At 41.4% G+C, this 144,179-nt stretch overlaps 1 protein-coding gene across 3 annotated transcripts; it reads left to right on the top strand.

Annotated features, from left to right (window-relative positions):
• The first annotated feature begins 33,599 nt into the window (after nt 1-33,599).
• CAB39 (calcium binding protein 39) lies at nt 33,600-125,649 on the top strand. Of its 3 annotated transcripts, none has more exons than XM_004482485.4 (9): nt 33,600-33,974; nt 75,909-76,066; nt 97,687-97,851; nt 99,772-99,890; nt 105,701-105,869; nt 113,655-113,714; nt 117,256-117,321; nt 122,335-122,478; nt 123,066-125,649. In XM_004482485.4, the coding sequence occupies exons 2-9, from the start codon at nt 75,953-75,955 to the stop codon at nt 123,252-123,254; spliced, it is 1,026 nt and encodes a 341-aa protein (XP_004482542.1). In that variant the 5' UTR covers nt 33,600-33,974; nt 75,909-75,952; the 3' UTR covers nt 123,255-125,649. The 3 variants fall into 3 exon arrangements, with proteins under 3 accessions (XP_004482542.1, XP_012376645.1, XP_023441538.1); XM_012521191.4 differs by having other exon boundaries at nt 33,620-34,005; XM_023585770.3 differs by having other exon boundaries at nt 33,881-34,823.
• The last annotated feature ends 18,530 nt before the right edge of the window (nt 125,650-144,179 follow it).

The raw sequence follows: 144,179 nt of genomic DNA, 5'->3' as shown, positions 1-144,179 counted from the left end.
GTGGACAGTGTCACAATTTAGCTCTTAACTTGTCCTCTCGCCCCCTCCTGCTCTGCCCTGGGTTAGTCTTATTTCCCATCCAGGGCCCAAGACCCTCCTCTGCCTTCCACTGCAGCACTGAGCCTGCAGCTGGAGTCTGTTGATTGACTCCAGGCTGGTAAAGATCAGAATCATCACAGAATCCCTAACTCTGGGCATGCCAACCCTGGAATTAATGCCTTCCTGACACATCTCATTTAATTTTACCATTGGCGTGTGTACAAGTAGAATCCTTGAGGCTCAGAGAGAATAACCAAGGCCACGCAGCAAATAAGTAGCAGGGGCAGGATCTGAACTGATAGCTCAGAGTGTGGTAGAGATAGGGGGCGCAAAGGGGGACTGTGTGGCCCTTGGGTTCCCATGCAGATTGGGGTGGGTGGGGGTCAAGGAGAAGATACTTTAGGAGGCTTTGGACAGGCTCACAGTTGAGTCAGCGTTGCCGTGGTCAGTTCCCGGTGCGTGCTTTATGCCCCTATGCCGACGATCCCAGCACCCGGGGGGGCTCTGTCTTCTCCTCTAGCCTGCCCCTTGGGTGGCCCACGACAGGTGCTCCATAGATGCTTGGTGAATACAGGCAGGTAGGAAGAAATGTGACTTATCTCCCCTCCCCCTTCCCCCCCCCCCCCCCCCCCCCCCGGCAAATGTCCTGATCACAGTGTTCAAGGGCAAGTGGCACCCTGACATTTCCATGCTGCCCTCGAGCAACTGCGCAGGGTGTGCTCCAGGCGGCTCAGCCCGGCCCCGAGCTCCTGGCATCGTCCCCCTGCCGCAACGGTTTTTCCACAGCAGGTGACCAGAGGTGACGCCCCACATTCTTCCGTAATATGTAGGACAGCTGTGAGCATTACAGGGGAGGCCAGAAACGGGGCAGAGATGGTGGAACCTGAGATGGGAGAAGGGATAAGGGCAGCCTTGAACAGATCCGTTCACTCCTTGTTTTAATCCTTCACTGTCCAGAAAAATGAAGCAGAAGACAAAAAAGAGGAATGAGTTATTTTCCTCAGACAGCCAAACAAAGCTTTTTTCCCCCTTTTTTCGGTGCAAATTCTTTGTACTTACACCTGGAGAAGGGAGGAGGACAAAAGTGTGTGAGGAAGGGATGTAGCTCGGTGGTTGAGCGCCTTCTTCCCATGTATAAGGTCCTGGGTTTAATTCCCCGTTACCTCCTAAAAAAAAGAAGGTGTGTAATGAGCTTGAACAATACTAATGAGACCCTGAACTTCCACCCTAGCCTGTCTCTGCTCCATCTGCCTGGGGAAATTTTAAGGTTTATTGCAAAAATCTGGGTGTATTCAGCTTCTAAATAAGCCGCAGAAACACCTTGCAAGCCAGGCTATTGCCTTGGAAAAGATAGTCTAAATTTTTTTTTCCCTCCTTCTTCCCCCAAATCCGCTTTTAACGAAATGTGCTCTCCCCATTCTATGGGGAAACGAGAAGAGTGGGGCCCCATCCAGTCCCAAGAAACAGTGAGCAGTGGAAGAGAAAGAGAGGGTAGGGGGAAGCAAAGCGTTTCCGGTGAGTGGACGGCAGTCTGGGATAGAAGCTGGAGCGATGGGGAGGATGGAGCAGAGCCGAGCTCTTTCCCCAGACCCCACACCATCCCCAAAGGGCCTCCGAGATGCAGCCACGTGGCACCAACTGGAGGCTGCATTTTGATGCGGCAGTGGCCTGCCCCCTGGGTGAGGGCTGAGCCACCCTTAGGACCTGGACGTAGAGGCCGGACTCTGCCGGGGCTGGGAGTGCAGAGGGGGAGCTCCCTGGAGGGGGCCGTCCCAGCCGGGGAGTCAGGCTGTTCAGGTTGGAACCAAATGCAAGCTCCAGCCAGAAGTCTGCAGCCCAGCGGGAGCTGGGGTGGGGTGGGTCAGGGGTGGACTCTGCTGGGAGCAGCGCCAGGGCCACAGAGCACACCGTGATGGTGCAGCAGCCCCAGTCTGCAGCATGCCTCCTGGACCTGCGCTCTGCAGCGCTGGCCCTGGGGAAGAGGCAGGCACATCTGCAGGGGTCAAGGAGCCTTCTAGAACAAAAGCACCCCAGACCCCGGTCCCAGGGGCTCTTGACCTCCCACACGGAAAGAACAGTCTCCACCAAATGAAGACTGGTGCCAGCAGTGACCAGGGAAACTCGGGAGGCAGGTGGTGACAGGCCCCAGGGCCCAGGTCCCACCCTGGGGTTTAGCATGTGGGGCTCTTTCTGTGGACTGAGCCAGGCTCCCTGGAGCGGCTCGGAGAGCATGGCTGCCCCGAGAATGTAAACCCAGCATTCCAAGCTTGGGGAGCCGAGGGGGGGCTCCCCGCAGCCTGTGCTAAAAGCGAATCGGCGAGGGCATCGGCCCAGCAGAGAACAAGGAAGCCTTCTACGCAGGAGCCTTTCCAGCAGCAGCTCCACGGGGCTGGGCCAGCGGCGAGGGCAGCCAGGCCAGCGGTCACGGGGGGGTCTCCGCCCATCCGCTGGGCCCCGCCGTTTGGAATCCTGTTCCAGCTGGGGTGTGTGTCCCCAAGCCCTGGCCCCTTCGGTCCCTTCTGTCTCTCTGCTGACCAAGGCCCAACCCGCATTACAGACTGAGTCCCAGAATGACCCTGGCTCTGTGGGCCACACGACTGACCTGCAGAGGGCCTTAGCCATCCAGTTACGTGGCTCCCTCCTGGCCCAATAGCCTTACCTACCCAGAAGAGGGGACACCTTAGCAGCAGCTCTCCTTTGCCCGATCAGTGCCTGCCTGAGCCCCTACCCCGGGCTGGGGGCAGCTGCACCCACATCCGGAAGCCTTTCTGCGCTGGGGGCAGCCAGGCAGGTCCAAGCGCACAGTAGGCTGTTTCTTCAGCCTGAGCCTTTGCTCTCTTGTGCTGCCCTCTTTCCTCTTCCCACCTGGACCCACCAGTGGGGCCTAAATGTCCCTCCTGGTATGTCTCCTGCATCCTGCACAGATCTGGTTCCTAGTATTTCATTCATTCATCCATTCATTCATTCATTGATTCATTCAACAGATACTTATTAAGTACCTATCGGGTACTTAATAAGCAATGAACAAAAGAGGGGAAAAAATTCCTTCCCTCATGGAATTTACACTCTAGAGTAGGAGGAAGACAGACAAGCAAAACAAATAAGTAAACTACCCGGCATGTCAGATTCAAACTTTTGTGAAGATAAGCAGTGAAGGGGATAGGGAGCTTGGGAAGGTGGGGAGATCATTTACACGTGTCTCTTGCACAGGTCTATAAGCTCCTGGAGGGCAGGCATTAGGTTGCTTCTCTTCGGGCCCCAGGCCTAGACAGGCACCTAGTGAGCAGTGCCCTCCAGCAGTGCTGCCACGTGCATGGCCACTTGCCCTTTTAGAGCCCAGAGATGCCTTGGGGGTCTGAACCCAACCCTCCCCAGATCACCCACAAAGTCCCCAAGCAGTGCAGGTCCCTGAAAGTCAGGGTAGGGATTCGATGGCCTCTGCAGATGGCCAGCAAGATCCACCTGCCAGCTTAGTCCTTCTTGAAACCAGTTCTGGAAGTCAAGCCAATATAGTTTCTGGAGCCATGAGCCCTTAAGGAAGAAGACTTAGGGCAAAGAATCAACGGACTCAAAATTCTGATCTTCAACAAAATGTGTGGGTCATGATGCAGCATTAACAAACAGATGCACAGACCAACAACCCTTCCCAGATAGTGTCAGAGAGTTCTTAAGCCTATGGAACTTTACATTCAATTATTTTGGCGTGTCCCTAGATGTTTCCCTGTAATTACAGAAGTAAAATTCCCCAGCCAGCCTGGGGTGAGAGAAATATGTACCAAGGGAAGTAGGTAGACAGGGAAGCAGACTCAGCCCAATGGATAGGGCGTCCGTCTACTGCATGGGAGGTCCGCGGTTCAAACCCCGGACCTCCTTGACGCACGTGGAGCTGGCCCATGCGCAGTGCTGATGTGCGCAAGGAGTGCCGTGCCAAGCAGGGGTGTCCCCCATGTAGGGGAGCCCCACGCACAAGGAGTGCGCCCCATAAGGAGAGCCGCCCAGTGCGAAAGAAAGTGCAGCCTGCCCAGGAATGGTGCCACACACACGGAGAGCTGACACAACAAGATGACGCAACAAAAAGAAACACAGATTCCCGTGCCGCTGACAACAACAGAAGTGGACAAAGAAGAACAAAAGAATAAAAAAGAAGTAGGTAGACAGTGAGACAAATGGTCCTTATGCAAAAAGAAGGAACAGAGAAAGGAGGGAAGATGGGAAAGAGGGAGGCATGCCTGCCATGTGCCTGATGTTGTCCCAAGTGCTGGGAATATAGCAGAGAAGAATTCATTCATTCGGCAAATATTTATTGAGCATCTATTTATGTATAGACTGTTCTGGGCTCTTAGAGTATATCAGGGGAAAAAAAAGAAAGAAAAAAAATACATATAACACCTTGTCCTCATGAGCTGACATTACAGCAATAACAATTGATGGCATGCAAAGATTATTTTGTACTTGGTAAAGCATCATCATGTTATCCCACTGGAACTCAAAAGGCAGGAGGTTCCTGGGAATTTACACCCAGAAAACAGGAAATCTGTCTTCAACTAGCTTGAGATTATGCGGAGCTCCGTTTGGGTCACACACGTTTATTACATGCATCAGTTAGGGTGCGTCTGGCGGAAGACCCTACTTAGTTAATTTTTTTAGGAGGTAACAGGAATTGAACCTGGGACCTCATACCTGGGAAGCAGGCGCCCAACCACTGAGCTGCACCTGCTCCCTGTTTTTTGCTCTTTTTTATACTTTTTTAACCCTACATTAACTGGCTAAACAATAAGGAAACATGTCAGGTCACCATAGCATCTCTGCCGCTCCAGGTCCCACGCTAGGGGGTTGAGGTATCTGGGTGCACAGCACAGGGTCCGGATCCTCAAGGACAGTCTCGGTGCCTTTGAGATACCAGGTATAGGCCGAGACAGAGGGGTGCCCAGAAGACGGGCACGTGGCTCTGCGTGAGCAGACCAGGCAGGTGAAGCTTCCTGGCAGGGGTGATGTTCAAGGTGCGCCCCAGAGGATGAGTAAGCATGAGACCGAGGGAAAAGGAACGAAAGGGAGTTTCTAGCAGCAGCGTCAAAGCACAGAGGTACGAGGCACCGTGACGTGCATTGGGAAGTTCCGCAAATCCAGGATGCATAGACTGGGAATGCGGCTGAGGAAAAGGCAGGAGCCTGGGCCTGAGGTCACACAGGTCATCCCGCGCCACGGGAACCCGGGGGTCACCCGTGCGGTGATGCTCATCGGGCAGGTAGAGACCCAACCCAAAGGCTATGGAATCGTTTCGTTCAACCTGGAAGCAGTGTCAAGGCTGAAGAGAGGTCCGAGAGCATTCGTGGCAGAGTCGGCAGGGACGGAAAAGTGCAGGGAGAGCTGACAGGCCGTGGAGGAGCGCCGAGATGCGCTCAGAGCCCGAGGGGCCAGAACCAGGCCTGGAGACCCCGAACCCCCACCCAGGAGACTCAGAAGAATTGGGTGCCAAGTAGGAGGAGAGCCTGGCAAGAGGCTGTCTTGGAAGCTAAGGGAGTGGGACATTTCAAAATGAGAGCGTGGCTACCGGGTCAAATGTGACAATGAGGTCAAACAGATGAGGACGGATGTGTTTTAAGTGGGTTCGGTCATCTGGAAGGCACTGGAGACTTTTATGAATAGTTTCGGTGGAAGGGAAGGGATGGAACCATATGGCCGTAGAGCAGGGCGCTAGTGAGTGGTGAGGGGTAGGATTTCTAAATGAAGATGGCTCTTTTAATAAGCTGAGTGCAAAAGGCAAGGAAAGGGAGTGGCGAGGGGAGTACAGGGTCAAAGGAAGGCGTGGCTGAGGTGGGGAGAGCTTGAGTGTGTTTATAGGTAGAGGGTAAGGTGGGAAAGGTTGAACACATCAGAGGGGAGTGGGAGTAGATGGAGGGACTAGAGGGACAGAATCAGGTGCAGTGTGGAGGGGCTGCACGTGCCCAAGAACGGGGCCAACTCGTCCTCAGATCCAAGGAAGGATAACACATCTGTATCACAGGAAACGTAGTGGATGGGGTGCTGTACCAGTGCTCGCTCAAGGACAAACGTTGGAAGGAAGTATTGGGAAGTGCTTAGCTGCAGATCCCGAACCTTTCCATAAGGAGTCCAGACTAATTTTCCCAATTCCAAACAAATATCACCATTTTACAGTCACCCCAGGGTTGAGGAATTGTCACAGTTTGGGTCAGAAAATGAGCTGTTTGTATCAGACATTTCAGGTCGGGAATAGTGCTGAGTGATAAACAAGGTCCAGGATTTGGACAAGGTGTGGTGCTAAAATGGAGAAGAGGTGCAGATCACCAGAATTAAGGAGATCAAAGAAATGTGAGGCCAGGCTTTTGGACAGGTGTGCCAGCTAGGAATGCGTTCAGCTGCAAGCAACAAAACCACACTACCGTGGTTTAAATGAGTTAAGGATTATTTTTCTCATGTAATAAGAAATCTAGAAGTAGACACATGTTACTTGTAGTTCAGTAGCCCTTTGATAACAGGGTGGCCTCTCTCATCCATTGCCTTGTGGTTAAAAAATGGCAACCCCTGCTCCAGCCATCACAACTGCAGTCAAGGAAGAAAGAAAGAGGACAGGTGGCACCAGCTGCATATGTCCCCTTTCATCGGGAAAACAAATGCTTTTCCAGAAAACACTCCCTACTCCCAGCACATTCCCACTTGTCTCCTTGAGAGAACTGAGTCACATGACCTTCCTAGCTGCAAGAGATCTGAGAGAGCTGGGAATAGGAAAGCCAGGATGGAGTTCAGCCCCACCCTACGGCTGGGCCCATTGCTGCATGAAACTAGATCAGGGTTCTAGTATCAAGGAAGAGGTAGGGACTGGATATTGATTCAGCAAGGAGTGATTAAGGATAATTAATCACATGGCCCCAGCCTAAACAGTAGGGAGGTGGGTGATGTAAGGGGAGTAACAGGATATTTGGGAAACGCTACCTGTCTCTGCCGCAGGGTTTCCTGAGAACATCTTATCACAGTTAGCATCTTACTTTTCTTTACCCACAAGCTTCTTTGATGATATCTGCCTCTCACTGGACTGTGAGCTCTACGAGGGCCAGAACTGCGGGTGAGTGGCTGCATCACCTCCCATCAGGGCCTAGGCGAGGACCTTGTATTTTGTAGGTATTCAGCAAACAGTGATTAAACCTATGAATGAGTAGAATGAACAAATGAGCAGTGAACCAAGCGATCAGGAGTCCAGGGTTCCCAGAGCACGACTTCAGAGGGGAGTGAAAATCCAAAGCCTGGGGGGTGAAGGTGAAGCAGGCATCAGAGGAACAGCTGAATGTGCCAGGATGAAGAGAGGTTTGGGTGGATGTTTCCCAGCAGCTTTTAGCTCCCTAAATCAGCTTTTATTAAATTACTTGCAAGGGCTGTCTCCCTCTTTGGGCGGCCTGACGGGGCAAGAAGTGGAGGAGCAAGTAGCTAGGGGAAGAGAGGAAGGCTTGGCAGCCAGCCCCAACACCCACGCCTTCCCCTCGACCCTCCCACCGCCCAAAATACTGTAGCCAGAGCAGAATGGACACTCTCTATAATTAGGTCCTCTCAAGGGCAGCCATTTCGAAAGCTTGCTGTTTGAGCTCCGTTAGCAGTCGGGGTGACTGAAAGGGAATAACCTGTTTTCCAGGATGGAGGACTTAAAAACTGGCTCCTGAGAACAGGTGGGCAAGGAAGGAAAAAGGCTTCAAGCCTCTGGGAGAGTCCGTGGACTCTAGAACCATCTAAACTTGGCTCTGTCCCTTATTAGCCCTGTGGGTCTGGCCACATCACCAACCTTCTCTGAACTGCAGCTTTCTCGCCTGTTGAAGGAGGCAATACTACTCATATTTCAACAATTATAAGATGCACTTCGTTCACACTTCAACCTCTCTGAAATTAGGATGCACTTTGCTCTCTAAGGCAGGTTACAATGCAGTGAGTAAGATGGTGTCTCAGAGCTGATGAAATTTGCCACTTTTGTTTCAGGATCAGCAATAATGTAGACGAAGCACCTAGCACAGGATCTGTGCATAGGAGATTCTAAAAAAAAAATCACAGATTTTAACCTAGCACTTCCAGCTATAAAAGAATGTCTGGAAAGTCTTTGTGAATTATTTGGTGTCAGCCCTCAGACTCTGTGCAACCTTCAGACTGTAACAACAGTCATTGAGGGACTAAAAGGTGCTGCTGCAAAGTGGAGGTGTGCTTGCAAGGTTTTGGGGGGATTGTGCAGGTGGGACTAGAATAAAAGACTAGAAGAAGGTGCCAAAAGAAAGACAGGGAAAGAGAAAGATCAGCAGAAAGAAAACTTAAAGTTGCAATATGAATCTACCAACTCGCTGGAACTCTACAACTGCAATTGAAATGTAAGAGATGCTGGTTCCCAATTCCTGAATGAGGCCATCAGGCCTCATGGATGACTCAGCAAGGAGCGAAAAAAGAGCATCCAGGAGAACAAATTTCCCTTCCCCTCGGAGAACAGGGCATTATTCGGACCCGAAAGATTTGAAAATCCATGAATTTCGATTATTGTAAAGTTGGAAGTTATAAATATAAAACGCTTTAATTTTTTATTGGAAAGCCAGAGAGTGTTGTTTGGTGCAGATCTTCCTATTGATTTTTTTCTTTTTAAGATTTATTTTATTTCTTTCCCCTTCCCCCGCTCCCGCTGTCTGCTCTCTGTGCCCATTCCCTGTGTGTTACCCTGAGTCTGCTTGCATTGTCAGGCAGCACTGGGAATCTGTGTCTTTTTGTTGTGTCATCTTGCTGTGTCAACTCTCCATGTGTGCAGCATCACTCCTGGGAGGGCTGCGCATTTTTCACGCGGAATGGCTCTCCTTGTGGGGCGCACTCCTTGCATGTGGGGCAGCCCTGCATGGCACAGCACTCCTTGTGTGCAGCAGCACTGTGCATGGGCCAGCTCACCACACAGGTCAGGAGGCCCTGGGGATCAAACCCTGGACCCTCCATATGGTAGGCAGATGTGCTATCAGTTGAGCCACATCCACTTCCCCCTATTGATTTCTGAAGAAACAAAGAAATGCTGCTAGGTGCATGGAAGTAGATATAGAAGGGATGCCCCAACGAGCCATCACACCTGCAGTCAAGGAAGGAAGAAAGAGGACAGGTGGTACCAACTCTGTATGTCTCCTTTCATCAAGAAAGCAAATACCCAGCCCCTTGCCCTCCCCCCCACCTCCACAAGTAATTTATTCAAGCTGAATTGTATCCATTTTGATCCTGTGTGAAGATTTGGGTACTTATATTTGTTTCATATTTGACTGTTTAGCATGGGTTTTGAAATGTCTTTCATAAAAGGAATTCCTTGCTTAATGGAGTTGCATAATTTTCAGAGTAAAATCAAGGCTTGATCTATATTGATCTGGAGAAGTTCTGTGGATGGCAAATGTATATGATTTTGTAGGACCCACATTTAAAAATTGGGAAGAGCATTGAAAACATCAAGAAATATAAACTCACAAAGATATATGTCTAAGGAGTGGCCAGGATATTCACTACTTTACAGGAAAGGAGTTATCAATGAATTGCTTTAGAATTGCCAGTTGTTATGTTACCTTTGTGACAGAACAGAACAAATATGAAAATATTCCATTTTGCATGTAATTCAGCATAAGATTGAATAAGTTGTGGCCAATTCTGCTAAATAAAGCTATAAAGCGTATAACAGATTTATATTCAGAAAATACAAAACTGGGGAGTGGATGTGGCTCAAGTGGTTGAGTGCCCAAAACATCCTAGGTTCAATGCCCAGTACCTTCTGAAAAACAATTACAAAGCTAAGTTTTTTATCAGAAGAAAGCTTGGCAAATAGCAACATGTTTATAAATATTACCTATGGCGTGACTGATCCTTTATCTTCATTGTTGAATTTTCCTTAGAGATCATTCCTACCATCAGACCCCTCCCCATGGCTCCCATGTTTGTTTGCTTGTTTTTGCTCATTTTTGCCCAATATCTGCTCATTATCTGCTCATTGTTTGTTTGTCTTCTTTAGAAGGCACTGGGAGCTGAACCTAGGATTCACCTTGTGGAAGGTGGGTGCTCTCAACTCCTTGAGTCACATATGCTCCCCCCTTTGAGATCATTCCTGCTAAAGAAGTCAGTGATGGAACTTACATTTGAAATACTTGAAATACTGAGCTATAGATTGGCCTCTTTATTTATTTGTTTGTTTATTTTTTAGGAGGTACCGGGCATTGAATCCAGGGCCTCATACATGGGAAGCAGTTGTTCAACCACTGAGCTACATCTGCTCCAGACTGACCTCTTCTAATAGTTTTGATTAGAAACCTCCCATGGCCTTAGGGTTGATTTGCTTGGTATTTTCAACCTGGGGCATACAATGATTATTGGTGAATTGGATGGGATTTTATGTTTTTAGAGATCTCTCATTTGCACATAATCTCCCCCTTGTGCTCTGAGATGGTTTGTGGTGTAATCTCCATAATGTTCGGTGTGGGCTGCTGAACACCTGTAATCAATGCAGAGCCACAGACACATTTAATGAAAAAGGTTACATCGCTGGTACTTTACAGTAATTTTTCTCTCTTTTAATTCGAAACTTATTTATTGTACAGTCAGCCTCTGTCCCTGGGTTCCATAATTGGGTGGGAATTGATTTTAATGATCCTGGGAGTGGTAGTGGAATGGGAGGTGAATGCAGAATAGTATGGATGGATGCACTGGGGTTGTGACTGTACCCATGGATCATCAGCCTGGAAGAAATCCAGTTGCAGTTCGATGGATTTGATCTGTGCTATTCCCAGCACACTTCAGTGTACCTTCGTAAAATGTTTCTCAGACACTGTAGCAAGACAAATAATATCTTCAGCATCCGTCTTAAAATAGCTGGGGATATTGCAGCTCCTTCTTGGGGACCCTGCTGGAAACAAAGGCCATTTGCCAAGTCCATCAGCTGTGTCCCTGCTGCACCACCATTGGGATATATGTGCCCCGCCTGGCCTGCTGGCTCCCAGACCTCACCTGGACTGGGAAGAGCTGATCCTCTGCAACCATCCCGGAAGGGCCTGAAAAAATCTTTCTGGAAGCAGTGGGACTAAACCACAGGGGCTGGTGGCTTCCCCAGACTTTCTTCCTCTGTAGCAGAATGTGGAGAAGGCTGGACTCCATCCACAGCTGCTGCTAGAGTGGGCCCCGTGCCTCCATCCCATTCCTGCGTGGCCCTGAGCCCTGCATCCTTCTTCCAGAAGGTGAGCCTGGGTTCAGCTCATGCTCAAGGTCAAATGGCTGCCCTTCAGTGGGAGGGCAGGCGTGCCCATACCAGGGCTCATCCCACCCAGCAGACTGAACCCACTTTTTGGTAGGGAATGACATGGGTATAAGACACCCGGTTACCAGAGTTCTGTATCTTCTTGCCTTTTCACCAGCACAGCATGCCCTGCCTGAGGCGGGTCCGTGGGCTTCCTCTACAACGCCCGTGGTTCTGGCCCCTCTGTGCCTCCCTCACATTTACACACACCCGTTTCCTCTCCCACACAGGCACTCACCTCCTACACACACCCCCATACTCTCTCACCAGCCGGATGGGCAAACCACCCAATGAGACCAGGGCACAGTCCTCTGTTTAACTGATGCTCCCTGCCAGCTGTACCCACCCAACCCCCCAGAAATGACGTCATTCACCAGGATTGAAGACCCAACCCTCTGCCCTAAGTTACAGATAACTATGATCTTTGTCACAACAGGGTGTCAGGAAGCCTTCTGAACTCTGGCCCATGCCAGTATGGGCAGGCGGCAGAGCTGAGTCCCTGCTGCTGGGATGCCATCACTACCAAGATTACAGCTCTTGATTGCCATTTGTAATGCCCCATTGCTCCTGGCCTCACCTAGCTAAAAGCCCTCGGCCCTCACTTGGATACCTGCCCTGGGAGCTTCAACTAGCTTCTTGCAACCAGCACTCTCCTAGGTAGCAATGAACTCATCTACCTCCCTGGGAAAACAAGAGCTCGAGAGAGATACCCTTCATTCAGATGATGGCAGAATCCTAGCTAGTTAAGTATAGTCATTTCTTGAAGCTCTTCCCTCCAGGATTTTCTAGAAGAAACTCACTGGGGAGTCAGCAGGTCCTGACTATACTCACCAGCAACTGATGTCTTTGTCAAAGGGAAAACTGGAAAGTCTAGCTAAAGCAGGACTCCCCAGAATCAGGACCAGGGCCCCCAAGATGGAAGCAGCCAGGCTGGAAGGGAACCTAGGACATGACTATCTGGTATGTTCATACACATCCCATGCAAATATTTGTGGCTATCAAATTCCCAACCTGTTTTTTTTTTTGTTTTTTTTTTTAACCAGCTCCCAGATCCCTGATGGCTATAATCAGAACCATCACAATATGAAACCCTCACCCACTTCTGCTCATTTTCAGCCCATGGAGCCAACTCAGAGAAGGCAGAGTATCCATAAAGCTGTAGCTCCTGAGGGTGGCCAGTTCCTGTGTGGACTAGCAGCTCAAGGAAGAAGGCCTCTGGGCCTGCTTAGACCAGTCCCAGTATTTGGTGAGACTCTGAGGCCGGAGCCCACGTGTTTATGGAAGACTCACAGGGTTTTGGAAGACTCCAAGGCCTCCTGGGCCAGGGTGAAACCATGCTTGACAGGTGTCCTGAATCCACAGTTATTCCCTGGATACTGCCTTTACCACATATGTGGACTAGGACCCCTGCCCCCAAATATAGACTCAAAAAACTTGAGATTGACCTCATTGCAGTCAAGTGGCATATCTCTATTAGGAGCAATCAAAATTTCCTGGTTACCATAGGTATTCAAAAACTTACTTTTCCATCATCTCCTCATCAATAGACCTCCTCCAAAGAAAAGAATGCTGTTTGGAACCCAAAGTGGGCAACAACTCTCCAGGTAACCAAGGACCTTCTCTCCTGTGCCCTCATCCAAGCCTACCGAAACTCAGCCCATCCATTTCTGGCTGGCGTAGAGGCCTCCCAACCTCATGGGTTGAGACCATGTTATTAGAGGACTTTTTGCTCTCGTGCCTAATTTTCAAAGCATCTAGTTCTGTTCAGTCAACCCCCCAGCACAAGAAGGCTTGGAGACATGAACATGATTTACTCATGAATTGCAGCGAGAAATGACTCTAGACGACAGAAAAACAGCCCTGGCCCCGTAAAGTAGTCACTTGACTTTCAACGATTGGCGTTTTTGAACAACTCGATTCTAATAATTGGCTAAAATCTTGTCAGACAAACCCAAATAGCAGAAGTCAGTCAAGGCCACTTTGGAAGAGCCCCCATCCTGAACAACTTGTGGCTAAACCCTGTTAGAACCAACCAGCATAACGGGATACCAGCCACAGGCCAGTGCCTACGTTCGGCAGACCCTGGACAGGTCTGTCCCACTCTGTAGTGATGCCCACAGTGCAGAGGAGGGGACACTTGTTCTGCCAGTACCACCCCTGTGGCATGTTCCTTGGGGGGAAGCCAGCGTACAGCTGTGTATTGCTACCATGATGCCAAGCCAGAAGGGCCCAGATGTCAGGTCTTCTCCAGGACATGCTCAGGTCAACGTGAAGCTCCTTTACCCATTTCTGATGCCAGAGGCCCCTGTACAGCTGGACCCTGTCATGGTCTTGGGCCCTTGAATGCTGGTGTTATGGATGACGCCACTGAGACAATGTCATCTCCTTCACCAGAGCCCCACTGCCAGCCAGGATAGGCCTGGTCCTCAAAGTTGATTTCCAACTGAACCCTAATTCTGGAGGCTGAGCTCAAAGCCTAGCATCTGCAAATTCATCTCTCTACCCTATATTTTTTGTTAAAAGAATAAGTCAGCCAGACCCCAAAGAAGTACGACCATTGCTGTCCCCAGGGCTGGTTTCCAGCCAGAATCCATTCTGTTGAGTCAGTGTCTATGTAGTTGGTGATTAAATATGTGTCATAGCACCTCTGGCTACACACCCTACAGTCAGGATGACTCCTTACCTGATCCCTGATGAGCTTTCTGGTTATGACCCAGAAAACACTTTCCAGATTCTCAAGCACCATGAAATTCCTCCTGAGTACCAGGCACTATGCTAGGCCAAGGGACAAAACAGAAAATATCCAAGGGCCCTGGGAATTCTCAGGGACGCCCTGGTGATTACTGGCCCCCAGGACCTCGCTCCATCCCTGCTTGTTTCTCCAAGAGGAATCACATGCCTGACACATCAGAGAAAAGCTTGCCATGGGTGCCAAGAACACTCAGGCAACAAGAGAGGCAATTCTGGAAAAGAGACATCATAGGAGTCTCCTAATCCTTCTTGTAATATGACCCTGCTGAAATTGTAAGGCCACTGTCTGACCTCTTAACGTTGCGGAGATGGTAAGTCCCAAGGCAAGCTGCCTCCAAATACCCTGAGTGTGCACATCCTATCCAGTGGCGCCCTCCCCACCCACCCCAACTCCCTTACCCAAAGGAGGAAAGAGATGGAGCTCAGGATGGGTTAAAGGCTGGCATGCCTTTTTATGTGGGGGCCAGTCTCATTCCTTGGATTCTCCTTCTTTGGATCCTCCCTTCCCCCAAAATTTAGAGGGTCCCCCTGGCATTTCTGATTTCCAAGCTCCCCCTTGGCCCTCATACCAGTCCCTGTGCCACCTCCCCAGGGCTGAGCTGCACCTGCTTTGGTCCAGCCCAGCCTCTGCCGAGTGCCTGTCCAGGCTGAGACCTCAGCTGCCTTGATATTTTCCCCTCTTTCCTTGAAAGCCATAACCCAGTGTGCTTTAGCAGCATCTCAGCTCAGAAGCTTCTTCCACTGACTTCTTACGGCAGCACTGGATAGGATACTTCCAAACTCTACCTCCACCTGAGGCACCTAGGACCACACCTTCCTTCTCAGAGGTTAGTCACATCCTGAGTTGTAGAAAGGGTGGTTGTCCTCAGGCTTAGGTCACTGGAGAACTAAAACATGCCTCAAGGCACACATAGTTGTCATTGTAGTAGGAAAGCCACAGATCCTCCCTAGGTGCTGTGAAAGACAGAAATCACAGGATAATTAAGGAGAAGGTTTTCTTTTTCAAGATTTATTTCTTTCTCCCCCCTCCCTCCATTGTCTGCTCTCTGTGTGCATTCACTGTGTGTTCTTCTGTGTCTGCTTATATTCTCAGTAGGTGACTCCAGGAACCGATCCTGGGAATTTCCAGAGTGGGAGAGAAGAGATCATTGTCTTGTGCCGCCTCAGCTCCCTGATATGCTAAGTCTCTTATTGCCCTTCCTCTGTGTCTCTTTTTGTTGCATCATCTTGCTGCATCAGCTCTCTGCATTGGCTGGCACTCCTGCACAGGCGGCACTCTGCATGGGGCAGCACTCCTGCGTGGGGTGGCACTCCTCTGCAGACCGGCACCCCTGCACAGGCTGGCACTCCTGCATGGGCTGGCACTCCACATGGGCCCGCTTGCCTTCACCAGGAGGCCCTGGGTACCAAGCCCTGGACTTCCTATATGGTAGATAGGAGCCCAATTGCTTAAGCCACGTCCATTTCCCAGGAGATGGCTTTATTTGGGCTATTGCTATAAGGAGAACATTTATGGGGAACATCTCAAAGAAAAGGAGCGGGGCCTGGAGTTTTACAGAGGCAGGTAAACAAGGAGTCATCCTTCACGTGTATGGGGGAGAGGATGGAGATGGATTTTATCTCAAAATATGTGAGGACAGGGTAGTCCGTTGTTAGTCACAAAATAGTGGGGACTCTTTTTTTTTTTTAAGATTTATTTTTTTATTTCTCCTCACCCCCTCGTTGTTTGTACTTGCTGTGCCTGTTCATCTTCCTTGTTTTTTGAGGAGGCTCTGGGAACCCAACCTCTGATGTGAGAGGGAGGTGCCTAATTGCTTGAGTCACCTCTGCTTCCTGCTTTGTTGTGTCTTTCATTGTGTTTTTCTTCTTGTGTCTCTTGCTGCATCATCTTGTTGTATCAGCTCGCTGTCTTGCTCATCCTCTTTAGGCGTGGCACTGGGAACCTCCACTCCCTGCTTTGTTGTGTCTCTCATTATGTTTTCTTTTTTCCTTCTTGCGTCTCTTGTTGTGTCAGCTTGCTGTGCCTGCTCATCACGCCAGCCCACTGTCTTCTTTAGGAGGCACCAGGAACCAAACCAGGGTCCTCCTATGTGGTAGGCAGGAGCTCAACCACTTGAGCCACATCTGCTTTCTGTGGGGGCACTTCTTAACCTTCACTGCTGTCTGGAAGCACAGCATTCAGATCAAGCTCAACATGGTCCCATTTTGTTCAAGACAAGTATCGTTCACCACTGAACAGCTCAGAGGTCAGCCTAAGCCACTCGAGTAGGGCAAGGCAGAGTCTAAGAAAGCTTCTCTCAGGAATTCTCGTTGGCATTGTTCCCATAAAATCAGCTGAACCATCTGGTCGGAGGTGGTGGCAAGGTCAGTTGTTTTATGGGTTTGGAGACTGGGCATCTTAAAAGAGGGCTGTTTAAAGTGAAAAAAGAGAAATAATAATATAAAATGCTGTGTTAAAGTAAAGATACAGGAGTTGAACCCTAAGGGTAACCAGGACAGTGTTTTCCAAGAGGTCAGTGGAGGAAAATCTTTCAGTGTTGCAGCTAAGATGGAAGCGCTCTTGGGATGCGGTCCGCCATCTTGGTTGCCTCTCCTATAAGGACATGCATAGTGTGAGTATTTTGCTGGGCATCCTTAGTGGTCTAGCTGGCGGCTTATCCATGGAGAATTCTGGTCAGTGCATGGGCTGCTGCAGTGGTGAGTCCTTTGACGTTTGTATCAGTCAGTTTCAGTTCTCCAGGCTTCTTCCAAACCCAGAGAAAAGGCCAGCGGCAAGGCAAGAGCCCTGATAGCGATCTGTGCAGCCATGTTTTTGTTCTTGCTGGTGCCTTTTCAGGCAGGAGGGAGAAAATTTTGAAAAAGTTAGTTTGGAGGATTATAATCAGATCGTGAAGAAAACCAGAAGAATTGCCAATTTGGTAAGGATTGACAATTCGGGCAAGGGAACAGGAACCAATTTAAAGGTAGGTGTCAGAACTGGTTTTCCATCTCTATTAGACAAGACAGAGTTTGTACATTCACCAGTTATCTGCAATTTTACAAAGAGGTGCAGATAGCTCAGGGACAATAAACAGGGCTGGAGTCTGGGAACCTAGAAAAGTGTGCTACACTTTGCCACCGAAACACAGTTTCTCTCTATATCACCTTTCTTTTGATCAAAGATAACCTCAAAGAAAGATTATTCTTGATCACAAAATAAGGCCGGTCTCACTAGATTTGACCTGATTATTCACGTAGGTGTAGCAAGAATGGTTTTTTAAGGCTGGAAGTTTTCCTAAAGAATCTCGGATTGGACCTTGAAAAGTCTCTTGAGGTTAGGAATTCAAGCCAAGGACTCACCATCAAAATCACCAGCACTCCTAGAAACTTAAGCTAATTCCTCTCTTTTTGAGGTCCCCAAAATATCGTAAGGTTCATGGGCCTACCAGCCTTACTCATCATAAGCTGGGAATCCTGTGAGCTGGATATAAGGCTGGTTTTCCCAGGATGACTTTGTAAGCATTGGCTCCATACAGGCAACCTTAGTTCCTTGAAAGCGTCTGGTCATATCTGATTTAACAAGCATCATTCTCAAGCATGACATTCCAGGGAAAGCTTTGGTTGCACATCCAACATTTGCAATTATGGCCTATTAACAGATTTTTGTTGAACTTTTGCATGTGGCTCAAGTGATTAGGCTCTCGTCTACCATATGGGAGGTCCAGGGTTTGATTCCTGGGGCCTCCTGGTGAAGGCAAGCTGGCCTATATGGCAAGCTGGCTTGGGCAGAGAGCTGGCCCACACAGAGTGCTGGCCTGCATGGTGAGCTGGGCAGAGTAGAGTGCTGGCCAATGCTGGAGTGCTGGCCTATGCAGGAATGCTCACCCACATGGAGAACTGGTGCAGCAAGATAATGTAACAAAAAGAGGCACAGAGGAGAGACAAAAAGAGACACAGCAGACCAGGGAGCTGAGGTGGCGCAAGTATTTGAACACCTCTCTCCTGCTCTGGAAGGTCCCAGGATTGGTTCCTGGTGCCACCTAAAGAGAAGACAAACAGACACAGAAGAATACAGAGAGCAGATAATGGGGGGAAGGGGGAAAATAACAAATAAATCTTTTAAAAAATTATATTGCCATGAAATAAAGAATATACAGTAAGAGTTTTTGCATTTGGGAGGAGACATGCAGGGAGAAGATATTTACAAATGGTTCATTTCCAGTTGCCAAAGGCTAGTCTGCTGAATTGTTATGGGTTATAGATAGCTTAGGATAAAAGAGAAAGGGGTTCCTTATATATCCAGAAATAGAACATTCAAACAGCATCAACAATATTTCAAACCAAGCCCACAATCATCCCATATCAGTTCCCTCGGTTCTATGTAATTTATTCTTGTCCCACAGGATCTTGGGTTGACAGTCTCATGAACTCATCTGTGTCTTAACTAGGGTTCTAGAAAGCACAACTCAGTCCACTGGTATGGTCTCAGAGTTGTTTAAACAAAGCCATCAAAAGCCTGTACCCAAGAATCTCCTAGCATAGTCCTTTTCTGTGAGTCTCTGAGACAGTCCTTCTTTGTTGAAGACAAGCACTCTGAACTATAGCTGAATATAAGTGCTTTCAGGGAAGAACGGGAGCACAACACAAAATATCTGTAGATGACCAAAGACTTGAAATGGCTGTGGTTAAGTTGTAACTGACAATTTTCAAAAGGGAAAGAGCTTTTTGTTTGTTTGTTTGTTTTTATTTCTTTTTGTTTAGTTCCTTTTTTTTCCCTTTCTTTTTCTTTTATTTTGGGAAAGAGCTTTTGAAAAGGTGGTGTATTATTCAGCCAAAGGGGTGCTGATGCAAAGTACAGGTAATCTGTTGACTTTTATAAAACATATTTATTTGGGGTAAAAGCTTACAGCTACAAGGCCCTAAAGAGTCCAACTCAAGGTTACTTTCTTACCAAACTATGTTGCCACATGTAGAAGCAAGATGACAGGTGACGTCTGCTAGGGTTCAGCCTTCCTCTTCTTCCTTAAGGCTCCATGGATCCAGCTTCTTCTGATCTCAGCTGTAGGCTGACATAGGGCTCATCATTCTTCCCAGGGCTCATTTCTTTCTGGGCTCAGCTGCTCTGTTCTCTTTACAAGGTCAGCTGCAGACTATCAGGTGTATGGTTCGTCTCTCCTCCTGGGACCTCTGTTGTTTCTATGGAGCTCTCTCTCTTCCTCTGTGTATCTTCTCTGTATATCTACTTCTATGTGACTGTCCATTTATACAGCCCACCAAGCGGACAGGACCTCAACCCTGAGTCACCCCTATGATGTGGCCAAATCAAAGCCCTAATCTGAATTTCATCAAGTAAACATAAAACCTTGGAATTTAATACAACAAAGGGTATCACACCCAGAGGAATAGACCAGTTTATAAGGATAATCATTGTCCCTTTTTGGAATTCATAAATAATATCAAACTGTCACAGGTGGAATTCAGAACAAGAATAGTACAACTAACAAGGAAATTTAGTTGTTTCTGTGGCATGCAAAATAAAATAATAAAGCTATTCTCCTAAACAATGTTTTAGACAAAGTATCTATAAACATAATGAGTGATCCAATTTTCAAAGAAGAATTGATAGTACATGTAATTTATAAAAATGGATAAATAGAAACAACCAGCATGATGGAGGCAGAGTAAGGAGTTCCTAGAGTCAGCTCGTGCCATAGGGCAGTTAGGAATCACCCAGTGCTATCTAAAGCACCTGTTTGGGGGCTCCAGGAGACCAGAAGAGCATCCTGCAACATCCTTGAAAGAATGGAAGGAGGAGACTGCCCATCTGCAGAGAAGATTCATGAGTAGAGCACTCCCCGCCATGGAGGCCAGTGCCCATTCTCCACTGGTGGCATAAGCTGCCTCGGGAGCTGTTCTATAGCTGGAATTGGAAGCTCCACTTTCCAAAAATGGGAGAGAAAGAGACAGCTGGGTACCAACTTCAGTTACTGATTAGTAAATTCAGCGGGCTAAAGTATAATCCTAAGAACAGCTAAAGTTTGAAACTGTCCAAGTCAGAAAGAGGCTGGTAGACACCATTTTAATTCTGCCCCTGGCACGAGGGGAAATGGAGGGACTGAAAATCACAGTGCTGGTAGGGACCGGCTTCTTTCCATCCAGGTCAGGTTGCAGCTCTAGCCTAGGCCCCAGTGCCACCTCCGGCAGGGAGGAAGCTGGGGGGACCTGCGCCAGCCTCTCTGGGAAAATACAGGCCACACCACAGAGGCTGGTATCATCCTACTCTAGTGACGCAAGCTGCCTCAGGAACTATTCCGTGGCCGGAATTGGAAGCTCCATTTCCCAAAAACAGGAGAGGGAGAGATGGTTGGCTACCAACTTCAGCTACTGATTAGTAAATTCGGCTGGCTAAAGTATAACCCTAAGAACAACTAAAGTTTGGACCTGTCCAAATAGGATAGAGGACGGTAGCTGCCATTTTGACTCTGTCCCCAGCGTGAGAGGAAGCTGGGCTGACTGAAAATCACAGTGATGGCAGGTACTGACTTCTTTCACCCAGATTGGACTGCAGCCCTAAGCTAGGCTTCAGCTCCACCTTAGCAGGGAGGATGCTGGCAGGGCCTGCACCAGCCTCTCCAGGTAACTGCAGGTACATTCGGCTAAATAGTCAAAAGTCTACCAGGGCGATTATGGTCATTTTGGACCCACATGGCATAGATTGGTACCCATACTTTAGCTCCATCCCTGCCCCAGGCAGGGGAGAAAATGGTGTGAAGCTTCATCAGTCTCTCTGGGCAACTAGAGTCTCAGTCTGCCCAACTTGGATTATTACACATGGCTGTGGCTCTGTCCCTACCCCTGGCAAAGGAGAAAGTTGGGAGAAGTTTCATAGGTCCCTTGGGTAATGCAGGGAGCTTGAGCCTCCATAGTTTACAGCACCAACTTCACCCTTGGCTCCTTCTACACAACCAGCAAGGGAGAAAAGACAAGAAAGTCCTAAACTAAAGAGAGAAACTGCACCCAGAATGAATACATCTAGTAAGCCAGATGCCAATACACCAACAAAGAATTACAATCCACACCAAGAAACAGGAAGATGTGGCCCAATTAAAGGAAAAAGACAACCCTCCAGATGACATAAAGGAGTTGAGACAACTAATCACAGATGTTCAAACAAATCTCTTTAACAAATTCAATGAGAGGGCTAAAGAGATTAAGGATATTAAGAAGACACTGGGGGAAGCGGACTTGGCCCAATGGATAGGGCGTGCACCTACCACATGGGAGGTCCACGGTTCAAACCCCAAGCCTCCTTGACCTGTGTGGAGCTGGCCCATGCGCAGTGCTGATGCGCTCAGGGAGTGCCGTGCCATGCAGAGGTGTCCCCTGTGTAGGGGAGCCCCACACGCAAGGAATGTACCCCATAAAGAGAGCCACCCAGCACGAAAGAAAGTGCAGCCTGCCCAGGAATGATGCCACACACTCGGAGAGCTGACACAGCAAGATGACACAACCAAAAGAAACACAGCTTCCCGGTCCCACTGATAAGGATAGAAGTGGTCACAGAAGAACACACAGCGAATGGACATGGAGAGCAGACAAGTGGGGGACAGGGGAAGGGAAGAGAAATAAATCTTTGAAAAAAAAAGAAGACATTGGATTAGCACAAAGAAGAATTTGAAAGCATTCATAGAAAAATAGCAGACCTTATGGGAATGAAAGGCATAATAAATGAAATTAAAAACACACTGGAATCATATAATAGCAGATTTGAGGAGGCAGAAGAAAGGATTGGTGAGCTTGAAGAAATGGCCTCTGAAAGTGAACATACAAAAGAACAGATGAAGAAAAGAATGGAAAAAATTGAACAAGATCTCAGGGAACTAAATGACAGCAAGAGATGTGCAAATATATATGTCATGGGTGTCCCAGAAGGAAAAGAGAAGGGAAAAGGGGCAGAAGGAATATTTGAAGAAATAATGGTAGAAAATTTCCCAACCCTATTGAAGGACACAGATATCCATGTCCAAGAAGCACATCCCATCCAAATAAATCCAAGTAGACCAACTCTGAGACACACGGTAAACAGAATGTCAAATGCCAAAGAAAAAGAGAATTCTGAGAGCAGCAAGAGAAAAGCAATGCATAACATATAAGGGATACCCAACAAGATTAAGTGCCAATTTCTCATCAGAAACCATGGGGACAAGAAGACAGTGGAATGATCTATTTAAGACACTGCAAGAGAAAAACCTCCAGCTAAGAATCTTATATCTGGCAAAACTGTCATTCAAAAATGAGGGTGAGTTTAGAATATTCACAGATAAACAGAAACTGAGAGCGTTTGTAACCAAGAGACCAGCCTTGCAGGAAATACTAAATGGTGTCCTATCTTCTGAAAAGAAAAGACAGAAGAGAGAGGCTTGGAAGAGAGTCTAGAAATGAAAATTATATCAGTAAAAGTAACTAAAAGTCTCAAAAGAGTGGTGAAAATAAAATAGGACAGATAAAACCCAAAGGTCAAAATGGGTGAAATAACTACCTTTACAGTAATAACATTGAATGTTAATGGATTAAACTCCCCAGTCAAAAGACATGACTGGCAGAACGGGTAAGAAAATATGAGTCACCTATATGCCGTCTGCAAAAGATTCACCTTAGACCCAAGGATACCAATAGATTGAAAGTGAAAGGCTGAAAAAAGATATTCCCTGCATGCAATAACCAAAAATAAAAATAAAAAAGGCAGAGTAGCTAGACTTACAGTAGATGAAATAGACTTTAAAAGACACTAGTGGGAAGCAGATGTGGCTCCAGTGATTGGGCTCCCATCTACCGTATGGGAGGTCCAGGTTCGATTCCCAGAGCCTCCTGGTGAAGGAAAGCTGGCCCAAATGGAGAGCTGGCCCACGTGGAGAGCTGGCCCATGTACGAGTGTTGGCCCATGCAGTGTATTGGCCCAGGCAGAGTGCTGATCTGCACAGGAGGGCTGGCCTGCACGGAGAACTGGTGTAGCAAGATGATGCAACAAAAAGAAACACAAAAGAGAGACAATAAAAGATGTAGCAGACCAGGACATTGAGGTGGCACAAGAGATTGAGCACCTCTCTCCCACTCTGGAAGTTCCCAGGATTGGTTCCTGGTGCTGCCTAAAGAGAAGACAAGCAGATTCAGAAGAAGAATGCACAGGAAATGAACATAGAATGCAGACAGCAAGCACAAAAAACAAGGTGGCGGGGGAGGGGGGGAATAAATAAATAAAATCTTAAAAAAAAAGACACCAGTAATGTGCAGTCTGAGGAGGAAGCCAGGAAAAAATTCCATTTACAAGAGTGACTAAAAGAATCAAATATTTAAGAATAAACTTAACCAACAAAGTAAAGCACTTATATTCAGAAAACTACAATCATTGTTAAAAGAAATTTAAAAAGACCTAAATAATTGGAAGAATATTCCATGCTCACAGATTAGAAGACTTAATGTCATTAGATGTCAGTTCTACACAAATTGATATACAGATTCGATGGAATCCCAATAAAAGTTCCACCAGCACTTTTTTATCCCTTTTTTTATCCCCCTCCCCTCCACAGCTTTTTGCTTGCTGTCTGCTTTCTGTGTCCATTCGCTGTGAGTTCTTCTGTGTCTGTGTTTTTTTTATTTTTATTTATTCCCCCTACTTGCGGCTTGCTTGCTATCTGCTCTCTCTGTCCATTTGCTGCGTGTTCTTCTGCATTTTCTTTTTGTTTGTCTCCCTTTTTGTTGCATCAACTTACTGCGTCAGCTCTCTGTGACGCTTGCGGGCTGGGGGGCACTCTGCGGTGCTTGCGGACCAGGTGGCTCTCCTTGGTGCGTGCGTGCGGGCCAGCCTGCCTTCACAAGGAGGCCCCAGGACGCAAACCCAGGGCCCTCCCCTGTGGTAGCCAGAAGCCCAACTGACTGAGCCACAGCCGCTTCCCCTCCACCAGCATTTTTTAAATAAATGGTAAACATGATTACTAAATTTATTTGGAAGGGCAAGGGGTCCCAAATAGCCAGAAACATCTTAAAAAGGAAAAGTGAAGTTGGAGGACTCTCACTTCTGGACTTTAAATCATATTACCTAGCCACAGTGGTAACACAGCATGGCACTAGCATAAAGACACACATAGACCAATGGAACCAAATTGATGGTTCAGAAAGAAACCCTCACATCTATGGATAAATGATTTTTGACAAGCCTGTCAAACCTACCCAGCTCAGGCAGAACAGTCCATTCAACTAATGGTGCTGAGAGAACTGGATATCCATAGCTAAAAGAAAGAAAGAGGACTCCCTATTTCACATCTTATACAAAAATCAACTCAAAATGTATCAAAGACCTAAATATAAAAGCAAGAACCATAATGCTTCTAGAAGAAAATGTAGAACGATATCTCCAAGACCTGGTGGTAAGTGGTGGATTCTTAAAGGAGATAAGAAGAGGACTGAGATGGACTACTGATGTTTAATGTATGTAGAAGTTTTAATTAACTTTATTGTAAAAGTGTAGAAATGTAGAGAGTTGATGGTAACACATTATAATGAGTAACAGCAGGTTTACGAATTGGAATGTGGCTGAAAAGGGTAGTCTAGGGATGTGAGTGCCAATTGAGAGAAAGCTAGAGAATAATCTAGGGATTGAATAGCACAGTAAACCCAGAGGTGGATGAGAATTGTGGTTGATAGTAAAGATGCAAAAGTGTCCCTTGTGAGCTAGAGCAGATGTACATCACTATTGCAGGGTGGTGGGAATGTGGAAGAACATGGGAAAAATACAACTGGAGTGACCCATGGACTGTGGTTAACAGTAATATTCTAATATTCATGGGTCTATGCCAAAGATGTACTGTGTGGATAATGGGGGAGTATGGAAAAACTGTGCCAAATGTACATTATGGAACTGGTAACAGTCTGAGGATATTATCTCATAATCTGTAACAAATGTTCCACAACAGTGTGGTGTGTTGGTAGAGGGGTGTTGTTTGGGAATTCTGCACATGTATATGATTGTTTTGGAAGTTCACAACTTCTGTCATAAAAAAAATATATTTAAAAAATAATAATAGGGTGGGTTGTGGGAAAAATACACCAAATGTAAGATAAGAACTATAGTTAGTAGTAAGATTTTGATGATATTCTTTCATCATTTGTAACAAATGTCTTACAACAATGCAAGGTGTTGGTGATGCCTTGATGTATGGGAGCCTTGTATGATGTTATGAACGTTTGCTTTTTAAGTTCACAACTTTCACTATACACTAGTGTGTATGAATGTTCATATATAAATGATATAAAAAATAATAATAGGGTGGGTTGGGGGAAAATACAGCAAATGTAAAATATTTGGTTGGTAGTAATACTTTGAGGATGCTCTAATCATTAGTTAAAAATGTTTCACAACAACGTAAGGTATTGGTGGTAAGGTGAGGTATGAGAGCTCTGCATGATGTCATGTATGTTTGTTTTGTAAGTTCACAACTATTACTATACACTTATTGTTTATGAATGTTTATGTATGAATGATAAGCTTCAATAAGTTTTTTAAAATTTCAAAAAAACAGATAAAAAATCTTTGCTGAGAAAAAATCTTCGCTGAGAAAAAATCTTCAGACATACAATAATTCTGACATAAGTTACCATGAATATACTCAGTGTATAGTTAGAAAGTACTAAGCATAATTCAAGAATATCAGGTAAAGAGATTCTGAAAGTCTGGAATAGGTCCTAAACATCTGCATATTAATAAACCTCCATAGGGAGGTAAGGTGAGTCCTCAATTGAAAACGTTAGTAGGTGCTAAATTCACAATAGAAGTTTTGACCAAGTTAACATTCTTAGAGTAACTGAAAGTGTTTGTGACTGATAACACTATATTGTGATTGCTTGATGTCAAGAAAAGCAGTGTGAAGAAGCAAACCATGGCCAGCAAAGGCATTGAAATATCTCTAGGAATTTCCCATACAGCATAGAATTTCTGAAATATTTGTATTTAATAATATTTATTTATACAAATGCAACCTGGAGAAGGTTAAGCATCTCTTCTGTTTAGTCAACTTTTCCTACACAGATCATCAATAGTAACATCAAATAAATCTTAATTATTTCTAGCACCTCTCTTTTACAAGGTAAAAGGACAAATCCTCTGTGGTTTGTCCAGAACTCTCGGAGAAACCTCAAAGACAATCTTAGGCCTAAAAGTTATCATTTGGGATTTAATTGGGAGAAGGCAAACTATCAAAAGTTCTCAGGAGATTTGAATAATTGGTTAAGGTAGGACCATGAGTTACTGAGAAATAATACTTGGCTACCCATTTAATCAAAGCGACGATAAAATATTTGAAATATAAACATAGGTTATAAAGAACCATAGTGCTTTCCCAAGTGACAGACCTTGTTCTCTTAAATAATCAAGGTCATAATGTCCACATAAAATATAGAGGTTATTGTGGTAAAACACAGACTATCTGGCAAACTACATGGAAGGTAAAAAAATTTTAAAAGAAATTTCCTATTGCCACTTCCACAAATTACTGCCAACTTAATGGCTTAAAATGACACATATTTTTTTATTTATTTTTAAAAGATTTATTTTTATTTATTTCTCCCCCTCCCTCCCCAGTTGTCTACTCTCTGTGTCCATTCGCTGTGTGTTCTTCTGTGTCCACTTGCATTCTCGTCAGGCAGCATGGGAATCTGTGCCTCTTTTTTGTTGTGTCATCTTGCTGTGTCAGCTCTCCGTGTATGCGGCGCCACTCCTGGGCAGGCTGCGCTTTTCACGGGGGGCAGCTTTCGTTGAGGGGTGCACTCCTTGCGTTTGGGGCTCCCCTACATGGGGAACACCCCTGCACGGCAGGGCACTCCTTGCACACAGCAGCACTGCGTGTGGGCCAGCTCCCCACACCGGGCAGGAGGCCCTGGGTTCGAAACTTGGACCTCCTATATGGTAGGCAGACACCCTGTCAGTTGAGCCACATCTGCTTCCCAACACATATTTATTATCTTTACAGTTCTGGAGATCAGAATTCCAAAATCAGTCTTATGGGATTAAAGTTAAAGTATCAGCAAGGCTGCTTCCTCCTGGAGGCTTTAGGAGAGGACCCATTCCCTTTCCTTTTTGAGCTTCTAGAGGCCACCTATATTCCTTGGCTCCAGGACCCATTCTCCATCTTCAACGTTAGCAGCATATTGTCTTCCAATCTAGCTTTCTCTGTTTCTGTTGCCACATCCCCTTCTCCTCACTCTGACCCTCTTGATCACATCAGGTCTTACCTGGACAATCCAACCATGTCTCCCCACAGCAAAATCCTTAACTGAATCACATCCACAAAGGTCCTTTTGCCATGGAAGGTAACATATTCACAGGTTCTGGGATTTAGGATGTGAACATTTTGGGGGAGGTCATTATTTAGCCCACCACAAACCTCCTATTAAGAACAGACCAATAATTTTCTCATTTTGACTGAAAAAATAAAATAAATGCTAGTTCTTCATGAGTGATTTTGATACTAAAGCTCTTTTTGTAAATCTTATAAATAAATCCTTCAAACCTTAGCCAGTTTGAAAACATCAAATAAAATTCCTTTCCAAGAGCCTTCTACAACTCTCTTTATCTGTTCAGGTTTTGTCCAAAACTGTCCTCTTTCCCATTCTGGAACAATTAGTCATTTTACTTTAGGATAAAACTACTCTCTTTTTTCCCTTAACAAAGCACATCCTGCATACCTCAACTCCTAGGAACTTCCCCTCTATTTCACTCGGCTATCCTTTCCCTGGACTTCTGTTGTCTTTTTTTCTCTGCTATTACAAGAAAGAGGGTTCCTAACTCCCTGTGCTTGCATGGCATCTCCTCCCTCTTCAGGGACCTCTAGACATCTGTGAGCCCTTCAATTTCCTGTACATGCAACTTCTTCCCATCAGCTTTTAAACATGCTCAAGTTGCTCCTAACTTCCAAATCTTCTCTTGGCCAGACTGTCCTCTCTAGCTATCGCCCCTCCTCAATTTCCTGTCTTGTGGTGTTGCCCCATAATTTCCACTTCCATATCTCCCATCCATACCTTAAACCCACTGCTATCTAGCTGCTACTTCACCTCTGAGGTCACCAAGGTCACTTCTCTTGCCACATCCTTCTGAGGTGGCTTCACTGCTGCATTTGACTGTTGATTGTTTTTTCTCTTGAAGTGTGCCTGTGAGACATACACTTTCCTGGTTTTCCTCCCATCTTCTTCTGATTGCTCCTAGATGGTATTTAGGCAGTGCCCATATTAGTAAATAACCCTACTGTCTTCCCAGTTGTTCATGTCAAAAGCCTGGCTTTCATCCCCTACTCATCAATCTGTTATCTATATCGAGCAAATCTCCAAATACAACTTTCTAAATGTTTTTTTTTCCCCTACCTGATTCACTTTTTTTTTCATGCCCTACCTCAGGCCCCCAATATCCCATTGCCAAGATGAGGACAGCCTCCTAACTGGTCTCACTGCCTTGGATCTGGCCTTGCTCCCATCCATAGCGCACACCAGGCTCAGAGGGGTAGCTCTAAATCTAATGTACACATCCGAGCACGCCACTCGATGCCTTAGAGGTGCCAATGTCCACTGCACCCAACCCATACCCACTAACTTCCTTAAGAGGGGCTGACAAGGCTCTTCATGATTGGACCTTTGCTTAGCTCTCCAGTCTTACCTGATGCCAGTCCCCTAGCTCAAACTCCAAGTTCTATCTACTCAACTACTTGTATGCAGCTCCCCAGATTCACCAGGTTTTCCTGCTTTGGGTGCTATACACATGCCTTTCCTTGAACATTTACTGTGAATGACCCACACCTCCTTTTCCATCTTCCCCTGCTGAATCCCATCCAACCTTCATGTCTCACTCTTCTCTAACTGCCTATTGACTTGCATGTCTGCCAGACTACAAGCTCCCTGAGGGCAGGGATCACCTTCAATGTCTCCTTCCCACTGTTTGTGCTCAGTAATTATTTGTGCTCAATTAGCGTTTGTTATGTAAAACAAACAAAGTTTCAGTGGGATTTAGAGCAGGTTTGGTGGGTAAGTGGGTATAGAAAGGATGGGTAGATGAGAGAGGTAGTTAAACAGGGAAGCTAGAATTCAGGCTTCATAGGTCCAGTAGTTCTGGTGATTACAGTGAGTGGCTAAAGTGGTGGTTGAAGTGGAGGGGAAGCGAAGGTCACTGGGGCAGAGAGAATAAGGAAATGATGAGCTAATGTATTGGATGAGTGACACTTAACCTTGTCCAGGACAAGTCAGGTGCAGGGTGGGGTGAAGAGCGAAGCTGTGAGTCAGGTTCCAAAGTTCTTCACAGATAGTCTGATTAAGGTAGGGAGGAGCTGCCATCCTATCGCCCAGCTCCAGAGCAGGACAGTGAGGGAAAAAGTGAGGAACCCTTGCACAGTCCAACTCCAGGAGAATGATGACCCTGTCTCATGACCCTGAGCTCTGTGGGCACAGGGAGAACCAAGGGCCTCCAGTTCGAGATGAAGAGATGGAGGAATATCTCAGAGAGCTGTGCCCACAAAGAAATATGTTGTTAATAGAAAAAGCTTTCCAGAAGCCCTGCAGAAGTGTTAGGAAGGTATAAGTCCAAGTGGTCAAATGATGTGGTTCCTTCCAGTTTGGTTTCAGCATTTGTTACGAACCCCTGCTCCAGAAATTTCTACTGTCTTGCTGCTACAATTCTCAGCTGTAGTGGGCTTATCACCTTTAAGAGATTAATCTGGAATCCTACTCTGATCCATTGAGCCAAGGAATCAAGGCCCTGCATACGGGGTTTATCCAGCCCCACGCATTCTTTTATTCTATGGGAAACTGGGTCATGACTTGTTTTTGTGCCATACAAGTACAATAAATGCCTCTTCAGGACTGTAGTTTAAAGGACTCTCCTCTTTTCAAAGAAAAGCTGTAAGGTAAAGTCTTTATTGAATAAAGTTTCAAAATTAGATATCTCTTGTGGTACATCCACTTGAGGGGGCTGGGTATCTTTTTCACCTTCAGTAGAAAGAAGCAGAGAGACAGCTGCCGTAACCAGCAGCCCCCCAAGTCACACGATTTCTTTTGACCCTTGACAGCCCAGCCCGCCAAACCTCCCACCCCACCCCACCCTTCTTCAGGGAGACTTTCTGGTCTTTCTAATAGTTGTCTAATATCCTTGAGACACATTGTGCTTAGTTGCGGTGGACTTTTTTTAGTATGCTGATATCTTACTTATATTTCCTAATTTTTCTTTATTTAGGCATATTTGTGATCAAGATTATTCTAGTTTTTCTTTTCTGTGCTGCCTTTACTGAATGTATGGGATCCTGGCAAGAATAAGAATAATTAGCATCACCTGAGACCTTGTTAGAAATGCCCAATCCCAGGTCCCCAGAATCAACATCTGCATTTCAATAAGATCCTCTGGTGACCCGCACACACATTACAGTTGGAGAAGCTGCCTAGGTAGTCACTACAGAAAACTGTTCCTTCCACAGTCTCTGCTTCAGGGGGTGACCTGCGCTCCAACAGGCACTTCCTCTTTTCCACCTCATTCCCCCTACTGCCCTGATTCCAATAAGCCTTTTGACTTCCCAAGTACCTGCTTTCCATCGATCCCACCACATTTACAGGGTCTCTCCTCTAGCACTGCCCACTTCACCAGGCTTGGGTCCAACAATCCACCCTCCCTCCACGGAACTGTCTAGCAAAAATAACCCTGGTTGGAATCCAACTCTCAACCTTCCCAGCAAAGTGTGGCTGGTAAAAAACCATATAACAACCCTATGACTGGCCCTTCTTTACACCTTCTCCTCTCTCCTCAGATTTCCAACACCTCCTCCCCCTCCACACTCTGAGCTGATGACCTTGCTTCCTGTTTCAAGAAGAAAATAGGTGCCCTCAGAAGGGAATTTCCCCCTGCCCCTGTGCCCACGCTCTACCTGCCCGCCTTGTACCACTTGCGTCCAAGGCCAGTCCCGCCATGTGGGTGCTATGCCAGCTCTTCTTATACCCTCAAGGACAGCTCTCCAGAAAGTGCCTCTCCCCTCATTCCCTGCACCTGAATCATCAGATTTTCTCTCCCCACTGATTCATTCTCATCAGCATTTAAGTGTGCTATAATCTCTCCCATCCTAAAAATAAAACAACAACAAAAAAATCTGCTTTGATCCCTTCTTCCCCTTCAGCTACCACCCCATTTCTCTACTCCCTTCTAGAGCAAAGCTTCAACACTCATGGTCTCTCAAGAGAGATTCATGCTTTCTAGAGAGTTTTCTAGGTCACATTCTTTCTAGAGTCATTCCAATTAAGCTTTCCCAGCCACCTCTCCACTGAAATAGCTCTCACCAAGGTCACTAGTTGCCTCAATAGTGCTGAAACCAATGACCAATTACCAACACCCGGGCAAATGATGTTACCTGTTGGGCAGGATGAAGTCATCCATTTTCCTTGAAAGGGACCCCTAGTGTTCCAGCACACAATGCTCTCCATTCCCACACTGGGTCCTTCTCAGAATCCTCTGCTGGTTCCCTGTCATCAAGCTGACCTCTCAATATTGGGGGCCTCAGGCTCAATCCTTGCCCTTGTTCCTTATTAACACACACTCTAAATGATCTCATTAACTCCTGAGATTTTACGTACTCTGAGTTCAACCCAAATTACATCTCCAGCCCGGACCTCACCCCAGACTTCCATATCCAGTCTCCTCCTTGCCTGTGTTGGAAGCAGTGTAAACTTAATATGGCCCCAAATGACTTCCTGAGTTCCTCCCTTCACACCTCTTCCTGCTTAAGTCTTCCCCGTTTCACCAACTTGTCCAGTTGCTGGAGAAAGAAACCTTAAAATTCAGCAAGATTCCATCATCTCTACCTTCTAAACGAATCTAGAACTCAACCACTTCTCTACACCTTTGTTGCTATCATCTGGCACCAACCCCATCATTTCTTGACTGGATTATTTCAGCAAATTGGTCTCCTGCTTAATTAAACCTTTGGTCCCTTCTGCCTAGTCTTCACACCACAGCCAAGGTGATGCTTTTAAAATGTCAGACCACATCCCTTCTTCGCTCAAACTTCTCCAGATAACTTTCCATTTCATTCAGAGTAAAATACTACTTCTGGGGAAGTGGATTTGGCCCAACGGATAGGGCATCCGCCTACCACATGGGAGGTCCAAGGTTCAAACCCAGGGCCTCCTGACCTGTGTGGTGAAGCTGGCTCATGTGCAGTGCTGATGTGCACAAGGAGTGCCCTGCCACGCAGAGGTGTCTCCTGAGTAGGGGAGCGCCACGCGCAAGGAGTGTGCCCAGTAAGGAGAGCCGCCCAGCGCGAAAGAAAGTGCAGCCTGCCCAAGAGTGGCGCCACACACACAGAGAGCTGACACAGCGAGATGATGCAACAAAAAGAGACAGATTCCAGGGATGCTGGCAAGTATGGAAGCCAACAGTGAATGGACAGAGAGAGCAGACAACTGGGGGGGGGGGGGGCACGGGGGAGCAGGGAAGGGGAGAGAAAGAAATTTTTAAAATATCTGAAAAAAAAAAAACGACTTCTAATAAAATCCTGCTTTGGTCTCTACAACCTCGACTCTCTCATCTCCCTTCTCCCCTCACTCAGGGCACTTGCCCTGCTGGCCTTCAAGCTGCCCTTAAACTCACCAACCACACTCCCACCTCAGAGCCTCAGTCCTTGCTGTTCCCTCTGCCTTTCCATACACTTTTTTCCCAGCGGATGCTCCCTGCAGAAGCACAATCAATAAAACAATACTGTGCACCCTCTCTCCTCCTTAGACTGTGTTGGTTTTCTCAATAGCACTTAACACCTTCCAATAATACACATGCGTTGGCTTTTTGTTTGCTGTTTGTCTCAGATACTGTTTTATTCGCTGCCCCACCACTCAGTACAACAGTTCCTGGCCCAGAAATATTTTGTTCACTTATACATTAAAAACCACCACAACAAAACCAAAAACCAAATATATATATATATATATATATATATATATATATATATGTTTGGCATTTTTATGGCAGACCTTTGCCATGCATTATCTCATTCATTGACAACCAAGGCACTGAAACAGGAAACAGCCCACCAAGGCTAAATAGTGGAGCTGGGGTCTAAACCCAGGCCGGTGAATCCTGATAATTGGGAATAGTTCATCACTTTCAAGTCTCTCTTACGGAGGATACTAAGAAGAGAATTATCTGTGCCTGGGTATGGAGTATGAAAGAGTAAGTCTGCACAAAGACGGGCTCCTGGCCATCAGCTGGAACAAAGCTTTGTTAAGAATTGAGGAAGTGGTGGTTGGAAGTGGGGGTGAGATTCCTCCAGGAAGAATGCTTAGACAGCAACAGGGGGCTGAGCAGGGGGGAACGCCCGCATTTTGGCGGCAGATGAAAGGAAGAGGAACCGGCTGTCTGCTTCTGCTTTTCTCAGCGCCGGCTCCCGCCTGGACCTCGTCGCGCAAGTCTTCCGACGCCATGAGTCCGCCCCGCCGCCCGGGGGCGCCCGGGATCGAAGGGGACGTTGCGGCGCCGCCCGACGTCGCGCCCTCGGCGGCTGCGCAGTGCGCACGTCAAAGCCGGGCTCGGGCCGGAACGGGGAGCGGCGCGGCCTGGAGAGACCGACCCCTGAGGAGCCGACGCAGAGGCGAAGGAGGCGTCGGGCCCCGCAGCTGCAACCCGAGCGAACGCAGAAGCGCGGCGGAGGCCGCGGGAGTCCCTGGGCCGCCGTCCGTCCGCGCAGCCGTCGCTGTCTCTGGGAGCAGGAGTAGGCGGAAGACAACGGAGGGGCCGAGCGCCCGAGCCGCGCCTCGGGGACCGAGCGAGCAGCCCAAGGCGGCGGCGGCCGAGGACGGGGACGGCGACGACGCGGAGGCGAAGAGGGAGCCGCCCGGCTCGGCGCAGCCCAGCCCCGTGAGTGAAGCCCGGCCCGGCCCTGCCCGCGGCACGGACGCCCCTTCTTCCGCCTGCCCTGCCGGGCCGGCCCCGACCCCGACCCCGGGGCTGCCTCCATTTTCTCGGGTCGCGGCGGCCTTGGAGTCGGCGGGAGCGGCTGGGCCCGGCTTGCCTCTCCACCCCGGGCCCTTATGGAGCCTTCCCCTGTTGCCTTCGCCGGCGCGGGGTGCCAGGGGCCTGCGGGCCGGCGCCCTGGGAGCCCCCGCGCTCTCCTGCCACCCCTCTCCGCGGCTCTCTAGCTACACTGAGAAGGTAGAGCCCCGAGTCGGGAGAGCAGGGAAGTGCGGGCCGGGCCAACTGTCACTCCCACTGCGCGCGGGGCTCCGGGCTCCTCGCTCCCTTCCAGTCCGCAGCCTGGCCCCAGGGAAACTTCCTGCTTTCGGGAGGCAGATACGGCCTTTGTAATTAGCGTTTCAGGAAAATGCCTCGCTGGTTTCTGGTTAGGAATGGTGCGGTCGGAGCGTCCCGAGTTCGGTTGAACTAGCCCGACTGCCGACTGTGTGCGGGCGCCGTAATCGGTCCGCGCTGGAGGGATTCAAAGGTGAACCGGCTTCGCAGTCTCTTCCCCCGAAGAGCTTACGCTGTGGTGTGGGTGATAAGAGGAGTACACAAATAACCCTGATACGAGGAAGGAGGTGATAAGTCCCGCGAAGGAACTACGAAGTGCTGGAAATTCACCCAGGGGAGACCAAACCGATCCATCACTTCCGCCTGGCAGAAATCTGAAAGGCTTCCTGGGTGAGGCGGTGCCGAGCAGGGTTTTGAAGGCCCGATGGGATTTAGGAGTGGATGGGTGCTGAAGAGACGGTATGTGAAGGGTGGCCAAGCTAGAGGACAAAATAAAAAGACGTGCTCTAGACAAAGAGCATTGTTCAGTTTATTGCATAGAGCCGTGGAGAGGTAGGGGGGCAAGAGAGGTATTTTTGGGCCCGATCCTTGAATACTGTAGAGGAGCTTTGTGAGTGGCATTGTAAGGAAAACATAGAGCTCGTTTCTCTGTGACTCATGAGCCCGGAAGTGTAGACCAGGGATGTTAAAGGCTCTCCTGTGCTACGAGAGGAGGCCCATTCAGTAGTCGACATTCTATGCCTTGAATGTAATGCAATTTAAGACCGATTTTGACGGTTTCCCAGATATTTAACAACATTCCCAGGCTAAGGAAACCTTAGACGTCATACTTTTAAAAAGTAATGGAAAAGATGTGTGTAAAATAAGCTCATCCACACATAGAGCATTTCTGTTGGTGCCTTCACTACAATGCATCAAAACGTCTTGCACTTTATATTAAGTATCTACACTTTGGAATTAGTGCGCTGAACCTATATTGCTTCTTTGAGATGACAGTTGTATAAAATAATCTAAAATATTCTCGGATGGAAATTTGGACATAAAATTTTTCTGTAAGGAGGCACAATTTTTTATTAGGTTTTAGTTATTAAAATCTAATAATAGAGGAAGAAGTGAAAGTTTTTGGCTTTATTTTATGCAGCTTTTTTTCAGATTACTTAGCAAATTTAGCATCTCTCTTTGAAGTTTAGATTATGTGATTTATGGAAATATCTTAAAACCTGTGTTAGTTTTGTAAGTACACTTTTATATGGCAAGTGACTTGGCTTTTCAGTTTAAGAAAAAACTTTCTGATTGTTGAAGTAGTATATGATCTTTGTAAAAAGGGTGCATATGTAAGTACTGGAAAATGAAACAATTATCTTTTGTAATCTTACCACCTAGATTGGGCTACTGTTAACATTTTTGCATATTTCCTTTCCAGTCTTTTCCTGCGTATTTTTCCTTTACGTAAGGAAATATACTGCATATATATATAAATCTTTTTTTTTTTTTTGGTCATTAAATACCTTTACACAAGGTAGTTTACTCAAGGGAAGTCTTAAGTGTTTTGTTTTCACTGACAAAGTAGCATTGTTTACCTTACATAAAATGCGATAGTCATGCTTAATAATTGCTACTGTGGACACAACTTTTTCTAAAGGCTTCTTTGAAGTATATCTCTTAATTCGTCTCTAGGAGTTGGATCCTATTGGTTGTCAAAGTTTTCATTTCTTGATAGGATGTGTGCTTTCAGGTATGGAACAGCACAAGCACACAGATCTCAATTGAGGGGAAGGATGGGAAAAAAGGGCACTATTAAAGTATTGCTTTCATGGCTGATACAATATCTCCTATACACTGCAGTTCCCTTTCCCACCCTTTCCTCCTCTCGCCCCATGAAAAATACTCTTTATTCTATAGCCATCCATATAAGTTAGCTACTCTTTGATCATGATGTCACAAAAATCCAGACTAGATGTATTTAGCTTTTTCATCGGTAAAGTATCAATGTTTACCATATTTTTAGTATAATATAGAATTTGTGATGAAATGATTTGCTTTTCTAACAAAAGAGGGTTGTTTCTTGATTTCAAGGCACATCACTTTAGGCCAGCATTTCAGACTGCAGATTCTTGTATTAAGTCATTTTCCTTGTACTTTATGTCTTAAAGTATATTATTAAGGTCTCTTTCTAAAGACATATATAATGAAGTGCTGGGCTAGACTCAATTTTCATAAAGTTAAAGAATTGCTAAGAATAAGAAAGTCTAATTTAAATATGGGTTTGGTTTTAGAATTTGGTTTGGTTTTATTTGAATCTTTCTCTTTTTTGTATGTTACAGATGTCTATAGTCATTATTGAACGTGACTGAGTGCCTTTTTCCAGGAGATTGATCACTGAACATTTCCATTTTCACCACCTGGTATTAAAATACACAGACATAAATCTGTGTTTTCCCTGTCAGTCCTCCCCACCCCCCAAATAAAATCCAGTAGTGGAGCAGAATTTCATTTCATTTCTGATTACCTCTCTCGTGATTTTTCTGCTTAAGTTCTATTTGAAAGATCAATTATTTTTCTTTTCCAGAGGTCCTTTTAATTAGGAATTTGATTTTATGGATATCTAGAGTGTTACAGAAATAGGAATGTGATAGATGGATTAGTGCAGCTACTGGCCAAAGGTTGGTAAAACTTTGTTGTATGATAAAATTGTGGGAAAGAAAATCAAATCTGTGTTACCTTCTGGGTTAGACTGCCTGTGACTTGTTTTATTATTTAATTGTTGAGGTGTAAAGATTATGTACTTGTGTGAATGCAGTTCAGACCAAGGAGCCTAAAAATTGCCTAACAATGTAGTTGTCAGTCTGTTGTTTTTGTTTTTGAAGTACCAGGGCTAGGGATTGAACCCTGGACCTTGTATACAGGCAAACTGGTGGGCTCCACCAGCTCTCCTGAGTTGTATTTTTCATTTATATGCTTGTTTGTTTGTTTGTTTTTGCTTCTAGGAGGTACTGGGGGGTCAAACTCCTGGACTTCGAACATAGGAAGCAGATGCTCAACCACTTGAGCTATATTGGCTCCCTCTGATGTTTATTGGAGGAGGGAAGATTGGTAATTAAAGAGGGATTTCACCTGTATGAGAGTTCTTACTTGCGAGTCTCACCACTCTTAATGACCATCCACCCGGACTCTTCATCACTATCTTTATCAGGCCAGAGCATGGGGCAGAGCAGAGGAAGACAAATATTTCTACAACCAACATTGCTAGACTAGACCAGGATGGGAAAAAACTCTATGATTGTTCTGCTCCTGTTTCTTAGACCCTCCAGAGATTATGAGAAGAGTTAATCTGGAACTGAGTGGCAGGTGATAGGCCAATGGTAATGAAATAAACAGCTTGTTGCCATCAGCACTGTGTTTTGGGGATGTGTATGTGTATATGGTGTGTGTGTAGTCCTCTGAGTGCCGTTTCTCTCTCCTTGATCTTCGTCGTCCCAGTATGCTTTAACTTTTCCCTTGAGATGGAAGGGGTGTGTGAATGGCAGAATTGTGATTTATGGCGGCTGTAATGGTAAGCAATGGTAGTTGGGCAGAGAGTGGGAGAATGGCATGCAGAGAATTGCAAGAGGCCAGCCAGGTGTGAAGTGGCTCCAAATGAGGGAGGTAAAGCCTGTCCTGGCCATTTGTGTTGGTAGAGTGGAGTACATAACCTATTTGCATAATCCTTAATAAATTGTGTTAACTTTAGATCTTGGTAAGTACACTCAGAATTTGGTGTTTTAAATTGTAGTTTTGTGTTTGCTTGTATATCCGTGTCTGCGTTTCATGTGCATAGTTACAGACTGAGGAAATCCAGTTAATTATTTAACCAGTAAATGATATTTATTCCTTGGATATTTATCCAACAGATAAATTATTGAGGACCACGAAAGTATGATAATGTGAAGACAGGACAATACTTACATTATTTCAATAAAATATTTGTCTGAGAAACAAAATATACATTTTGTAGCTTGGTCTTAATTAAATTGCTATTTTATCACCTTGTCTAATGGACCATAGCTTGCCCTTTTGCAGGGTGGTGTTAACATTAAACATGTTACTCACTGTATTCTCCCTCCACTGTAAATTATACATCAGCGGCATTTCTGCACCAGGAAAAAAAGCATTTAACAGTTTTTTTTGTTTTTTTTTTTACATGTCTATAGTTAAGACCCACTCTTGGATTTGAACTGTCACTTAACTCCTCCATTTATGGGTTCTATGACCTTGGGCAAGTTCCTTAGCTTTTTTTACTTTAGATTCCTCATGTGAGAGAGAGAATAATAATAGACTCTACCTTAGAGGTTGCTGGAAGAGTAAATGAGTTACTATGTATCAAGTGCTTGAAAGTGTCCTCAGACATAAGTTTTGTGGTAGTGCTGATGCTGGTGATAAACTCTTCCAGGTAGAAGAAACTTTAGAAACAGTTTAATCAGAATGGCTCTTTCTGCAGATGGGAATGCTAAGGCCCACTCTTAACTAGAACCCTTTGTTTAATAAACTAAACAGACAGTGTTTGGTTAACTTTGAGTTATGGCAGCTGGAACTTCCGGAAAAGTGAAGTCACTTGCCTAAGGTTTCATAGCTTATTAGTGGCAGAACTGGATTTAGAACTTGATTCTCTTCATTTTTATCTAGTTTGCATGGAAAAAAAAATTAACTTTTTTACTTTATGCAGCAGTGTCTTAGTTTGCCAGGCTGGTATGACAAAATAACCACATAATGGGTTGACTTAAAGAACAAAAATGTATTTATTATTTCACAGTTTTGGTGGTCAGAAGTTCAAAATAATGGCATCAGCCAGGCCATATTTTCTCCCTAAAGTCTGTAGCATTCTGGGTCTGGCTTTCCACAATCCTTGGGTTGCATCTTTTGCCTGTCATCCATCACATGGTGATATCCTTGACTTCCTGTTGTGTTTCTCTGAGTTCTGGCTTTATGTAAGGCCTCCAGTAATATGGAACAGTTTGGCCATATCTAAAGAGGACCTTACAGATGAGTCTACTCACAGATGAGTACACCTTCACCAATTACATGTCTTCAAGAGGTCCTATTTACAAATGGGTTTACACCCACAGGAATGTGGATTAAGATTAAGACCATGTCTTTTAAGGGTACGTAGTTCAGTCTACTACATGCAGTAATGCCTACTTGAATCTTTTCACTGGCATTTACAGTAATTGTATTTACAATATAAAGTGCTCTTTGGCACATGATCTGTGTTTTTTGGGGGGACGTCTGATACACTACTGATCATAATATTCTTGGCATAGCTGGCAAATTTGGGAGGGTTCTGTGAAGTTAAAAGTTGAAATAGAGAAAAATTGAGGGACACGGACAAAAATTACCAGACGGGAAGAGAAAGAAAATGACCATTTGAGTATCATGATATGTTGGGCAAATCTCTGAGGAAGGTAATATTATCCCTAATATCATTACAGGTGGGAAACCAAATCTGAGGGGCTGGCCCAAGGTCAAGCAGACATGCGGTTGAGCTGTGATTTGAATCCAGGTCTACCTTATTTCAAAATGTGTACTTACTGAATGGGATATGGCATCCTCATATGAAATGGTTTTATTTTCCTCCATAAGATCTAGGTTTCTTACTGACCACTTTTGATTTAGGATTTTAGAATGAAGGTTTATAAATATAGCCTAATGAACATTTTATTAGTTTCCCAAGAAATGGTAACCACATGTTATACAAAATAAGGTTTATTTTAAATACTTTAGTTGTTTAGAGGTATAATTTGATGAATGGATCTGTAATCTTGGTTTAGTCCTGTAAAAGGTAGATAATATTTATTTTTTCATTTTAGTCCTGTGTATAGATGGTAGGAGGCCTTGTGTTAGAGTAGAAGAGGCAGAAACCTTGGAATCAGGAGATCTGGGTAGAGCCTGATTCAATGACTAACCATGTTGTCACTCTGGGCAAGTCACTCCACCTCTGCACTGTAGGCCACCCTCATTATTACACCAGGGAGGGACCAGATGGAGCATTCCAAGTTTCTTTTGCTCTTCTTTTTTCAGTGACCCTGTATGTAGGCTTTTGATTTGTGTTTTTCTTCTGTGCTAGGTACCTCTCCTGTTTTGTTTTGCCCGTGATTTTGAAATCATTTTCTTCATGAGACCTTATGGCATGTGACCATGCTTTAACATTCTTTTCTCCTGCATGGTCAGGTGCCTGGTGTTATTTCACAGTATTCTACTTGCCTAAGGTAATGTGAATAACATCAAAATGTGTATTTTCAAATTTTCTACTTTTGTACTTATAAATAAACTAAACATTATGATTATAAAATATAAGCTTAGTAAGTCAAGTTAATAATTAACAAATCCTTGAGCCTCACATCCATTTCATTGTCAAGTTTTAAGTACTATGTGTTGTAAAGTTCTATGAGCTGTTTGTTTTAGGAAAAAGAGAAACATTAACCAGAGGAAAACAGGATAGAAAAGAACGGATCAGAAATGTAGAATCAAATTTGAGGATGTGAAGAACATGCTTAAGAAACCAACGTTCTTTTATTCTTTGCCTTATTGTTGGTATTAATCCTCTTCCTACATGGAATGGACTTGCTCGCTGAGATCATAGGACCGTTTCCAGCCCAGGGTTCTTTCAATGATGAGAATGGTGTTCACCACCCAAGAGCATTCCTAACTCCTCAAACATCTATTATTAAGTAATTTCTTCCATGAGCAATTTTCATTAGTGTTTATGTTGTAGAGACAGGCCTCAAGGAATTCTCAGTCTGGGTAAACGACTCTTCTCCCCTTTGATGGCATATTTCCAGCCAGTTTCTTTACTTCTGGATCAGGTCACTAACGTGATCCCACATCCACCTTTTGACTCCCATCTCTCTTTAGAAGATGAGTTGTAGGTTTTTCCTATGTTTGTAAGTTTTGCCCCACTTAAATTTTTTTTATTGTCTTAGTATGTATACAACATAAACTTTCCCATTTTAACTACTTTCTAGTATACAATTCAGGGGTATTAATGTCTTCTTTCCCTCTCTTCTCCTTACCTCATTCTTTCAGAACATAATACAGCTTTTCTCTAACTATTAAATAATACAATTGTATTCTGATAAATTTCCTCAGCAGAGATGAAATGCATAACCCAAGTACAGTTTTTCCATTTGTTTTATTCATCTCTGCTATATTTGTGCTTATTTGAAAAAGAATTAAATACTGCTATAGCTGAAACTAACTAGGGTTTCTCCCCTTTATATGTATAAGACCCACATAAAGCAGTTTTTCACAAATTGTTATTTGTGGAACACTGATCTTATGAGAGAAAAGTGATTATTGGTTATTTCCATAGTCAAATAAGTTTGGGAAACATTGGGTTAAATACAGTTTATCAAATTTTTATTTTTGACTGTGGTTTTACTGTTTTCTGCCGTTTCTCAGAATTTTTAGTAATATGCATTGTGATTGTCCAGGAAGGAAATACAATGTGCAGGATTTCCCGATTTGCCAAGTTTGTTTGGTCACGAGAATCCTTACCTCCATCCTAAGAAATACTGACAAAGTATAGAAGGACGAGTCTGCCTGAACACAGTTTGGGAAATCTTCTTATTTACGTACATATTAGTACAGAATTCAAAGCATTTAGTCTCTGGGATAACTTTTCTTAGATTTGAAATCCAACTAAAGTTGGAACAATTTATTTTCAGTTATGTTAAGGAAAAGAATGAACACTTTAGACCAGTGACTTTTCAAGCCTTTTTTTTCCTTTTTAACTTCAACTTCCAGTGAGAAATTAAATTTATGATCAGTAACCCAGCACATACAGACATACTCTCAATACTGAAAAAGAAGTTTCATGAAACAAAAAAGTAGGCCTTATGATATGATACATTCTAATACTTTATATTCTGTTCTGGTTTTTTTAATGCTTGTTATGAACTGCAATAATTCCTTATGCAATTTGAGAAACACTGTAAGAGCATGAATTTATAAACAAGATGTTAGAATGAGAAGATACTATATACTGTTTTGTAAGTGAGAAGACTAAGCTCAGCCTGGAGAAAGAGGAGGGACTCTGACCTCAGAAGTCCAGAATTCAGATCCCATTTGTGTGTCCTTGGACAAGAATTGAATGCCCATTCTGCTTCAGCTTTCCCATCTGTAAAATATCAGTAGTAGAATTTATGGTTAAGGCGATGTATTAGTCAGGGTTCTCTAGGGAAAAAGAATCAACAAGGGATATCTGTCCATAGTAAGAGATCAGAGTCTCTCACACAGCTGTGGGGATGCACAGGTCCAGGTTCTGCAGGCAGGCTGTAACCAGGAGCTCCGATGAAAGTCCGGTGAAGATTCTTAACGAGTTCTGGGAGATGTTGGCTGTCCAACAACGAGCTGGGAGATTCTTTTTTAATGCTGGAATCACTTCCTCTTTTAAGGGATTCAACTGATTGGGTTAAGTGTCACTCACTGCTGATGGCAAGCCTCCCTGATTGATGTAATTATAACCAGCTATCTATGATTTACCACTGCAGGAAAGTCAATGGTGACTAAAGTCCATAAATGCCCTTGTATTACAGTTAGCCCAGTGCTTGTTTGACCAAACAGCTGGACACAATTACCTGGCCAAGTTGGCACAATAGCCTAGCCATCACAGGTGGTTTTGAGGATTCCTTAAGAAATGTTTTTATACAGTGTGTCTGTGATGTGCTAATGCCCGATTCACTTTAGCTTTTTGTTTTCTTTTAATTACCTCAGGGAACACTGTGTTCTACATTCCATAGATTTTGTAAATTTTTATTCTGGTAACATATACAACCTAAAATTTCCCCCTTTAACCATATTCAAATGTATAACCCAGTGCTCTTAATTGTATTCAAAATGGTGTGCTGCCATCACCACCATTCAATACCAAAACTTTTCCATCATGCCAAATAGAAACTCTGTACAATTTAAACATTATTAGCTCCCCATTCCTTATCCCCACCCAAACTCTCTGATGCATCATACACACTTTGAAAAATATTTTAAGACTCTTAAGGTAATGAAGTACCCTACAAATTAACTTGGGTGCCTTTTTTTTTTTTAAGATTTATTTTTATTTATTTCTCTCCACCCCTCCCCCCGTTGTCTGCTCTTTGTCCATTCACTGTGTGTTCTTCTGTGTCCGCTTGCACCCTTGGTGGCACCGGGAAACTTCGTCTCTTTTTTTGTTGTCTCATCTTGTTGTGTCACCTCTCCATGTGTGCGGCACCACTCCTGGGCAAGCTGCACTTTTTTCGTACGGGATGGCTCTCCTTGTAGGGCACGCTTCTTGCGCTTGGAGTACCCCCTCGAGGGGGGCACCCCTGCGTGGCACAGCACTCCTCACACATGGCAGCTCTGTGCATGGGCCAGCTCACTACACAGGTCAGGAGGCCCTGGGACTTGAACCCTGGACCCTCCCATATGGTAGGTGGATGTTCTACCAGTTGAGCTACGTCCACTTCCCTAACCTGGATGCTTTTGATCTGTAGCTGGATATATCATTTGTTGTGGTATTAGCCCTCAGAAATATTAAGCTTTAAAATAGCTAAAGGGCTTGTTTAAAAGTTGTTTTGCTTCATAGTTGCAATTGTACTCATAGTTGCTGAGTTTTATGCTATACTGCTATATATTTTTTAAACTCTTAAAAATATGTTAAATTCAGGGTGATCTTTATAGTATATAATTAAATACAAATATGTACATATCTATGTCAGTGATTAATTTAGAATTCTAATAGTTCTAATTCAATAATAGAACAAGTTAAAAGTTAGTGTTTCCTGTTTTATCCCCATTTCTGCAGTTTTTTGTTGTTTAATTTCCCCATCCTCAATATTTTATGCTGCTATTAGGGGTTTAATTTTGTGTCTTGATCTAAGAAAGGGGGCAGATAGAGGAAATTAACAGTGGTGGGCCCCAAATCCAGTGTGTAGGCTATTCCCTGTTGCTGGCTAATTTGTACATTTATGTTATCCTCTGAAGCATATAAATCTTCTAGCCCTGGGTTAAATGTTTCTCTGTTTGTTTCTTTTATTGCCCTCTTTTCTTCACTGTGGCTGGAAGTTGCTGAAATGAGAGGTCCCATCAGCATCATAGACGCATTTCAGAATGAAAGAATAAAAATTCTCTATTTCTGTAAGCAGAAGTATTGCAGTAAAAATGAATACATCACTGCAAACATAGCACATACATGTTAGCTGTTACTATATTTTTCTAAGGCCTCTACATATTTAATCCTATAATAGCTCTATTTTTTTAAAAAGATTTATTTCTTTCTCTCCCCTCCATGCCCCGCCCTCCATTGTCTGCTCTCTCTGTCCATTCGCTATGTGTTCTTCTGTGTCCACTTGCATTCTTGTCAGGCGGCACTGGGAATCTGTGTCTCTTTGTTGCGTCATCTTGCTGCATCAGCTCCCCATGTGTGCAGTGCCACTCCTGGACAGGCTATGCTTTTTTCGTGCGGGGTGCACTCCTTGCGCATGGGGCACCCCTATGTGGGGGACGCCACTGTGTGGCATAGCACTCCTTGCACGCGGCAGCACTGCTCATGGGCCAGCTTACCACATGGGCCACGAGGCCCTGGGTATTGAACCCTGGATCTTCTGTATGGTAGGCGGTAATCTTATCAGTTGAACCACATCTGCTTCCTAATAGCCCTATTTTCATCAGATGGGTAAACAGCAAAATGGCTTGTCAAGAGTCATACACACACACACACACAAAAGAGTTATACACCTAGAAGGGGACCCTGGATTTGAAAGTCTTGTCTCAGAGCTTGAGTTTGTATACTGTTGTACTCTGCTGCTTCCTCCACATGATACCAAGATGCAGCATCCTGGAACATAGGAACTTTCTGTTACAGAAGCAGATAAGGTCAAGTCACGATGTGTGATAGCCCTGGGAATGAGAGGACTTTCATGTTACTGAGTTGCTGTCAGTGATCTTAGAGGAGCTGTGAAGAAAGAGAGCAGCACAGGAAGGTTAGAGAAGGGAAAGTATTATTTTCCCAAAAAGGGAAAAGGCAGAATCCAAATCACAGAGACTGAACTTAATGTTGATTCCTGGATACAGTCTAGAAAATAGTGAATCTTTAGCTAAATTTTTATTTCTAGAAGCTACAATCTGTTTGTTAACTGTTTCCTTTCTAGTAGGAGTCTGTCAAATATCTTGGATTAGGATAAAAGCAGGAAATGGATATTCAAAGGGATTCATAATTCCATCCATATTTGTGATTATTTGAGAAATGATAATTGGTACAGTTAAATTTGAATATTTTCTAGATCCAGGAAAGTTATTTTGATGTTTCTACAAGATTGTTTTACTTGTGTTCATTTTATTAGAACATAGCTCTCTAATGTGTTTCCCTAAACTACTTGTGGCAAATGAGCCACAGATACAGTGCCCCACGTAACTGTTGTGTTACCTTCCCAAGTAACCAAGGAGGAAGGAGGAACTGTTAATGTCTTCCTATGTGTGCACAGAGCAAAATAAACACTTCCTAGTTTTATATTGTTAAAATCATTCATCCTGCTCTATAAGATCAATAATAACCCATCTCTTTACTCAAGAGCTAGTCTTGATCTGGTCCTTGAAGACTACATAGTGAGTGATTAGAAGCTGTGTTGATGGAAAGAAAGCTAGATGCCTATCTAGGTCAGTGTGATCTTTGCTCATAGAAGCTAAAAACTTATGGAATGGTGATGGGGGCAGGGGGTGTTTTTTCTTTTTTAGTTATGGAAGCTCCCATTTCGCTTTTTAAATTAAGTGTTGTGAAAGGAAGACAGATGGATGAGTGTGCTTCACATATGTAGTGATTTAGGTTTTTTGTTTTTGTTCTTAGTTGAGAGGAGAAAGGAATAAGAAATAGAGGCATGAGGAGGAACAGACATAGAAGTATAACCAGAAGAAAATGACCACAGAGACACTGGGTCTAAAGCTGTATGTGTTGTATAACTTTGAAAGATCTAATGAAGGAAGTGTAATTGGTTGCTTTTTAAAAAGTAGAGCACTTGAATGATCTAATCATGAAATAGATTTAAAAAACTACTGATTACCTTCCAACCAAAATGTAAGGAGTGAGGGAAAAGGGGGGGACTCCAGTCTGGATAGTATAGAAATATTGTCCTTTAAATTTTGAAAAAAATTATTAATAAAATTATTTATTCTAGATCCTAGAAAAAGCACATGATATTAAATTCACGTTATAAAGCTAGCATAAACACTTAGAAATCTAAGGTGTAAAATACAAGAAGAGCAACCTGATAAGATATTATAAAGGAAGAAAACTATATTCTAGTTGCACTTATGGAAGTAGCCATAAGAGTCCTAAATAAAACACTAGCAAATTTAATTAAATAGTATAATGAAAAATAATTCACCACAACCAAACAGATGTATCCCAAGAAGTACATTGTTTAATGTTAGGAAATGTGTTAAGGATTTATAGCCTGTCAGGGCAAATGATAACAGATAGTACTTGGGACTTAATGTATGTGCTAGGTATTATTCTAAGCACTTGACCTGTATTGTCTCATTTATTCCTCACAACGACCTTAGGAGGTGGCGGTAGTTTTTATTGCTATTATTATTACACTCATTTTACAGATTAAGAAATTTAGTCTGAGAGTCTAAATTAGTCTGCCCAAGGATATTGCTAATGACTCACAGAGCCTGGTTTTGAACCCTGGGAGTCTGGCACCAGGGGATAATTATTTAACCTTCAGGGTATTTCATTCTGGTTTATACCAGCCAAGATAACAGTGATAATTCAGCACTTTTTCTTGATTTATGAACTCTTTAAGCGAGTAGGCAATTAAGAACACATATCAGGAAGCAAACATGGCTCAACTGACAGCGTTCACCTACCATATGGAGGGTCCAGGGTTCTGTACCCAGGGCCTCCTGACCTATGTGGTGAGCTGGCCCATGTGCAGCGCTGCTGCTCACAAGGAGTTCTGTGCCACACAGGGGCCTCCCTGCATAGGGGAGCCCCATGTGCAAGGAGTGTGCCCCACAAGGAGAGCCACCCTGTGTGAAAAAAGCACAGCCCACCCAGGAGTGGCACTGCACACACACAGAACTGACAGAACAAAAAAGAGAAGCAGTTTCCTAGTGCCGCCTGATAATACAAGTGGACGCAGAAGAACATACAGCGAATGGACACAGAGAGACAACGGGAGGGAAGGGAAGAGAAATAAAATTTTTTTTCAATTAAAAAAGCAAAGAATACATATCCATCTTAAGCCAACAGCAAACAACCTACTAATGAGAAATCACTGGTTGTGCTCCCATTAAATTCGGAAAACAAAAACAAGAATGCCCTGTAAAACCTCTGATATTTTATATTATCCTGACCAATGCAAAGATACATCAATAAAAGTTATAACTGCTATGAAAGATGGTGGAAAAGAGCAATATTTTTTGATAGTCACAGTCTTAAAACTAGGCAAACCAAGAGAATCAATTGAAAAACTGAAAATGTATTCAGTAAGATAGCCTTGTACCAACATAAAGATATTTAAAAATTGATAGCTTTTTCCTTGCTAGCAATGTCCAGTCATAAAATTATTGCAAGAAAAAATTCATTATAGCATCAAAAATGAAATGTCTGGTGGTAGGGTAGGGTGGGGAGATAACCAGGAATGTTTCCGATCTTTATGAAGAAAACTATAAACTGAATTTTGTCGGACCTTTGGATGAGAAAGCAGGCTTATTTCCAATACTGTCAAATGATTACAAGGGGGGGAAATTAAGAGGAACTTGTGAAAAAGTTTTTATAATGATAGACAAAAGGTTAATATCCTTGATCTAGTAAAAAGCTCATTCAAACTGCAAATTGCCATTTATTAGTAACCACCGCTTATGTTTTAAATGCTGCCCTGGGTACTTCATACAAGTTAAAATTTTAATATTTATAATAACTGAGATTCAAAAGGTGAATGTTTTACCCAAGTCTTTGGGCACAAACCTCTATCAAAAGGCAGAGGGGATTCAAACTTAGGTCTGTCAAGAACTTGTGTGCTTGGGGAGTGGATGTAGCTCAAGTAGTTGATCCATGATACCTCTTAAAAACAAACAAACAATAAACCAGAAACCAACTCTCACTGGGAGGGAGGTTGAGCACCTGCTTCCAACATACAAGGTCCTGGATTCAATCCCAGTACCTCCTAAAAAAAACCAAACTGGTTTTCAAATAAGGGAAAAACTAAAACACTGGTAAATCCACAGATAGTAGTGCAATAAAATAAAGGCACACAAACGAGAAGAACTATTAGAGATTTGTAAAATGTGATAATGCTCAGTGCAAGTAGAGATGATTGGAGACATGAGACAAAGCAATTTCATGCAATGCAGGCAGGGTTTTTCTGAAGAGTAGTTTGGTACAATATAGATTCTTACTGTTCATTTCACTTAAACCAGGGAAAAATAAAATGGATACATTTCTGCTTTACTATACTTAATCACCAGTGTCTTTTAAAAATATAGCTATCGTTATTGATTGTGGTAAAGGTTGCACAATTCTGTGAATATACTAAAAACTGTTAAATTTTATGCTTCAAGGGGAATTGTATGGTTTGCATAGTGTATCCCAAGCTGTTATTTAAAAAGTAGCCATTTTAGCATTTGAGTGGAAAAAGATAGTTTCTTCTCTGAGTCTTTAAATTGTTAAAAATAGTCAAGCAAATTCAATTCTCTCAATTTATGATGCACTGATTTTCTTGGTGGATCCTATTTGATGCAGTATCACAAACTTAAAGAAGATGGGGTTGGTGCTAAGAATATCTTAGTGGTGAAGAGAGAGATCTGGAAGCCCAGGGAAGTCATCTCTTAACAGGAGAGCTTAGAAGTTTTGTTGTTTCAGGTTTATTAAAATCTGTCATAAGACCATATGTTTGAGGTTTAATAGACAACTCCCATCTCATTTTTATTTAAACTCACGTGTGGATGTGCACACAGTCTCTCAGTGTTGAATTTTATTTACTGTCCCACCTTGTGAGGGGTGCATGAACATAGTCCCTCTTTCTAGGGGCATGTATGGGCTATATTTGATATAATTTTCAAATACAAGAGTATGTAAGCTAAGATAAATTACCTTAGAGGTCAGTGGAGAGGTATTGGGCTGTTGGAAAAATTAGATCAGCATGTTCTGATTCCTTAAATGATGAGAGCAGAGTGAGGAGAATCATAAGAATGTTGAAACATGCTTTGGGGAACTGGCAGCTTGTTGACCACCTGGCCTGGAGCAGAATAGTGGAAGGTTGAAGAATTAGGTATTCCATGAGATGGCTGCAAAACAGATTTTCCTTCATAAACCTAGTAAATTGTAGGTATTTACAGATTTGATATATTAAATATTGTCAAGAGAGACTTAATTTCACCACCACAAACAAATGTTTATGTGCAGGTAACCCTACCTTAAATGGAAGGAGCTTTCCCCTTGCTAGATCAAGGGGAAACAAAGTTGTTTACATGAAAAGTTGGCTGTTTGCTGTTTCGTCATAGAGGAGGCATTACCATTTAATACAGGGTGACCAAATGTTCTTGTATGCCATGGAGAGTCCAGGTTTACGCATATCGTCCCCACATAATAATTCACTTTCACAGATTGACCTGGTTCAGACAATAAATAAATTATTTAGCCACAGAAGTAGCTTGTGCAAAGCTGTCTGTCACGTCCTCAGGGTATCTCTCCCTAAGGTTGCCCGATAGTGAGGAGCTCTTTGGAGCCCTTGCAGCTCTTTGGTCCTTTTGAACCAAATGGTTTTCTGTAGGTTGTCTTGACTTTTCTTCCCTTAATGAGAACTATAGTGTTAATAGGCCTTTTAATTCTTAAAATGTTCTACTTTGCCTCCAGTCAGAAACGTGGAAGAGATTCCATATTTAAGCACCTGTTTTCTTCCAAATTACTCTTTGTTCCACTCTTTCGCCACTCTCACATACATAGCTTCTCAGGAACTATGTATGTGAAGAAGGAGAATTTGGGAAATTCCAGTTTTAAATGGTTGTTGTAGAAGGTCTTATAACTTATGTACTTATATATTTATGTAATTTTTAATTCTTGATAATTACTTTTCTATACCTCTTCAAAGTTGTAGAGCAAATGTGTCCAAGGGAAAGGTTTGTCTTTAAGTCAGGAGAAGAAAGTATCTTTGATTTTAGCCACGATTTTTCCGAGACCATCTTTAGAGTTCAGTTTAGGATGGCCAGGAAAAAAAAATTGTACTTAATTTGCATTTGCTTATATAATATTGAACTTTACTCTCAAATTTGTGAGGATAAGCAGACATGTCTGTTTTCATATTTTTTTATATTCTACCTCTGTCACTTAATAACACATTTTGGGTCTCCATCCCTAAAGGGGTGGCCCTCTTCCGCATTTTTATAGGACGTTTTGGGCTGGCCTTCTGCCAGATTAAGAGGAGCAGTGTCCTAGCCCTCCTCTTAGGGCTGCCCTTACTTGGAGCAGAGGACTGGCGCACCAAAGCCTGGGAAGTAGCCTCTGTGTCCATTGGAACTCATTTCTTCCAACAAAACTAGGATTTAGTAAAAGTTTATCTCAGGAAAGAACCACACAAACTGTGAGAAAAGGCCAGGATGCAGCAGGGTCTCACAAAAATCTGAAACTGGGAGCCACACACAACATAAAGACTGTCCATTTACTACTGCAACTCTCTGCTTACCTGCCCCTCTGTACAGACCAGCTTTCTCTACCTAATAAAAAAATTTGCCCACCTGCATTTCATAAGTGTTCTTTTGGAGCTTTATCCCCTGGGAAGAGACTGGCTTTCCATTAAGAGTCTAGTTTACCCCAATAATTACTCTGCTGGGACCAGCAGGGATATGGTTCATGTAGGGCTAAGTCACCTCTTAGGAGAGCTGTGTGTATGGGGTAGGGGGGCGCAGTTGTCAGGAGGGTGTAGTGCTGGGAAGACATGGTATGGTGGGGGGACGGGCAAGAGTGACCCTGTGGCCTTCCCACTGGGAGGATTGTTGGGGTTCACTCAACCCCCTATCCCATTTGTTTAGGACACCAAGATGCCTAAAGGATTATTTACTCTGAGGCCACGTATTTTTTCCTATTCTTATTTTTGTCCTTTGTATCTCATTTTAGACTTAAAAGCAGACCCTCTTTTATTTCCTGTGCATATGACAGATAATCATAAGGCCCAGGGGAGTCCATAAAGGAATGGACTATAGGATCCCCAAGGAACTCCACCACTGACTGACAAACCATTACACTTCTCATATTCATTCAACTCTCCCAGGAATAGAGGATCATATTTTCTAAGGAAGGAGGAACTGGTATGTTTACTTCCCCAGGGTTGAACATTGTTCTGCTTTATTAATCTTTGGTTTATACCACCAGTGTTTGTTAATTAGGTAGCATGTTAGTTTACCTCATTTCTAGCTGTTTGACATTTATGGTTTGCTCTTTGCCTGACCAGTTCTTCTCCCACCCACTGCCCATCCCCCAGTTGTGTTCTTGTTGCTTTCCTTAACTCTACCTTAAAGAGATTGAGGTGAAATATAGAATGGAGGTTTGAAATTCTAGATCAGTCATTAATTTTTAATGCTATTCTTTATGCCAATTCAATAGAATGCTTTTTGTATACCTGCAAAAATTTTAAAAATATTTTTCTATAAAGGCAGCTATTTAAACCTTAAGGTCTGTAATGTCTTATAATAGGGGCTTGAAAAAGATGTTGAATAAACTTGGAAATAGTTTTATTTATCTTTATTTACTCGAAAGGAGACTAGTAGGGACTAATAAGGCCTTGCAGACTAGGGTAGGGACCCTGTGAGGTGGAAAAGTTGCCACAATATCTTCCATATCACAGAGGAAGCCTGGATCATTCCTATTCACAAAAATAAATTATTACCCTGAAGAAAAATGATGGAAGTACTGTGTTTTGCTGTACACCATTTATATTGACTTCCTTGGCACGTTCCAGTTTGACCTAATTTAGTCATATCTCCCCAGACAGGATGTCCTTTTAGCAGTGTAACCTTCATCCATCTCAGCAAGAAAATGGATCCACTAGATCTTACAGTATTTAACAAATTTATTATGAGATAACAGCCATAACCTCAAGCTAAAAGTCAACTAGTTATTTGTTCATTCTCCTTATCTTCCATTTTAGGGAAATGGAGAAAATTACGGATATGCTTCCTGTGTCCTACCATTCCTCCCCCTCACCTCAAAGAATTAAATAAAAAGCAAAGGAAAAATAAGGAAAGACAAAATGATGATTAGGGTCGGGTTAGTGCACAAATAAATGCATGCCTTACAGTCTTTTACACTTGGCAGGTGTGGGGCCACAAATTTGGTTTTAAGGTTTGGGTACCCAGAACAAAGAAGGAAATAAGGTAAATTCCAAGACTGTTTACAAGATTAAAAACAAATCAGCTATTTAGGAGAAGCATGATTTTCCCAGGGATTGAGAGTCCGTGGATCCTTTATTAGCGTGGGCTCTGCATCTTGAGCCTGCTTTTCTCAGCTCTACAATGACTGTGAAGTAAAGCATCTGAGCCCGCATCTTGAGGTGTCTTAGAACAAAACACAAAGGATAGTATTGGGCCCCAGAATACAGTTTAAAAAAAATTGTTACTTTTCTGATGTTCTGGACCTGTGGAAGCAGCCCTCTATAACCATTCATGCTGTTTGGCTTTTTTTTTTTTTTTTTTAATGGGATACCGAAAGTCCAAGGGTATAGTCTGGTGACAGCTCTGCTTTAACAGTTAGCTAAGCCAGTGGACAGTGCTGATTATCCATCCCTGATAAGTGAAGAGTTAATCAGGTACTTGAATTCTAATATAGGGGTATAAATTGACTTGGAGGCAAGGCCAGGGTTTTCCTCAGAAGATAGTTGCAGACATGTTTAATAGTGCTTTATGTCAGTAGACATGTTTTTTAAAAATTGTTGTTTCTGACACAAGCCCGATATTTAAAACTGATAGGAGTGAGATGTTTGGCCTGGCAAGGAGATGGATCCTCATCTGCTCAGCCTGTAGAGGAAGGTTTAAAAGTCCATCAGACTTAGGGCTAAAATAATTTAGTATGGAAAATCTCCAAAGCCAAGATCACCAATACCCCACTGTTAGGGAACAAACTAGCTTTATCCACTGCTGCCCAAAAGTAGAAAGCCTAATTTTTTTTTTTTTTTGTATTAAAGATTTATTTTTATTTATTTATTTCCCCTCCTCTCCCCCGGCTGTCTGTTTTCTGTGTCTCCTCGCTGCGTCTTGTTTCTTGTTTCTTTGTCCGCTTCTGTTGTCGGCAGCGGCACGGGAAGTGTGGGCGGCGCCATTCCTGGGCAGGCTGCTCCCTCCTTCGCGCTGGGCGGCTCTCCCCATGGGTGCACTCCTTGCGCGTGGGGCTCCCCCACGCGGGGGACACCCTGCGTGGCGCGGCACTCCCCGCGCGCATCAGCACTGCGCATGGGCCAGCTCCACACGGGTCAAGGAGGCCCGGGGCCTGAACCGCGGGCCTCCCATGTGGTAGACGGACGCCCCAACCACTGGGCCAAAGTCCGTCTCCCAGAAAGCCTAATTTTAATCAACATTTCTTCCTATTTGAACTACTGTGGTTCAGCAGCTTGGCAGAATGGTTACCTGTAACCCCAACATTTGGGAGATCAAGTTAAAAACCAAGAAGGTAGTTTTTGAGACCTGCACAGGTATGATAATCTCTGTATGCCTTTCTCAGATTACAGGCACTTCACAAATATTTAATCATCATAGTCACTTGGGTCAGAAGCATTCTTCTGCTGAAATAGTAAAAGAAAAATGAAGCCAGTGTTCAAAATTTTTTTATGGTGAGTAAATGTATTCATTATTAGCTGTTCCTGAATGTTTTGGGGTCTCTACGTAAAATTTGACTTTTTATGCTTTCTTGGATATAAGATCCTTTTGTTGTGCATTTTTTGATACAGCTTCAGACTAAAAAGCAAGTTTTCCCATGTGACTATATTGTATGTCAACATTTACCTGGAAAGCACCACTCCATAAAAGTGTGGAATGTTCTTTGAATAATAAAAGAAGTCACGTGGTTATCCTATAAACAGCATTTGGGTTTACAGTGACTTTTGCCTTCCACTTGATACTTTATTATACAAAAAGCATGATGAAATTACAGAATAATTTTTGTTTCCTTATCATAGTTCAGGCTCTTGCATAAAGCTCTTCAGTCAGTTGTAATACATTTTCTGACTGTTATCCAGATTTATTCAGTCTGTAAGACTAAGTTCAAGAAACATCTCCTTCTTTGAAGTCTGAGACTTTAGCACACTGCCCTTTCTAGCCTCCACTGAACTTACTACCCATATCACTTATTTAAAGGATTTTTCTGGTAACATGGAGCTTATTAATCTTCCGTAAGATTTCAATCTTCCTGTATATGTACCTTTTCTCCCCAGCCTCATTCTAAGTCTGGGAACGACTTAGAATACATACCTAGTGTATGTATTCTATACACACTGGTGTGTACATACCCTTGATTTTGCCTCTCATGCTTACATGTTAGAGTCTCACCTTTTGGACCTTAAGCTAAATTTGGCTGCAAGACTGGGAACTTTTTTCCCTCCAAAAGTTCAAGCAAGTGCTTTTACATTTGGTCATGCCAGATAGTTGACAGACAAGGTTCAGTTACTTCCTCAGAAATTAAATATTTTTTGCCTTATTATTTCACCTAGAATTTTTCTCTCAACCCCACATCAAGTCTTCATGTGCCAATTAGTATGTTGATATGGAAGGGTACAAAATATATTGACTGATTCAAAGAATTGTTAAAGAAATCATCCTTGGGTAAAGTCTCCTATATTATCCTCTAAAGGACCATGGAATTGTGCATTCTGTGACTCTGAATACTTGCTAGAAAAATGTCTGTTTATACTAAATACCTCCATACAGCAGCTTTTGAATAGTTTAAAATGAAAACAAACCTTCAGATCTCCTAACTATGGTGGTTCAGTTCAGGCTGGTTTTGTGGTATATTTGTGCTTTTGTGGGCATTTGGCCAGAATAGAAATAGCAAGGCTTGGACTTTGAAGGAGAGTGATTTTCCAGGTTGACATCAGATCCCTGTAAAAATAGGTTTAAGATTGTAAATTTTTTTCAAAAACAGGTCTTTATCAAAATGACTAAAAAGAAAATAATTAAAATAATCTCATTACTCTCAGGTGTGTAACTTTTTAGAGCCACAGCTTTTTCTTAACTTTTTCAGTTTACCTTAACTCTTCTACACAAAAAAATTTTCTAAAAGGCTTTTTTTCATATTCAAACTTTGTTTCAAAATTTCTCATTTGATTACAATTCAGGTTTTGAATAAGTCCTTCTTTTTAAGAAGTTATCTTTTTAAAGGATATTGGCTGTTTGCTTTTCTTATTTGCCAGAATGTGAGGCCATTATATTTGCCTATGATCATATGGACTGTGTTTACACAACCTTGTGACAAAGGGAATAGTAAATTTAACCAGAAAAAATAGATGTATAATTTCATCCTTGAAGGACTGACGACTTTACACTTTAAAATGTGTACATTGGTTAATATTTCTTAGTGTTAGAATACAATCCTCATTTATGTAGAAATAGTGAAGTTCACGTTTCCTGAAACAATCTAGAAATGTAACTCTTAATTCTTTAAAATATCTGTGAATTATTAGTGTAGATACAACTAAAAATGGCAGGTTGATATTGATAAAAGATCTTCAATATATTCATCAAATAAATTAGTCATATTTTAGATGTTTCTAAATATGCTTTGTAATATATATAATTTCAAGTTTTACCTAGAAATGAAGTCTTTGTGCTCTGTGGTAATTTGAGAAGTTGGGCATTGTGAATATTATAGCTCTCATTAGTAATAGAACTGGTTGGGTTCATTTTATATCTGTATTTTACAAACTTCAGTTCCCATCCTATCAATGGGTTGTGAAAACAACTTAGATATGACCAGCATTTTAAAAGGGAGGGGAACAGGGGACTGGTAGACTAGAATAGAGATTATCTATAATTTTTTTTTTTTTTCAGAAGCAAGGCTAGGGATTGAACCCAATACCTCATATATGGGAAACCGTTTTTCAACAGTTATTGAACCACCTTTGCTTCCCCGAGTTGATTTTTTAATTTTTTGCTTGTTGTTGGTTTTTTTTGTTTGTTTGTTTTTAGGAGGCATCTCCCATGTGGGAAGTAGGCACTCAGGCACTCGAGCCATAGCTACTCCCCTATATTTTTACATAGTAAGGATTATGTACTGTTTGGTGGTACTTGATTTTTATGTATGAATATGTGTTATGCGTCATAAGGTCAAATCTATAAGCTGTTGGTAGTGGTAATGCAGTTAGGTGGCCTTAGAGCCGTTAAATGTACCCAAAATAACAGGTTGATGGCAGGCTTTCATTGGAATGCTCCAAAGTACTACATCTTCCTGTCCTATTTGTACTTTTTAAAAAAGATTTATATATTTCTCTCCCCTCCCTCCCCCACCCTGGTTGTCTGTTCTCAGTGTCTGTTTGCTGCGTCTTGTTTCTTTGTCCGCTTCTGTTGTTGTCAGCGGCACGGGGATCTGTGTCTGTTTTTGTCGCGTCATCTTGTTGTGTCAGCTCTCCGTGTGGGTGGCATCATTCTTAGGGAGGCTGCACTTTCTTTCACGCTGGGCAGCTCTCGTTACGGGGCACACTTCTTGCGCATGGAGCTCCCCTACGCGGGGGACACCCCTGCGTGGCACGGCACTCCTTGCCCACTTCTGCACTGCGCATGGGCCAGCTCCACATGGGTCAAGGAGGCCCGGGGTTTGAACCGTGGACCTCCCATGTGGTAGACGGACGCCCTAACCACTGGGCCAAGTCCATTTCCCTACTTGTACTTTCAATAGTAAAGGAACACCTGTGTGACTTGTCATCAGATTTGTAGTTGACAGGAATCTGATAGAAAAAGCTACTAATACTCCATATAACAGAATCAAGATCCAAGAAAAAAATTTAAATGCCATACTGTATACTGAATCTAAATTAGAAGTAATTTAATAGGAGTAATTGCTCAGTCCAGCAGTTATATCCTAAAATGTAATAGTAAATCAAGGCTGAATGTATAGCTCCCTATAGAACATGTGAAAAAGACTTGGGGCACTTGAAATGGCTCAGTAAAAAGCAACAGTGTAGAATGACTATCAAAAATATTAATAGAGTTGAAGCCTACATTTATGAACTCTGAGTAGGTAGTTTTGGCTGGTCAGATCACATGTGGAGTATAGGGTTCAGTTTGAAACAGCACACTGTGAAGAGGGATGGTGACAAGCTGGGATACCCAGAGAACTGAGGAGTCGGCTGATGGAGTCAACTCCATTAAAGTTCATCTTCAACAAAACCATGGGTGAATAAATTTGGCAGGCATTTGTGTGCCAGCTTAGTACCATGAACTGTGCCAACTCTGAATGTGAGTGTATGACTGTTGCTCTCAGATGGTTCACAGGCTAGTGTGGTGATGGTAATTTATATGTTATTAATATGCCTGATTAGCCTGTTCAAAATGCTTTATTTCTCAAGCATCAGCATCTCTTAACTTCCAGTTTCCCCTAGTCTTGAATACCTTTGAATATCTTAATACTTAGGATATGAAGATACAGGTCTATCTCAAGATATTACTACACCAGTGCTCTCTGAAATTCCTGCCCAGGTTTGATGGGTGTATACTGTTAATTTATTTCCTTTTTTTTTTTTTTTAAAGATTATTTATTTATTTACTTCTGCCCCCTCCCTTGTTTGAGGTTGCTGTCTGTTAGTCTTCTTTTTTAGGAGGCACTAGGAACTGAACCTGAGACTGCCCATGTGGCGTGAGATGCCTAACCACTTGAGCCACCTCCACTCCCCTTATTTCTAATCCTAGTGTTTGTCTCTGGCTAGAGTTAGACTGGAATGAGGTCTAGGAATGGGAATTCTGTCAGAATTGTCAGTTGGAATCCATTTCCAAAAGGCATGTCTATAAATTCCATTTTAAAATATCCTCAAATCATAGGCCTATAATTTTGAAAAATGTACCAAATTTAAATGCTTGACATTGTACTTATTTAAAATGTGTTTAAGTATAGTTGCCATATATAAAGAATATCAAAGTCCTGAAAAATAAATTAGTTGGTTTAACTGAATAAAGGGTATGAATTCATGTTACAAAGAGGATTTCTTGATTGACTTATTTTCCTCACAACTAAGCAATGCTAGAGTGAAAGCAGCTACATTTTGTCAAACTTTTTTAGTATAGTGAGGTTTGTTAAATGTCTTATTTCATAAAAGAATGCTCTTGTTTAATTGTATATAATGTTTGATGGCAATGTAAAATGACAAAACTTTTTGGTAGGGCAATCTGGTTAATAACTGTCAACAATGAAAATACACATATTCTTTGCCATTTTCACATTTAAGGATCTGCACTAAGGTGTACTGTGAAGTCTTTGTAGGTATTTGTATGTAACAGAATGCTCATTGCAGCGTTGTTCTTTTTTTTTTACCTTTTTTTCTTTTTTGTTTATTTAGCACTTTTGCAGTAGTGAAAATTGGAATCAGTAAAGAAAATGTTTAAATATCTCTTCATATTTGAGAAGTTTTACGCAAACATTTTTTCTGATTTTACGTGATAGCAGTCCATTTTTACTACATTCACCGTTGGTGAACGTTGAGCGTTTTCTCTTTGACCTTCATCATTCCAGCATTAAGAATTTTCAGGTTTTGACTCTCAGGCCACTGCATACCTGAGTCAATCTTAGAATCTTCCTTTGCTTCATTTAACTCAGGAATCTGGCATACAGAACAGAACAGAACATTGTGTGGCCTTTTTGTGGCTAGAGCAGCCCTTTATTTAGTCATTTCTTAAGAATTAATAGCTTTCCAAGGTGGACGGGTCAGGGATCATTTCCTTAATTTTTATTAAGATGAGGAAATTGACACTTCAGATATTGTCCTATTCAGGTTGGTCTGGCCTAGTAGAGATAGAGCTTGGGAATTGCACTTTTCTTTCCTCTCACTCCTACTGTGCAGGAACAAATGGGCTGGTACCTTAAGAAAAAGTAAAGCTGGGTAGGTCCTGTGCAGAATAGTAGGGTCATACAGTAGATGCATGAGAAAAAAACCAAAAGCCTGAGTCTTTTTGCTGAAATAGTTACAGAATAGCCCATCCTTTGGGGAATTGTTAGAATGACCCTCTGCTGACTCAGAAAAGAGCTATGTTGATCCAACAGCTTGAACCAAGACTTTAAAAGACAATATTAAAGGTAATTTTTGTGAAATTATTGATGTAAAATATTAAAAGTTTTGCCAGGCTACACCGATACTGAAATTGAAACATGAAGGGAATATTCCTACACCAGTACTCAGTGAAATTGCTGCCCAGGTTTGATGGATATATACTGTTAGCTTATTTCCATTGTTTTAAAAAAGATTTATTTATTTATTTCTGCGCGCCCTGCCCCACCTTGTTCTGCTCCTCTTCTTTTTTAAGAGGCACCTAGAACCAACCCGAGGCACCTAATCGAGCAAACTCCCTTTCTCTTTTTTTTCTTTTTAATTTTTTTTTTTTTCAAACTACCTTTCTTTTAAATGGCAAAAGAAAATTTAAAACTACAGCTGGAGCCAATACTAACTGAAACAAAAAGTGAAAATATAAAGAGAGGAGACTTCTATCTGCAGAAGTCAAGTTGGGTTAGTACATATTATATATTTATAGATTTTCTAGGCTATTAGACATAGAAGAATGAAGCCACAGAATTCTCAAACATGATAGATTCTTTTTTTATGTCAATGTTACAAGTTACTCAGTTAACACAAGATAACAACAATAAATCTGCTTTAGTCAGCAGTTACTTTCCCCCCTTACTGTTCATTCCTTAGGAGGGATTTGGGACAATGTCCACTCTAACTGCTTCAGACTGAAAAGGGACATTAGTGTGGGACAGAGGAATGGAATTGTTTTGCTTGCATTTGAAGACACTCCTTGATTTTGGGGTGGAGCTGGCCCATCTCCATTGTTTTGTAGTTGTCTAGGGCAGGCCTGAAGAATTGGAGAGTAGGAGTTGGCCAGATATCTGCTGGGTTTCAGGTTTTAACGCGCATTGAATGACCCCAAGGGCTTTAAATGTCAATCCTTAACAAATGTATTGAAAATTATAGGTTCAAATAAAACAGTAGAAGAGTCATGATTAGGTAACTTACAAATGAGTGCAACTGTGTTACAGTGGGTAAATAGCTTTTCATATTTTCCTGGATAGCACCCTCCAAGAGGATGTTGGTTTCTTGCGTTGGTTTATGGACATCCCTAGGGCACTCAGGCATACTTTTGTTTGTGGCGGTGTTTACTGTGGCATTTTGTGAAGTCTGGCTGAGACCTGCATAAATGTTACTTCCAGAATGACAGATCTCTCAGCTCATATTTAAATCTCTTAGCCAAAAAATTCTATTTTATTTACTATTTCCCCTTGTGATCAAGGTCATTCTTTAAATGCATCATTGATTAACGCTTGATAATACTCCCTTGGTGCCAGGGAGGCTTATACCTGAGAGTCATGTCCTTTGTCTGGGGAAAGTAGTGAGTTTATTTGTAGAGTCTGACTTAGAGGCCATATTTGAGTAACAAGGAGGTTTTCAGGAGGCAATTCTTAGGCATTAATTATAATTAAGCTTAATTTCATTACTGTAGGAGTAAGGTTCATAAGTGCAATCATTGAGATTGAGGGCTTGATTTATTAGCCTGTTTCCTTTTATTAGGCAAGACTTTATGTTCCAGAGTTTTTTACCATCTTGTTTGAGAAAGTAGCAGGACTTCCACAGGAGGGTAGTTTACTATTTCGTTAGCTACTGTGTAGGCATCTATCTAGAAAATATACCTATGGCAACAAGGCTACATTTTATATCCCATAGAAGTATGTAACTATGTAATGTTCAAGCTGTTTAAAAGGCCCTGTCTGACTAGACACAAGACTGTGTAAGACAGTGTAACTTATAGGGAAATAGGGTTGTTTCTGTGACATAAAACATTTTTCTAAGAATTGAATATGCAGCATTCCCATACTTCCCCCCCTCCCCCCCATCGTTGACACTTAAATTGGTGTGGTACCTTTGTTACAGTTGATACAAGAATTTTAAAATGTTACTACTAACTATAGTCTGTATTTTGCTCTAGGTACATTTTAACCTCATATACCACCCTATTATTAATAACAGCCTGTACTGGTGATGTACTTGTGTTTTAGATCCTGAATGTACCACAGTCTTCACTCACCGCAGGGTTCACTGCGTTGTACAACCCTGTGTTTTATTCTCTAGCTTTTCTTCTAGTTACATATACAGCCCAAAACTACTTCTTCAACCATGTACACACATACTTCAGTGCTGCCAACTATGCTCACATTATCGTGTTACCATTACCTCTGTCCACCCCCAAACTACCAGTCAACCTAATTATAAATTCTGTACAGATTAAGCATCATCTCCCCCTTCTCTGCCCCCATTCTATCTCCTGGTAACCTGTCTTCTAGAAACCTTTGTGAGTTTGATTATTATAATCAGTTCATATTAGTGAGTCATACAGTGTTTGTCTTTTTGTGCCTGGCTTATTTCACCCAACATAAGGTCCTTGAGGTTCATCCATGTTGTTGCATGCCTCAGTACTTCATTCCTTCTTACAGCTGAATAATATTCCATCAGATGTATATACCACATTTTGTTTATCTCTTCATCTGTTGATGGACACTTGGGTGCGTCCATGTTTTGACAATTCTGAATAATGCTGCTGTGAACATTGGTGTGCATATATCTATTTGTGTCCCTGCTTTCAGTTCTTAGTGTATACCTAGTAGTTGGATTGCCAAATCAAATGGCAATTTTACATTTAGCTTCTTGAGGAACCACCACACTGACTTCCACAGAATAGCACACTATTCTGCATTCCCATCAGCAGTGAATGCGTGTTCCTAGTTCTCCACATCTTCTCTAACACTTGTATTTTTCTGTTTTATTAATAATGGCCAGTATAATATGTGTAAAATGATATCACATTGTGGTTTTGATTTGCATTTCCCTAATAGCTTTTCATGTGCTTTTTAGCTGTTTGTATTTCCTCTCTAGAAAAATATCTATTCAAGCCCTTTGACCATTTCTTGAGTTTGTCTTTCTGTTGTTAAGTTATAGATCGCTTAGTATATGCTGGATATTAGACCCTTATCAGATATGTGGTTTACAAATATTTTCTCCTATAGAGTAAATTTCACTTTCTTGACAAACTGCTTTGAAGCAGAAGAATTTTAATTTTGAGGAGGTCCCATTTATCTGTTTTTTCCTTTCATTGCTCATGCTTTGGGTATAAGGTTTATGAAACCATTGCCTACCATAAGATCTCACAGATGCTTCCCTATGTTGTCTTCTAGAAGTTTTATGGTCCTGGTTCTTATATTTAGGTCTTTCATCCATCAAGTTGATTTTTAAATAGGTGTCCTGTGGCAGTTTGAGATTATTTGTGAATCCGCAGAAGAGAAAGATGATGTTTGTGAACTAATCTGTTCCCCTGGGTGTGACACCCTTTGATTGTATTAAAATTCAGAGGTTGTAAGTTTACTTCATACAGTCAATTTAGGACTTTTGATTTGGTCACATCAGTAGGGCATGGCTTCTAGTTGAGTCCCCGCCCCCCTTGTGGGCTGATGTAAACTCAAGACACAAAAAGAGAAAGAGAAAGCTCTGTTATGTTTGATCCTGGGGTCCCAGGGAGAGATGGGCCGTTCACCTGATAGTTTGCAGCTGATGAGAACAGAGCAGCTGAGCACACCCAGAAAGAAACAAGCCCTGTGCCAGAGACTGATATAGAAACCCTGAAAGACCAGACAGAGATCCGTAACCATCTTGCTTCAACATGTGGCAACTGACTTTGGTGAGAAAGCAACCTTGAGTTGGACTCTTCAGGGCCTTGTAACTGTAAGCTTTTACCCCAGATAGGCACCCCTTTGGCAGACTAGTAGAGGTCCTCTTTCGTTCTTTTGGGTATAGATATCCAGGTCTCCCAGCACTATTTGTTGAAGAGACTGTTCTGTCCCAGTTGAATGGACTTGGCAGCCTTGTCAACTGTCAATTAGCTGTAGATGTGCGGGTCTTTTTCTGAACTCTCAATTCAATGCCATTGGTTAATGTCTATCCTTGTGCCAGTATCATGCTGTTTTGACCACTGTAGCTTTGTAATATGCTTTAAAATCACGTAGTGTGAGTCTTCCTAATTCATTCTTCTTTTTCAAAAGTGTATGACTATTCAGGGCCCTTTATCCTTCCAAATAAATTTGATAATTGGCTTTCCTATTTCTGCAAAAAAAGTCTGATGGAATTTTTATTGGGATTGCATTGAATCTGTAAATCAATTTGGGTAGAATTGATGTCTTAATATTTAGTCTTCTAGTCCATGAACATGGAATGCCCTTCCATTTATTTAGGTCTACTTTGATTTCTTTTAGCAATGTTTTATTGTTTTCTGTGTACAAGTCCTTTACATCCGTAGTTAAATTTATTCCTAGATTATTCCTAGATATTTGATTCTTATAATTGATATTGTAAACATAACTTTTTTCTTGATTTCCAATGCAGCTTACTCATGCTAGTATATAGAAACACTACTGATTTTCACATGTTGATCTTATATCCTGCCATTTTGCTGAGCTTATTTATTAACTGTAGTGGCTTTTTTGCAGATTTTATGGGACTTTCTATATATAGGATCATGTGACCTGCAGATAGTGAAAGTTTTACTTCTTTCTTTCCAATTTGGATACCTTTTATTTCTTTTTCTTGCCTTAACTGCTCTAGTAAGAACTTCTAGAATAGTGAAATTGGACATGCTTGTCTTGTCTTAGAGGGAAAGCTTTCAGTCTTTCCCCATTGAGTATGATGTTAGCTGTGGGTTTTTTCGTATATGCCCTTTATCTTGTTGAGGAAGTTTCCTTCTATTCCTATCTTTTGAAGTGTTTTCATCAAGAAAGGGTGCTGAATTTTGTTGATTGCCTTTTCTGCATCAATAGAGATGATGATGTGATTTTTTTTCCTTGTTTGTTAATGTGTATTATATTAATTGGTTCTCTTTTGTTGAACCACCCTTGCATACCTGGGGTAAAACCCACTTGATCATTGCGTATAATTCATTTAATGTGTTGTTGGATTCTGTTTTCCAGTATTTTGTTGAGGATTTTAGTACCTAAATTCAAGAAATTAGTCTGTAATCTTCTTTGCTTATAGAATTTTTATCTGGTTTTGGTATAAGGGTGATGTTGGCTTCATAGAATAAGTTAGGTAATATTCCCTCCTCTTCAGTGGTTTGGAAGAATTTGAGCAAGATTGATATTTAGTTATTTTTGGAGTGCTTCGTAGAATTTACCTGTGAAGTCTGGACTTTTCTTTGTTGGGAGGTTTTTGATGACTGGCAGTCTTTTTTGTGACTGGTCTGTTGACGTCTTCTATTTTTTCTACAGTCAGTGTAGGTTGTTTGTGTATGTCTAGGAATTTATCCATTTTATCTAAATTGTCTAATTGACAAAGTTGTTTGTAGTACCCTCTTCTGATACGTTTTTTATTTTATTTTTAAGATTTATTTTATTTATTTCTTTCCCCTTCCCCTCTGTTGTCTACTCTCTATGTCCATTTGCTGTGTTCTTCTGCGTCTGCTTGCGTTATCCAGTGGCACTGGGAATCCATGTCTCGTTGTTGCATCATCTCTCCATGTATGCGGTGCCACTCCTGGGCGGACTGTACTTTTTTCACATGGGGCAGCTCTCCTTATGGGGCACACTCCTTCCTTGCGTGTGGGGCACCCTTATGTGGGTACATGGCACAGCACTCCTTGCACGCAGCAGCACTGCACATGGGCCAGTTTACCACACAGGTCAGGAGGCCCTGGGAATCTAACTCTGGACCCTCCATATTGTAGACGGATGCTCTATCAGATAAGCCATGTCTGCTTCCCGATACTTTTTATTTCTGTGGGGTCAGTGGTGATGTCCCCTCTCTCATTTCTGATTATATTTATTTGCATCTTCTCTCTTTTTCTTTGTTATTCTAGCTAAGGGTTTGTCAATTTTATTAATCTTCTCAAAGAACCTGCTTTTGGTTTTGTTAATTCTATTTTTTCCCTCAATTTCATTTCTTTTTTTTTTTTCTTTTTCAAAGTACTAGGGGCTAGGGATTGAACCCAGGGTCTTGTATATGGGAAGCTGGTGCTCAACCACTGAGCCTCATCAGCTTCCTTGAGTTGGTTTTATTGTTTGTTTTGCTTGTTGGCTTTTTGGTTTTTGTCTTTTCATGAAGCTCCAGGAACCGAACCCAGGACCTCCCATGTGGGAGGCAGGAGCTCAACTATGCAAGCTACATCTAATCCCAATTTAATTTATTTCTGCTCTAATCTTCATTATTTCTCTTCTGCTGCTTATTTTGGGATTAGTTTGCTGTTCTTTTTCTAGTTCCTCCAGGTGTGAAATTGTATGTACTGTTGAAGGTTGAGATCTGATGAGGAGAAGGCTGTCTCTTCAGACCACCTTGGGATTAGAGCTGGCCAGCAGTGAGATGTTTCTCCAGCAAAACCAGATAGCCACCAGTTAAATGCTTAGTGCCAGTGCCCCCTGTGTTCTAAATGCGTACCAGTTGGCCCTTACCATCTGCAGCTCCAGCCACTAGAACAGGGGGTCTTCAAAGTATGACCCATGAGCCAAATTAAGTTGTAGTCAGTTTTTGTGAAGTTTTTTTTTTTTTAAGATTTATTTTTATTTATTTCTCTCGCCTTCTCCCCATTCCCCAGTTGTCTGTTCTCTGTGTCTATTTGCTGTGTGTTCTTTTTGTCCGCTTCTATTGTTGTCAGAGGCATGGGAATCTGTGTTTCTTTTTGTTGCATCATCTTGCTTTGTCAGCTCTCCGTGTGTGCAGCGCCATTCCTGGGCAGCTCTCCTTACAGGGCGCACTCCTTGCACGTGGGGCTCCTTACGCAGGGGCACTCCTTGCGTGCATTAGCACTGCACGTGGGCCAGCTCCACATGGGCCAAGGAGGCCTGGGGTTTGAACCGTGGACCTCCCATGTGATAGACGGATGCCCTAACCACTGGGCCAAGTCTGCTTCCCTGCGAAGTTTTATTGTATTCCATCCATACCCATACATCTGTGGCTGCTTTGCTGTAGAGCAGGATTAGGTAGTTTCAAGAGAGGCCTAAATTTACAGTCTGACCCTTCATAGAAAAAGTTTGCCGGCTCCTGCTTTAGGACAAAATCTAGGCTATGTATGAGAGTGCTTCAAAAAATGAAGACATAGTCAACACACATAGTAGACTAAAGTCTAGAAGCTGCTCCCCATGCAAAAAAAAATGTTTTATCGTTCATTCAAATACAGTACATAATTCAAAGCCGTTCCATATGATCTCGGATTGGGAACTATTGTGTTGAGTAAACTGGCAAGTATGTCTCTGCCTCAAACCACAATGTCAGAATGTCACTTCTTGTAGCAAGTGTATTATTTATTTAGTGTGTTTTTTAGAAAAGGTTGTTCAGAAATAAAGTAGTTCTAGTTGCTTGGCATCTTCATTAACATTTGGTATTGTCAGTATTTTTTATTTTAGCCATTCTGATAGATGTGTAGTGGTAGCTTATGGTTTTGTGTTTCCCTAATGGTTAGTTATGGTGAGCATCTCTTCATGAGCTGTCTGTATATCTTCTTCGGTGGCATGTCTGTTGAAGACTTGCCTAATTTTTAATTGGGCTGTTTGTTAACTTACTGTTGAGATGTAAGAGTTCTTTTTATATTATGGATACAAATCCTTTGCCAATTATTTGCAATATTTCCTCCCAAACTGTACCTTTTATTTTTATTTATGTAACAGTGTGTTTCACAGAGCAAAGATTTTAAATTTTGATGAAGTCCAGTTTATTAAATTTTTTTTCTTTTCTGTAAAAAAACAAAAAAAAGCCACATCTTTGTTTATATGTGCCCCACCTTGTTCCAGAAAGGATTTAAAGCACCTTAGAATATTCTGTTATACTTAATTATTATGAATTTAATCTTTGAAATCTATAAAGACTGCATGGTATGCTAAATTACAACAGTAAAACTGGATGCTATTAGTATGATTCTCTCAGGTGTTGGAAGGTTTAACGTGAGGTTCCTGTTTGTAAAATTAATACATAGCTTTTTACAGGACCAATTCTTGTAAAATGACTTTCCTCTAAAAATCAGTGACTGAAGCAAAACCCCCTCTCCTGGAAGCAGCTCTCTTCTGCTTTATTGTTTTAATAAAGAATGAAGCAGCTCTAATGGTAAAGTTCATTAGAGCATATTTTATAAACTTTCATAATTTGATATCCCCCATGGTTAATGTGAGTTAAAAAAACTCAAAGAATTAACAGAAAGCCTTTTTTAGAGGTCCACAACATGAAGTTATTTCTGAATATTATATTACTAAATACACTTAATGAAGCACTCATTCTATAATTCATTAAGATCAAAAGCTATTAATTTAAAATGGGAATTTTTTCTGAAAATTTAGACTTGTGGTAATACTATTAGAGTTAGGTTAGCATAAGAATTATTTAGTACTCTAGATTACAAAAATTGAATTGGTGGTCCTTATCACATACATAATAAGTACATTTATCTTTAAAATCATAGAACATGTTCCATTAACAGTGGTCTTCCTGTCACCCAGAACTCTAAATTCTAAAAAGATTTGATGTCTTTGAAAAATTTCTTTTTAAAAATTGTTCTGAAAAGAATGTAGGCATATGCCTAAAGGAACTTTTAGTTAAGACAGCATTCTCCTGAAGGTCATGGTCGTTCAGACCTATGTATGTCTGTTCAAGAGACTTGGTTGGTACTGGAAAGTAGTTTACAGAATTCGTATCCCAGCTCTATGCAGTGCATTTTTAGGATTTAATAATTGGGTGTCAAGGATAACAATAAAATTCCACTCAAAAGCATGTGAAACAGAGATAGGGGTCAAGGATTATAGTTTCATTTTTTGGCCAGGTTTTTGTTTGTTTGTGTTTTGAAGAAGTAGGGATATTCAGGGGTGTCCTTATTTAACTCATAATAATCTTAAAAATTGCTTTTTGCCTATTTGGTCAAAATAAAGAATCAGTATTATTTAAAAGTCATTCATTAGAAAATAGATAAAATTATATAATCTGGCAAAATGATAATAGTTGGTAAATCCTAGGTATCTGGATGGGGGTTTTGCTGGAGTTCTATGTTCTGTTTCTGTATTATTTTTGCAACTTTTTTATAAGATTGAAAGTATTTCAAAATAAAAAGTTTTAAAAAATAAAGCTGACCTGTCCCGTGAAGTGCAAACTCATAATTGCCTCAGGGTAGTTTTGCTTTAGTTAGGATACAGAAATAAACTGTTATTTTCAGTTTCTTGTGAACAACAACAAAAAAGTCATTTAGGGGAAGCGGATGTGGCACAAGCATTTGGGCTCCCGTCTACCATGTAGGAGGGTTTGATACCCAGGGCCTCCTGGTGAAGGCAAGCTGGTCCATGTGGCGAGCTGGCCCATGTGGAGTGCCAGCCCATGCAGAGTGCCGTCCTGCACAGGAGTGTCACCCCGTGCACAAGTGCCAGCCAATGTCGAGATCTGATGCCGCAAGATTATGCAACAAAATGAGAGACAGAACACATAACAAATGGACACAGAGAGCAGACAGTGGAGGGAGGGGGGAGAAATAAATAAATCCTTTAAAAAAAGTCATTTAGTTAGCATGCATTTGTGGTTATATGCTTGGCAATTAAGCATTTATATTGTAGATTTTTATATTTTAGTTGATCTGTACGTAAGTGACAGTGCAAATAGTATGAAGAGTAGAATTTGCAATCAAGAGACTTGCCTTAAATTCTGGGGAAATGCAGATTAACCCCTTCATGGATTCATAACACTTTATCAGACTTCTACCATTTTTATATTCATGGTACAAATAATACACTGGTGGACAAGTTATAGTTGCTCATCAAAGTATAGGTCCAACTTTGTGCATACCCGTAGATAAGTTACAGGTTCTTTTCTAGATTTCCTGCTCATTTATTCTCCAAGACCATCTAAATTCAGGCTCCTAACCCCTTTCTGACTGGGTTTCAAATTAAAACTTTCTACTTCACTCCTGGTTCCTTATGCATCAGTCATTTCTGTGGTCTATTTGTTTTTGTTTTGAGATCAAAATTGTTCAATTCCAGTTGAAAAGCAAAGCAGTATGCCCAATGTTAGAAGCATAGAAAACGATGGCTAATGTATGGCTTTCCCACCAAGGGGCATCCAGACTAGTTGGGGTGAGATGTATGTAAATAATAATAGCACATTACAATAGATTTTTTCAATCTTAAGCATAAGGAGGGAGATTACTTTTACTGTGGGAGTCTTCGTGGAGGAGTTAGTGTTTAAAAAGCAGAGTCTAGAGAAAGGATTTTGGACAAGTAGAAAAGCGGAAAGCATTTCCAGAGAACATTGCTGCAGCATCCAAGGATAATTTCAGGCAGAGGGATAAAGAGAAAGATTATATGACTATAAGCCAGCTGCTGAAGGCTTTGTCATGTGCCTGTTTCCTCCATAGATACTGTTTTCTGCCACCAAAAAGGTGAGTTTGTTTATTGAATACCACAAACAAAATAAAAATACATGTAGGCTGGATTAACTATGTGAAAAGAGAGCTCAGAAAGAGTTGTTTTCATATTAGAATATGGATTAAGGTAATCATTTTGCAGTTGCATGTTAATTTTGAACTCCTTGGCAAGCAAGAGGAAAAAAGCAAAACACAATGAATTATATAGTTCATAATGACTTCTTAAAAGATACATAAAAATTCTTCAGAATTTGAGCTTTTCCCTATTACTGGCTTTTTAAAATTATGAAAATGTCTCAGCATATACAGAGTAGTATAATGAATCTCAACTTCAACAGTTATTTTCCCTTGTGTTATTTTACTTACCCCACTGCACCTTCCTCCCCTGCAACCCGGCTGGCTCTTTGGGGTGGTAGTGGTGCTGGAGTATTTTAAAACAAACCTCAGACATCATGTCCTTTCTTTTTCAAGATTTATTTTTTATTTATTTCTCTCCCCTTCCCCCCCTCCCCCCCCCCCCGCCCCAGTTGTCTGTTCTCTTTGTCCATTTGTTGCGTGTTCTTCTTTTGTCCACTTCTGTTGCTGTCAGTGGCATGGGAATCTGTGTCTTTTTTTTGCGTCATCTTGCTGCGTCAGCTCTCCGTGTGTGTGGTGCCATTTCTGGGCAGGCTGCACTTTCTTTCATGCTGGGCGGCTCTCCTTACAGGGCGCACTCCTTGAGCGTGGGGCTCCCCTACGCGGGGACACCTATGCCGGGCACTCCTTGCGCGCATCAGCACTGCGCATGGGCCAGTTCCACACGGGTCAAGGAGGCCCGGGGTTTGAACTGCAGACCTCCCGTGTGGTAGACGGACGCCCAGTCCACTGGGCCAAGTCCGCTTCCCTCATGTCCTTTCATTATTTTAATATGTGTCTGATGACTTTTTTTTTTTAAACATATCTATTGTATCCCATTATGACACCTGACAAAATTAACAATATTTATTTAATCATGTAATACCCAGTGTATAATTTCCAAGATACCAACATACCTTTTTCACACTTGGTTTGTTTGAATCAGGGTCCAGAGAAAGCCCATGCATTCTATTCAGTTATTTCTTGCCAGTCAAGTCTCAGTTGCCTTTTTCTTTCTTTTCTCTTATGCCATTTGATTTGCTGGAGAAACACAGTATTTGTCTTCTCAAGTGTTCCGTTTTCTAAATCTGACTCTGCTTCCTTGGTATGTTAACTTGTTCTTCCATCCCCTGTATTTCCTGTAGCTTGGTAATTGGATTTGGAGGCTGATTAGATTCAGCTTTGTTGGTTTTTTCCCTTGGTTGGTTGGGCTTTTTTTGTTTTGTTTTGTTTTGTTTTGTTTTGTGGGGAAGTGGAAATAAATATTTTTTATAAGTGATGCTTTGTACTTCCTGTTGATTGCATCATATTGTGACACACATTGGTGCCTGGCCATCCTGTTTAGAGTGATAGATGTGTGTGTTCAGTGATATCAGCCTGATCTTTACACTTTGAAGTTCCCATCAACCTTTCACCTAATGCTTTTAATGGCCATTGGTGATTATTACCTATCTTCTTCAAGTATTACAAAATGGTAATTTCTTTTTTTCTTTCACATTTATTAACCATTTATCAACTATTTGGTTACCAAACTGTTTGGTTTTCCTTTATCAGCTGTTTGGTTTTATAGAAAAGACTGAACAAATATGTCAGTTTCCTTCTTTTTTATTTATCAATTTTTGGAGTATCAAGTTGTTGCCCTTGCAGCCTCCAGAGGTGACGAATGAATATTGTCAATATTACGTGACTTTTCATGAATTTTAAGGTATTTGCATATCAAAGCATTACAGACATTCTTCTTTTTTATGCCTAAATTTTACCATTTTAGGCCTGTGAGAACCTTTTCAAGTTGTCTCCTCTGTCTTTTAGCATGACACCATTAGTCTTTGCTTTCTGGGGTAATGTTATCATATAACCCTGATTCCTTCCTTTTAGTGAGAAATGATCTGGTATTAACTTTTAAAAGTAGTACTTTTATAACTAGGGAAAAAACAGTGTTATGTGCACATTGTAAATATTTAACATTAAGAAAAATATAAATACAAAACTTACGTCACTCCCTATTAACCTTTGCTGTTTTTTTGTTTCATTTTGTTTTCTTTATTCAACATCTGTCTTACATAATAGTGTTTCACTGAAGTCCTTGCACTTAGGAGATGTGGGGATTTTTTCATGTCAGTAGAAATGACTTATAATATTCAGCTCTATATTCCTGACAATTTTGGTTGTTTTCCCTTTTCTGACTGTTTTATGTAACTATTCATAAGCTATCTTACTAGTAAATCTTAGAGAAGCAATTGATTATCTCCATAGGATAGATTTGTAGAAGTGTATTTATAGCTTTAAGAGAGCAACATTTTTAAGGCTGCTCATACTTTATGAATATATTCATTAAAATGTGAAAGATATTGGATAACTTGATAAACAAGGCATAACTTGAAGTTATAGTTCCTTCACTTTACTACCTAGCTTTGGAATATTTACAGAAGCCATTCAATATTTTTGAGCCTTAGTTTACTCATCTGTAAAACAAATAATAAAACTTCCTTTTCTTGGGAACTCAAAAGAGTTCCACTGTTTCTTTGAGAATCAAAAGAAATGGTTCATCCATTCAACAAATAGTCTACAGGTATATGCCAGGCACTATTTCAAGCTCTAGGGGATACAACAGTGAATGAATGAACCAAGAAAGTCCCTGTTTTCATGGGGCTTGCATTAATAGAGAGGGGAGACAGATATACCTCTGTCAGGTTGTGGTGATAAGTATTGGAAGAGCAGTAATGCAGGATAAGGACATGAGAGTGGGGGAGAGGTGTCATCTGAGTGGATATGTGAGTGGAATGAGGCAGAGTATCATGGTGAACCAAGCTAAAACCTTTCCATGAACAACCTGGGGAACATGCTCAGGCCTGGTGCAGGAATGTCAAGAAGCCTAAGAATGTAGGCAGTGAGAACAGAGAAGAGCAGATCCCAAAGAGCCTTGGAGGCCTTGGTCAGGAATTTGAATTTTATGCTGAGTAAAATTGGAAGTTATTAAGGAGTTTTGAGTAGAGAATTGGTGATCCTTTGTCAACTGTTTAAAATATAGGACCACATGAGCAATCTTAATGTTATTTCAAATATTTCTCCTATCACCCGTACTGTCATCTGATTTGTTATCTAGGCTATATATAAAAGAATTGCAGTATGACTCCTGTGCAATATCCAGTTCTGAACATCCTCAGCACTGAAAGTCTTGAAAACATATATTTATTAATTGCAAAAACACACTCCAAAGTCTTGAATGCTCTTGATGTTTTAAATGTAGAAGAATACATTTTCATCTTTACAAATATTGCCAGAGCAGAAGTGCATGCATCCCTTCCGCCCAAAAGCTGAATGAAGACTTTTAGATACAGGTTTTAAACAGAAGGATAAGATCATTCATTTTGTCCTATCTTATATCACTATCTGGTCTTTGTAGAGATTCCTTATCTACCCATTTTGATTCTGGAAATAACAGTTACAAATTAGATTTTAGAGGGGAAAAAATTGATCCCCTACTACTATTTATCCAGTTTTTATCACATGTAGATGCTGTGCTAAACATTTTTTGGAGTTTGCTTTTTTTCTATTTTTTTTTCCTTTGTGCTAAGCATTTTAAATACATTTAACTTAAATCTTATACCATACTTTTCAGTTCCTATTGTTTTTCCCACTCTATGGATGGGGAAAGAAGCTTAGACAGGCGAAGTTAACTAATGTGTAGTAAATTCAGGATTTGAACTCAGGCTAACTTTAAAGCCCGTGTAATTAATTAACTACAGTGCTTTATGTAATTGCCCTGCACTACTATATGGATATTCTAGTACCTAACACAATATGTTGTTGTATTGTATAACATAGTATGTTGTAGATACCCAGTAATTGTTTGAATAAATAACATTAACCCCAGAAGCAGGGGATTAGGTCTTAGAGCCAGCTATCTAAAAAATGGGTTCATGTATCTACCATGTCATACTTTCCATGACTGCTTAATTAAGTGCCTTAATAGTTTTTGTATAAAATATACTTAGTGCATGTGGTTTTTATTTTTTTTGTTTTCTTTTATTGCGGTTTTTGTACTTGGCCAATGAGTTCATGAGTCAGATCTAACACATATGTTAGTGTAGAGTTTTATGAACTCAGCTGTCTAGGAATGTATTGTCATTCAGCAGCTTTTCATCATTGTCTCAACATGTATACCCATGTCCATACATGAATGTTGGCCTTTTTTTTTTTTAAGAGGTACTGGGGATTGAACCCAAGACCACAAACATGGGAAGCAGGTGCTCAACTACTGAGCAATATCTGCTCCCCAATGACAGTTGGTTTTTTCTTTTGTTTTTTGTTTTTAGGAGGTACTAGGGATCGAACCTGGGACCTCATAAGTGAGAAGCAGGCACTCAACCATTTGGCCTACATCTGCTCCCCAGAATGTTGTCTTCTTGAGAGTCAGTGCTCTTGGTGCCTTAAGTTTGTGGTACAAAGTGAGCGCCCAGTTAGTATTTGAATGAACAAATAATCTAATGAACGAATGACCTAATGGTTGGCTTATGGACCAATTGACTAGTTTTTAGTATTTTTTAAAAAATATATAGCTGACATATTTTTATAATTAGGAGTGTGTTGTACAAGCCAGAAAGCAATAGATTGCCTAAGAAAGGCACTACTTAACTGTCCTAACTTTTAATGACATTAGACTTTTTTCCCCATGGGTGTTCTGGATATTCTCCAGGATATTCTTATCTTGGAGCTTGTTCTCTGGAGTATGTACGTAACAGAAGTATGAACAGGTTTCCAGAAACCTAGCAAATTAATTTTGCCTTATTTTAAGGTTTCCATTGTATATTAAGGATAGATTTTTAAAAATTTTATCCATTGATTTCAAACTTAGTTGTTTGTCTTGTTAACTTTTTTCATGATGGCTTCTTGGAATAGTTTGTCCCCCTTTTGGATGATGTAGTATGGTGATTTATGTGGTTGAAATGTTTTTTACTACCCACAAAAATTAAGAATTTCCAAAAGTTCTTAATTCCTGGGGTTTTAATCCATTAAGTTCTATCATAGCAGATTCTTACAACCAGGTAGAAAGACATGTTGGAACCGTCATCTAAGGGATTTGAGGATTTGAAGGAAGACTTAGGACACCATTCAAGGTTTTCTCCAGCCGGGATACTGAGACTTACCAAACAGTGTGATGGGTGTGCCTAGAAAGTGTGGGCTGTATTTGGTGCAGTCCTCCCTGGTGCTGTTTGGCTAATCTCCTTATTTTTTTGACTCGGTTTCCTCAACTGTAAAATAGAAATACTAGTTAATTGAACTATATTGTGGTGATGAAAGACACTTTGAATCAAGACAGACCTGAACTTGTTTTACCACCTAGTACCTTGAGCCAGTTCCTTAACCTTTCTAAATCTCACCGATAAATGGGAGTAGTCATGTCCCTCAAGGAATTGTTTGAAAAGATTGCATGAGATGATGAATTGAAGTGCTTGGCATTGGGCCTAGTGATAGTTATATTGTATGTAAGTGGTAGTTGCTGCCACCTTCAGCATCAGCATCTCCCTCCTCTTTGTCTCACATGGGTGATTGGGGTGAGGAGATATGTACAGATGAAAAAGTGTTTTTGAAAAGTTCAAAGAGTTCTATAATTCTGAGATATGTCTATGATAATTTTTCACGTGTTTTAATGAGTTTCCCATTTCCTGCTGATTTTGAAAGTCATGTAAAATGACTTCCTTAAACACCAATATTCCACTCAGATTAGGATTTAGAAGGTATATCTTGTATTGGCGCCCGCCCACCCGTGGTTTGGTTTTTTTCTTTCCTCACATCAACTTTTTACTGTGTTCCCAGGTAAAATAGGCAGAGTGCAGCAGAGGCCATTGTTGCTTGTCATCATGCCGTTCCCATTTGGAAAGTCTCACAAATCTCCAGCAGACATTGTGAAGAACCTGAAGGAGAGCATGGCCGTTCTGGAAAAGCAAGACATTTCTGACAAAAAAGCAGAAAAGGTATGTTATAGGCTTTATTTTATGTCTTAAGTCTTTTGATTAGGAGTAAATGTAGGACAAATTATGAGGTAATTTTTAAAAATCAGTAAATCCTAATTTGGGGATTTTAAAATATAGTCTTAAAGTGGTTGTGTTATACTGCTGATGAAATGCCACAAGTGTTCTCCTGTATTACCATCTAACAAACATGTTTCTAACTTTTTTCTTAGATTTTTCAGTTTTGAGGTTTTCAGGTTTATTTAAATTTCGTTTTTCATTCTTGAAGTGCTTACCTGACTTCTTAAACTCAGTGTTTCCAATGGCAGTCTTATCAGGAGGGCACTACCCCTGGTTTTCTTCCTGTGTTCCCTGTGTCCATGACCACTACTTCTAGCTACCCAGTCAGCTACCCAGTCAGCATTTCAGAACCTGACCTTATTCCAGTCTTGTCTCATCCCCTCTTCTCAAACATCATCTTTTACTTTTTTTTTACCTTTTCATAAAAAAGCAATTGGTTCAGCTCATAGGTCAGTCATACAAGTGCTTTTTTTTAAAGATAACTATCATACTTCATAAGGACCAGAAGGTGTTTTATACCTGTTTTCTTTCTGTCTCACAAATGTTGAAAAGATGTGTGTATTCTCAAAGGTTAAAATTTAATAAAATTTATAATTTTCTCCACTCTTCCTCATGGACATTCTTAAGTATAATAAAACGGACTTTTTAAAAATGTTTGAGTATATGATAATACAGTGGCTGCTAGTTTGGTGTCACTGCCTTCATTCATACTAAGGTACCAGCATCGTCAGTGCAGATGTCAATGAGTGGGAACAAAGGGTAGTAATATCTTAGTATTAATAATGCAAAAAACAAAACAAAATTAATAATGAAAAAATTTTTAAAAATATATGCAAGTGTTTTTGGCCTCATGGACTCCTTGAAAGGGTCACACATGTGTGCATGTGTGAGTGACTGGGACTAGGAGGAGTGCCCTAATTAAGATGGGTTCCACAAGGAAAGTCTCATGGAGGGGATGGCATTGGAGATGAGTCGAAATTGACAAGAGGCAAACCCAGTTTCTGATAGAATCCATATCATCTACTTGACTCTAAATCCGTGGTGATTTAAGCCAGGGGTGATTTGCCCTAAGGGTCATTTGGCAATACTTGGAGATATTTTTGTTTGTCACACTCTGGGGAAGGCTGCTATTAGCATCTAGTTGTTAGAGGCCAGGAATGCTCCTAAATATCCTACATTGCATAGGGCAGCCCACCACAGTACAGAACTGTCTGGCCCAAACTAAACCAATACTAAACAAGAATAGACCTCCTGCTGTAAGAATAAGCAGAGCAAAGAAAAAAATAGTTGAATTTTCATGAAAAATAAATTTCAGTTCAAAGGAAGGGTACAACTCTGAAGAATGATCATATACGTGAAATTTCTGGTTCACATTCTTACCAAAGTTTGAAAGGAAGTGGCATGTGTGCAGCAAATACAAATGGTGAAGAAGAGGGAACTGGGACCTTGAATACAGTGGAAAGATGAAAAATATAGTCACTAAATTAAAAACCGTGGAAACAGCTTTGATGTCATATTTGAGACTGAAAAACTAAAGATAGTCAAATTAAGCCAGGGTGTTTGCTATGTCCTATTATTTAGCATTTTTCTAGGAACTTTGCCAATGAGTAAAGAAGTGGTTCAGAAATAAAATGTACAGTTACTGCAAATAAAGAGGGGGAAATTCTAGTGTTCTTATATTCATAGATGTTTATAAAACCCAAGTGAATTCATGAGAAAATTTAGGATGACTAGATGAATAGAAAATTTATGGCATTCCTAAATGCCAACCATAACTAGCTAGAAAATGTCATTTTAAGAAAATCTCATTCAAAGTAGCAACCAAAAAAACATAAGATATTGGAGAATACTTTCACTAAGAACTGTGCAGACCCTTTTAAGAAACGTTTAAAACTTTATTCAGAGGCACAAATGAAGACTTGGTCTGTATTTTCAGATGGAAAGATGGGATATAGTTAAGATGCCATTTCTTCCAGACTAACTTTTTAAGCTTAAAGCAGTTCCATTCAAAACTCATGGCAGCATCTTTTTTGGAACTTGACAAAAAATGATTCTGAAATTTTGGAAGAATAAATAGAATAGCTACAAAGTTGGCAGGACTTAAAGAGTATGAATACCACTTTGTTTTGAAGTAACACACATTTGAAAACCTTTTCCACTCACACTCTTCCATCACAGTTGATGGTAACTTCATCCTTCTGGTTGCTCAGGCCAAAAGTCTTAAGAGTCATCTATGACTACTTTCTCACTCCCTACATCTAAATCGGCAGCAAATCCTTCCACTTTATTTACCTTAAAAAAAAAAATTCCACAGTCTAACCACTTCTCCTCATTTTCCTTGTTACCATCCTGGTCTGGCTTAGCTACCATCTGCTCCAGATTACTGCATTGTCCTTCTAACTGGTCTCCCTTGCCTCCTACAACAACCATAGTCTTCCTTTTCAAAGCGTAAGTCAAGAGAAGCAATGTAGCTCAAGCAGCCCAGTGCCCACCTACCACATAGGAGGTCCCAGGTTCGGTTCCCAGTGCCTCCTAAAGAAGACGAGCAAGAAGACAATGAGCTGACAGGATAGTGTGATGGGGTGGTGTGACAGGCTGGCACGGTGAGCTAATGCAGCAAGATGACACAATGAAGAGACACCACAAGGAAATACAATGAGAGACACAACATGCAGGGAGCAGAGGTAGCTCAAGTGACTGGGTGCCTCCCTCCCACATGGGTTCAGTTCCCAGTGCCTCCTAAAAAGAAGACGAACAGAGACCAGACAGCAAGCTCAAACAACAAGGAGAGTGGGAGAAATAAATAAATCTTAAAAAAACAAAAGAAAACAAAAAACGTAAGTCAGGTAGTTTCACTTAGAATAAAAGTCTAAGGGACTAAACTACATTCTGCAGGCCACATCCTGCCTGGGTCTGTTTTGGTAAGGCTCATCAGCTAAGAATGGTTTTTATAGTTTTAAACAGTCAGTTAGAAAAGCAAAGACAAATATGTAACAGAGACTTCATGTGGTCTGCAAAGCCTAAAATATTTACTATCTGGCCCTTTCTAAAAAAAGCTGTCAACCTATGGCATCAGTCATCTCATAGTACTCCCCTCTCATAGATTTCCTTATGCTCCGGTCATATTTCTGCATATTTTAGGCTTTTCATTGGTCTAGAATGTCTTTTCCCAGCTTTCTGCTTGATTTACTCCCTTATCTCCTTCTGTCTTTGCTCTTATGCTACTTTTTCATCCAACCCTCTCTATTTAAAATAGCCATCATGCCCTTTGACATTCTTGTTCCCCTTTATCTTACTCTAGTTTCCTTTGTAACACCTTCTAATATATTTAATGTTGTTTGATTACTGTTTCTTTCCCCTGTAAGAATATATGCCTTCCAAAGGCAGAATTCAATAAATATTTATATTTATTGAAGATGCAATACAAAGCAGAGCATATGGAACCACCATCACCTTGTTCTCTTAAGAATTCTAATTTCTACTGAAATAGGTAAAACAGATATTGGTAAGAGAAACACTTATATGTTGAGTTAGTGATTAAAGAGACTACCACACCAGATATCTTCTCTGGATTGTGTAATGGTGGCTGTTTTAGTTTCCTAGGCTGCCCAAAGCAGATACCATGAAATGGATCTGTTTAAACAATGAGAATTCATTTGCTTACGGTGTTGAGGCTGGGAAGATGTCTAAATCAAGGCATCATCCAGGCAATGCCTTCTCCCTGAAGACTATACTGTGGCATTCTCAGGCTGGCTGCTGGTGATCCTTGGTTCCTCTACCACATGGCCAGGTACCTGGTGGCATCTTCTGGTCTCTTCTGGGTTCCATTTCAGCTTCTTGTGGCTCTTTCTCTCTCTGTCTGAATGTCATTCAGGAAATAAAGATCAAAGCAGAAATCAATGAAATAGAAAACAGAAAAAGGCATTTGAGAATGCTAATGAAACAATATACCAATTCTTTTGAGAAGATCAATAAAATCTATAAACCTCTATGAATGATCAGGGAAAAAAAAGAAAAGGCACAAATAACGATCAATATCTGGGATGAGAAAGGGGACTTCACTAAAAATTCTACATATATTAAAAAGGTAATGAGAATATGACCAACTTTATGTCAATAAACTTTAAAACTTAGCTTGAAATACTACAATTTCTGTACAGAGTTATCCAGAAAATTTAAGAGGTGAGAGCGGTCATTCTTTGAGACCAGCATTACTCTGATACCAAAACTAGAAAAAATTACAAGGAAGTAAAATTGCATTCATGAGAAAGTGTATATCATCCCCCACAAAGGATAATACCTTATGATCAAGTGGGGTTTTTGCCCAGAATGCAGGACATTGAAAAATCAAATAATCTGTATTAAACTAAAAAAATAATTTAAAAAAAAAAAAAATCCAGCCTCCATTCCTGATAATAACTCTAATAAGGGAACTTCCTTAACCTGACAAAGGATATCTACAAAAATCCTAGAGCTAACATCATACATGTTGAAAGACTGGATTATTTACCTCTAAGATCAAGAATAAAACAGGGAAGTCTGCTTTCAGCACTTGTGTTCAACTTTATCCCGGAGGTTCTAGCTGGTATAGTCAGGCAAGAAATGGCAATTTATATAGAAAAGCTGAAGAAATGTGAAAAAGGTGGTAGAAATAATAAATGAGTTAAACAAGGTGACAGGTTACAAACTCAGTATACAAAATTCAGCTGTATTTCTATTGAAATTTTATTTCTATTTAAAATTGGAATTTTAAAAAATACCATTTGCAATAGCATAAAAATTGCTAAGAAATGCTTAGGGATAAATCTGAAGGGAAAAGAAAGTGGAAGACACTGAAAATTGCAAATATTGATAAGAGAAATTAAAGAAACCTAAGTAAATGGAAGATTACTTTGTTCATGGTTCAGAAGATTAAATATTGTTAAAATAACTCATTTGTTCCCAAATTGACCATTAGATAGTGCAATCCCAAAGAAAATCCCAGCAGCCATGTTTATAGAAATTGGCGAGCTGATTCTAAAATTTATAGGGTAATACAAAGAACCTAGAATAGTCCAAACAACTCTGAATAACAATGAATTTGGAAGGCTCACTCTGTTTTTTATTTCAATAATTATTATAAAGCTACAGTAATCAAAACAGTGTGGTATTGATGTAAAGATAAACAAATAGAACAGTGGACTCAAATAGAGTCCAAAAGTAAATCTATACATATGTATGTGGAAAGCTATCTTTTGACAAAGATACAAATGGAACTCATTGGAGAAAGTAAAGTTATTTCAACAATTGGTATTGGAACACTCAGATATTCACATGCAAAAAAAAAAAAAAAATTTGGACCCATACGCTCACACCATGTAGAAAAATTACCTCAAAGTAGATCATACAATTAAGTTTAAAACCTAAAACTATAAAACTTCTGGAAAAAAATAGAAAATCTTTGTGACCTTGGTTAGGCAAAGTTTTTTTTTAAGATATATCAAAAGCTTACTCCATAAAAAAAAAATTGATAAATAATTTTATCAAAATTAAAATCTCTGCCCTTCAAAAGATACTGTTAAGAGAATGAAAAGGCTAGTCACAGACTGAAAGAAAATATTTGCAAAGTATATATCTAAAAAATATTGCATCCAGAATATATATAAAGATCTTCCAAAACTCAACAAAGTAAGAAAATAACTCAGTAAAAAGTGGACAAAAGATTTGAATTTACTAAATATCTTTTACCAAAGACGATATGGAAATGGTAGATAAACACTTGAAAAGTTAAAAATCATTAGGCATTAGGAAATTGCAAAGTAAAATCATGAGGAACCATTACATACCTATTAGAATGGCTAAAATTGGAATTGCTGGATAAACCAAATGTTGACAAGAATCCAGAGTGACTGCAACTACTGGTATATCTGAATGTTTTATTCCTCTATTTGTTATGTATTTCATATTTTTACTTGTTATATTTGACACACAATTCCATACTAAAAATTGTGTATAATACAAATAGATTAGTTCGTCAGAAACTGTACCAAGGCTTTTTAAAGAATCCATACAGAACTAATTTCTTTACACTTTAAAAAAAAAAAGGTTAATCTTAGCATCCTTATTTTTAGGCAAGGGTAAATAAAGAAAAAGCTTTGTTCTTTCCTTGCTATTTTTAGGCAAGGGTAAATAAAGAAAAAGCTTTGTTCTTTCCTTGCTAATAGCCACACACAGGTATGGTGTAGGTAATGACTGTTTACAGGCCCTGCCCTTTGCTTGCTATAAAAAGAAGGTATGGCTGCCTCGCTCAGCTTCTACTTGGTTCCCTTCGTCTCTGGGAATGCATATGTCCACAGTGGTGAATAGCAATATTCACTCAGTTCATGAGAGGAGCAAGTTTGATGGCATATTTAAGAGGGGCAAGTGTGGCAAGGGAGAAGCCTTTTCATAGCATGGCCATTCAGTAGTGACTCATGGTTACTAAACTTGTTTAGTATCATCGTTGACACCAGAGGGTTATTAATAGGTTTTTCTTAGTCTGAAATCTTTCAGCTTGGAAGCTTCAGACATTTTCTTTAGAGAGGTTAAGGGGATCTTCTCAAAAACATTTAATACAGGAATTCATGTGATAATAGAATTATTCCTCACCTAATATTTGGCACCACCAGTATTTGTCAGTTAACTTTTAAATTATAGCTCTCATTTTTTTTCTTCAGTTACTTCGATTTAAGGATTTCCTTTTTAAAATGAGGTCATCAAGGGAGTGGGTATAGCTCAGTGGTTGGGTACCTACCTCCCATGTATGAGGTCCCAGATTCAATCCCCAGTACAATCAATCAATCAGTCCCTTTTATTTAAAAAAAAAAAAAAATGAGGTCATCGAGTAAATCTTTTTTGAAAATGAACTGAAATTTAAGTCAGAAAATATAAATAAGTATATATTGAGAGGACTCTCTTAAAGATTCTTTTACTGAAGAATGGGTTTAAAGAAACTTAGGAAAAGAAAAATACAAGACAAAACAATAACTGATTTAACTGACCTCCCCACCCTCACCCCCCAAAAAACCTCTGGGTTCTTTGAGGCATTTCTCATTAGTAGTGAGAAACTGGTAACATGTAAATTAAAATAAATTCAGTTAATATAAATTAATAGTGAACAGGTACATAGAAAATTCTCCATAAGAGATAATTTCAAAATTGTTTCTAAAAAAAGATGACTTTATAAATAATGATTCCTGTCTGAATTATGTTTCCTTTGCCGAGTTTCATGTACACAGTAGTTGGCAGGACAAAGATGCTGTCATCTGCTGTCTTTACTTCCATTATCACCTCTTGCAAAAGATTCCCAACTTGATTAAATATACAAGCATTTTAATGTCTCATCAGTGGGCGGAAAGACATGCGCATTGTCATCCCTATACTTAAAGGAGCTTATAATCTAGAAGAGAAAATAGCCATATAAGTAATATAATATAGAGATACTTAATGATATGAATGAAAATTCTATGGAAAGCAAGAGGATAAAGCAGTTACTGTCTCTGTTGGCAAAGAGTTTGAGAGAACAGAATGTAAAATAGTCTCAAGTATGGCATGTTCAGAAAATAGTGACATGTTTAGTGTGACTTCATGGGGGTGGTGATAGAGGGAAATGGTTGGAGGTGAGGATGGGATATAGGTTGTGGGAGATTGCAAAGAGCCTTATCTACAATTTAAGTATATTCTAGGGAGCTGAAGAAGTCTTTTGTTGTTGGTTTGCTTTGTTTTAAATGTTTATTTTGAAATAATTATTAATTCACAGGAAATTGCAAAGAAGTATACAGGGGAGATTCCATGTACCCTTCACCCAGTTTTTCCCAGTGGTACCATCTCACATAACTATATACAATATCAAACCAGGATATTGACATTGGTATATTCCACAGGCCTATTTCAGATTTCACCAGTTTTATGTGCCTTTGTGTGTGAGGGTGGTTGGGGGGCTCTACTAAATTTTTCCTCATATAACCACCACAAAGCCCTGTCCAGCTCCCCCTTTAGAGCCATACCCATCCCCTCTCTCCCATCCCTAACCCTTGCCCATCCCCTTTCCCCCATTCCTCACTCCTGGCAACCACTAATCTGTTCTCCATCTCTATAATTTTGTTATTTCAAGGTATTTAAATGGACTCACATAGTATGTATCCCTTTGAGATTGGCTTTTTGTCACTCAGCATAATACCATGAAAGCCATACAAGTAGTTACTTGTATCAATGGTTTGTTCCTTTCTATAACTATTTAGTAGTATTCCACAGCATGGATTGTACAACAGTGCGCTTAACCATTCACCTGTGAATAGTATCTGGGCTGTTTTCAGTTCTGGGCTATTATAAATAAAGCTGCTGTGAATATTTTTGTACACGCTTTTGTGTGAACATAAGTTTTCATTCCTCTGGGATAAATGTCCAAGAGTACTGTTGCTGTGGGTCTTATGTTAAAGTGGATGTTTAATTTTATAAGAAACTGCAAACTTCTTTCACCAGAGTGGCTATACCATTTTAACACTCCTACCAGCAATGTGTCAAAATCGTTTAAGCAAGAGTGGGGTGAAGTTGAATGTATGTTTGGAAAGGTAACCGGAAGTAGTGGCAAAGGACGAATTTGGTGAGGGAATTCTGGTGACCAGGAAAGATTAGAGGTAAGGAGGAGAAACAAGGTAGGAGACTAGATTTCTGAGGGAAAACCGAGGGGATTTAATGATTGTTTACAATTAACTTCAGGTTCACATCCACTTTTGCCCATCTTCTACTCACTAAGCATTTTCTGTATTTAGTGAACTGAATAACATAGTAGTAGGCCAGAGATAGGAGTTAACAAACTACAGCCTAGGTCAATCCAGTTTTACTTTATCCTCATTTGTATATTGGGAGTCCACCTAAATTTTTATTTTGAAAAATGATGGGAAATAGGAGGGAGAGTGATATCAGTGGCCTCAAAAAAAGTTGGAAAACCAAACTATTGTCCCTTTCAGTAATTTAGATGCTGTGAATCCATTCTGTGCCAGCACTTCAGGCTTAATGTGTTCAACTCAGAATTCGTTTTCTCCTTCCCAAAATTGGTTCTCCCTCTTTCTGACTGACTTGTTTAAGAAATGTTGCCTTTTTATCCTTGGCTTAAAACCTTAGAGTTATCAGATTCTTTATCCTTACTTCGCATCTGCTTGCTGAAGTTCTGTTCGTTTTAAGTCATTGTTGGACTCCGAAATTTGCACCTTCTCTCTCATTCTCCATAAGTTCTGTGTGGATTACATGAGTGTATGTATGTGTGTACATGTGTACCACTGTGTGTGCATTTGTGTGTATAAATGTGTGTGAGATCTATTTTTCCTTCTATGAGCCTATTCATTTTAACTGACTTCTATATTTATATCTACCTATGAAGTACTATGTTCTCCTATATGTTCCTCCCCCCAAATTCAGAAAATACAGAAAATTGAGAAAATACAGAGAAAAACTGAAGCTCATTCTTAAAGGCACTGCCACATGAAATGACTAAAGCTAACTTGGTGGAATATCCTTACAGATTCCCGTTCATCTTGTACCTCCCTCCCTCTCTCTTTGGGGCAAATAAGTAAATGAATATGGATCATCATGCTATTTCATAACCTGGTTTTTAAGTTTTAATGTTACCATCTTTGCATGTCAGTGTTTTTTTTTTTTTAAAGCTTGCCATGGTTTTCCATTTTATGGTACACCATGATTTTAGCTTTTAAGTGGAGAATTTATTTATTTCTAATGCTTTGATATTGTAAACAACACTGCTTATATTTACACCTTTGTATACTTTTCTTTTACCCTAGGATCAATTCCTATAAGTAGAATGGATGAGTCAGAGACATAGCAACTTTGAAGCTTTTTGATACATTTTGCCAAATTGCCATGTGGTAAAATTATGCCAGTTTGTACCAATGTCTGGTATGCTAATTGCTTATTTTTCTTTTTCATTTTATTTTTTAATGGAAAAGGAGGCAGTGGAAAGTCTCATAAGGCTTACTTCTACTCGGGAGCTTATTTTCAACCCTACCCTTAGAAGTTTGAAGTAAAGTTACCCACCTCCCCAGCCCGGATGAGATTTTTTTTTTTTTTTTTTTTTTTTGTTACCAGGGATTGAACCCAGGATCTCATACATGTGAAGCAGGTGCTCAACCACTAAGCTATACCCATTCCATTTTTTAAATATTTTTAAGGTATCAGTTAAAAACAAAATTGTTATTAGCAGTGTATGTGGATTAATTTGCCTAGACCTTTTGGCAGTTATCCACCTTGGAGTTTTGATTCTAAAAAGTTCTTCCAAGCCCAGATTCTTATCCTTGTGTCTCCAAACTCTCACTTAATATGGCTACTTCGAAGAAGGTGAGTTAATTTTCAAAAGCCACAAGGAAAAAAAAACTAATACAAACTTAAACAAAAATTTATACATCTCAACCAGACAAGTCATGAGCTACATCATTTTCCAGTTGAATGAGTGGGTTTGTTATAAGGGACACTGTTTTTTCACATGTTTCTTTTCATGACCATCTGTTACAAAGCACTTGGCTGTTGTTAATAAAGCAGTCCATGAAACATAACAGAGACGGACTGGCCCATACAAGTTTAGCTTCTGAGTCTCCAAATACCACATTCAACTGACAAAACCTTACCAGACAATTCAGTCTATTAACAAAATATTGATGTCATCCCATTTGTAAATCAACAACTTAGATATTGGAATGAGGGTATCAAAGAAGTTTGAGGCCCTCCCAAAGCCCTTAAATATAGGCTAAGTTGGTAAGAGGTACCTATGGGAAGTTCCAACTCCAAAGGCAATAGTTAGCATAGCATTGAGTGGAACAGAGAGTCATGGGAGTGAGTCAGTGGCTTGGAGAATGAGGAGGAATGTGAGCATTCAGGCTTTAGTTTAGGTTGAGTAGAGACAACAATGTCCAGAGTGAGCATAGATAGGAGGCAAAAAAAAACTAGAAGAGTTTTATTTGCAATTTGAGATCTTAAGAAATGGATCTCAGCAGTCATGTGGCCCAGCACACTTAGTTACCAACTGGTCCAATTTATAACTGGTAAATTGCCCAGGAGGGACTGGAAGTGAGGGCCAATTTTCTAACTTAGGGGCCCTTCACCTTTCACACGTAGATTGAGAGGTCAGCCTTGGAACTAAGGAGGAATGCCTATTATCTGTGAAGAGAAGGCAAAATTAAGAGGATTGTTTGCCTTTTCAGATTTTAAAAAATGGTTGCAAAAAGAGGATCCTTCATCCAGCTTCCCCAAATGTTATCATCTTACATAACGTTAGGATAGTGATCAAAATAAGGAAAATAACATTGATAAAATACTAATCTATGGGCCTTTCCCACATTTCATTCAGTTGCCCCACTAATGTCTTTTTTCTGGACCAATATCCAGTTCAGGACAACATTGCATTTAGTTGTCATGTCTCCTCAGTTTCTTTTGACTGGGGCAGTTCTTCAGCCTTCCTTTGACTTTAATAAACAGGATACTCTTGAAAAGTACTGACTAGTTATTTTGAAGACTGTTCCTTAATTTGGATTTGGCTGGTGTTTCCTCATGATTCATTCAGATTATGCGTTTTTGGCAAAAATATTAATACCACAGAATTAATGTTGTGCCTGTTTATTACATCATATCAGTAGGCACAAAATGACAATATATCGCATTACCAGTGATGTTCTCATTGATCACTTGGTTAGGGTGATGTTTCTACTGTAAAACTACCATTTTTCCTTTTGTCATTGCTAAATATCTTGGAGCAAGTGGGCATCTTTTTTAAAGCTTCCCTGGTGATTGTAGCGCTTTGCCAGGTTTGAGACAGTGAATTGACAGAGAGACAGAGATGCATTAAGGTGGAGCATGTTTTAGTTAAGTGATCTTACCTCAGTATGGAAGAAGTGAAGCTAAATGCTCAGATATGGCATAGAGAAAGAAAGATGAAAGTTTCTTGAGGGAAGTGGAGAGGTTTTGAAATATTTGCTGCAAGGTGTTCTAGTTAGAAATCAACCCAATATGGAGGCTATTTCCTAGCTGGATTGAAGGCACTTAGCATGAATTTGTAGTGAAACCAGTATACCCAAGTTCCCCAGCTTTTTCTTCAGTATTCAGAACCCTGGAGCTGAAGAAGAGAAAGTTACCAATAAAAAACATCCAGGGTTTTTTAGGGGAAGTCAGCATGTGCCAGACCACTGGGAAAGATACCACACACTGATTGGCTTAACAACAAGAATTTATTGTCTCTCGTTTTGGAGGCTAGAAGTCCAAAATCAAGGTGTTGCCAACCAAGAGCATTCTTTCTTCCTGAAGACTACATTTTGGTGCTGGTTCATGTACTCCTAGGGGTTCCTTGGCTTTGCATCTTTGCCTCCCATTGTGTGGTGATCTCTCTCTCTCTTTCTCTTTGTGCCTGCATTTCTGGTTTCTGTTGACTTTCAGTTTTTTGTTTTGTTTTGTTTTTTTGTCTGTGTGGCCTTCTCTGATTGTGTCCAGATTTCTTCTCCTTATAAAGGACTCCATTAATACGGATTAAAGTCTACCCTGATTCAGTTGGGCCATACCTGAACTAAAAATAAATTTGCAAAAGGTCCTATTTATAAATGGATTCACACCCACTGGGATGTGGATTAAGATTAAGAATATGTCTTGGGGTATATAAATCAGTCTATAACAGGGAGCAAGGAGACTTACAGCTACAACATGGCAGCAGTGAAACTTGCTTATGTGAAATGTGATGATTTCAGCAGAATGAAGGAGTACAGTGTTTGGAGAACCGACCTGTAAGTGTGAATAGCTTACTCAGAATGGGGCTGGGGAGGTGGTAGATAAGGAGGATGTGGTCAGAGACAAAGAACATTGACATAATGCAGGCAGGCAGAGCTGGGGTTTGGGTGTGGTCATCAGTGCACACTGATAAAGAGAACCAAGTTGAATCTAAACCAGGACAATCAAGTGTACCTGTTCCATGTATGGCTTCTTCATTCAAGAAATATTTGCTGAATGAATCTCAGCTAAATGATTGCCGTTTCTGGTGAAAGACTTCTTAAACTCTTCTGGTCATCCTTTCATAATAATGTAAACTTGTTTATTTTCCCTTTTTCTTTCTTTCTTTTTTTTTTTAAAAAAGCTTTTTTGTCCATGTAATAGGACAGAAATCACAAATAGTTGAGATATTTCAGTTAATGACTTTTAGTTACATGCATAAGAATTTAATCTTTCCTTTAACACAACTGATAATAAAGTTGGTAAATTTTAGTTTTTCTTGTGGTATTTATTATCTTGCGTAGATGGTAATCGTGGAAATGCCTAGGAAAGCCAGCTGAGGGGTTGAAAGTCTCTTATCCACCAGTGCCATCATCTGCTTCTGCATAGTTGAGAGTATGCATCATACCTGTTAAACTTCATTCCATTCTTTAGGTTTGTGCTTGGCATTGTTGGTGGCACTGTTTTTTAGGGTGTGGTTGGTAGACCTACCTACATCAGAATCACCATGTACATCAAATCATTTATTTGTTAGAGATGAATCTTAAAAATTTGAGGTGGAGAGAGGTTTTGTAGAGAGGGGTAAAAGAGAAGAAAGAGAAACGGAAATAAGAAGGAAAACCAATTAGTACTAACATAGTGAACATTTTGATCTATTTCCTTTATCTCATTGCCTCCTTTAAAAAATTTATTTTGGGTGTGTAAAGTTGCAGGTTTACAGAAAAATCATGCATAAGTACAGAGTTCCTATTTACCACTCTATTAACACCTTGCATTAGTGTGGTACATTTGTTAAAGTTCATAAAAAAATGCTTTTATAATTGTACTATTAACTATAGTCAATCATTTATAGTAGGGTTCACTATTAGTGTTACACAGTCCTATGTTTGTTTTTTGAATTTTTATTCCAGTAACATATATACTACCTAAAATTCCCCCTTTTAACCACATTCAAATATATAATTTAGTGCTGTTAATTATGTTCAGAATAGTGTGCTACCATCACCACCGTCCATTACCAAAACTTAATCATCAACCCATAGTAACTCTGTACAGTTTAAGCATTAACTTATGATTCCCTGTGCCCACTTTGGCCCTTGCCAAATTATCTTCCAGTTTCTAACTCTTACGAATTTGCGTATTCTAATAACTTCATATCAGTGAGCTTGTATAACATCTGTCCTTGGGTGTCTGGCTTATTTCATGCAACATGATGTTTTCAGGGTTCATTCATCCATGTTGTCACATGTATCAGAACTTCATTCTTTTTTACAACTCAATAGTATTCCATTGTATGTATATTCCACATTGTGTTTATCCAATTTATTATCAGTTAATGGACATTTGGATTACTTCCACCTTTTGGCTATAGTAAATTTAGCTCCTATTAACATTGGTATGAAAATAGCCGTTTGAGTTCCTGCTTTCACTTCTTTTGTTTTTTTTTTTTTTTTAGTATTTATTTATTTAATTCCCCTCCCCTCACCCGGTTGTCTGTTTTCTGTGTCTTTTTGCTGCGTCTTGTTTCTTTGTCCGCTTCTGTTGTCATCAGCGGCACGGGAAGTGTGGGTGGCGCCATTCCTCGGCAGGCAGGCTGCTCCCTCCTTCGCGCTGGGCGGCTCTCCTTATGGGTGCACTCCCTGCACGTGGGGCTCCCCTACGCGGGGGATACCCCTGTGTAGCAGGGCACTCCTTGCGCGCATCAGCACTGCGCTTGGGCCAGCTCCACACGGGTCAAGGAGGCCCGGGGCTTGAACCGCGGACCTCCCATGTGGTAGACAGACGCCCTAACCACTGGGCCAAAGTCCATTTCCCTTTTGGGTATAGACCTAGACATGGGATTGCTGGGTCATATGGTAATTTTATGCATAACTTCCTGAAAAACTACCACACTGTCTTCCCTGGTGGCTGGCACTATTTTACATTCCCACCAGTGACGCAGGAGGGTTCCTACCTTTCCACATCCTCTCCAACACTTGTAATTTTCTGCTTTTTTTCTTTTAAATAGTAGCCATTTTTAGTGCATGCGAAATGGTATTTCATTGTGGTTTTGTTTTTTGTTTTTCTTTAAAGATTTATTTATCCCCCCCTCCCATTGTCTGCTCTCTGTCCATTCACTGTGCGTTCTTCTGTGTCTGCTTGTATTCTCATCAGGCGGCACTGGAGATCTGTTTCTCTCTTTGTTGCGTCGTCTTGCTGCGTCAGCTCTCCATGTGCATGGCACCACTCCTGCGCAGGCTGAGGTTTCTCATGGAGCAGCTCTCCTTGCTCAGGGGCCACTCCTTGCACGGGGGGCACCCTTATGCAGGGACATCCCTGCATGGGGTGGCACTTCTTGTGTGCAGAAGCACTGCGCATGGACCAACTCACCACACAAACCAGGAGGCCCTGGGTATCGAACCCTTGGACCTCCTACATGGTAGGCAGATGCCCCATATGTTGAGCCACATCTGCTTCCCTCATTGTGGTTTTGGTTTTCATTTCCCTGATATCTAATGATGTTGAGCATCTTTTCACATGCTTTCTGACCATTTGTATGTCTTCTTTGGAGAAATATCTATTCACATCTTTTGCCCATTTTTTAATTGGGTTGTTTGTCTTTTTTTTCTTGAGTTACAGGATTTCTTTATATATTCTGGATATTAAGTCCTTATTGGATATGTGATTTCCAAATATTTCCAATTGTATAGGTTATCTTTTTACTTTCTTGATAAAGTCCTTTGATATACAACAGCTTTTAATTTTGATGAGATCCCATTTATCTATGTTTTTCTTTTGTTGCTTGTGCTTTGGGTGTAATGTCTAAGAATCCATTGCCTAGCACAAGACCCTAAAGATGCTTTCTTACATTTTTCCCCAGGAGATTTATAATTCTGGTTCTTATACTTAAGTCTTTGAGCCATTTTGAGTTGATTTTTTGTGGTGAGTTTTAAAATTGGGATGTGTGTGTCTTTCAACTGTTCTTTTTCAAGATGGCTTTGGCTATTTAGAGCCCATTACCCTTCCATATAAATTGAATGATTGGCTTTTCCATTTCTGCAAAGATGGATTTTGGAGTTTTGATTGGGATTTCTTTGAATCTGTAAATCGCTTTGGGTAGAATTGACATCTTACCAATATTTAGTATTCCAATGCATGATCATGGAATGTCCTTCTATCTATTTAGGTTGTCTTCGATATCTTTCATTAATGTCTTGTACTTTTCTGTGAACAAATTCTTTACATCCTTTGTTAGATTTATTCCTAGGTGTTTGATCAACTTTTAATTGCTATTGTAAATGATTTTTTTTTCTTGATTTCTTCTTGATTGCTTGTGTATAAAAGCACTGCTGCTTTTTAGGTAGTTTTATTATTTCCAGTAGCTTTGTTGTGGATTTATATATACAGGCTCATGCCATCTGCAAATTGGGAACGTTTTCTTCTCCCTTTCCAGTTTGAATGCCTATTATTTCTTTATCTTGTCTAATTGCTCTAGCTAGAACTTCTGGTACAATGTTGAGTAACAGTGGTGACAGTGGGCATTCTTGTCCCGTTCCTGATCCTTGAGGGAAAGCTTTCATTCTATAACCATTAAATATGTTAGTTACCAGTTTTTCATATGCGGCTCTTACCATGTTGTGGAAGTTTCCTTCTGTTCCTAGTTTCCTGTGTGTTTTTATCAATAAAGGGTGCTGAATTTTTTCAAATGCCTTTTCTGCATCAGTTGAAATCAAATGATCAAATAATCATGTGTTTTTTCTTCCTTCATTCTGTTAATATGATATATTACATTAATTTTCTTATGTTGAACCAGCCTTGCATACCAGAGATAAATCCCACTTGGTCCTGGTGTATAATTCCATTGACATGCTGCTGTTGAATTCAGTCTGCTAGTATTTTGTTGAAGATTTTCCCATCTGTCCTCATAAGGAATATTGGTTTGTAGTTTTCTTTTCTTGTGATATCTTTATTTGGCTTTGGTATAAGAGTGTTGTTGGCCTCATAGAATGAGTTATGGAGTGTTCACTGCTCTTTAATTTTTTGAAAGAGTTTAAATAAGGTGTTAATTCTTCTTGTAACGTTTGGTAAAATTCCCCTGTGAAGCCATCTGGTCCTGGACTTTTCTTCGTTGGGAGATTTTTGATTACTAATTCAATCTCTTTACTAGTAACTTGTTTGTTATAATCTATTTCTTCTTGAGTCAGTTTGGGTGGTTTGTGTGTTTCTAGGAATCTGTTTTATCTAGGTTTTTCAGTTCATTGGTGTATACTTTTTCATGGTATTCTCTTATAGTCCTTTTTATTTCTATGGAGCTGGTAGTAATGTCCTCCTTTTCGTTTCTGATTTTAGGTATTTTTTTGTCAGCCTAGCTAAAAGTTTGTCAATTTTATTGATCCTTTCAAAGAACCCACTTTTTTGTTTGTCTCAATTGTTTTTATTTTCTATATCCTTTATCTCTGCTCTAATCTTGGTTTTCTTTTGCTTGCTTTGGTTTTAGTTCTTTTTTCTAGATACTATAGTTTTGAGATAAGCTCTCTTTTTGAGAGCTTCTTTTTTAATGTAAGCATTTAGAGCTCTAAATTTTCCTTAGCACTGCCTTTGCTGCATCCCTTAAGTCCCCTGCCCCTTTTTTTTCTTTTTTAAACAAAAGTAAAATGTAGATTGTAACACATTCAAACAAGTCTGAAATAGAGCTAATAAAAAGCAAAAGTAGCCTCTTTCCTTCTCCCAAAGACAGCAAGTATTCTGATTTCTGGATGAGATCACAGGAGGTAGATTGTAAATTCAGCCCAAGGCAAATGACAATCAAACTTTTTCAAAGCCCCTAAATTGCCAACAGAACAATATACATACAGGCATACTGTGACTCAAAATTCCCACCCCAGCTAGTATTTCCTCCAGCAGTAAAACATATTGCTCTTTCTTCAGTTGAGACAGATGCTGGCTTTCACTCGTATCAGCTTGAAGATACGTCGGTGCTATGAGCATTATGTACACTTGGAGACCCAGCCCCTGGGCATGTGCCCATTAAGTAAAATGGTTCACCACTGTAACTCTTTGTCAGGTACGCATTTGGCAGTGATTCATTAGTTGGCCTCCTTTTGAAGGGCATTTAGTTTGTTCGCTTATCAGGTGATTTGTTTCTTTGTCTCTTCTTAGAGGGAAGTCTATCTTGTTCAGTATTGGACAGGGATTTTGATTTTTTGCTTGTTAAAATCTTAATTCTCGTATTTTCTCTTTTCCTTTGCCAGTGGCCTAAAAGTTTAGATCAGTTAGTAGTCATGCTATAAAATGATCCAGCAGCCTTGGGGAAGTTAAGAGAAGAGAGGCAGAGTTGGGTGTGTTTCTTTCCACATGTGTTGTGGTTGTCAGGAGTAAACTGGGTAGGTAACTGTCCTATTCTTTTTCTGGCCAGAGTTAAGGGTTGTTGCATGATGATGCTTCTAACAAATGTCTTTCTGAGTCTCTGTTGAGATTTCTTCTCCTCAGCTTTCTTGATATGATATTACATGGTTGTCCTTCCTTCAGGTCCCTGAATCTACACTACACTTTTTATGAGTTCTTTTACTTTATAGTGTGAATACAGCTTTCCCTACAACCAATTTTAATTTGAATTTCACCTGGATTTTAAATCCCAGTGATCAAGCATGCTGATTCATCAAACATTATGGAGCCACTTGCAAGCACTGCTCCTAATGCAGCAGAAGGAAAGAGATGTGAATTTAGAAACCAGAAAAACAAATAAAATTATACACAACTATGAAAAACGCTGTGAGGAAGAACATGCTTTAGGGAGTGTATGATAGGATTTACCAAGAAAGACTTACCGAAGAAGTAGTCATTGAGCTGAACAATGAGAAAGAGTAGGAGTTGTTGGAGGTGGGTCAGGGCCTGAGTGCAGAGAACATCCTAGAAATAGGAAACCATGTGTGTGGGGACCCTGAAAGACTACTGTGTCTCCAGAGCATTGGGGTGTAGTTAGCTCAGGAGGAATTTTAGTGCAATAAGGCTAAAAAGGTAGGGCCAGATCATGCAGGTTTTGTAGGCCATGTCAGGAAGGCATTTTCTTTATCCTATGAGCAATGGGTAACCTTTGAAGGGCTTTAAACATGAAGAATGTCTTCTTCATAAGATGATTCACATTGTGATGTGGAGAATGTTTGGAGGGAGCATAAAATGGATGCAAGAAAACTATTCAATAGGCTGTTTAGTATTCCAAGCAGGAGGTCGTAGGAACTTTGACTTGAGTGATGATGGTAGAGAGGAAGATAAATGATGGATTTAAGAGTCTTGGTAATGAATTAGACTGGGGAGGAAGGAGTAAGAAGAGTTGAGGGTGAGCCTTGTGTTTCTGACGTGCATAACGGTAGCATTCCCTAAAATAGGAAATAGAGGAAAAATACTAGGCAGTGGAGCAAGGTCATGAGTTCTGTTTTAGATGTGTTAGGTTTGAGATACAGTGTGCCATCCAAGTGGAAACATTTCAAGTAAGCAGTTGGATATACTAGTGTGGGCCTCAGAGAACAGAACTTTTATATTTTATATTTGCTTACATGTTTGCCATCTCCAGGGCTCTTCATTTCTTTGTGAATATATAGATCTTCCTCTTAAATCACCTTCTTTCTGCCTGTAAGAGTTTCTTAATCATTTCCTATAATGCAGGTTTTTTTCCAGCTTCTCTGTGTCTTTACGTCTTTATGTTTTCTGTGTCTTTATTTTGCCTTCATTTTTTAAAAAAAAATTTTTTTCCTGGGTGTAGAATTCTAAGGTGACAGGTTTGGTTGTTTTTTTTTCCCCTGTCAGCACTTTAAAGTTGTTCATCCACCATCTTTTGGCTTGCGTCAAGACGTCTGCTGTCATTCTTTGATTTTTAGTATGTAGTACGTTTTCCTTCTTCACTGGCTACTTTTAAGATTTTCTCTTTATCACAGAATTAAGCAGTTTGATGATTACATGTCTTAATGTAGTTTTCTTCCTGTTTCTTCTGCTTTGAAATTTTTTGAACCTCCTGATTCTGTGAGATTAGTTTCCATTAATTTTGGAAACTTTCCACCCAAATAAAATATTCTTCAAATATTTTGTCTGTCTTTCCCCCTCCTTCAGGGACTGCAGTTGCACATATATTAAACGTCTTAAAATCCCTTAGTTCACTGATGCACGTGCACTCTTTCTCTGATTTTGGATCGTTTTTATTGCTTTGTCTTCAAGTTTATTAATCTTCTGCAGTGTTTAATCTTAATCCTGTCCAGTGTAATTTTCATCTCAGACATTGTAATTTTTATTTCTAAATGCTTTTTTTCTACCTTCTTGAACATACTGAATATAATTCTACTAACTACTTTAAAGTCCTTTTTCTATTATGTGTGTCATTTCTAGGGCTGTTTCTGCTGATTTGTCGATGGATATTTCCCCTCATCATTGGTCATGTTTCCCAGTTTTGATCCTTTCCAGGCTTGCTTTTAAGCTTTGTTGGGCAGTACCAGAGCAGATTTAGTCTAGGGTTAATTTTGTCTTCTGAGGTAAAATTCTTCTGACTACTCTGATGCCCTGTAACTATGAAGTTTTCCTTTTAGGCTGATGGGAACAAAAACTATCCCCAGGCCTGTATGAGTGCCATGGTTCTGTTTCTCCTAATCCTTCCAGGTGGTTCTTTTCCCTGGCCTCGGGTCTTTCCTTCCAGGCATAACTGAGGCTGGAAGTGGGACTGTGCTGGTTGCCCATACTCATTCTGTGCAGTTTCTCCTCTCTGGTACTCTGTCCTGTGAACTTTAATAATCTTGGCCCCCCCGGATTCCCCACATGGTCCTTCAACTCATGGAGACCACTGATTCTGCCTGGCTTCCCCCTCCCTGTGTTGGGGCCTGAAGTCCAATTTTTAAAAGTTAGTGCTTCACTCCTTTTATCCTACTTTTTAGTGTTTTGTTTTTGTTTTTGTTTTTGTTTTTGGTGGGGGCAGGTACAGGGGTTAATCTGGCCCCTGTTCCTCTAACTTGGCCTGAAATGGAAGATCTTAGTAACTTGTTTTTCAGAGACTTTTTGTTTATTGCTGACATCTTAGCTTTGCAATAGCTTTTTAGCTTCACTTTTTACCATCTCTCCTTTATCCCCTCTACTACTTTCCTCTGTCATATTCTGTGCTTCTTCATCTCCTTCATCCCTGGATCATGCCATTCCTTTACCCCTAAATAACTTTCCCCCAATATTTGCTTGTCGATCCATTCGCAGGACAGGCTCAGCTGCCTCTTCCATGATATTCCCAACCCCACCCGCCACCCATTTGAGGATGAATTGCACTCCCTCGTGTAAACTTTTCTCCCTGTTGTTTCTACCATATGTAAACATTTTTCAGTGTGTACATGCTAGCCTTTCCTGTTGAGCATGTTTGTCTGTCTTCTATGTGTACATGGGCATTGTTCATTTCCTGGGGACAGGGGTGGAGCTTGCTCACCTTTGGGTCTTGTGCATGTCTCCATAGGTTTATAATATATGAAGGAAGGTATTTTAATAGATAGAGGCATGTTATGTTTCTTAAAATGAATTGTTTTTCTCCCCTCTCCCAATATCTCCCCCTCCCCACCCCAAATCAGGCTACAGAAGAAGTTTCAAAAAATCTGGTTGCCATGAAAGAAATCCTATATGGCACGAATGAAAAAGAGCCACAGACAGAAGCAGTGGCACAACTTGCTCAAGAACTATACAACAGTGGGCTCCTGAGTACGCTGGTAGCTGATTTACAGCTCATCGACTTTGAGGTAAGAAATCCATTGCTTATTTTCAAAACCACCACCATATGCATAGTTCTTTTCCATCTGTTCTCTCCTTTGAAATATCTTAAGATTCCTCTCAGGCTCTTGACTGTCCAGTTACATCTACTCATTGTACCTGTTGAGAATTCATTATAGTAGAGATTATAAACTTCTGCCTCACACGTGTGTTTTGTTGTTTAGCAGTGTTTTTCAATTTTTGAATTAAAAAATTACACATTTAATAGGAAATTTTATAACACAATTCTGAATTTCTGATTTTTCTTAAAGAAGAATTTGACTCTGGCAATGTTTAGACTTTAGTCCTCTGTGGCCCTCAGCTGGAGCAGAGCAGCAACTGCCCCTTGACACAGAGCACCCACACTTGGGTTTGCTGCAGATGGTATGGCTAGCTTTTCTCTCTCAGAGCCTGCTGTACCCATTTGCATTTCCTGCCCAGCCCTGGTAGGCATTTGAGATTATCGCCTAAGCTTACACAGCTGAACCATGCCACGTCAAATATTTAGTGGATTTAACAGTGGGAATACTAATGGTCCTCACTGCTAGTGTGAATAAAGGAATTGCTCCATCTGGGCAGCAAATATGGTAATAGAAATTTCCGGCTTGGTTGTGGGCAATCTTTTCTTTGACTCTTTCTTCATCATGGATGCGCTTTGTTTTATCAGCTTTGTGTTTTATCAGCCTGAGTGATTGGATGTCTGTGCAGGTGCCAGAAAGACAGGTGCATTTTTCAGGGGAGAAAATGACAAATGTGTTACCAGATTAAATTTGGGGAAGGGAAATAAGGGTATGGTTGGTAGTTTACTTGAATATAGTGTTGATCATTTTTATGGAGCAAGAAAATAATTTATTTCTATCCTACTGAAGAGCAAATAGTACTAGAAGATTTCCATTTATATAGCTGATTTCATGTATTTTTAATAGTGTATCAAATTCCAACAATTTTATTTCCTGTGGGAAATGGGGGATGGGCTAGTCTCTCTTTTATTAGCTTCTACCCACCCTGCCCCCCAACCTGGACACTGAGTTTTATAGTCATTTGGAACTGGGAGACATCAATTTAAAAGAATGTATGTCCTTGAGACTGATTCTTAGGAATTGCCATGCCTGCTCATAACCTCGCACAGGACCCAGGATGATCTCTCTGCATGTGCTTTAGTCTGGGGTTTCACTCACTCTCCTGTGGGCTTGACACCATCATAACTAGTGGCCATTCTGAAACATCTCTTGGAGTTCAGTTAATTTCTCATTAATTTATTAATTGCACATGATTGTAAATGTCCATCTATTTGTTGAGTACAGTACAGTGGTATAATTCTGAGCTCTGAACTCGGCTGCATCATGTGATTCTTAGTATCTTCATTATTAATATATATAATGTATTTCTTAAGTAGACCTTGTTTAATAGGGGAATATGTCTACTTCCAATTAAAGCCAAGCTTCTTATATAATTCCTTCATTTTTACTATACTTGCAGAGTAGAATTTACCCCTTTTGTCACTATGAAAGGAAAGCATATGTATTCTTTACAACATAAGCATCCTATATGAAGCTGCTTTGTCCATTTGGGTGAGATTCCGATACCTGTATATTGTAAGCATATAGCAATGTTTTGCTTTTTCATATATGAGTCAAAATGATTGGAAGTGTTGAAAGGTTAAAATTGTGGAATGTAGTGGGATTTCACTTTATCAACACATTGTTCACATTGAAAATAGTAAACTAGTAAAAAATTTGGAGTTATAAATAAATAAGAAAATGTCAATGTCTGTGAACATTTTAAAGTCAGATGTACAGTCCTAGCAATATAACTATACAATGCCTTCGAGTTTATTTGGGGGGAGGGGAGTCGAGTGGGCATCTTGATGTTTAGTCAGGTAAATATTTTAATGATTGTGTTCCTAATAGGGCAAAAAAGACGTGGCTCAAATTTTCAACAATATTCTCAGAAGACAAATTGGTACAAGAACTCCTACTGTTGAATACATCTGCACCCAACAGAATATTTTGTTCATGTTATTGAAAGGGTATGTACAATGTAATAAAAATTTATGTTCTTAGATGAGAAGTAAAACAAAAGATTGCCTTGATCAAAAACAGGATGGTGAATGTGGGGAAAGCTTTTTCTCTGGAGTTTGATCAGCTCATTTTCCTATATAATTTGAACATACTTCCCTCCTTAAAATTCAACCTTTGAGCTTAATTAAATTTGAAAATGCCCTATGAATGGGAGTTTAAAATTAGGTACATGTGAGCCTTAAAATTCACAAGTCATACATGACTGAAAGGAAAAATTAGTGTCCATGGCCTTATTTCTGTTTTCTGAGAGTTAAAAAAAGCTGAATTGTATTAAACTGTCAGTTAAATCATGTATTTAAGACATATTCTTTGGATATATATGCCCACTGTAAGGCAATAAAAGCTGCCATATAAATGGAGCACGATGCCAGCTAGGTTAGCTTTATTAAGGTAAGTCAACAAAGTACATGTTTTGATACAGTAGCCTTTGCTTTTTTACCTGTGTGTGTCCATTCACTAACCCACTTAATTTGGTAATTCACAGTGCATCTTCCTGGAATTACTGCTGGACTAAGCAGGCATTTATGTTTGGGTAGTCTGTCAGTTTAAAAAACAAACAAAGGCAAAAAAGCCTAAAAATTAAAACTTAAAAAAAAAAAAAAGTCCTCTTCTCTCTCATCACTGAGCCTCCCTGCCTGGCAAGGTAACCTCATGTTGTTCCACACCAGAGTTGTTTGCCAGCTCTGGGTATGGTGTATATCTATTTGTCTCAGCATTTATTTGTGTTGTTCTGTTAAATTGATGTGCAAGTGTGTTATTGGCATGGCGGTTGGCGTGAATCGACTTGCTCTCCTACCCACTAGCTTTATAGCTTGCCTCACTCTTAATTCATCTCTCTGTGGCTTAACACTTTCTCCAAGTTCAAACTTGTTCAGACAAAGTGTGAGTCAGTGCATGTGTTGCATGCCAGCATTCTCTTCTTTTTTCCTATTCCTAACCGTCCATGTGGCTTCTTCAGATGTTGTCATACAAAAGTTTTGGCATCTCATTTTGTTGTATCAATCCAGAATTGCATGTGTAAACATTTAATGAGTAGTCTGAAATTTATGAAATTTTGGTACTGTAGAGCAGCTTCTAGATGCCTTGTATATTTTTAAAGATAATACTTCCCTGTTCCATAGAAACCAGTCAACTGGTTAGTCAACTCTGCCTAAGCTTTCACTTTAGAATAGCCAGGGGTATGATGTGAACATTGTTAAACATCATGTTAAGTAAGACTTTTGAGGTACTATTTAAAGAAAAAGGTTTAAGCTTTCATCTGAGCTAGCCAGAGCAGAAACCTCAGCCAGGGAGGAGAGGAGGCATATGGAAAATGCAACTGGTGTTGGGATCCAACCCCCACTCCACCCCCACCCTTTCTAGCCTTTATCATGGAAATTATAATTAAAACTAGAAGAACCAATATGATAAATCCCTTTTGTCTTGTCACCCAACTTCAACAATTACTAATAATCTGTCATTCTTATTTCATCTATTCCTTGCTTTTAACTCCTTACACATAATATCACCTCAGTATGCATTCTTAATACACAGTGCATTAGAGGGTTCAAGAAAAAAATACACAGTCACAGTACCATTTACTACCCTAATAGTACCTAATGCTCAATTTTCTGATTTCCTTGATTTTCACAAAAATGTCATTTTATGTTAGTTTGTTTAAAGCAGAGTCCATAAACTGGATTTGGTTGATAAAGCTCTTCATTCTCTTTTAAAATCTGTAGTAGTTCCTGTCCACCTTTTTCCCACTGATTTATGTCATTTATTTGTTGAAGCAACTGCATCAGTTATTATGCAGAAAAATCCTATATTTTGGATTTGTATCCCTGTGGTTTTATTTAACATGTTTTTTTAAATCCCCTTTTCCCTTTATATTGGTGATTAGATCTAGAGGTTTGAATAGATTCTGATTCAATTTAGGAGGCAAGAATTCTTCATGGTCTGTGCTGTGTACTGCTTATTGTAACTGGTTGTCCCACTTTAGTAATGTTTAGATTGATCAGTGGATTTTGGTATTGCCAGCTTAATCTATACGTTATAAAGTTCCCCTTTGACCTTTCACGTAGTGTTTTTTAATTCATTGAGGATCATCCTCTAGATTCTGAATGGCAGTTTCCTACCTAATTCTGTTCTTCCTTCCTTATATAGTAGTTTTCTGTAAAGAACAACCTTTTCCCATTAATGTTTAGCTATCTGAAAATATCTCTATGGGAAAGACACAATAAATGTTTTATTTGTTCCCTCTATCAATTTTTAGTATAATCTGTTGGAGCCCTAACAACATGCATAAATGACTAATGAGTATGATGTGGTGGTAAGCATCGTTGTGAGCCTAAAGTTTTTGGTTTTGTTGAAAATATGTATTTGATGTGTCTCGATCCATTGCAATACTTTTCAGAAATTTTTAAGGAGGTACTGTAGATTGAACTCGGGACCTTATACATGGGAGGCAGGTGCTCAAGCACTGAGCTACGCATGCTCCCCTGCAGTCATACTTTTTTATGTCTTTCTAGTTGGAAGCTCCTTCAAGTTGGTTCCTGTATCTTTTTGGCAGGACCCCAGTATTCTTTAATAGTTTTCCTTACTTTGATAACTTCCTTGCTCATGTTGTATACTTCCTACCTCGGACATGGAAACAGCTAGTTCCTCAAGGAATCTGCCTTTTAAGATTTTGTACTTTCATCGATTAATTAGTTTAGACTACTAACATTAACAGTGTGAGTATCTGCTTAGGTAATAAATACTTTGATGTTAGATATATCGTCGGGTTATGCTGCCAGTATTAGTGTGCACTTGAAAGTAGTCTTCTTGCTAGTAGTAGATGGCTTTTAGAGGTTAAATTTTTAACTGGCAATTTAAATGTTAATTTGCTCTCCACTCCAGTGCTAACAGGTTGTACAGCATAGCTGTTTGCCTCATTCTCACTGGTTTATTGTTTGGTCATTTAAAACAAACTTGATAAACTTCCACCAAAACCTGCCTAACTCGTTGTACTAAACTGTCTTTACCCTTGTCCTTCTACTCTCCTGCCTTTCAAAGATCAGCAAATATGAATTGTATGATCAGACATTTTGTGAGCAGACATTTTAATCATCTAAAAACCAGTCAGTATTCTGGATGTCATACCGATAAAGAGGAATGTTGCATCGACCTTGTTGAGGATCTATGATGATAATATGCACAACAAAAGGATAATACTGCAAGATGATAAATTTGTACTACAAGATTTTGGGGGTGGGGTGGGGATTAGGTCAAATCAAGATTTGGTAAAAGAGATTGGACTTAAATTGAAGTGCCAGATGGTTTAGAATTTGCAAAGCAGAAAAAGAGGATATCCTAATGGCATGTCCCTGAGGAGAAAAGGTACAGGGGAGGAATGAACATTTTATGATTGGCAACAAGAAGGTGGTGTGGAAGTTTGATATCAGAATGGGAGTTGATGTGCCAGAGGAATAGGGGAACACTGCAAGCCTGGAAGTTTGCCTTTGTTTGATTAGTAAGAAGAAAGCATTTTATGCTCATAAACTGGAAATGCTATTGATATACCTGTTTGTTGGATATAACTTGGACAGACACACCGGTTAGGAGTGTCTGGTTAGGAGGCAGTATAGTTCTCTAGGTATGAGTTAAAGCAACAGTATGAATGGAGAGAAGGAAATGAAACTAAGGTATTTCCAAAGAAGTACTAAAAGACTGGTAACACTGAAGATGGGAAGATTTGAGTAGATTAAAGAGAGGGAGGTTACAACTATGCTGTTCAGTATAGTAGCTGCTTACCTCCTTTTAAAGTTCAAATTAAATAAAATTTAAAATTCAGTCTCTCAGCCACCCTACCCAGATTTCAAGTAATCTGAGTAGCCACATATGGCTAGTGGCTACCATATTGGATAGCACCGATAGAGAACATTACCATCATCACAGAAAGTTCTGTTGGAACTGGTTTTGACCCTGGTTACCTGAAACAAAATAACAATGCCAAATTATAGAAATGAGGAAGCAAGGGAGGGGGGCTGTTTTGTGGAAGGAAATGAGATTTGATTTTAGGCATGTTGAATTTTTAAAAACTCGAGCAGTTCAGAAGCAACAGAAAATGCATGACTAGTGCAGGAGTAGACTTGTTGGTGGCAGGGGGGATATTCAGTAGTCATAGTGGGAACCATGAGATTGTATGGACTTTCATTAGCAGGTTGGAGGCAACAGAAGAAAGACCAGAACCAGGCAAGAAATAGGAAGTTGGAGGGGTAAAAGGGAGAACTGGGAGAGTGTTGGATCATTGGTTTTTTCCTTCCTCCCTCCCATCCAAGCTGTCAGGGCACTAAGTAAGTAGAAGAACCAATGTTAGGAAAAAATATCATTTGTTTTAGCCAGGAGGAGGTCTCTACTGGCCAATTAGTTCTTTTATCAGAATGTTGGGAGTTGGAATTCAAATGCAAGAAATCAGCAGAGAATGTGAGTGGGAAAGAAACAAAAACAAAGTAAATGAATACAGATCTAAAGAAAGAAGAAAAAAGGAGGGTGTATTTGAGAAGAGAGGCTTGGTGCGGATCAGAAGGGAAAAGACCACACGGATGGGAATGGGAAGTTACACTTCTGAGAAGAAAACTAGGCTTTCATTCTGATTGCAGCAAAGGAGGTGGTGAGAGCTGCTGCCGTGGGTGGGGAGGGCAGGCTGTGTGTGGAGGACTGGCTGAGGGCGCTGGGGGCTCTCCTGGATGGAGGCCCTCAGGACAGGGCTTCAAATTTAGTGGTAGTTGCGCATGTTGCCTAGAGTCTTAAAAGTACTATTTTAGAATATTGAATTGAAACAACAAAGTTTACATGCTGTGCATTTGGTAGGTCAATGTAGATAGTATGAATTTCTGAATTTGGAAAAATATTTTTAAATGTTTTATAAATTTAAAGCAAAGTTACTAGTTTTTGATTCAGCTTTTAGTTCATAGTGGCATTATTCACGATTACCAAAACCTGGAATCAACCCATCTGTCTTATCAACTGCTGAATGGATAAACATAATGTGATAAATATATACAATGGAGTGTTTTCACTCAGCCATAAAAAGGAATGAAGTTCTGATACATGCAACAACATGTTGGGTCAAATAAGCTAGACACAAAAGAATAAATATTGTATGATCTGACTGATATGAAATAATTAGATTAAGCAAATTCATAGAGTCAGATATGAGAATACAGGTTACCAGGGGCCATGGGGTGGTAGGGAATGGGTAGTTAATGCTTAAGTGGTACAAAATTTCTATTTGGGGTGATGGGAAGTTTTGATAGTAGATGGTGGTGATGGTAGCACAACATTGTGAATGTAACTGGCACCATGGATTGTATGTTTGAATATTTTAAAAGGGGGAAATTTTAGTCTGTATATGTTACTAGAATAAAAATTTGAAATAATTTTTTAAAAAGCCCCACACGGAAAACTAATCCCAAATGGAGTGGTGCATTCCTACACACTTCTTTCCAAATCTTTTAGCTTAAGCAGTGACCTTTTGTGACATAATTACTCTCATGGCTCTTAATTTTCTTTGGGTTAAAGCGTTCATCACCAGCTATTGTGTGTGTGTGTGCACATTCTAGAGGAGATTCATCTAAGCTCAAGTTCCATTCTGAGAGAAATGCCTTTTGTAGCCTGCTGTAGTTTACCATAGTCACTTAGAACATGTCTGAAAACTTCCTCTTCTAACAATTTTTGAAGTGTCTGGAGTTGAAGCTTTAAAGGAACAATCATATTTGTTTTTCCCCTTTTGTAGGTATGAATCTCCAGAAATAGCTCTAAATTGTGGAATAATGTTAAGAGAATGCATCAGACATGAACCACTTGCAAAAATCATTTTGTGGTCAGAACAGTTTTATGATTTCTTCAGATACGTCGAAATGTCAACATTTGACATAGCTTCAGATGCCTTTGCCACATTCAAGGTAAAAATACAGAAACTAGACTTCTAAAAATACTTGATATACACTGCTGCCCTCTAGTGGGAAAAGAGAAGATATGTATCTGTTTGACTTAAGTTATATATCCAAGAGTCATGTCATAAATGGTGTGGAGATATCAGGTTCTAAAGTTTGTCTAAAGGACACAAGTCCTGTATGGTCAAAATTATGGTTTAAAAATCTGTTAAATTACCCATTAAGTACAGTATACAGATATATGGTAAGTCTAACAACCAGGTGTTTCTCCTGTTTTAGAACACTATTTAGTTCTAAATATACTCCTGTTTAATATTTAGAAATATTGGCACAGTTTCTTTGGTTGAGCACGAGATGAAGTAATTAGCTTCTGCTTTGGGACCTTGTTGTTTTCATATATATAGGTCATTATAAAAACTCTTTTCAGAACAGAGGTGTCCGCATGGTGACCAGCTCACAGGAGCACCAGCTCACAGGAACAGTGAATTCATATCATCTCTTGCTTATACCAGAGCATATTTATTAATATTAAATTTGGGGGGAGGGGTAGCAGGGGGATTTTCACATTATCCTTCGTCTTCCTTGAGCTGTATAAATTAAATGCACATATTATGTGACTCCACTGTACAACATGCAAACTTTGTTTTTAATTCCAAGGTTCTGTCTTGTCCAAGGCATATAAATAAAGTAATAATCTATTAATTTTTAAAATAATGGCAATGAGGACAAGCCTTTATATGCTATATTCCCTTATATAAAATGTCTGATCCTCACAGACCTTATAAATGAATACTTAGAACTACTGTTCAATCAAAATGTGGTATATGGACGTGGAAACTGCTGTGCTCAGAAATCATGAACATTGAGGAGTGGCCATTTTTCTTGTGAGAGCTCAGTTTTATAACTTTAAATGCGTCCCTGACATAATGAGCACACATCCTGGTCTCTGGGTAAAAGAGGAGCCCTTAAAATAGGATGAAAGCCTAGGAACCTGGCTATGAGGGCTTCTCATTGAATGAGGATACGGTCATGGTGTGAGAGGTATGGGCTTTTCTGAAGCATTACAGAGAGTGTCCAAAGCTTAAGGTAAGACCTCAACTATTAATGTGCTAAGCAAAAGTGAATTTGAGATTATAGCACAGAGTGGTAAATATGGCGTCGTAGGTCTCACTGAACTTGGAGGCATAGGACTCGTGATTAGAATATGTGGAGGAGAGGAAATACCCACTCAGAAGCTACAGATCTGTTACGAAGGGATGTGTGTGGTGGCACTGATGTCAAGAAGACATACACTTGTGTGGAAGGACAGTCATAAGCCCAATAGTAGAAACAGTCTGGGGAGCATGAGGAAGTCAGAGGAGAGAGGAGCAGCTGTGGTGTGGGAGGAAGCACGCAGGCTGCCTGACCAGGTGGAGGGCATGGACGATGTGCTCCTGACAGAGATGGCAAAACTGGCCACAAGGTGAAGGAAATGTGTCAACTCTGCTGGAAATGTGATTTACAGTGTCTGACAGTTGTGAATGGCCTTGCTCATGTCAATTAGAGTTGCTTCTTTGAATTAAATTCTCAACACAGAAAAAATGGTGTTAATGAAATTATTGTGGAAAAAGTAACCCTGTGCGGTCTAGGTGCCACAGAGGAAAAAACTGGGCAGAGCCAGGCAGGTAGTCTCCACTTGAAAAGGGGCGACTTTACGAAAGAGCTTAGGTTTCTAAGGCATGAGCTCTAGAAGAAAGTGTTGAGAACCTAATTTGGCTTCTGTCTCTCAGATGATCCTGATTACATAGAAGGGCAAGCTAATAAAGAGGCATCTGAACAGAGCCCTCCAGGAAACAAAGTGCAGTAGATCATAACCAAGACAATATATGAGAAGAGAGCAGACCCATCCCTCAGGATGGCTAAACTACCAAGCAAACCAAAACTGCTTTCCATCCCTAAAAGAAACTATGTCAGAGCAAGGAGAAAGATGAGAAGGGATAATCTCCCAGCTTTCACAGCTTTCCTCCAAAGGTGTTGATGGGGATGGAAGAGGAGCTGTTCATCTCCTGATTGATTTTGTCCTCTTTGTAGAGAATTTTTTTTTTTTTAATTTATTTATTTCTTCCCATCCCCTCATTGTTTGCATTTGTTATATCTGTCTCTTGTGTGCTGGTCTTCTTTTCAAGAGGCACCGGGAGCCAAACCCAGGACCTCTGACGTGGGAGGGAGGTGCCTAATGGCCGGAGGCACCTCTGCTCCCTGCTTTATTGTGTCTCTCATTATATTTTTCTCCTGTCTCTTGTTGCATCAGCTTGTTGCATCAGTTTGCGCACCTGCCCATCACGTCAGCTTCCTGTCTTCTTGCTCATCATCTTTAGGAGGCACTAGAACCAAACCTCGGACCTCCCACGTGGTAGGCAGGAGCTCATTTGCTAGAGCCACATCCGCTTCCCAAGAATTATATTTTTATCATGGGAAAGTAGATAGAACCGGGGTTCCTGCCATCCTTTAAGAATGCGAGAAGAGCCATCTCTCCAGAAAATGCTCTTTACTCACAAAAATTTTCAAATAAATGTGACTCACCCATAACCCTGGATTTAAAAGCGCCTGGAACAAGTGCTGAGTCTTTATAGAAAATTAAAATTACTGCCCTAAATGATTCCACGATTCTTAACTACAATGAATGTGTACTAAGATAGTAAAATTAGATGGCCAAATATTTCTGGTTTTTTGTTTTGTTTTGTTTTGTTTTTTTAGGAATTACAGCAATGGGCAGAGGCATCAGAAGGTCAACAAATACATTTCCAATTTTCCAGAGTTACAGAAGGTAGATTCCCCAGAGACAGTGGTAGAGCTTGGAACTTGATGTTAATCCTGTATAAGGTTCTAGAATGTATATCTCAAAGAGGATTTCTGAGCCTTTTGGAAAGGAAACCATATACTTCAACAGCATTGTTCACTAATAGTAAGTCCAGTCATACCAATCTCATAGATGCCAATAGGTCAGGGTGGTTAAAAGTATGGCTGACTGGGTCCAAATCCCAGCTGAGCTGCTGGTTTAACTTCAGTTTCCTCATCTGTAAATTATAATAATACTGGTGTGTCAGAATTATTTTGCTTCTTTATAGTATGTGTACAATAAATAGTTGCTATTAATTATTCTCTTATGACAGTGAGAAATGCTAGACATGGAATAAGTATACAAATACACTGTGATGGAAAAATATAAGATAGATGGAATTTTAGGATAGTGGATTTATAACTAATTGAGTCCTATGTCCACAGGTGCTGGCAAATGGGTTGCCATCACTCGAGAGAAGTTTTAGTAGGTTACTACTGGGCTTTGTCTCTAGTCAGCCCTGTCCCATTGAAACATTTTTTAGTAAAATGTTAAAGGGTGGCATGGCATACTTATCAACTGTGTGTAGGTGATATAAGTGATAACCATGATGGAAAAGATAGCAGATGACAGTGGATCCTAAAGTAAGGATTCATAAAGATCCAGAGGCCAGAATAGAAACAGGATAAAGTTAAATAATGCATAGCTGAGGCCTCCCACATGAGGACACAACTGTATAAATATGGGATGAGGGAATAGAGTGTCATGATAATAGTTAATAACTACTGAAATGGAGATAATTCTGTGGGGTATTCAAACAGCCCTATAAAGGAAATGTTTTCTCCATTAGAGATGTGGAAAGATGTGGAAACTGAAGTTTAGAGATGTTGAGTAAAGTCAGACAGAAAAATGAGGGAGCCAGAATATGAACCCAGCCAATCTTGACTACAGAGTGAGTCACACTGAGTAAGCAAAGGCTGTGTATATATCCAGTAAAATTAAACAGGATGCTGCTGCTACCCCCAAAGCTACATGTGAACATATAGTATGTAATCTTGGGAGTTGATTGATGGACTCACTCCACTGTAAACTGATCAGGTAACAACACATATGTGTGTTACCTTCCAGGCCCTACACTTTGAGAGGCACATAGACAAATGGGTGACTTTCAGAAGACAGTAGAAAGTGAGAGGAACTCAGAACCCTGTCACTGTAGTAGTGGTTAAAGGGAACTGCATATATTTAGCCTGGAGAAGAGAAGACTCAGTAGAGACTTGCCATGAGAACACCACTTGTGTTTGAAAGTGGGTCCTACAGCAAATGAATTAAATGTACTTCTGATGGCTCTGATGTTTTTTTGAAATAATCTGGACACAGAGAGACTTCCTAACTCTTTAAGAGTTCCAATGGTATACCATTCATTTGGAAGAATTGACTTCATTGACCTTGGGCATAGAGTCAAACGTCAAGTAGGAAATTGGGCCAGGTGACTTGTCCCAGCTCTTTGAAAATCTGCCCCTCGGGTTAGCAGTATTTCTTCAGGGGTTTGGGGATGTCTTTGTCCCTTGATGTTTGAGACCCAAACTCACAAAACATTTAGGAGGGGTTTTTGCTTTCGGTTTTTTGTTTATTCAGCCCACCCAAAAACTTGGCTATTCAATCTGTTGGACTTGGGATATGAGCCCTGACTTTTCTCCAGGTTATACCAGGACCTTGGAAATACTAGAATTCAGATAGGTGGGAGATAGAAATCCTCTCCTTCTCCCTCTCTGCTGACTGACCTAGTGACTCTGCTGGTCTGATATTACATGCACCCTTTTATAATAATTTCGTGTCTCTCTGATCAGATACTGACAGCTTAATCTTTTCTCTTCATTTTCTGTCCAATTTGGTTAATACTTTTTACTCTCCAAAGCTTTTAGCCCAGCCCCTGGACTAAGATCCTTCTCATTTCTCAGTAGAAAGTGGTACTGCCCAAGTCCCACCTTCTCCTTTCCCAGCTTAGTTGTTAGCCTTTTCTCTGTATCCCTTCTTAGCAGCCTCTTTCCTACCAATGTTTTACCCTTCAGGCCCTGCAGTGACTCTACTTAACAAAGGACTCTTACCCTGCCAAGCCTTGGGATCCAGCTTCTACTTCTGCAGTCTCACCGTCCCTTTTCCTCTCTCCTACTCCAAGGCCATTTAAATTTGATTCTTAGATACAAGCATCAAAAGTAATGAGAGTTTCCTGAGCTTCCTGGTCTCCTTAAATGATATAATAACCAGGAGACTTTCTCCTAAATGGAGAGATCCCCCTTCTTATGTCTAGCCCAACTACTGTGAGCTTCTTTGCTCCTACTTGACATACATCCTTCAGAGTAAATAGTCACCTTACTCAAACCTTCAGTAAAAATTTGTTGAACAGTGTGTTTATACCTATAGGACCTTGGCTTTATGGAGTAGATACCTTCTACCTGTTACTAAAAATCCAACCCTAGTTAAGAGCCAGCATCGTTCAGCACTTCTTTGGCATTCTCCTTCATCAGGTTGTGACAGTACAGTGAGTGGTGGTGAGTTCCTCTCCCCTGTATTTCTTCATGTTGGCCTCCAGAGAATTGATTGAGCCAAAAAAAAAAAAAAAAAGTCTCAAACGGATCATGACACATTAATCCCTTAATTCACTTATTCATCTGTTCATCCAATTCATTCAACCATCCTGAATGCTTGCCCTGTATCAAGCACTGTTGTTTAGGTGCTAGGGATTTGGCAGTGAGCCATACAGACAAACCCTGGCCCTATGATCAGGGTTATTTATGTGACCAGGATTGTTTATGGCAGGGGGAAGGAAACCTGCTGTAAACAAAGATGCTGAGTGCTCTCTAACATGTGCTGAATGCCTTCTGTGCTGGATATATTCCCCTTAAAGTTTTCATGTTTCTCTCTCCCTTGCATTTGACTCGATGGGCCATCTACTAAGATGATAGAAATTTTTCTGCCACTTTTATCTTTTTTTTCCCATATAGGGAATCCTTCATTAAGACTTCTGCTAGACTCTTGAGGATACACAAAATAACTCCAGGTTTTCTAAGTTTGCCTATTCACTCCCCAAAGTGGGGGTTGGGAAAAAAGGGTAGTCCTACCTCGTCATCCTTGTTATAATCTGGACAGATGGTGCATACCCTGTTCAACTATTTAAATAACTAAATCTTTGTAATGGGCTAGAAGCTTTCTTAAAAACAGACTTTGAAGATTGCTTAATGTGATGTTTTCCCAAACATGTTCTCTGATTTTTGTTCATTTATTTGCCTACGTGTTTATCAAGCTTTTACTATGTGCTATGGCAGTACATAGGTGCTGGGGGTTCAAAGGTTAGTTTTCGGGACTTGAAGTTGTCCTGGGTGATGCTGTAGGGACAGTTCATTGTATGTCCTCCCGTGGCCCACTGGGTGGAACATAGTAGAATGTAGACTATGATGTGGAACATTGACCATGAGGTGCAGCAGTGCTCTGAGATGTGTTCACCAAGTGCAGTGAATGTCTCATGATGATGGAGGAGATTGTTGTTATGGGGGGAGGAGTGGGTTGAGGGGGGTGGGGGGTATATGGGGACCTCATATTTTTGGAATATAATATTTAAAAAATAAAGACACAAAAAAAACAACAAAGGTTAGTAAAAATTGAGATGACTCCTCCATTTATGGAACCCACAACCTAGTGGAAAAGAGACATTAATCAAACTATCCCACAAACAGATATAAAGTCACAACTGTGCCCAGTGCTTTGGTGCTAGTAACCAATCTGAAGGGTTCCTAGAGAAGTGATGTTTGAGTCGAGACCTGAGACCTGAGGGATGAATCGGGTAATTAGGCAGAGGAAAGCCTGTGGGAGGACCTTTCAGGGAAGCTGTTAATAGAAAGTTAAGTGGGGGGGAGAGAAGGAGAGGGGAGAGCGCTCCATGCAGAACCTCTCAGAGACCTGATGGCTCTCCAGAGGGAACTAGAGCTGTAGCACTTTCCATATTTGTCTTACTGTGGAAAGTTTCTTGGAGCATATCTCGATGTCAGTGTTAGACTCGGACACACTTCAGGAGACACTGGTTCATTGTAACATGGTTCACCTTTAAACAAAAACAGAAAAGAAAACAAATTAAGAAAAGTTGGTTTAGAGAAAGAGGTTTATTGGCACCATCTCTGTAGTAGATGGCTCTAAAGGGAACTTTATTAATTCATCAAATATTGTGCAACCACTCCTGCTGTCACATGTTCCCATTTTCTTTCCTCCCTTGTGAGACCATGGCTAATCCAGTGCTGTCTTCTAGGTCCTCAAAGTCAGGGGCCATGTCTTTTGGCCTTTATAGCCCTAGCACCTAGAACTTTACCTGGAACGTAGGGTACTCTGAATGAATGATCTTTGAGCTAGTCTTTGAGAAAGCCCTGGAGCAAAGCATTAGCTCTGTAATGCAGAATTGGACTAAAGGTCAAAGTAATTTTTAATTCTGCATTTTTGCAGCATTTTTCTGCTTACTTAAAAGCTAATGTATATAATAAGATGGAGCTTTAAAAACATATCCTACCTCTGACAAAAATAATTACATTTCATTTAGGAAGAAGAAATTGGGACCTCCAGTGTGATTTATAAAAATTTCCTTTTTCTACCAGGACCCCTAAATCGGCATAGTGTTCTTCTATTTGATGTTTTTCCGCAACCACTTACCTTCAGCTCCTCATCCCCCACCCCTCCACACACACACTTTTTAAAGTTTATTTCTCCATTGCCTTGTATGTTTGGTTTTTTTCATTTCTGTTTCTAAAAGCGGTAGATACTGATTGAATCAAAATTTTAAATGAATGATTTTAGTTGCTCATATAAAAATCATTTTCAGTAAAATTTGTGCCAAGATGTTTAATAAGAACTTTTATCAGGTAAAATGGCATGGAATGTTTTAGAACTCATTTTTGAAAAAGAGTAACTAAAAATCGCATACATTCTTTTTCTAGGATTTACTTACGAGACATAAGTTGCTCAGTGCAGAATTTTTGGAACAGCATTATGATAGGGTAAGTATATGAAATATTATTTTAAAATAGCAAATTGTAAGTTTTCAGAAACAAAAGATTTAAATTAGGTTTCATACCAGGATATTTATTTTGCATATGTTTTTAAATGGTGCAGTAATTGTTTTTCTGTTGAAATGGTGTATAGTGTTAGCCAGTCAGAAGTGGAACATGATCTTTTTGATTGCACACTGCCCTTTGCATCTTTTCTTATTTAGGAAGAATAAAATAAGGCATTTTGCTGCTGAATGATAATACAGTTAAGATAAAAGGAAAATTATTATCTGACGTTTAACTTTTCCTTCCTTTTCCATCAGTTGCTCCACATTCCTGCTGCTTACACATAGAGAGAGAGGGAGGCAGCAGCTAATAGGATGAGAAGAGCACTAGACTAGAGGAGGCAGGACTCCGGGTTCTGCTTCTGCTCTGCTGCTAACTACTTTGTGGCCATGACCAAGGCAGTTAACCGCTTTGGGACTTAGAAGTCAGTCCTTGTTTGTAAGATGAGGGGATTGGACTAGCTCATCGGTAAGGTCCCTTCCAGCTCCGAGTCGATGTTGGACTTCTGATAATGATGCCCCAGAGATTTGTAAATGATCTCAGAGTGCTTTGATAGATTTGATTTCCTTTGATCCTCACAACAACCTTCCAGGGCTACAGCGTCAAATCAGAATGATCTCTTCAACCATGCACCAGTTGTACCTTTTTCATGAATCCCAAAATACCCATAAGCACTTTCTATGCAATAGTATTGTAACTTTAATACTGTCCAAGATCTGAGAAATACTCTTAAAGAATTTATAATAATAAAAATCCACTTAAAAATTCCTTTCTATCCCACAAGATTTGGCTTAGGTTTTTATTTGTCCACTAGCTGTTTGAATTTCTGAAATCCTCAGTATTGTTAATACTTCGTTGTTCACTTTGCTGTTCAAGTAGATTATGTGATTCTTGGAGGCCAAAATCTATGCATTCCAATTCCTTTGTGTTCTTTCCTCCCCTGCTTCACGTTGCACTTTAATGGCATCACAACACAATGCCGAGTACATAGTAAGTTCTTCACAGCCTCCAGAATGGCTTATCCATTGCTAGTCATTTATTTTTATTTCTACCCATGTGTGTTTAGATATGGGTGTGTTTGTTTTTGTATGTATGTTGATTTAAAATGGGAGCAATGTCATTTTCTTCAGTGTCTTCTTAGAGTAGCTAGAAGCATGTACTTTGGCATCAGACTAACTAGAGTCTTGTTTCAAGTCCCAGCCCCACAACATGCTAATGAGACCTCAGGCAATTGCCGCATTTACCCTTAGCATCATTAACTTAAGTTTCCTAACAGTACCTGTCTCCTAGGGTTGTTGTGAGGATTAAATGAGAATGTGTGTGTAAAGTGTGTGTACAACCTGAAACATAGTAAACATTTAATAAACGTTAGCAATTTATTACTATTGGCACATGGTTTCAAAGATTTTCAAATACACCTATATCTTCATATAAAGACAATCAAAGATGTAGACTAATTTGCAAGAAACAACTGCAGGCAGTGAAATTCATTTAATTTTGCTGTAAAATCATTTCCTACATGTATTAATGAATGACATTGGTTACAGACATTTTTTAAAATTTTATTCGTGCCAGCTAACAAACACGTACAGTGCAGTCGCATCTTTGGGAGGGGCAAAAAAAGTGAGAGAATATGGGTGCTTAAATAAAGGTGAGGTGATTGACACAAAATAAATGAAAAGGTCACAATAACTTAACTATAAAATAAAATATGTATTAACTGCTCAAAAGAAACAGCATTTCTAGCAATGGGACCTGAGACAGATTTCTCCCGCTGACATTCATAAAGGGGAATGGCATTGCCAGTGTAACATAGCATATACAGTTATCCAGGGTAGCTCGGTAGGACAAAAATGCCAAACTAAATCCAGTTCCCTGAGAGCAAATCTTTAGGAACCAAAATGGGAATTTGGGTTTATTGCCTATCCTCTGTCTGACCTAAACCTTTATTCCTAAATTGGGGGACTCTAACTTGTCTGGAGAAAGGCATGGACTACCTAAATACTCCTCAAGCAGTTCTCCATGAAAATGATTACTTGTAACCAAATTTATCTTAAGAATTATGTAGCAGAAAATTTTCAATTGTGTTTTCTGTCAAAAACTTGAGATGTAGATAATCCCAGATTACTGATTAAAGGCAGGTCCAGTTGTTTTGATCATCAATTTGATGATCATTTGAGGAGAAACTAGGGTTAACATCCTTTTCTTAGAAGAAAGAAATCTAACCTGCTTGGACAGTAAACAGGTAGCTACCCCACTTCTGCCTAGAGGTAAAACAAGAAGGTACCTACAAGCACTACAGCTTTGTTCTAAACCAAAGGTCAGCAAACCTTTTTTTGTAAAGGGCCACACAATAAATATGGTCTTGTTATAACATATGGTCTTGTTATAGCATGAAAACAGCCATAAGACAATGCATAAACGAGTGTGGCTGTATTCCAGTAGAGCTTTATTTACAAAACAAGGACATCACCTGTTGTTCTTCTGGCCAATTCCTGCTTTAAACCACAGATTAATAGTTAAGGACCAACCATAAAGCATAAGCATAAGGTAATCTTAGCAAGTTCAAATGGTAAATCTTCCAACCCTACCAAAACCAATAAAAGTCTCAGTAAAGCATCAGTGACCAACAGAATCATGCTAGTACTACAAAGCTGGCTAACAGCCTTTCTCTTCCTTTCACAATCAAACTCCTCAGCAACTGTAGCCTTGGCTAATTGTGTGTCCCTCACTTCCCATTTCCTCCTTCCCTGCTTTAATCGGGCTTCTCTGCCTATCTCTCCTATGCCACTATTCTTGTTGATCTGCAGCTTTTCACATTCTCCCAGGTTATATCCATCCCTTTTTATTCCCCAAGAATATCTTTCTTCCCCGCATTTCTAAACAAAACCTCTCCCATTCTTCAAATCTGAGCTGAAGTCCTACCTTCTCTAGGACATCTAAGTGTTTAACCCAACACTGAATTTCTCCTCTCTTAACTTCTAATTATATTATTCTCTCCTTGCTTGATGCAATGATAGAACCAGTCACTTTTCCATGGTGGTTGTATTTCAAACTAGTCAAGTTCTCATCTGTAAAAAGTAGCAATTTTCTAATTTAATACAAAGAAATGAGAGCTGACTTAAAAATGGGAAAAGGTGGGAGGAAAGGGAGTTATGTTTTGTGCATATGAAGTCTGGGGTGACAAAAGAGCACCAGATTTGAGCTGTCTCTAAATCTGACTAGAGCTGGGAGGGAATAAGTCCCATGGGTCCTCTTCATGGAGGTGACAGATGAGCAATACTTTGAGGGTGTCACCCTCTGGGTGCTCTGCACACACCAGAAGATGTGTACGAAACAGACAAGAGTAGGGGAGTAGGAGAGCATGGGCAACTATTGGCCTTTATGGTATATTCAAGATTTGTACTCAAGTTTTATAAAACGTATTCTACCAGTCTTTTTTTTTTTTTTTAATAACCCTGAGATGTATTTTCTTATCTCTTAGTTCTTCAGTGAATATGAGAAGTTACTTCATTCAGAAAATTATGTAACAAAAAGACAGTCACTCAAGGTATGGCAGTGTTTTTTATGTAGTTGTTTTTATTTACCCTGTATGAAATTTATTTGGATTGGGGGCACAGGGGGTAGACTTACTGGTATGGGTCATAGACTTTGGGTGGGGGGGAATACACTCACCCGTGGTCAGAAGGTTAGGAGCAGGGTTCAACACTGGTCCATGCAGGGCACCTGCTCACCTGCTGATAAGTTGGAGACACAAAAGTGGAGTATACGGAATTTTGAAAAGGATTTTCTTAGTAATGGCAATATTTTAGATTTCGAAGCATATTTTAAACACTTTATAAAAAATCACAACTAAAGGCAGTCCATTTGTTGTGCTTCCTAGGATGCTGCCTGAAATGGTGGCAGGTGTTTAGCTGGCATGGCGCCGTCGTGGTCGTGGGCATGATCAGTAAAACTATGAGCCAGAGACAGCTTTGGCTGCTTCATGTCAAAAGATACAGATAGTTAAAATTCAAAACCTAAAATGTTACAATTGAGGCTTAAAACTCTAGAACAGAGATTAGCAAACTGTGTATGGTTTATGGGTGAAATCCAGCCTGTTTTTGTAAATTGTTTTATTGGAACTCAGACATGCTCACTTATTTGCATATTGCCTATGGTTCTTTGCTACAGCAGAGTTGAATAGTTGACAAAGAAATGGTATGGACTGCAGGGTCTTAGATATTTACTTACTGGCCCTTTACAGAAAATGTTTGCTAACCTCTGCTCTAGAAGATTCTTCTCATAGGCGCTAATAAACATATACTCCTCATTCTCTCCTTAAGTAGGTCCTTTCTTACAAGAAATTCTGGCTGGAAATGTAGATGGAATCACAAAGGGTTTGCACAGGAAAATCAGTTCCATTTATTTATTCATTTTTTTGTCAGGTCCACTTTAAAGTCTAGTCTGTCCAGAGTTCCGACCTACCGTAGGTATCTGAATTTATTTGGACCAAGATGCCATTCCTTCTTTCCTTTCCTGTCCTGGGGGATAGCAGCACCTTTCTGTATTTTATCCTTTTATGGAAAGAGACTAAAGGACATTAGAAGCATCTGTAATACTTAGTGTCTTTTGATAAGAACACTCTCTACCATCCAGATTTCCAGAAGAAGCCTTTCCCTCTGGCTACCTACTCTTTCTAGGACACTATAAGTCCTACAGTCAAGGATAAAGGAACAGCTACAGCTTGGAAATGTGTCACTACCCAAAATAGTCCTTATAGGTTCTGGTGCTTTCAATTAATGGCTATTGCTTGGGCCTAGCCTCCCACAAATCCTTTTAGTCCAGTGTTGGGTATTCTTAACCTCTTTCCCATCTCCAGGTATCTGGCTAGATAATACCCTCTAGTCTTCCAATAGCTGATAAGAACAATCCTTTCGTCTTTAGATGGGTACAGTACTTTGGATAGCTGTTTAAAGAATTTCTTTTCCCTGTTCATTAGTGTGGTGTAGTGTAGCTGCCCGGTGGTGTTTCCCCCTGTGCTCCTGAAAGTGAAGTGGCCTTATGGCAGGAACCTCTTCCTCTCTGAGGATCAAGACACACTCCTCTCCCCAGTAGTCACACAAACATGCAAAGTCAGGTGGAGCCAGTGTCTTCTAAGGCCAAGGAGGCCTAGACAGGATTGCCTAGGATAGTAGCTTCTAGGACTTTTCTCAGGAAAAGCCACTTTTTAATTGGCAAATCAATGGACTTGGGTCAAATTCTGGATCCTTGGGCTTCCTGGATAAGGAGAAAAGCTTAAGAGCAGGGGTTCTTAACCAGGGGTCCGTGAGCTTGAATTGAATTTTTTTTTTTAAGATTTATTTTTGTTTCTCTCCCCTTCCCCCCTCCACCACCCCCTCCCTCTCCTGTTGTCTGCTCTCTGTGTCCATTTGCTGTGTGTTCTGTGTCCGCTTGTATTCCTGTCAGCAGCACCAGGGATCTGTGTCCCTTATTGTTGTCTCATTGTGCTGCGTCAGCTCTCCATGTGTGCAGCGCCATTCCTGGGCAGGCTGCGCTTTTTTCACACTGGTTGGCTCTCCTTACGGGGCGCACTCCTTGCGCATGGGGCTCCCCTATGGGGGGACACCCCTGCATGACATGGTACTCCTTGCGCGCATCAGCACTGTGCGTGCGCCTGCTCACCACACGGGTCAGGAGGCCCTGAGTTTGAAACTTGGACCTCCCATTTAGTGGACGCCCTATCCATTGGGCCAAATCCGCTTCTCTTGAATTGAAATTTAAAAAACATTATTCTTTTGGGGACGTGTTGGTGTAGGTGTGATATATTTATTAAATAATACACAGTACAGTGTGGACTTAGTTAGGGGTCCATGGTTTTCACCTAACTGCAGAGGGGTCCATGAAACAAAAAAAGTTAAGAACCCTTGCTTTAGAGACTACCCACTTGCCAGTTCAGAATTAACAACATGAACAGAAGGAGTAAAAAGGTGCAATTTGTAAGATGTTAGTTACGCCTGTTAAGCACATCAGTCATTCCTGCAGATATTTTAGTAGTGGGCCACATTGAATACCTCAGGAACACATGGAACCATTTTGAGGACCATTGGTACTTTAAAGACATTTTAATTCACATTTTTTTTTGCAACTTATTTATTTATTGCTGTATTTTTTCAGCAAATTTGCCTTCCCTGTGCAAGACTTCACATTTTTATGTCCAGTGAAATTTAAGGAAATACCAGTCTCTCCTTTAACTAAGAACCAAAATGATCTATTTTCAGTTTTTCTTTGGTTTCTATGATAAAAAAGGAACACCGTAAAAGCCGTAAACCTTCACATACTTAATGTTCACTTTTGAGTCATCATAGGAGTGGACACTGGTTGCTTCTCACCTTGAAAGTAGTAGATTTGTCATTCAGGTTAATGAAAAGCCTGTTTGAACTTTCAAGTTCTTCCTGTGAATTATTTGTAATCCTAAATAGATTAGGCTTATTTTTCTTGCACAGCACTTTATTTTATATTTAATATAATGTTACTTATCTAAAGATCAGTTATTTGGAAATTTCACATAGCTCTAACATAGCCAAGAACCCAAAAAGGAAACAACAAAAGCCATTGAACCCAGGCATTGTAGCTCTGTCATGCATTATGGGCCTTTGCTCAGACCTCACTCCACACCTCTTTTTGACTCAGGCTTAACAGTATGTTGAATGCACTAGTCTTAGTGCTTTGTCTAGGTTCATGATTTTATTTCTCATACCCTCGTGAGATGTAAGTACTATTCCTCAACCCCATTTTACAGATGATGAAACAAGTACAGAGAAGTTAAATAGTGCACTCAAGGTTGCATAGCTAACAAGAAGTCAGGATTTGAACCCAGGCACGCTGGTGCCAGAGGCTCTCAACCACTGTTTCACTGCCTCTCCTCACAAGGACTGCAGCTCAGCTTCCAGTCCACTGCAGATTATAACACTTGCTCATTCAACCTCACCTAGAAGTTAGCACATTGACAACATGAAGAAGTGACTGCTGATTTCAGAAAAGGAAAAAGAAATTTAGAACAAGTAGTGGCATTACAGGCGTTTATGGTAGAGTTAGCTTTACGGAACTTTGTAAGCCCTGATAGCTCAGATAGTTTTTAGCTTAATTACATTAGTGATGGTGAGGGGTCACTAACTACAAATTGGATTATCTTCAGGATACTTTGTTTAAACAGGAAAGGAAAATACTCATTTGTATAAACCTTTCTGAATCAGGTATGATAAAGTGATGATTTTGACACATGTAGAGGTAAGATAAGGAAACTCTGGACATGAAATCCCTTATCCTCTGGAAATTCCAGACAAAATAATAATTTATTTTTAAAATTAAGCTAGGGTTTGTAATTCGTTAACAGGAATTTTTCTGAACATTCTCTACAATAGTTTATCTATTAGTGAGTGAACAACAGAAAGGCACATTTAAAGAGTAGCCTTTATCTTAGATGCTGGGCCAATCTGCTTTGAATGTCCTCTTCAGAAAGTGGTGTCAGAATTACCACAGGTTTTTAATGCCTAAAGAAATAGTCAATATTCACATAGCAAGAGGCATATTAAAGGCACTCAGTAACTTTCAGGTCATAAGAGGCATAAAAAAGGCACTCAGTAACTTTCATTCATTCATCTTTTGAGTGTCTACTAATAATCTGTTCTTTTTTTTTTAAGATTTATTTATTTTTTTAATTTCTCTCCCCTCTCCCCCAAGTTGTCTGTTCTCTGTGTCTATTTGCTGCGTGTTCTTTCTCTGCTTCTGTTGTTGTCAGCGGCATGGGAATCTGTTTCTTTTTGTTGCGTCATCTTGTTGTGTCAGCTCTCCGTGTGTGCGGCGCCATTCCTGGGCAGGCTGAACTTTCTTTCGTGCTGGGCAGCTCTCCTTACGGGGAGCACTCCTTGCGCGTGGGGCTCCCCTACATGGGGACACCCGTGTGGCAGGGCACTCTGCGCACATCAGCACTGCACATGGGCCAGCTCCACACGGGTCAAGGAGACCCGGGTTTTGAACTGTGGACCTCCCATGTGGTAGACAGATGCCCTAACCACTGGGCCAAGTCCGCTTCCCAATAATCTGTTCTTTTTTTTTTTTTTTAAGATTTTTTTTTTATTTTTATTTTTTATTTAATTCCCCTCCCCTCCCCCAGTTGTCTGTTTTCTGTGTCTTTTTGCTGCGTCTTGTTTCTTTGTCCGCTTCTGTTGTCGTCAGCGGCACGGGAAGTGTGGGCGGCGCCATTCCTGGGCAGGCTGCTCCCTCCTTCGCGCTGGGCGGCTCTCCTTATGGGTGCACTCCTTGCGCGTGGGGCTCCCCTACGCGGGGGACACCCCTGTGTAGCACGGCACTCCTTGCGCACATCAGCACTGCGCATGGGCCAGTTCCACATGGGGCAAGGAGGCCCGGGGCTTGAACCGCGGACCTCCCATGTGGTAGACGGACGCCCTAACCACTGGGCCAAAGTCCGTGTTCTTAATGACAATTATAGAACTATTTTTAAGACTGGTTTTTCTCAGATGGTAATGATAATATAAGAGTAACCATTTAAATGTCTTCTCAGCTCCTCGGTGAATTGCTATTAGATAGACACAACTTCACAATTATGACAAAATACATCAGTAAACCTGAGAACCTCAAATTAATGATGAATCTTCTGCGAGACAAAAGCCGTAACATCCAGTTTGAGGCCTTTCATGTTTTTAAGGTAGAGTACTGAAACTATAAACAATAAAAATCTCATCTTGCTTACAAATTTCTGTTATTCACCTCATTTTTGGTAATATGAACGGTACAATTCAATTCAGTCAGTTTTCCTATTTGTGTGGTACAACATTTAAAAAGAAAAACCCAGGCACCGAGTGTGCCCGTTTGGATCTGGGAACAACAAAAGTTTATTTATAAAGAACTGTTATTTATCTTTAACATGGATTGTTAATCACAAAGTAAAAGGTAATTCATTTCTTAATGCTTTCCATAAAGTCCAATCTGACCTCCTGTGCTCAGAAGTAATTCAGCCCATTTGATTGCAAAACCAGAAGACTGCTTAATAGTAGCTATTGTGTTTCAAGAGTTGGTAGAATTAGCTTGTCAGTCCTTTTTGTGTCCAAATGTAGTTCTTCCAATTGGTAAAAGAATATCTCCTAAAACAAAAACCCTGATCTGACTTCCCTGCCCTCACCACCTCCCTGGGGAAAGCATGTGCTGTCTTCTGAAGGTGCTCTGTTAACTGCAGTTTAGAAGTCTCTGTGTGGCTTGTTGTCTGTGGACTGATGTCAGTTTCTTTCCATGCAGGTGTTTGTAGCCAATCCAAACAAGACACAACCCATCTTAGATATCCTCCTCAAGAACCAGACCAAACTCATAGAGTTCCTCAGCAAGTTTCAGAATGACAGGACCGAGGATGAACAATTTAACGATGAGAAGACCTATTTAGTCAAACAGATCAGGGATTTGAAGAGACCAGCTCAGCAAGAAGCCTAATTTCCAATAAACATCTAAAATATTAAATCCAAATTCAGCATTTGCTGTTAGCTATTCAGCATCAGGCACTCTTACTGATTCATGAGGAACATTACTGCTAATCTGCTGTTAAGTGAACGGTTTTTTTGTTTTACTTTTTTTTAGTCCAAGTTGGAGAACGTAGCTGCTGCTTTCTTGCACACTAGAGCACACATGGACTTTTTCTTGATCTTTGTGTCATTTCAGAATTCAAAGACTGTTTGCTATAGGAGTTCTGAAAACGGCTAGGTTCATGAGGCAAATGTATAGGTGACAGTGTGGTTCAGGGAAGAGGGCCTCGGTGTCAGATTACACCCGTGTGTTTCCATTATCTTTGTTGAAGATCTGAGCACAGTGGTGTGACCTGTGTGGTCCTGGTAGTCTCACCTAAGATGGCATGCCTTCACTAAAGAAAGATCAAGAAGAGCTTTATGTGAAATCAGAGGGGAGCTATGTATCCAAGATGTGAGCTTTCTTGGGGGGATAAAAATGACATGCTAAGAAAGTGATATTGAAACTTAGTATCTTCTCAAAAGTGTGAAGCTTCATAAGGTCATAAGGAAAATGTATATATGCTTTTCACAGCTTTCTAGAATTTTTTGAAATTTGATTTTCTTGAGACTTGACTTGTAAACTTGGATATGTTGAAGGGTATTTGTTAATTTTACTTTTTGAAGGTATTTTAAAACAGTAGAGCTAGCAATGACACCTCACATTTCATTTCAACAGTGCTTACAGGTTTCTTTTGTATATAATTCTTAAATGCTTATTTCTTTTAAATGATTTAATTTGTACAGCAGAGGAATGTTATTGTATTAGTATGTATGTAACTATTACCTAATATTGAGTTTTTGCAACAAAAAAATGAATGCTCATATGTAATTGAAATACTTCAGATCACATGGAAGTGCTGATTTAACATTTTAGAATCACAGCATTAAAAGAAAAAAAGTAAACCAGCCCTTTGTATTCAGTTATCTAATGGGGTGCCATCAATAGGCTGAAATACAGACCTGAAACTTGGTCAGCCACACTTTCCTGCATTTTGGCCTTATTCATTGGAAATGAGTCATGAGTTTGCCAGACCTATGATACAGATTATGCTAAATTAATGCTGATTCTTTGTGTGTGTGGGAAACCTGTAGAGCACCTTTTCTTTCTTAGAGTAAGTAATCCAGTACAATAGTTGTGAAACTGAATAATTAAAACTTTGGCTTCTCTTAGAAAAAGAGTTCCTAGTGACAGGTGTCCTCTGGGGAAATTTATTTTTTTTAATGTCCTGTTCCTTAATGCTGCAAATTATCAGTATTTATAAAGTAACTGATTTTGCACCACTTTTTGTTACTGTGACCATGGCAGAACAATGTCTCCTAGAATTTATCTATGTAAAGTTACTAGAATGGTATCTGTTCATCTTAGTGATACTAAGATCACAACTAACAACTTACGAATCAGAATTTGCCAGTTCAAATTCAGCATGGCTGTAGCTAAGAAATTTATATAATTATTCTTTGCTAGCCTCTCTTACTAATTGAAATTATTTATCAGCCAGCAAAATGAGACTTTCAGTTGATGTTTCAGCAGGTTAAAAACATTCAAGGAACACCAGTTACCAAAAACAGTTCTAGAAAATGTAAGTGTATTTTGTTCTATTTAATTAAATGGTAGTACCCATTATAATTGGTTTTCCGGAGGCTGTCTTTATTTTACACAAGAATCTGTGTAAAGTTATTATGTTTTTCTATTGGAAGTAGAGAAAGCGATTTAATCTCTTTGAAAAGAAGATGTCTAAGATGTTTAGAAAGGCAGATTTGGCCATGATGTAATGTTCTAGTTCTTGTGGTCTAGTGCTGTGTATTTGGATGTAGTGTGAGAACATTAATTACAGCTCGTGGAAGAAACGTTTCCTTGCCAAGCTAGTTCTTAGAACTTTAAACAACAAAACATCTTCCACTTTAGCAGTGATGTCATAGCACTAGTGCCTTTTACAGGGAAGACAGTGAGAGGGTGCAGTGTGTCAAAGAAAACATTGATTTGTTACTAACAAATTGGTATGTGGAGATAGTTAAGACTTTTGGGTTTTAAACAATGTGAAAACGTTCAAAGTTGAAAAGTTGCATTTGAGGTTATGATTATTTGACATATTCATATTACCAAAACTATTATACTGGAAGTGGTTTCTTTTCTCATTATACAGGTTTAATTTTACGTAGTTATTTGGTGTGATTTTTAACCTTAAAAAAAAAAGGTAGAGATGTATACAATTGTAACAATGTCATGAAAGCATTTCATTTCTCCTGAGGAAACGTGAATTTCTTAACAGAAAATCTGGCTGGCCCTGTAATTTAAATTAAAATAAAATTTTGGAGAAACAGCATTGTCTTTGTGATGTTGTATAAATTTGTGTCACCTTGAACAACTCCATCAGGAGTCGCTCCACAAATTTTGTCACAAACTGTTAACAGGAAACACTTGTCTCTATCTCATTCCCTATTCAAGTTTTTAGCCAAAAATGTAGATTTTAACTGCTTTATTTATCTTTCTCCATTGTTCATGTATTTCTCTTCCACAATTCACAGTTATTGTTATGCCTTTTAATAGCATCACTTTTTAGACTGTCACATCTAGAGACTAGATATTTTCTCATTGGTTTGACTTTTTTAACATTCTATGGTGAATACTAGACTAAGTACTTGGTGGAGTTACTAGTGGGAAGGAAATTTTTTTTTAAGATTTATTTATTTCTCTTCCTCCCCCCCCCAGCCCCAGTTGTCTGTTCTTTGTCTATTTGCTGTGTCGTAGTCTTTGTCCGCTTCTGTTGTCAGCGGCACGGGAATCTGTGTTTCTTTTAGTTGTGTCATCTTGTTGTGTCAGCTCTCCGTGTGTGCGGCGCCATTCCTGGGCAGGCTGCACTTTCTTTCGCGCTGGGCAGCTCTCCTTACGGGGCGCACTCCTTGCGCGTGGGGCTCCCCTACACGGGGGACACCCCTGCGTGGCAGGGCACTCTTTGTGCGCATCAGCACTGCACATGGGCCAGCTCCACACGGGTCAAGGAGGCCCGGGGTTTGAACCGCGGACCTCGCGTGTGGTAGGCAGACGCCCTAACCACTGGGCCAAGTCTGTTTCCCACTGTCTTTTTTTTTTTTTTTTTTTTTTTTTTAATTAGAAAAGTTGTAGGTTTTCTGAAGAATCATGCAAAAAGTACAGACTTCCCGTAAAGACTCCCCTCTTTTATTAACAGCTTGCATTAGTGTGTATATTTGTTAGAATTGATGAAAACATTTTTAAAATTGTACTATTAACTATAGTCCATGGTTTACATTGGGTTCACAAGTCCTAGGTTTTTAAATTTTTATTCTAATATATATACATAACCTAAAATTTCCCCTTTAACCACATTCAGATATATAATTTATTGCTGTTAATTATGTTCACCAATACCACCATCCATTACCAAAATTTCTCCATCACCCCAAAAAGAAACTGTACAATTTAAGGATTTAATCCATCACCCCAAAAAGAAACTATACAATTTAAGGATTTAATCCCCATTCCCTATCCTCTCCTCTACCCCTGGTAAACTATATTCTAGTTACTGACTGATTTTGTTTATTTATTCCAATTATTTTAGTAACAGCATATATGTGTCCTTTTGTGTCTGGCTTATTTCAATGTGATATCTTTAAGGTTCATCCACATTGTTGCAAGTATAGAACTTCATTTTCACTGCTGAATAATTTTCCGTAGTATGTATATATCACATTTTGTTTAGGCATTTGGGTTGCTTCCATCTTTTGGCAATTGTGAATAATGTTGCTATGAACATCACTGTGCAAGTGCCAGGTCACACAGTAATTCTATACCTAACTTTCTAAGTAACCATCAAATTGTCTTCCAGAGTGGCTGCACCATTTTATATTTCCCACTGACAATGAGTGTTCCTGTTTCTCTACATCCTCTCCAACACTTATAATTTCTCATTTTTAAAATAGTAGCCATTCTAGTGGGTGTGAAATGGTATTTTTTTTTTCATTTTAAAAACAACTTATTGACTGTATGTAAACGTTAAGTATATAGTAAAAATTGTGGACTTAAAAAACAAGCATGCATTACATCATACAGGGCTCCCATCACATGACCCTACCACAAATAACCTTGCATTGTGAAACATTTGTAACATTATGAAAGATCATCGTCAAAAATATTACTATTAACTAGTCCAAATCGTATATTTGGTGTATTCTTCCCCAAGCCACCCTAATATTTTTCTGTTCATAAACCATATAATTTTTCTAAAGTGTACATTCAGTGGCATTTGGTATAATCACAGAGTTATGCATTCATTGCTTCATTATCAGCGTTTTCATTACTCAAAAAAAACCACTATCATACCCGTATGTTAACACTACCAATTACAAATCCTATGATGTACTTTACCTTTTCGTTTACAGACATTTTACTAATTGTGCACAGATTAAGCCTCATCTTTCCATTCTCCAACAGCATTCTCTTCTACCTATTAACTCCATGAGTTTGCTCATTGTATTTAGTTCATAATAGTTGAAATCATACAATATTTGTCCTTCTGTGCCCGGCTTGCTTCACTCGTCCAGGTTCATGCACAGGTTTCACGACTTCTTCTCACAGCTGAGTAATATTCCATCATATGTAAATACCAATTTATCCATCAGTTGAGGGGCACCTGGGTTGTTTCCATCTTTTGGCAATTGTGAATAATGTTGCTATGACCATCAGGGTGCAGAAGTCTATTGGTGTCTCTGCTCTCGGTTCTTCCGCATACTGTCGGGTCACATGGTAGATCTACTTCTAACTTCCTTAGGAACTGCTAGACTTCTACGAGTGGCTGTACTGTTCTACATCCCCACCAACAGTAAGTAAGTGTTCTGTCTCTTCATCCTCTCCAACACTTGTCGTTTTCTGTTAATAGTACCCATTTTAGGAGGTGTGAAATGATACCTCCTTATAGCTTTGATTTGCATTTCTCTGATAGCAGTAACGTTGAACATTTTTTCCTGTTTTTTCGACATTTGTATTTCTTCTTCAGAAAATTATCTCTTCAGGTCTTTTACCCATTTTTTAATCAGGTCACTTGTCTTTTTATAGTTGAGTTGGATCTCTTTATCTATCATGGATATTAGACCCTTGTTGGATATGAGATTTCCAAATATTTTCTCCCATTGAGTAGGCTGCCTTTTTACCCTCTTCACAAAGTCCTTTTTTCAGACCAGGTGAGGGATAGCCAGCTCCACTCATGGAATTTGTAGAATGTTTACTGAGTTCAACATTCCTCAATCTCTCTCACTCAAAACTTTCTGATTTCGTGGACTCGGGTTTAGGATGTTCCCTTGGGTCAAGGAGAGTCCGTCCTCTCAGGTGCAGCTCCAGGCCTTCCTCATGCTGGTTTGCCAGGTCGGGTCATTTACTTAAGCTTTCTGTGCTTCTCAAGCCCTTTGGCTTTAGTGGTTCTTAGTCCTGTCCCCTCATTAGAATCACCAGAGGAGTTTTTAAATGTGATTCCTGGACCCCTGCTCAAGCCCAGAGATTTTGATGGTTAGTCCAAGAGCTTCCTCTGCTGATGTCAGTCCAATCACTAAGGACCAGTTTAAATGCCTCCCTGCAATTGGCTAATCCTCTTCTCTCATCCCCAAAACTGGCCTCCCAAGTCTCAGTCTTGGAAGGATTCCCTAGCACCTGTCTCAACTGCTCCAACACACTACTCCAGCTCAGGCTCATCCCTCTGTCGACCTACCTCGGCTGAATCCAGCACGTGTGGCCTAACTAGAAGGCCCTTCCCGTGTCCCTCACAAGAAATGGGAACCAGACTCTCAGCAACTGTCAAGAACATTCGTCCTTTTGGTGGCTCCCCAAAAGCAGGAAGGCTCTACTCTGAGGAGGCCGCTAATAATCCCCAGCTGGCATGAAGCTCTACTTCCTAGATGCAGCATCAGGCTTGGCAGACAGATCCTGGATCAGCCAGAGGTAAACCCGGTAAGAATAGCCCCTACACGGGGCACAGGCCTCAGCTGAGCCACTAAAAGGGGGTGGTAACGAGGTCAGAATAATTTGCATCTGGGAGAACTCCCAAGTTCTCGCCCCAAAGATGCCCTTCGGAAGGCAGAGGAGGCTGCGGAGTAACTTCTCCTGAGTTACTCTTGGATTTATAAAAGAGCATTCTTCCTCCAACACGATTTGAGTTCCCACTACATCTCACAGAGCCGGAAACTTCTCTGACCAGCTAGTTCCCAGAAGGCATGAAGGACCAGGTAAGCAATCTCCTGAACAAAAATCTCAAAGTCCTCCTGGTTGGGTCCCAGAAACCAATCCCTCAGAAAGACCTCAGGAGATCTCCCTTTGGCTTGCCACTAGGAGTGGCCATCCACTTTCTTGCCTGCCAGTATTTCACATCTGACTGCCCTACTCGCCTCCACCAACTACTCCAGAAACGGTTACTAGGGAACACAAGCTTTCATGCTTCACAGAGGCTGCCACCTGCTGGGGTTCCTGATGATCCAGGACAACAGGGTCAGCTGCTGCTGCTGCTCCACCCTCACTAAACCTCTGCAATTCCCCAGCTTCCAAAACCCTCACCTGTGTGGAAAAAAAGGTGGGGGTCCTATGCCATCAGTCCCCTAACCTGGTGCAAGCCTCATCTTCTGCTTCTTTGACCCTCTCTCTGGCCATGGTCAGGTGTTCTCACCACCCGATTCATCGGGCCTGGCCAGCTCAGGAAACGGGCGGTTCCTTGGCCCTTTGGAGGTAAGGTGGGGGGCAGGGCTGGGTGCCAAGCTCCATCCATGAACACACTCGAGCACACTGTCAGTGCCCCGCCCGAGCCCTGTGCACCCACCTCTGCCCTCCAAAGACTGCATGTTGTGAACCCTGCCCCTCAGCCGCATGGCTTTCTTCTGACAAGGGACCCCGCACAGCTAACAGGGCAGGCCCTTGGTGCAGGAGTGAATGTCCCAGAAGCAGCGCTCCACCACTGTCACCTGGGGGGAGGGAGGGTTAAGTACCAGACTCCCCCCTTAAGCTGAGAGTTGGGAGACAAAGCCCTCCAGCCTGCAGGACCCTCCGGGTGAAGCCAGAGCTAAGTGGCCTGATGGCCTTCGTTATTGGGTTCTTCCTCTTCCCTGGATCACAGCCCATTCCATACCAGTTTCCTGGGATCAAGTTACAGATAGATGACCAGCATTCGAACCATGGGTTCAGGGTCTGCCTCTGGGGAAGCCCGAACTACGACATGTGCTCATTTTTGTTCTTCTCCCAACCCAGAGGCAGAAACAGCCACATCTGCGGTCAGCCAGGGGAGAAGCCTGACACCAGGTACCTGTGGGGGACACAGTAAGCCACACTTGGGCACAGCCTCTGCCCCCCTGAGGAAGCTATGACCTCAGGCTCTGCCCCCCTCCTATGACCCCTGGCACAGGCCCCCCACGCTGTCTTATGACCCCCAGGCACCGGTGCCCCACCCCGTGCAATGACCTCTGACCTGAGACCCCACGTACAGCCCTGCCATCCCCCGGCTGGCCCAGGCAGCTGAAGCCTGCAGACTCTTACCTCTCCAAAGCGGTGGCCGTGGCACCCCTGCTGCTCTCAAATTGTTCTCTGTGGTGGTCAAAGTTGAAGCTGGCTAATAAGGAAGGGAATCAATACAGGGACCGGGACCCTGGCAAGAAATCCGTGTCATTCGGTGCCCCCAAGATGGCTGCTGGAAGACCCTCACCCGAAATCCAATTTGGAATGAGATTTCCTCTGGGAGCCAAGAGGAGCCCGGGATATTCTCCAGGGCCCTTATCATGGGGCCCTCTTTGGGGGATTGATGGATGAGGTAATCAAAACAGCAAACAGCTGGGACACACAACCCCCCTGCCATTAGCAAAGGGGCGGAATAATTAATGGTTCAAAAAGCTGGTGCAGAAAAGCAGACTTGGCCCAGTGGTTGGGGCGTCCGTCTACCACATGGGAGGTCCGTGGTTCAAACTCCGGGCCTCCTTGACCCGTGTGCAGCTGGCCCATGCACAGTGCTGATGCGCGCAAGGAGTGCCGTGCCATGCAGGGGTGTCCCCCGCGTGGGGAGCCCCACGTGCAAGGAGTGCACCCGTAAGGAGAGCCGCCCAGCGCGAAAGAAAGCGCAGCCTGCCCAGGAATGGCCCCGCACACGTGGAGAGCTGACACAGTAAGATGGCAGAACTAAAAGTAACACAGATTCCCCGGGCCGCTGATAAGGATAGACGCCGTCACAGAAGAACACCAGCGAATGGACACAGAGAGCAGACAACTGGGGCGGGGGGGGGGGGGGGGGGGGGGGAGGAAGAGGGCGGGGGATAAAAATGCTTTAAAAGCAGGCTCAAGGGCCACCTCTCTCTTGCCCTCACCCTCTCCCGGTGCCTGTCCCTGCCATTTGCACTCTGATCTCCCTGCTTTTCCTCTGCCATGACGGCCACGCGAGGCAAACCTGGACATTTTTATCATCTGTAGCGGGGAACTGCAGTCTGTAAATCAGCCCCCTTTACCACTTTTCAGCCCCTTCCTCTCTACCTGGGACTCACGATCTGTTCTTTCTTCCCATTTCTCTTCCCTCTCTCCCTTAATAAATTAATGGCCTAACCCCATGAACCTCGACAAAATCCGGTTACAAAGTTGCTAGCCAAATGGGAACTCCCAATTCTCTCATCCTCTTCCCCCTTCCAAAAAAAGACTCCTGTTTGAAAGGCCAAGTGGGGCCCTGGGGACTGGGCGGGAGGGAGCCAGCGCGCGGGGCTGGCGGCTGGCAGGTGCGGGGCTGGCAGCTGGCAGGTGCGGGGCTGGCAGCTGGCAGGTGCGGGGCGGCGCCCGGGCTGCGCGTCCCCGTCTGGCGGCAGCTGAAGGGGCCCCGCGGCGCCCTGTGCCCGCCCGCGACCCTCGCTAATGGAGAAGAGAGAGAGGGGCCGCGGGGCGGCAGTCGCGCTCCTTCTTCCGCGCAGCGGGTCCCGTGGGGATCAGCGCATCCCCAGAGCAGGGACAAGGCGAGGGAGACCGGGGTGGCGGGGAAGGTGATTTTTAAAATGAAGGCGGTGTGGGTGGAGACTGAGAGCAGGCCGCTGCGTCACCACGTGTTAGGGGGCCAAGTAGGCGATGGATACACTGTGGCTTTTCCCTGTAAAATTATTCCGTTTTCTATATGCTTGAAAGTTTTAATAATAAAACGGTGGCAACAAAATATGTGCTCACAAAACGCGGGGTAAGCATCCAGCTTGTTGCTGACACAACGCGGGAAGTGAGGTGGGCTTTGGGGGGGTGGTCTCTGGGGACTGAGCAGCACGGGGCAGGCGCCTCACCCCGCATTGGACAACTGCGGGGCCCACCCACGGCTGCGGCCCTTTCTTACAAGGGTCTGAGATTTCCTGGGAGAGGGCCCAGGAATTAGACGGGCAGAGAGACCGGGAGCAGCCTGGATCTTTCCCCAGGGAAAGGCCGTATTTAAATTACCTTTGCACAGAGCAAGCCTGTGCCTGCATTATCTCCGTGGCTTTCTGCTGTCAGATTTGTCATTTCCTCTGGCCCCGAGAAACAGCCGGGCGGGACACTTCCCATGCTCCAGCCTCCCTTCTCCAACTGTCCAGCGAGGTCACAGGCAATCTGGGATGCACCGTATCCAAAGCCGAACTCCAAGCATAGCTGCCCCTAGCTCTGGACCCAGCTGCCACGTGGCTTACGCCAACACGGCAGGACTCATCCCTGATTCCTCACCATTTCTCCCACCCCGTGCCCTGTCCAGTCCACAGAAAGTCTGCTGCCTTGAGATGCTTTAGCCTCAAGGTGCCAAGCCTAACATTCTTGGAACTATTTTGACAAGCCATCGGTAATTATAAGAAAGCTCTTTTCCTGCCCTAGGGAACAGACTCAGAAATCCCACTTCACGATGATGCAGGAGAAGTATCAATTTAATTTAAATTTTGTAGTTTAACTGTTGGGTAATATTTGCTTACCTTCTGATCCAGCGAAGAGAGCCACCTGGTGTCCTAATTTGACAGTTTTCCAGCAGATGGCAGTAGAGTCGTGGGGGAAGGACCCTTCATTTTCGTGCCCACAGGACCACCACCGAGGGCTGTCTCTCCACTAGCGATTGAGGGAGGGATCGAACCAAATTCACAGCCATCTGGACTCAAAGGGTGGGACCAGGCGTCCGCGCTCCCTGAGGAGGGAGGCCGCGGCCCACCCCCTCTCTGGGAACTTTGGACTTAACGGGGCATCAAGCCGAGCCTCCTAAAGAAACGCAAGCAGATTTGGGCTGGAGCAGGCTGTGAACCCTTTAAAGATGCTCCAGGCCCTGGCAGGGAGGACAGGTGGGTGCACCCTGCCATCAGACCTTCTGAAAGGGCCGCTGCCACCTGGCCTGGTCCTGCTCAGAGGGATGGGGCTTGTGGGGAGGATATTTAAGAACTGCAGCTGGGAATGGTTTTCGCGCTGGGCTGGTGGAACACGTCGCCCGCTAAAATGGTGGCAGTCATCCGGGCAGATGAGGGCTGGGACGGGAACACAGGTGCTTCGAGGCTTGCCGAGTGGGCTGGTTCGCCCTCAGAGCATCAGTGCAGAGGCCGCTGTGCGGAGGGGACACCGGGAGCTGAGGACACGGTCAGTGCAGGCTGGGGGCTGAGGGTGGCATCCTCGGGAAGGTGGGTGATGGCCAGAACCTCAGCACCCGTTGGCTCAAACATGTTCCTCTCCAATTCACTCTGCAACTCAGGGTGCCGGTCCTGGGAGTGAGGCTGCGCCCCATCTTCCCCAGGAAGCAATCTGGGTGGGGTCCACGTGAGGCTCACCCCGTTCAGTTGGCCCCCAGCCCCCAGCCTACTCAGCCATGCAGACGACAGCCACACTCTAAGGATGCCGAGCTGAGGGTAAAAGGACCCCAGGGCCTTGATGTCTTCCCAGCACCCTTCTCCCACACTTTGATCAAGTCAAGCCAGGGGTTTCTGCCACATGCATCTGGACACAACCCCTATCTGAGGGACCCCTCTGATCCCTGTTGGGAGGGCCCAGCAGTGAGTGGGGACCTGCAGGAGTGGGCTGTTCTCCCAGGGTGCCCGCTGGGTGGTTTCCCCCTAACACAAGGAGGGATGAAACAGGCTGGGATGACTGAAAATCATGCACTCCTCCTGTAATATATCGGACTTTGACCCAGCCCTGCAGGTTGTGAAGAAAAGTGTTAAGAACTGTCTCAACATAAAATGATCTGTCATTTTTAATATTAGCATATTTTGAAAATACTTAAGACAAAATGTCTTTTTTTTTTAAAGGTTTATTTATTTATTTCTCTCCCCTTACCCACCCACCCCCACCCCGGTTGTCTGTTCTCTGTGTCCATTTGCTGTGTCTTCTTTGTCTGCTTCTGTTGTTGTCAGCGGCACGGGAATCTGTGTCACTTTTTGCTCCGTGGTCTTGCTGTGTCAGCTCTCCGTGTGGGCGGCACCATTCCTGGGCAGGCTGCACTTTCTTTCGCGCTGGGCGTCTCTCCTTACAGGGCACACTCCTTGCGCGTGGGGCTCCCCTCTGTGGGGACACCCCTGTGTGGGGCGGCACTCCTTGCGCGCATCAGCACTGCGCATGGCCAGCTCCACACGGGTCAAGGAGGCCCGGGGTTTGAACTGCGGACCTCCCGTGTGGTAGACGGATGCCCTAACCACTGGGCCAACTCCGCTGCCCAAAATGTCTTTTTTGATATAAGGGTTAAGGTGAAGGGAAATGGCTGAATATCCATTTGCTCCTTCATCCCTGTGTAGGATGGGAAAGCCTTAGATGCCTCCCCGCGAGGTCTTTTAGAAGGATGAAATAAACCAGTGGATGTAAGTACCTACAGGAGGGGCCAGTGCTTATGCTTGGAAAAATCATCAGGTATCACATTTCTGCAGTGTCCTTCAGGACATTTCCTTATCTTGATCTGTCATCTCTGTGATGTGTAAGGACACATCCACTTCACTGGCATTTGCTGGACTAGAAACATAGCACCTGCCCTGCCCCGGTCCCCAGGGCCACCATGCTTTGTAACCACTTTTACAAGGGGGTTCTTTGTTGAGCATGCGCTGAGCGTGTCTGTGTGTTCACTTATTTAATCCAACAGCAGCCCAGGGAGGGCAGGGCTGAAAAGACAGTAAGGCACAGTGGCTAAGCACAGTCATTTTGAAGTTCAGTACACCTGAGTGAAAATTCCAGGTTTGACCTCTGCTTTCACTCAAGATTTAGCAGATCACAAAAGATCCTCACTCTTGTGGTAACAATAAGAAAAAACACAAAATGAAAGCCCCTGGGTCTATGGAGCTAACAAAAAGTGGACACAAGGCAGCCCTGATGCCCTAAATTCCTGAGAGGAATGAGGCTTTCATGGACGAACAGAAAGATCAGGCAGCCACTGTACCTGGAGGCGCTACCTGGTTGGGGTAAGAGCAGCCCTACCAGAGATGGAGAAACTGCACAGATGAGGAGAGAGTAGCCAGATCTGGGAAAACAGAGTGGGTTGGTGACTTCTGGGAAGATGGTGGACTAGGAAGACATGGGACTCTCTTCTCCAGAAAAATAACTAGAAGACAGGCTGAAACAGCCTAGAAAAAGATCTTCTAGCATTTAGGACACCAGACGAAGGCTGGACACGGCCCAGAGGAGAGAAGGGCAAAGGAGGGAAATCGTGAAGACAACTGTGAACTGAAAGCAGCGGCTGCTGCTGCCGGGACCCTCTGCCACACTAAAGACACTTGAATTCTCAGGCCTCTGGGCCTGCGGCTACAGACAAAGGGGGCTCCAGGGATCTACCACTCTGAGAAAAGGGAGAGAGAGGGGCTGACTCAGCTTCGGACTCACACATTTGGTCTGCTGAGTCCCAGGAGCCCTTCCAGGCCCGGCGGGGCCACACCATTGTTTGCCTTGGTAGCCTGCAAAGGGCTAAAGATATAGACCCTCCCAATCTCCTTACTAACTGGGATTGATTGTTGAGACTCAGAGGGGACTGAAAATATTTCCTAGCCAGGAAATGGGAGGGAACTGCCAGAGAAGGCTGGAGAACTGTCTCAGAGAAAGTTTGAATTACAAGGCTCCTAACCTACAGACAGGAATCTCTAGCACATTGATCTGCTTTGTGCTGCAACAAATATACTCCAACCAGGCCTTCAACTGAGAGCTGCCAAAGAGCACCATCTGCTGGCAGACCAAGGAAATGCATGTGAGAAAATAAAAAAATAATTAGGAGAGGCTTTTTCCAGCCTCTATAGCCTCCCTCCCCAAGGCCCTAGGAAGCAAGTCTACAATTACTGGGTTCAGTGCCCAGTTTTGAGCAATCAGCAGGGACAATCCTAACAATCCAAGTCCAGCCAAAAATCAAAGAGCAGTGGTAACACACAGCCTCCTCTCACTAAATCCCTACAAAAGAGAAAGATGTTGAGCATCTGAGTAAACTACATCCTAACTAGATGCTTAGACATCAGCAAAAAATTATGAGCCATACTAAGAAAATAGAAGGCAGAGTGGGTTGGTGACACAGATTGAAGTCTGGAAGAGTCCAAATGCAAGAAATACACACCCCCCACCCGACTTTTGCCAAGAAAACAGGAAGAGGGTAGGAGGTGTTAAGTAGAAAGAACTTGTGTAATCCCAAGAATTCTTGTGCTGATTGGATTCTAGGGCCCTGCCAGAGTTAATGGATTGTTTTCTATGCAGCAATAGACCATTGACACACACCTTTCTCAGTAATTGACAGAACGAGCAGACAAAAGCTAGTGAGGACAGCAGCTTTGCCACACAGGGATAGCTTTCTCTGCCCACCCCCTGAGCTGTGTTGCAGCTGCCCAGACCAAGGAAATAGATCATGGGAGGGCCCCAAGAAGAAGGACCAGCTACTTCAAGAAGTAGAAACAAGAGAAGATGAATCGCAAATGTCAAGGTAGCTGACATTCTGGAGCTTGTGGTGGCAACTGTTCCTTGAAGGCAAAAATGAAAGGTTTTTACCCTTTGACTCAGTAGCAGCCAGATAGGTAGCCGCTATGTGCTCTGTGTCATGCTGGTCCTAGAGTGATATTGATGGTTATCATTGATTTTTAATTACTAAACAGCTTACTTTGTGCAAGTAGACACAAATGGACCATTGGCATTTCTCCCCTTCTGGAGAAAATACATCAAATTTTTAGAAGCTTGGTCTCATGGAAAATGACTGTGGAGGACTTGAATGAACTTTAATGGAAGCCAGACCGGAGAGCAAATGATCAAACACAAAAACCAGAGACCATTAATAAAGAGCTGGAAATCTCCAGCTCTTTACTTGGGCTTAAAATAGAGGCTTTCAGAAAAAGACTTATCAAAGAGAAACCTAGACATTTAGAACAAGCTGAGCTGATGGCAGGCATTCCAAGCATGATTTAGTTTTTATAAGATGCATAAAAACACATCCATTATCAAGTAGCTGCAATGGAAAGAGCCTTCAAAATATATCAGAAGAAAAAAGAACAACTTTAGACAGCATTAAAAAATGCTTTGGATGACGATGATGATCTTCAGGAATGCATAAAGCTGCTCTCACAAGAAACCAAAGGGAGAGTAAGTGAGCTTATGAAATAGAATAAAATGTCAAGGAACTCTTAAAAAGTCAGATCCCATCTCTGGAAAGACACTAGCTAAACAGGAGCTATCAAGCCATGTTATTTGGAAAAGACAACATGGATGATGGAGTTTTGAATTTCATAGAAGGGGTGCATCAGGAAACAGAGACCTCCTAGAAGATTAATCAAATGAAAGGTATTTTGAAGAAACTGCTTGATACAACTCAACTAAATTCTTGTTAGACATTTAAAAAGAAATCAGATGCACACTAAATTAGCTAAAGAAGATGAACTAATCGATAATGTTAGAGATTATGTTTGAAGTTTTCAAACTGAGAAAGCTTCACTACAATCATAAAGGGAGAAGAAACATCTCTGGCAGAAACTTCAGTCCTTCCAGAATTACAAGAAAAATAAATAAAATTCGCCAAATGTCAAATCTGGAGAGAATTTACCCAGTACAGATGGAATGTAATTTTTCCAAAAGCATATGAAAAGATCAGCCATGCATGTGAAGAGCTGACACCCATGAAATACAAGCCAAAATTCTGTTGGAAATTTTCAAAAGAATCACTGGCTATCATCAAAGTTGGCTTATTTACTGTAGCAGTTTGATATTGTTTGTGAACTCCAAAAATAGATATTGGATTATGTTTGTAAACTGGTCTGTTCCTCTGGGCATATTAGATTGTATTAACTTCAGAGGTTTCCCTTTTACTTGATTAAATTATGATTGGGGCTTTGATTAGGCCCAAGGGGGTGGGGACTCACAGAGAAAATGACAAGGCAGAGGAGAGAGTTTGGAATTTTGATGCTGGAGCCCTGGGAAGTAAATGCACAGAAAAGCAAATATGTGAGGAAAGAGAGAAGGCATTTAGACATGGCAGAGGTCCTGGGAAGAAAGATGAGCCATTCCCTCCATAGTTTACAACTGGCCTTGTGGAAAGAGCAGGACTTGTGGCTCTGAGCTGAGCCAAGAGAGAAAAGGGCCCTGGAGAGAGAGATGAGCCCTTGAGCCTACAGCTGAGAATGGAAGGAGCTGGGACCACAGAGCCTTAGGAGGAAGAGGAAGGCTGAACCCTTGTAGAGATGGGCAGCCATCTTGTTTCAACATGTGGCAATAGACTTTGGTGAGGGAAGTAACTTACACTTTATGGTCTTGTGACTGGAGGCTTCTACCCCAAATAAATACACTTTATAAAAGCCAACAGAGTTCTGGTACTTTGCATCAGCACCCTTTTAGGTGACTCTCTTTTGGCTTCATTTACCATTAGAGCACAGCTTATGATAACGGAGAGCTCTGGCTAACTGAAAGGAACCTAGACTACTTAAGAAAATTCATATATTGGACAAAAAAATATTTAGGAAGAATATGTATCTATATGTCCCTAATGTTTCAAACAAGGAGGGATGGAAGGACCATCAGGGAGGGTTGTCAAAGATGCCTCACTGTTAAATTGGGCATACTTATACTAAATAGGTAATCATTATCTAAAATTTAAAATTAACTAGAGGTCATGTGTTTGTTTGTTTGCAAAATCTGGCCACCTCCCCATTAGGGAACCATCCAGAAAATAAGATTCCCAAGAAAGGGGCATGAGGCTGTGATTGTTTGGACACCCGGGTCTGGTGCGTGGATGCCACCGCACCAGGGTCAGGACCCTGGGAGCAAGATCCTCCCACCTGAGGCAGTAGCTCCTCCACCACAGCAAGCGGCGCTTGGCCAGGTGGGCCTTGCAGACTCAACAGACCTTCTGTTTCAGCCCACACACCCAAATGGGAAGCCTCTGGCCCAGGCTGGTTCTCCTGCGCCAGCCATACACCAAGAGTCAGATGTTACCAAGGGGTCCTGAGAAGACGTCTCCCTGTCCCACCCATTTCTGGCAAGTGAGAAGGAAAGTCCCCAACTACTTTCTTCCCCAAGCAACATTCTCCACTGCCAACAAGAAATGTCTTGACAGTCTCGACACCAAGCACTATAGAGACACAACCTGAGATGGAAGTCAGACTCTGAGATGATCCTGCCTTCCAAAGGGCCTGCTTCTGAAGATCCCAAATCACAACAAGGCATTTTTTCCTCCCCAGTTCTTCCTTTTAGGGTTTCATTTGTTTGTTTCTGCTGTTAAGTGACTAAACAATGGCTCAGATGCAAGCTTGATAGGATTATAATTCTTACATTATTGTTTTATAAATGAGATTATTTAAACAATTTATGACCATTTTTTTGTCCATATCCCCATCTCCCTTTGTCTTTGGATCTTAAGCCACATGAAAGCAGAGGCTTTGTGTGTTCACTGCTGCATCCCCCCTGCCCAAGAGAGTCCACTCATAGGAGATATTTGATGGACACCTACTGAATGAAGTACTCCGTTAAAATTTGACTATTTAGTAGGCATTAGAAAGCATCTTGTCATTTGTTGCTGTGGTTTATTTTTTAAGTAACTCATGGTTCAATGCTGAATGGACCCCAGAAAATTGTGTCCTTAGAGTTAATCCATTCCTGTAGGTGTAAATCTATTGTAGGTGGCCTTTTGATTAGATTACCTCTGTAAGGCATGGCTGTATTAGTCAGCCAAAGGGATGCAGATACAAAGTACCAGAAATATGTTGGCTTTTATAAAGGTATTTATTTGGGGTAAAAGCTTACAGTTAAAAGGCACTAGAGAGTCCAGCTAAAACTGCTTTCTCATCAGAGTCAGTTGCCATGTGTTTAAGTAAGATAGCGGGCTATTTCTGCCTGGTCTCTTGGGCCTTCTCAGGTGTTCAGTTGTTCTGTTCTCTTTGGCTGCAAACTGTATCTTTCTTCCCTGGGCTTTAGATGCTTGAGCCTTCTCCTTTCTGTCACATGGTAGGACTGAAATGACCAAGGTCTCTCCTCTTCCCTGTCTGTGGAGCGCTCTCTCGAGTGTCTGTTTATATCACCCTGCCAAGGGGGCGGAGCCTCAACCCTGCGTCACGCCCTACTCTGTGGTCAAAATCAAAGCCCTGATCTTAGTAGGTAATTTAATCAAGGCGTGTCAGCTGAATTTAATGCATCCAAAGGGTAGCACGTGCAGATTGACAAGCACAATCTTTCTCTTTTTGCAGGGGGGATTCATAAATAATACCAAACTGCCACAATGACCTAGGGTGGGTCTTAATCCTCTTACTGGAGTCCTTTACAACTCAAAGGAAGCCGGAGAAAAAACACACAGGAGCTCAGAGAGGAACCCTTAACAGCTGAAAGAGAAAACCACAGATAGAGCACCCAGAAGCTGAAAGAAACGGAGCCTGGAGGAGAAGGCAGAGACTGGCAGACACCACCGGTTCCCTTCCCTTGTGACAGAGGAGTCCAGGACCTCCCATAGCCAGTCTTCAGGGAGCAGCGCCTGTGATGCCTTCAGCTGGACACATTTCTCAGCCTCAGAACTGTGAGCTTGCAAGCCAATAAACCCCCGTTGTAAAAGTCAACCCATTTCTGGTAAACTGCTTTCAGCAGCTTTTAGCAAACTAAAACGGTAACATAAATGAGCCATGAAAAGCCAAGGGGAAAGTGCTGCAGCGGTAGCCGAGGAGGGAAGGGCCTTGCAGTCTGTGGCTAGGCAGTACGTTTGTCCACATCAGTGAATCTCTGAGCTTCCTCTTGGCAAAACTAACTATGGAAATCAATTATTCAAGAAAGTTTCAGAAGATTCTTGCTGACTCTCATGCTCTGAAATTATAACCAATCTCTGTAGCTGAGTCATTCATTTGCCTATGGAAAAACTCCTGGATGGATTGATATTCAATAGAGCAAAATTTCATGAATATGTCATTTTTTAATTTATTTTTAAATTTCACATACTATGGAGTTATTTCCTAGTTAACGTGTCTTTGGCTTGAATTATTCTTAAAGTACTGTCCTTCACACAAAACATGACCCCCTGCAGTAGGCAGAAATCTGGTCCCTATGATGTTCATTTCCCGGGGCTATAACTGGTGACTATGCTACATTACACGGCCAAGGGCCTTTGCAGATGGAATTAAGTTACTAACTCGTGGACCTTAAAACTGGGAGATTATCTTGGATTATCTGGGTGGGTCCAGTGTAATAACATGAGCCCTTAAACATGAGAGAGGGAGTCAAAGCGATTTGAAGCAAGAGAAACTTGAGGTGCACTTGCTGCCTTGAAGATGGTGGGACCAAGTGCAAGGTCTAGGAAGGAATGGGATCTGGCCAACAGAAGGAGCTTGGAAGAAGGTTCTTCCCAGAGCTTCCACAGAGAAGCACGGCCCTGCCGACACTGGGATCTCAGCCTTGCCCGAGGCAGAACAGAGGATCCAGCCACACTGTGCGCGACCTCTGGCCCACAGAGCTGTGAGTTAATGAATGGAGGTGGTTCAAGCTGCTGAATTTGGCACAGCAGCAACCGAAAGCCAATAGCCGTGTCAGCCACAGGTGGGTCATTCGCTTGCACCCGAGGCTGTGCTCCTTAAAGGGGGATGGGCTCGTGTTGGTCCCACCGCCGTTTTTTTTTTTTTTTAATTAGAGAAGTTGTGGGTTTACAGAACAATCATGCATAAAAAGCCAGGATCCGCCCGGCTCCCCCCCGCCCCCCAAAATAAATCAGGATTCCCACGCACTCCACCACGAACACCTAGCATTGGTGTGGAACATTGGTGGTAGCACATTTTCACAATTGTGCTATTAATTAAAGTCCATGGTTTAATTTAGGCTCCTGCTGTATGTAGTGTAGGTCCATGGATTTTCAAAAAATCTTAGCCTGTGACCACTTATACAACCTAACATCTCCCTTTTTAACATATTCAGGTGTATATTTCAGTTCTGGTCATTGCTTTCACAATGTTGTGCTACCATCACCACCATCGATTACCTAAACATTTCCAGCATTCCATATAGGTGCCCTGTACATTTTCCCAATCCTTACGTCATTTTAATTAGTATTTCTCTCACTATTGGGAATTTTGTTCATTTTCTTGTGTGTTTATTGGTCATTTATCATTCTTTCTGAATGTCTTTCCCAATTTTCAATCCTTGTTTTAGCTGCATTAAAAATGGAGAGCAGCCCCCTGTGTTTTAGCAGAATGGGACTGTCCATCAGAAGTCACTTGTATCTTTCCAATTTAATATCTGCCTCTATTTTATTTATGGAATCTTTGTATATATAAATCCATCATACTTTTCCTTGGTGATTTTTTCCTTGCCTGTATACTTAGAAATTCTGCCTCTTTTTAATCTTATATATTCACCAGTGTTTCCTTCTACAACTGTTCTTTTAAAAAATAACATTGAAATAGTCACCATTACTTGTTTTTCTTTTGAAGTTCTTGGCTATGGTAATGTATTTCCTTTTGAAGGCAAATGTTAGAATGGTTTTGCTACTTGTCTGCAAAAACCTATTGGGATTTTCATTGGATTAGTTTGGCAGAGAATTGATATTTTCACAATCTTCTCGTTCAGGAGCATGGTTCGTCTCTCCGTTTATTTAAGCTTCATGGCCTCAGTAAAGTTTTGTGCCTTTCTTTACCTAAGTCTTAAACTATATTCCTAGGAATTCTCTGTTTGGAGTTGCTATTGTGAAGGCAGCTCTTTGCGGGCAGCCTTCTAACTGGGGTCACCCTCTCCAGGCCAGACCCCTCTGCCTGCAGCACGGGTGCCTGGAGAAAGTGAGAAGTTCATGTAGGGACCGTGGAATGGAAGGCAATGGCAGACAGGGGCGCCCCCACTGAATTTCAATTACGCTTTTGACATCACCTTTCTTGGTTTTTCTTCCCTGCTAGACGTTTGTGTCATCTCCCTTGAGGGAAAGCCCAAACTCGGCAATATTTTAGACTCAGCAAAAGAAAATTTGGAAGCAAGAATGTAAAAAAGTCACTTAAAAGCACACTCTTTAAATATGTAACAACTATTTATGCATCCATTTAACAATTTAACACCTACGGATGGACCAAGTCTGTAGGGATTTGGTCAGTGAAGGTAGACAGAGGATAAACAAGCAGATAAAGAAATAAGACTCTTTCCAAGTATAGGAAGTGCTTTGAAGAAAATGGAGGGCAGGGCGGGACAGGCCTAGGCTAGGTGATCAGGGAGGGCTTCTCTGAGGAGGTGCCCTTTAAGCTGATGGCTGGAGGAGCCAGGCACGTGAGGATGGGCGTCCTAAGATTACCCACTCTTGTCAAGTCCAGAGTCTGTATTTTTTATAGAAACTGAAATTCAGTCAAGAAAAAAGTGGACAACCTGCATTCCTATCGCCTTGTCTTTTCCTTGATATTCACATTTTATAGTGCAGTTCTGTTTCGTTCATGAGATTAGGGTGAAGGGTGAAGCAGGGTCTGCAGGGTCAGG

The sequence above is a fragment of the Dasypus novemcinctus genome, chromosome 7 (assembly GCF_030445035.2).
Source record: "Dasypus novemcinctus isolate mDasNov1 chromosome 7, mDasNov1.1.hap2, whole genome shotgun sequence".
In the NCBI taxonomy this organism is placed as follows: Eukaryota; Metazoa; Chordata; class Mammalia; order Cingulata; family Dasypodidae; genus Dasypus; species Dasypus novemcinctus.
This window is presented reverse-complemented; position numbering and strand designations above follow the sequence as displayed.

What these genes read in the sequence shown, in the direction of transcription:
- CAB39 (XM_004482485.4), top strand. Translation starts at nt 75,953, where the DNA reads ATGCCGTTCCCATTTGGAAAGTCTCACAAATCTCCAGCAGACATTGTG. An exon ending in TTGTTCATGTTATTGAAAGG is followed by an intron (nt 99,891 to 105,700) that starts GTATGTACAATG and finishes CCCCTTTTGTAG; the next exon opens with GTATGAATCTCCAGAAATAG. An exon ending in ATGCCTTTGCCACATTCAAG is followed by an intron (nt 105,870 to 113,654) that starts GTAAAAATACAG and finishes TTCTTTTTCTAG; the next exon opens with GATTTACTTACGAGACATAA.